Raw genomic sequence first — 144,179 nt, 5'->3', positions numbered from 1 at the left:
AGAATGTAATACCGCACAGCTCCCATAGAATGTAATACAGCCAGCCACCATAGAATGTAATGCATCACAGCCCCATAGAATGTAATGCAGCCAGCTCCCATAGAATGTAATACAGCCAGCCACCATAGAATGTAATGCAGCCAGCCCCCATAGAATGTAATGCAGCCAGCCCCCATAGAATGTAATGCAGCACAGGCCCCATAGAATGTAATGTAGCCCGTCCCCATAGAATGTAATGTAGCCAGTCCCCATAGAATGTAATGCAGCCATGCCATGTAATAATAAAAAAAACAAAAAAAACACTGACTCTACTCACCTTTCCTCTTGCCCTGCGCTGCTCCAGCCTCCGGTCTCAGCAGCTGTAGTCTGCCTGCCCGGTCACACAGCAGGTGCGCGATGATATGACGTCATCGCGCACCCGCAGTGTAAGCGGCAGACAGAGCGGGGAATGATGGGAGAGGGAGTGACAGCAGACGCTCTCTCCTCCATCATTGCATTCAACTGTACCGGCGTCTATGATGCTGGTATAGTTGAATGCGGGGCCGGCCCGGGAGTGTGCCGACAGCAGGGGGAGTGTGCCGACAGCGGGGGGAGTGTGCCGACAGCGGGGGGAGTGTGCCGACAGCGGCACACTCGAGCGGCCCACTACTGCCATCGGCCCTTCTGGCATTTGCCAGAACTGCCCGATGGCCAGTCCGGCCCTGACTGGTACCAACACCAATTGGCAGACCGTGGCATTCTATTCCTACGGACGATATGCATGATCTACCGCTGCTCCGTGGGGCTGCTGAGCACTGCACTCGGCTTTTTTCTGCAGCCCCATAGAGACTGAATGGAGCGCCAGTCTGGAATCCAACATGCTGCTTCACTTTGCAACCAGATAGGTTATTATTATTTATTATTATTATTTCTATAGCACCATTGATTCCATGGTGCTGTACATGAGAAGGGGTTACATACAAATTACAGATATCACTTACAGTAAGCAAACTAACAATGACAGACTGACACAGAGGGGCGAGGACCCTGCCCTTGTGCTTACATGCTATAGGATGGTGGGGAAGGAGACAGTAGGTTGAGGGTTGTAGGCGCTCTGGTGTTGGTGAGGCGGTAGCTGCGGTAGTGGTGAGGAGGCAGCGGGGTCAGTGCAGGCTGTAGGCTTTCCTGAAGAGGTGTGTTTTCAGGTTCCGCCTGAAGGATCCGAATGTGGTTAATAGTCGGACGTGTTGGGGCAAAGAATTCCAGAGGATGAGAGATATGAAGAAGCCTTGGAGGTGATTGGGTGAGGAGCGGATAAGTGTAGAGGAGAGAAGGAGGTCTTGGGAGGACTGGAGATCACGTGAGGGAAGATATCGGGAGATTAGTTCAGAGATATATGGAGGAGACAGGTTATGGATGGCTTTGTAGGTCAGTATTAGTAATTTGAACTGGATATACTGAGGGAATGGGAGCCAGTGAAGAGATTTGCAGAGAGGGGAAGTGGAGGAGTAGCGAGGAGAGAGATGGATTAGTCGGGCAGCAGTGTTAAAGGGAACCCGTCACCCCCCTGGCGTTTCCACATGTGCAGCACCAATGCTGCATTCTGTCAAGGTGGCTCTTTTATTTGGGCTCCCTTCCAAAGCTGCAATATTGGTTGTTTAATTTACCAGCCACACCTGGAGTCTGTCCAGGGGACATGTCTTTTCCCCCCTGACACAAACGCCTCCCGGCCATCACTCGGCCCCTCCGTGCGCCGCCTCCTCTGCCTTCATTAACGTCCCCGGCGCCTGCGCTGTAAGTTCGTTTTTCGGGCATGCGCAGTTTGCGCTGCCCTTTGACTGATATCACATGATGGGAACTTACAGCGCAGGCGTCGGGGACGTTACTGAAGGCAGAGGAGGCGGCGCACGGAGAGGCCGAGTGATGGCGGGGAGGCGTTTGTGTCATATCAGCAATGAACTGTACAGAATAGAGGCTACAAGGAAAAACGCCGCTCAGTGTTTGAAAAACTCAATTCCAGTCACCTCAGCACTAAACTGTACAGAATAGAGGCCAGTCTAGACAGTTCATCATGTCCTATCCTGCTCCCACCTTCTAATACTCTTTCTGCTTGTCCTCGTTGCTGGCGACGTATCCCCAAATCCTGGCCCTCCTCAACACATCCCCACACTCATTTCGAACACCCTACCACGATCCTCTACATGTTTTCTCTGTGTCAGCTAGCACCCTGAATGGTATGCAGTGAATATCCCCAGCTCTCCCTGGATCCTGAATGCTCTGTATCATGCAATGATTTTCTCTGTGTCAGCTAGCACCCCGAATGGTAATTTCATGTAATTCAACTCCTGTGGCCTCTTTCACACTTCATTCTTTTGGCGTCAGTCAAAAACCGCCATTTTCCTCAAATAGCGGATCCGCCATTTTTTTTTGGCGGATCCGCTATTTTCCCATTGACTTGCATTAGCGACGGATTGTGGCGGATGGTCGTCCGTTCCATCCACCATGCGACGGATCCGTCGAGATTTGGCGGACGTTGTCTAGACATTGACGGACTTTGGAACTTTTTTCGTCGCCGCCGAGAAGGCGGACCGCGGCGGATCCGCTTTTGGCAGATCCGTCGCCCCAATCCGCTTTTTAAATTGAGCATGCTCCAAAAAGTGGATACTTTGCCCAGACAACCCCAAAACTATATAAAGAGGACAGGTCATTCCCAAATGTGCCAGCCAGCAAGAGAGACCCTGCCAGCAAGAGAGACCCTACCAGCAAGAGAGACCCTGCCAGCAAGAGAGACCCTGCCAGCCAGGCCCTGCCATCCAGAGAGGCCCTGCCAGCCAGAGAGGCCCTGCCATGCCAAATTGAGCATGCTCCAAAAAGTGGATACTTTGCCCAGACAACCCCAAAACTATATAAAGAGGACAGGTCATTCCCAAATGTGCCAGCCAGCCAGAGAGGCCCTGCCAGCCAGAGAGGCCCTGCCAGCCAGAGAGGCCCTGCCAGCCAGGCCCTGCCTGAGACAGCCATGTGAGTACTGCCATCCAGTATGAGTTGTGTGTGCGTGTGTGCGTGCGTGACTTTTTGCAGCTGAATGCATCCTTCCACAGTGCCATCAAGCTTTTGAGTGAGCAAACGTCTGCTGGGTACAATATGCTTAACAAAAGCATACTTGAACTCAGCAGTCGTCTGGATAGGATGCAATCAGATGCAAACCAGTCACCAAGACACTGTTTTTTTCAGTCGGTCCTCAGGCACATGGAAAATTTAACTCCTGACCTGCAGATGTATGTGATGCAAAGCTGCCACACTGCTCTAGCGCAGGCGATGTCCCAAGCCCCTCCACCTACCCTTCATGTTTCAACACTTTTCCCCTCTCAAGCCACCGTCTATCCTCTCGTCCGTCCTCCTCCTGTCCGTCCTCCTCCCGTCCATTCTACTCCTTCGTCATTCCTTCCTTCCCCCTTAGTCTTTCCCAGTTTTTACCGTCCCCTTTCCATTCTTCCCCTTTAACTTCTCCGTTCCCGATCCCACCCACACCTTCCTACCTCACACACACCACATCTGCACCTCAACTCTCTGCCCAAACTCATGTTTTCACAACCCATTCTACTTCTGTTCCTCCCCGTGATGTCCTGTCTCACACTCTCGACGTGGTCCAACCTGTCAGCCCCTCCGCTACTATCTCCACCCAAAATTATGAGAACCTGTAAAATTCAATGAATAAACTTTTTTTGGTTTAAAAACAATTTTATTGTCTTTCTTTTTTTTTTTTAAAGCCACCAAGGTTATGGTAATAGTAACAATAAACAGTGTTTAAAGGGTACCGTTTCAAAACATACGATGCTGCATTAAAGTACAAAGGTTTTGTAAGCCAACAAAAAAATTGTATTTTTAAAAGTGTAAAAAACAAAATTTTTTTACACCATTTCATACTGCCAGTCAACTGATCCTGCAGGAGACATGAAGTAGTCTGCAAAACTGTCCCGCATTCTGGAGACTGCTACTGGACTGCGAAAAGTGGGGTTTTGGTAATCCCGCAAGGTGCTTTGTGACACATTATCCTCCAGGGAAACTTGTTCTTTTGATAAAACAAAATTGTGAAGGACCACGCACGCTTTCACCACATCATCGACAGTTTCAGTCTGCAGTTTAATTGCAGTTAGCAGGACTCTCCATTTGGCAGTTAAGATGCCAAAAGCACATTCCACTACTTTTCGTGCTCTGGTCAAGCGGTAATTAAAAATTTTCTTCCTCTGGGTCAGTCCACTACTTCCAAAGGGTTTCAGCAAATGTGGGGAAAGCTGGAAGGCATCATCTCCAACGCAAACAAATGGTAATGGTGGACCGGTGGTTCCAGGGAGAGGTCTAGGGGGCGGAAAGTCAAATGTCTCTCCATACAAACGACGCCCCATTGGTGAATTTTTAAAGATCTGTGAGTCATTTGCGCGTCCATACGCACCGATATCCACAGCGATGAACTTGCATTGTGCGTCGGCTATGGCCATCAACACAATTGAGAAGTACTTCTTATAGTTATAAAACTGTGATCCAGAGCCAGAAGGTTTGATGATCCTTATGTGCTTCCCATCGACTGCTCCGACACAATTTGGGAACTGGCAAATTTGATGAAAATTTTGGGCGATCTCCAGCCACCTCTCCTGTGATGGCTCTGGAATGTATTCCACTTGGAGGCACTCCCACAATGCCCGGCAGGTATCTCTGATGATCCCTGAGATGGTGGATATCCCAAGCCTAAACTGAAAATGGATATAAAGGCACAGATGATTGGCCTCGGGGACTCCAAAACATCCAACACCGCGGAGACACCATCACGTGTTTCTCAACGCAGTGATTCCAGAACACTGCCCCCATCCCTTATGGGAAATATGCAGAAATAGCCAGATTCCTACTCCACACTGATGAGGGGCAAAAACCCCGAAACAGCTGTCTGTGGATGGATACCATGCTTGGCATAGGTGGCTTTCCTTCATAGGATGCTGCCCTTCCCGTGGTTGTTCCTTCCCGGGGAAAGGCCTGGCTATTCACTGCTTGCGTCGAGAAACACGTGATGGTGTCTCCGCAGCTTCTTTACATAAACTGAAAATGGAGGGATGAGAACGACTCCAGTTGCAAGGAATCTCTTAACAAAAGGAAAAGACAATAATTAATAAATTCAAAAAACAACATTACAGTTGATGAATGAGAATCATTTAAAAAAAAATAGAATTATTCTTACCGTTAATTCGGTTTCTAGTAACCCACCACGACAGCACACCTGGAGGATGTTACCCCTTTCCTAATAGGGACAGGAAATGACAAGAGGATAAATAACCCCTCCCTCATCCTCCCCCTCAGTGTTATTATAAAGGACCACAGGAGAAGGAATGCTTCAAATTATATTTATTCTTTTCAGAACATATAACAAGCAAAGGGAGGGATTACTCCTGCCGAATTAACGGTAAGAATAATTCTATTTTCTCTAGTAACCCCCCACGACAGCACACCTGGAGCAGTACCCAAGAGTAACATTTAGGGAGGGACTACAGCACTAAGGACTTTTTCTCCGAAGGCTAAGTCTTCTTTTGACATCAGGTCAAGTTTGTAATGTTTGGAGAACGTATGGACCGAGGACCACGTAGCCGCTCTGCATATTTGCTCAATGGAAGCACTGGCTTTCTCGGCCCAGGAGATAGCTGTTGCCCTAGTAGAATGAGCTGTAAGCTTTTCTGGTGGTGGAAGGCCTTGAATCTGATAGGCCTCCAGGATTGCCCTTTTTATCCAATTCGCAATTGTAGATTTGGAAGTCTTCTTCCCCTTCTTCTGGCCGAGAAGATGAATAAACAGATTCTGATCCTTTCTAATCTTCTCTGACGCTTGAAGATAATAGAGTACCATTCTCCGAACATCCAGAGTATGGAAATGTTCCTCTTCCTTATTCTTTGGCTCCTGATAGATAGAAAGAAGGAAGAATTATCTCCTGCGATTTGTGGAAGTCAGAGACGACCTTTGGGAGAAAGGATGGATCCAAACGCAGGATAAGCCTGTCTTGTAGAATCTTCATGTAGGGCTCATTGATTGACAGGGCTTGTAGTTCACCAACTCTTCTGGCTGTTATAGCCACCAGGAAGGTGGTCTTCCAGGCCAGTTTATCCATACTTATAGATGACAAGTCCAAATATAGAAAGAAAAATTACGGGTGGCACAGCTTGTCAACGGCACCGGATTTCCACCAATATAGACTACGTGCTGATCTGGCACTAAGAACCACAGCTGTCGAACTCCTGACTCGGGTGCACCTCTCAATGAGAAATCAATATAGTCCACATGCAAGAAAAATGAGGGCACTCACCACTCTTCACAGGATTCGAAACTTTATTGTAGTGATCTTCACATAAAAATCATGGCCGGAGCCTGCAGCGCCGCAGCCCGAGTGAGCAGGGGAGAGCTAGGACGACGGCCATTTCGCGCTGTGCTTGCGCTTCTACGGGTCCATCAATGGTCAGGTGAGGCAGCGGAAGGAACAGCATGGAGGGAGGGCGGACACAATGACCTTTGCCGGTATTGAAAAGGTTAACCTACCAACCAAAAGGGGAGATCTCGGCGGTTTGCTTTTAAAGTGTGAAGCCAGATGGATCATGCGAAGTAATGCCACGGGCCCGTTGGGCTTCAATGATAGGGTGGACAGGTCTATCTTTCTGCAGTAAAATTCTAGTACCAGACGAGATCTCACTGGATATATAGCGTTAACAGTTCTCCCAATAGTATTAGCGTTAGTTTGTATCATCTGTTGTAAGCCAAATGGTTTGTGACTCCGGCGCTTTCATGTCTTTGTATTTGATGTATGTTTTTAATTGTGCTTTTAAATTGTACTGTTTTTAAGAGTGGGAGGGTCAGACAGCTGAAGAGGGGAGGTGCAGCTTTGTCTGCACTATATTTCCGCTGCCTCACCTGACCATTGATGGACCCGTAGAAGCGCAAGCACAGCGCCAAACGGCCGTCGTCCTAGCTCTCCCCTGCTCACACGGGCTGCGGCGCTGCAGGCTCCGGCCATGATTTTTATGTGAAGATCACTACAATAAAGTTTCGAATCCTGTGAAGAGTGGTGAGTGCCCTCATTTTTTCTTGCATGCGGACTTATAGATGACAAGGGCTCAAACGGTGGCAGTGTAAGTCCTTTCAGGACTATATTCAGGTCCCAGGATGGAACTATATTTATGGGTCTTGGAGATATGCGGGATGCCGCCGTCATGAATCTTCTCACCCATCTATGGTCAGCTAAAGACTGGTCAAAATAAGAGCTCAAGGCTGCCACTTGTACCTTGAGGGTGCTAGGCCTGAGACCTTTGTCCAGCCCATCTTGTAGGAAATCCAGGATCCTGACTAGGTTCGGTCTATCTGGGTTAGGTTGTTCAGGAGCACACCATGTGATAAAAGTCTTCCAGATCTTCTGGTAGATAGAATTAGTTAAGGTACCTTCACACATAACGATATTGTTAACGATATCGTTGCTATTTGTGACGTAGCAACGATATCGTTAATGAAATCGTTATGTGTGACAGCGACCAACGATCAGGCCCCTGCTGGGAGATCGTTGGTCGCTGAATAAAGTCCAGAACTTTATTTCGTCGCTGGACTCCCTGGAGACATCGCTGGATCGGCGTGTGTGACACCGATCCAGCGATGTCTTCACTGGTAACCAGGGTAAACATCGGGTAACTAAGCGCAGGGCCACGCTTAGTAACCCGATGTTTACCCTGGTTACCATGCTAAAAGTAAAAAAAAACAAACACTAGATACTTACCTAACGCTGTCTGTCCTCCAGCGCTGTGCTCTGCACTCCTCCTGTACTGGCTGTGAGCCGGAAAGCAGAGCGGTGACGTCTCTGTAGATGCTTATCACAGAAGAGGTTTTAGAATAGAGATGTTATCAGGATTGCATCTTTGATCATCTATCCACACCAGGATGTGTTGAGCAGCTGTCCCTAATTTATAACTAACCAGCTCTCATAATCCCGCTGTCCTCTCCCTGCACTGGGGGCCTATAAATTTAGAGTCATTCTTAGGGGTGCACACAAGTGTGGGGTCACACGCATTCAGCAAAGCATCAAGTTATTGCAGTTATTCCATGGCAGTTAGTCAGGGCAGGAGTCAGGTAACCCACACTCTGCTCTCCCTTCTATCCATGTGCTTTATTCCTATCCTCCTATGTTCCCTTGCAATCCACATCCACCGCCCCATCCCCCCTCCATCACAACTCATATACATCAGCTCCTCACTCCTTCCCTCTCCCATGTACAGCTCCCATGCACTTCTCTTCTTGAAAAACCTCAGTCCATCTTGCCAAAACACACTGCACAAAAAAACTTCTTACAATTCCAAGAACTTATTGCTTTTTATCTTCCTACTCCTACTGATCTCAGGGGACATTTCCCCCAACCTCGGTCCACCATCCACCAACCTCAACCCCTACCCTAGATCACATCAAAACCATTCTAACCTTATTAATATTACTTGCACTCCCTCATCTCCTTCTTTTAATTGTGCCCTTTGGAATCCACGGTCTTTATGTAACAAGCTTCCTTTCCTGCACAACTACTTTGTGAACAACTCTCTAAATCTATTGGCCCTCACTGAAACCTGGATCCAGGATTCTGACACGGTCTCCCCTGCTGCCCTTTCCCATGGTGGCCTTCAATTCTCCCATTCCCCGAGACCCACAAACAGACCTGGTGGTGGAATTGGCATACTCCTATCCCCACAATGCACCTTCCAGGTCATCCCACCATCTCCATCACTCTCATTCCCTTCTTTTGAGGTCCACACCATCAGGCTCTTCCATCCCCTCTCTCTCAGAATAGCGGTCATTTACCGGCCCCCAGGCTCACCCACCCACTTCCTGGACCATTTCTCTGCTTGGCTGCCGCACTTCATGTCCTCAGAACTCTCAACCCTTATCCTAGGAGACTTCAACATCCCCATAAACAGCCCCACTTCTACATCTGCATCCCAGCTTCTATCACTAACCACTTTGCTCGGCCTCTCACAGTTCTCAACCTCTGAGACACATAAGGACGGTAACACCCTTGACCTGGTCTTTGTCTGGCTGTGTTCAATCTCCTACCTAAATAACTCACTGCTTCCCCTCTCTGACCTCACAAATCCTCGCTCACCCCAGCACCCTCCTACCTACCATTCAGTCAGAAATCTACAAGCCATTAACCCTCATACACTTTCAAACTCCTTACACTCATCACTGTCCCCAATCTCCTCTTTTTCCTGTCCGGATCTGGCGTTACATCACTACAATGACACTCTTAGATGCACCCTAGACCAAGTAGCTCCTCTCACCCTCAGAACCTCCAAACACAGAGTAAAACTGGCTCACTCTCCGCATTTGATCCCATCACAGAAGAAGAATTCTCCAGGCTCCTCTCTTCTTCTCATCCGACCACATGCTCTGCCGACCCCATTCCCTCTCATCTCCTCCAGTCTCTCTCTCCAGTCGTCACTACTCACTTAACTACAATCTTTAATCTCTCACTCTCTGGCATTTTCCCGTCCTCCTTCAAACACTATCATTACTCCGTCACTAAAGAAACTCACCCTCGACCCATCCTGCACAAACAACTACAGACCGGTCTCCAATCTCCCCTTCATCTCTAAACTCTTGGAGCGCCTAGTCTACTCCGACCTTACCCATTACCTCTCCATTCACTCCCTCCTAGACCCTTCACAGTCCAGCTTCTGCCCCCTACACTCGACAGAAACTGCACTCAAAGTGACCAACGACCTCCTGACAGCAAAATGTAACGGTGACCACTCTCTGCTCATTCTTCTCGATCTTTCTGCAGCTTTTGACACTGTTTACCACCCTCTCTTACTCTCTAGGCTCCAGTCACTTGGCATTAAGGACACTGCTCTCTCCTGGTTCTCCTCCTATCTTTCTGACCATTCCTTCAGTGTTCTGTTCTCTGGCTCCACTTCATCTTCTCTTCCTCTCATTGTCAGGGTACCTCAGGGCTCAGTCCTTGGCCCCCTTCTCTTCTCCCTCTACACGGCCCCAATTGGACAGACCATCAGCAGATTTGGCTTTCAGTAACATCTTTATGCCGATGACACACAACTATATACGTCATCCCCTGGCCTTACTCCTGCTGTACTACAGAACTCCACTGACTGTCTGTCCGCAGTCTCTGACATCATGTCCGCTCTCTATCTGAAACTCAACCTTTCCAAAACTGAACTACTTCTGCTCCCACCATCTACTAACCTCCCTAAACCTGACGTTTCCCTCTCCGTGGGTGGCACATAACACCCTGGCAGCAGGCACGCTGTCTGGGTGTTATGTTTGACTCCGATCTCTCCTTCACATCCCATATGCAATCTCTTGCCCGCTCATGCCGCTTACACCTAAGGAACGTCTCTAGAATCCGCCCTTTTCTCACCATAGAAACAACAAAAACCCTCACTGTCGCACTGATCCACTCCCGCCTGGACTACTGTAACGCTCTATTAATTAGCCTCCCCCTCACTCAACTTTCCCCTCTCCAGTCTATCCTTAATGCAGCAGCCAGGGTCATCTATTTAGCTAATCGTTACTCAAATGCGTCCGCTCTTCGCCAGTCATTACACTGCCTGCCCATTCATTACAGGATACAACTCAATGTACTTGTTCTCACCCACAAAGCTCTTCACAGTGTAGCACCCCCTTACATCTCCTCCCTCATTTCTGTCTATCGGCCTAACCGACCTCTTCGCTCTGCAAATGACTTTCGACTAACCTCTGCACTAATCCGTACCTCCCACTCCCAACTACAAGACTTATCCCGTGCTGCGCCAATCCTCTGGAATGCTCTACCCCAAGAAATTAGGACCATCCACAATTTGCATAGTTTTAGGCGCTCCCTCAAAACTCATTTGTTCAGAGTGGCCCATCATGTTCCCTAATCAGTTATTTTGTATGTGTGTAGCCCATTCACTACTTCCATCTATCCCCCACTCCCTGAAGATGGCTGGACCATCATTGTAAATACATCATTGTAAATACACACCTGTACTTTGTATCTCCCCACGTCATTGTAGATTGTAAACTCTCACGAGCAGGGTCGTCTTGTGTTGCTTTAATTGTATTGTTAACATTGTTACTTATGACTGTTGTGTTTGAAGCTGTTAAACGGTAAAGCGCTGCGGAATATGTTGGCGTTATATAAATAAAGATTATTATTATTATTTCTCAATGATGATGATAACCTCATACCCATTCATCCAGCCCCCACTCCCCCGGTCCCCTTACCTGGCGCTCTATGGAATGCACACTGTCTGCAACAAACTGCCATTTATCCATGACCTCTTTATCACCAACAAACTCTCCTTCCTTGCTATCACTGAAACCTGGCTCACTACCTCTGACTCAGCCTCTCCAGCTGCACTTTCCTATGGTGGATTCCACCTCTCACACCCCTCGCCCCAGCAACAAAAGCGGTGGAGGAGTTGGGTTGCTCCTGTCCGATACCTGCTCCTTTACCCCAATTCCACTACCACCCTCCGCTACTCTTAGCTCGTTTGAGGTGCACTCCATCCGCATCTACTCCCCCTCCAACCTCCAGCTGGCCTTCATCTGCCTCCGGCCAGAACTAGCCATCTCCACCTTTCTCGACCACTTCACCACCTGGCTACTTCATTTCCTTTCTGCTGACATCCTCACTATCATCATGGGTGACTTCAACATCCCCATTGATTCTTCCACCCCAGCTGCCTCTAAACTTCTATCACTCACTGCCTTGTTTGTCCTCAATGGTCCTCTGCCGCCACTCACAAAGACACTGGACCTTATCTCCACCCGCCTCTGTTACATTACTAATCTCACTAACCGCTCCCCCTGTCTGTCCACAACCTACTGACATTCTCTTCTCTCTCCTCTCCTAGTGTGCAACCCCTACTCCACAAACTCACCCTCACAGAAATCTAACACCTCAATTTACAATCACTCTGAGTCGCTTCTCCCTCTTACAGACAGTTTCCCTTCATGACACAGATACTGCTGCCACTTTTTATAACACCACAATGACAGCAACACTTGACTCGGCTGCCTCCCTCACGCATGGCAAAACTCGTACAATCAACAGGCAGCCCTGGCTGACCAGCCTGACCACAGAACTGAGGCGGGCTTCCAGGGTCACTGAGCAGAGATGGAAGTGATACTGCTCTGCCGAGCACTTAATCGCATACAAGCAGTCCCTTGTCAACTTCAAGTCCACGCTCACTGCCGCAAAACAAACTTCTCATCTCTCATACCCTCCCTGTCCCACAACCCTAAACAGCTTTTAAACATTTTCAATTCTCTACTCCTTCCCCCAGCACCTCCCCCTTATCCTGCTTAAAGAGGCAAATTCTTGAGCAGAAATGAGAGGAGATTGATACGATCAGAGAAAGCTTTGGCCCGCAGCCCCAAATGCCCCTCTTAGCTGCTCAACACTGTTCCTCCAAAACCAGCTTCTCCTCCATGACAGATGTGCTCTCCACCCTCCTGTCAAGATCGCATCTCACCGCTTGCACGCTTGACCTGCTCCCGTCCCACCTCTTCCCTAACCTCGCCACAGTCTTCATCTCAATCCTAACACACCTCTTCAACCTCTCACTCAAATTCCCCTCATCCTTCAAGCATGCCTCGAACACACCCATTCTCAAAAAGCCCTCCATCACTACTAGTTTTGATCAGAGGTGTCTGGACGATCCTCTGGGTAAGGGAACTATTTCCCTGTTATACTCCTCTCTAAACGTCTCACATGGGGATGAAAAATTAAAATATATGAAACAGTGGGAGGAAGATCTGGATATTGACATGTCTTTAGGGGAATGGCGGCGGAGCTGTGACACACTTTCCAGGGGTAGTTGTCAGACTTCCCTGGTGGAGACGTCCCTTAAAATTCTTCATCAAACATACCAAGTCCCGAGTAGACTTCACGCCATATACCCAAACATAACAGATAAATGCTTTAGAGGTTGTGGCTCCATAGGAGACATGAAACACATTTGGTGGGAGTGGCCAGTATTCTCAGCCCTTTGGCAAAAGATTAAATTTACAACGGAACGAATGTATGGCAAAGTAGTACAGCTTGAGCCAGCCGTCTTCCTCATGGGAGCTAAATACCCAGGTTTTTCTAACAAGTTCCATAAATTGGTAGGCCAACTCTGCATGGCCGCCAAACTTCACATAGCTGCCAATTGGAAATCACCTTCACTCTCTATGCCGTCAGTTGGAGAGAAGATGAATACAATCCTTATATACGAACGTATACAAGCTACAAGAAACGACACGTGGGATGCCTTTTATCCAGTCTGGAAACCATGGATGGAACTGGATACTAATCTAAATCTCAGCCAGGCTTTAACCTTGTCTATATGAAGCCACTAGCAACTGACACCCCGACGAGGATTCTAATACTTAACAGAATACAGAATGGATCTTGAATTTACTGTGGGGGGGAGGGGATTTTTTTTTTTCAAATAACAAAAACCACCGCCCCATCCTGCGATTTCGTCACTAGCGAATGTAAAGTATGGTATAGAATCTCTCTTTTTATTCTACCTCCCCCTATGTATTCGATCCTTTGTACTTGTCCTGTCATGTTTGTTTGCAAAGTTGAGTTTATATACGTACAGTGGGGCAAAAAAGTATTTAGTCAGTCAGCAATAGTGCAAGTTCCACCACTTAAAAAGATGAGAGGCGTCTGTAATTTACATCATAGGTAGACCTCAACTATGGGAGACAAACTGAGAAAAAAAAATCCAGAAAATCACATTGTCTGTTTTTTTATCATTTTTTTTGCATATTATGGTGGAAAATAAGTATTTGGTCAGAAACAAACAATCAAGATTTCTGACTCTCACAGACCTGTAACTTCTTCTTTAAGAGTCTCCTCTTTCCTCCACTCATTACCTGTAGTAATGGCACCTGTTTAAACTTGTTATCAGTATAAAAAGACACCTGTGCACACCCTCAAACAGTCTGACTCCAAACTCCACTATGGTGAAGACCAAAGAGCTGTCAAAGGACACCAGAAACAAAATTGTAGCCCTGCACCAGGCTGGGAAGACTGAATCTGCAATAGCCAACCAGCTTGGAGTGAAGAAATCAACAGTGGGAGCAATAATTAGAAAATGGAAGACATACAAGACCACTGATAATCTCCCTCGATCTGGGGCTCCACGCAAAATCCCACCCCGTGGGGTCAGAATGATCACAAGAACGGTGAGCAAAAATCCCAGAACCACGCGGGGGGACCTAGTGAATGAACTGCAGAGAGCTGGGACCAATGTAACAAGGCCTACCATAAGTAACACACTACGCCACCATGGACTCAGATCCTGCAGTGCCAGACGTGTCCCACTGCTTAAGCCAGTACATGTCCGGGCCCGTCTGAAGTTTGCTAGAGAGCATTTGGATGATCCAGAGGAGTTTTGGGAGAATGTCCTATGGTCTGATGAAACCAAACTGGAACTGTTTGGTAGAAACACAACTTGTCGTGTTTGGAGGAAAAAGAATACTGAGTTGCATCCATCAAACACCATACCTACCGAAAAGCATGCTGGTGGAAACATCATGCTTTGGGGCTGTTTCTCTGCAAAGGGGCCAGGACGACTGATCCGGGTACATGAAAGAATGAATGGGGCCATGTATCGTGAGATTTTGAGTGCAAACCTCCTTCCATCAGCAAGGGCATTGAAGATGAAACGTGGCTGGGTCTTTCAACATGACAATGATCCAAAGCACACCACCAGGGCAACGAAGGAGTGGCTTCGTAAGAAGCATTTCAAGGTCCTGGAGTGGCATAGCCAGTCTCCAGATCTCAACCCTATAGAAAACCTTTGGAGGGAGTTGAAAGTCCGTGTTGCCAAGCGAAAAGCCAAAAACATCACTGCTCTAGAGGAGATCTGCATGGAGGAATGGGCCAACATACCAACAACAGGGTGTGGCAACCTTGTGAAGACTTACAGAAAACGTTTGACCTCTGTCATTGCCAACAAAGGATATATTACAAAGTATTGAGATGAAATTTTGTTTCTGACCAAATACTTATTTTCCACCATAATATGCAAATAAAATGTTAAAAAAACAGACAATGTGATTTTCTGGATTTTTTTTTCTCAGTTTGTCTCCCATAGTTGAGGTCTACCTATGATGTAAATTACAGACGCCTCTCATCTTTTTAAGTGGTGGAACTTGCACTATTGCTGACTGACTAAATACTTTTTTGCCCCACTGTATATTCTTTTTGATGTAAGTTTATTGCGCTCCCCTGCGCGGGAGTCTGTTGTAAATTCACTTTGTTTATGAAAATAAAATTCATTGAAACTAAAAAAGCCCTCCCTCGACCCATCCTCTGTGTTTAGCTATCATCCAATATCTCTTCTCCCTTATGCCTCAAAACTACTAGAACAGCATGTCCATCTTGAACTGTCCACCCACCTATCCTCCTGCTCCCCCTTTGACCGGTTACAATCTGGCTTCTGACCGCATCACTCAACTGATACTGCCCTAACTAAAAGTCACCAATGACCTACTAACTGCCAAGAGCAAGCGACACTACTCTGTCCTCCTTCTCCTGGACCTGTCTTCTGCCTTCATTACTGTCGACCATACACTCCTGCTACAGATTCTCTCATCTCTTGGCATCACAGACTTGGCTCGATTCTGGATCTCGTCATATCTAACAGACTGAACATTCAGTGTCTCCCTCTCCCACACCACCTCCTCACCTCGCCCCCTGTCAGTGTTCCCCAAGGCTCAGTCCCAGGGCCCCTGCTCTTCTCCATCTACACCTTCGGCCTGGGACAGCTCACAGAATCCCACGGTTTGCAGTATCATCTCTACACCTATGACACACAGATCTACCGATCTGGACCCGACCTCACGTCCTTACCAAAATCCCACAATGTCTGTCTGCTATTTCAGCTTTAACTTCTGCTTGCTTTCAAAAACTGAACATGGACAAAACAGAACATCTTTCCCCCATCTCAATCTGCCCCTCCGTGAGACCTATCTATCAATGTCAATGGCTGCTCATTTTCTCCAGTCCCGCATGCTCGGTGACTCAGGGTGATCCTCAACTGCCATCTCTTTCAAGCCTCATTTCCAAGCCCTTGCCTTCTCCTGCTGACTTAAACTCAAAAATATTTCCTGGATCCGTGCATTCCTTGACCATGAAACTACAAAAACGCTAGTGCACGCCCTTATCTCCCGCATTGATTACTGCAACCTCCTACTCTCTTGCCTCCCCTCTAGGACTCTGGCACCTTTCGAAACCATCCTACACTTTGCTGCCCGACTAATCCACCTGTCTCCCCCTTATTCCCCAGCCTCTCCGGTCTGCCAAGCCCTTCACTGGCTTCTTATTTTCCAGAGGCTCCAGTTCAAAACCCTAACTATGACATACAAAGCCATCCACAACCTGTCTCCTCCATACATCTGTGACATGGTCTCCCGGTACTTACCCACACGAAACCTTCGATCCTTTCAAGATCTCCTTCCCAAAACTGCATACAAGACTTCTCCTATGCCTCCCCATACTCTGGAACTCTCTACCCCAACACATCAGACTCTCGCCTACCATGGACACCTTCAAAAAGAACCTGAAGACCCACCTCTTCTGACAAGCCTAGAACCTGCAGTGATCCTTAATCTGCTGAACTGCCACATGACCAGCTCTACCCACTCCTAGTGTATCCTCACTCATCCCCTGTGGACTGTGAGCCCTCGTGGGCAGGGTACTCCATCTGTACTTGTGTGTGCCTTGTTTTGCTCATGCTTATTGTGCTTGTCTATATCTGCCCCTTTCACATGTAAAGCACCGTGGAATAAATGGCACTATAAAAATGTATTATGATAATAATTAGTAAATCAGCTAGAATGGAGTTGCTAAAATGAGGTCCTCAAAAAATCTACTATGATCCAATGTTGGAAACAGGAACACATGGGCTACTTGCACAGTGAACAAGTCTGTATGATCATGTTCACACACCACCAAGAAACCTGAAGACACAAAAGAGAATAGTAAAACCAAAAACACTCAGTTTGAAAAAATGTTGCAGTAATCCGCAAGTGCTAGTAAAAGATGTAAAAACAGGGTATTTGGTTGATATGTTTTTTGCAAAAAATGTATACTAAGCTGCTCTACCAATCTTCACGGTATACCCTTATCAGAGCAGTCCTAACTAATGTATGCAATCCCTATCTGATGTATTTAAAAACCTGATCATCTGTATATAACCTGTGTGAACAGGGTTCAGAGAGGAAAAATCCATGTGTGCATACAGGGTAGAACAGCTTTTGTGCAGATAGCCCAAGAGGAGTGGTGGAACTCCCCAGTCTTGTAGACACAAGAGAACAATTATGGAAACAGGAACACATGGGCTACTTGCACAGTGAACAAGTCTGTATGATCATGTTCACACACCACCAAGAAACCTGAAGACACAAAAGAGAATAGTAAAACCAAAAACACTCAGTTTGAAAAAATGTTGCAGTAATCCGCAAGTGCTAGTAAAAGATGTAAAAATAGAATTATTCTTACCGTTAATTCGGTTTCTAGGAACCTTCCACGACGGCATATGGAGGTTGTCTCTTTGCCCTAATGGGGAACAGGAAACACAGAGAGGTTTAAAAGGACCTCCCACCTCCCACCTGCCAGTGACTTACAACTGAAACCATAGCACCGGTTTACCTTCTGAATCCCAGAACTAGTCCAGGAATTATGTATCGGGTGGGAAATTAGTGCCGTCGTGGAAGGTTCCTAGAAACCGAATTAACGGTAAGAATAATTCTATTTTCTCTAGTCACCTTCCACAACGGCATATGGAGGAATACCAACTAATTTGGCACTAGGGAGGGACAACGGCCTGCAGAACTTTACGGCCGAAGACTAAGTCCTTATTGGACAATACATCTAATCTGTAATGTTTAGAGAAAGTATGAAGTGAAGACCACGTTGCTGCCCTGCAGATCTGCTCTGGGGATGCACCTGCTCTTTCTGCCCAGGAGACTGACGTAACATAGTAACATAGTTAGTAAGGCCGAAAAAAGACATTTGTCCATCCAGTTCAGCCTATATTCCATCATAATAAGTACCCAGATCTACGTCCTTCTACAGAACCTAATAATTGTATGATACAATATTGTTCTGCTCCAGGAAGACATCCAGGCCTCTCTTGAACCCCTCGACTGAGTTCGCCATCACCACCTCCTCAGGCAAGCAATTCCAGATTCTCACTGCCCTAACAGTAAAGAATCCTCTTCTATGTTGGTGGAAAAACCTTCTCTCCTCCAGACGCAAAGAATGCCCCCTTGTGCCCGTCACCTTCCTTGGTATAAACAGATCCTCAGCGAGATATTTGTATTGTCCCCTTATATACTTATACATGGTTATTAGATCGCCCCTCAGTCGTCTTTTTTCTAGACTAAGTAATCCTAATTTCGCTAATCTATCTGGGTATTGTAGTTCTCCCATCCCCTTTATTAATTTTGTTGCCCTCCTTTGTACTCTCTCTAGTTCCATTATATCCTTCCTGAGCACCGGTGCCCAAAACTGGACACAGTACTCCATGTGCGGTCTAACTAGGGATTTGTACAGAGGCAGTGTAATGCTCTCATCATGTGTATCCAGACCTCTTTTAATGCACCCCATGATCCTGTTTGCCTTGGCAGCTGCTGCCTGGCACTGGCTGCTCCAGGTAAGTTTATCATTAACTAGGATCCCCAAGTCCTTCTCCCTGTCAGATTTACCCAGTGGTTTCCCGTTCAGTGTGTAATGGTGATATTGATTCCCTCTTCCCATGTGTATAACCTTACATTTATCATTGTTAAACCTCATCTGCCACCTTTCAGCCCAAGTTTCCAACTTATCCAGATCCATCTGTAGCAGAATACTATCTTCTCTTGTATTAACTGCTTTACATAGTTTTGTATCATCTGCAAATATCGATATTTTACTGTGTAAACCTTCTACCAGATCATTAATGAATATGTTGAAGAGAACAGGTCCCAATACTGACCCCTGCGGTACCCCACTGGTCACAGCGACCCAGTTAGAGACTATACCATTTATAACCACCCTCTGCTTTCTATCACTAAGCCAGTTACTAACCCATTTACACACATTTTCCCCCAGACCAAGCATTCTCATTTTGTGTACCAACCTCTTGTGCGGCACGGTATCAAACGCTTTGGAAAAATCGAGATATACCACGTCCAATGACTCACCGTGGTCCAGTCTATAGCTTACCTCTTCATAAAAACTGATTAGATTGGTTTGACAGGAGCGATTTCTCATAAACCCATGCTGATATGGAGTTAAACAGTTATTCTCATTGAGATAATCCAGAATAACATCCCTCAGAAACCCTTCAAATATTTTACCAACAATAGAGGTTAGACTTACTGGCCTATAATTTCCAGGTTCACTTTTAGAGCCCTTTTTGAATATTGGCACCACATTTGCTATGCGCCAGTCCTGCGGAACAGACCCTGTCGCTATAGAGTCACTAAAAATAAGAAATAATGGTTTATCTATTACATTACTTAGTTCTCTTAGTACTCGTGGGTGTATGCCATCCGGACCCGGAGATTTATCTATTTTAATCTTATTTAGCCGGTTTCGCACCTCTTCTTGGGTTAGATTGGTGACCCTTAATATAGGGTTTTCATTGTTTCTTGGGATTTCACCTAGCATTTCATTTTCCACCGTGAATACCGTGGAGAAGAAGGTGTTTAATATATTAGCTTTTTCCTCGTCATCTACAACCATTCTTTCCTCACTATTTTTTAAGGGGCCTACATTTTCAGTTTTTATTCTTTTACTATTGATATAGTTTAAGAACAGTTTGGGATTAGTTTTACTCTCCTTAGCAATGTGCTTCTCTGTTTCCTTTTTGGCAGCTTTAATTAGTTTTTTAGATAAAGTATTTTTCTCCCTATAGTTTTTTAGAGCTTCAATGGTGCCATCCTGCTTTAGTAGTGCAAATGCTTTCTTTTTAATGTTAATTGCCTGTCTTACTTCTTTGTTTAGCCACATTGGGTTTTTCCTATTTCTAGTCCTTTTATTCCCACAAGGTATAAACCGCTTACACTGCCTATTTAGGATGTTCTTAAACATTTCCCATTTATTATCTGTATTCTTATTTCTGAGGATATTGTCCCAGTCTACCAGATTAAGGGCATCTCTAAGCTGTTCAAACTTTGCCTTCCTAAAGTTCAATGTTTTTGTGACTCCCTGACAAGTCCCCCTAGTGAAAGACAGGTGAAACTGCACAATATTGTGGTCGCTATTTCCTAAATGCCCAACCACCGGCAGATTTGTTATTCTGTCAGGTCTATTAGATAGTATTAGGTCTAAAAGTGCTGCTCCTCTGGTTGGATTCTGCACCAATTGTGAAAGATAATTTTTCTTGGTTATTAGCAGAAACCCGTTGCCTTTATGGGTTTCACAGGTTTCTGTTTCCCAGTTAATATCCGGGTAGTTAAAGTCCCCCATAACCAGGACCTCATTATGGGTTGCAGCTTCATCTATCTGCTTTAGAAGTAGACTTTCCATGCTTTCTGTTATATTTGGGGGTTTGTAACAGACCCCAATGAGAATTTTGTTACCATTTTTCCCTCCATGAATTTCAACCCATATGGACTCGACATCCTCATTCCCTTCGCTAATATCCTCCCTTAAAGTGGACTTTAGACAAGACTTTACATAGAGACAAACCCCTCCTCCTCTCCGATTTTTACGATCCTTTCTAAACAGACTGTAACCCTGTAAGTTAACTGCCCAGTCATAGCTTTCATCTAACCATGTCTCGGTTATTCCCACTATGTCAAAGTTACCTGTAGATATTTCTGCTTCTAGTTCTTCCATCTTGTTTGTCAGGCTTCTGGCGTTTGCGAGCATGCAGTTTAGAGGATTTTGTTTTGTTCCAATCTCCTCACTGTGGATTGTTTTAGAAATGTTCTTACCTCCCTTCTGAGTATGTTTTCCTGGGTCGTCTTTGTTCGAGTCTAATGTTTTTCTTCCCGTCCCCTCTTCTTCTAGTTTAACGCCCTCCTGATGAGTGTAGCGAGTCTTCTGGTGAATGTGTGTTTCCCAGGTTTGTTGAGGTGTAGTCCGTCTCTGGCGAGGAGTCCATCATACCAGTAATTCACACCGTGGTCCAGGAATCCAAATCCTTGTTGTCTGCACCATCGTCTTAGCCAGTTGTTTGCATCAAGGATCCTGTTCCATCTCCTGGTGCCATGCCCGTCTACTGGAAGGATAGAAGAAAAAACTACCTGTGTATCCAGTTCCTTTACTTTCTTCCCCAACTCTTCAAAGTCCTTGCAGATTGTCGGTAGGTCCTTCCTTGCCGTGTCATTGGTGCCAACATGTATCAGAAGAAATGGGTGGACGTCCTTGGAGCTGAAGAGCTTTGGTATCCTATCGGTCACATCCTTGATCATCGCACCTGGAAGGCAGCATACTTCTCTTGCAGTTATGTCCGGTCTGCAGATGGCTGCTTCGGTGCCTCTCAGTAGTGAGTCTCCCACCACCACCACTCTTCGTTGCTTCTTGGCTGTACTTTTTGCTGTCACTTGTTGCTGTGTGCCCTTTTCTTTTTTGCTTGCTGGTATTGCTTCATTCTTAGGTGTGCCATCTTCATCCTCTACAAAGATTTGATATGGTCTTCTTGCTTCTTTTGGTCACATGCTTCCACTCATCTGCTTTTGGAGGATCTCTGACACTTTTTGCACCTTCTGTGACCAGTAGAGATGCTTCTGTTCTGTCTAGAAAGTCTTCATTCTCTTTGATGAGTTTCAAAGTTGCTATTCTTTCTTCCAGACCCCGCACCTTTTCTTCTAAAAGGGCCACTAGTCTACACTTCTGACAGGTGAAATTGGATTCTTCTTCTGGTCGATCTGTGAACATGTAGCACATGCTGCAGCTCACCATGTAGGTTGTCACATCTGCCATGTTGCTCCTAGATCCTGCTGACTTGCTGTGTGTTTTCCTTCTTGTGTAATCTACTCAGCCAAGCTCTCTTGCAATAATGTCCTACAGGCAAAAATTCTGGTGATGCTTTCGAAGCAGCTGGTCCCGGCTGTATCCAACGATCTTCTATCTTAGGGAGACTTCGCTTCTCCCAGAAGGCACCTGGAATATGCAAATTAGCCTCCTGAAGCTTGAATCCCTGGTTTGGTGATGCTTTCGAAGCAGCTGGTCCCGGCTGTACCCAACGATCTCCTGAAGCTTGAATCCCTGGACGTAGATCTTGTTGAATGGGCCTTGATCCCTACTGGAGGTATTTTGTTTTGAGCAAGGTAGGCTTCCGTTATAGCCTTTTTGATCCATGTAGCAATGGTACTTTTAGCTACTTTTTTACCCTTATTTTGCCCAGAGGGATGGACAAAGAGGTTATGATCGATTCTGAAAGCACGGTTCTGATCTAAGTATTGCAGCAGAATACGTCGGACGTCCAGAGTGTTGAATCTTCTTTCTTCCGAATTTGCAGGATTATGGCAAAAGGTTGGTAGAACAATCTCTTGGGAACGATGAAAATCAGAGACTACCTTCGGAAGAAAAGAAGGATCTAGACGAAGTACTATTGAGTCATCTCTCACTAGAAGATACGGCTCTCTTATAGATAAGGCTTGTAGTTCACCCACTCTTCTAGCCGAAGTTATGGCTACCAAAAACACAGTTTTATAGGCAAGATTTTGAAGAGAGCAGGAGGACAAAGGTTCAAAAGGCGGGCCTGTAAGACCTTGAAGCACCACATTAAGATCCCATGGGGGAACCAATATCTGTTTTCTAGGATTCATCCTAGTTGCTGATGTTAAGAATCTTTTGATCCAGCGATGACCTGCTAGATCTTGATCAAAAAAGGAGCTAAGTGCCGAGACCTGGACTTTGAGAGTACTGGGCCTAAGACCCATTTCTAAGCCTTTTTGTAAAAAATCTAAGATGTTAGGTATATTAGGCTTGAGAGGGTCTGGAAGGTTAGGTAAACAAAAAGACGAAAACTTTTTCCATATTTTGTTGTATATGGCGTTGGTTACTGGCTTTCTCGACTTTTGGAGAGTAGCTATGACGGGGTCCGATAGACCTTTTGCTTTCAACACGTGGGCTTCAGTAACCACGCTGCTAAGTTCCATTTCTGAGGGTCTGCGTGGAGAATAGGACCCTGAGAGAGGAGATTGTTCTTTTGAGGTAATATTACCGGTCCATCCACTTGTAGTTGGATGACCAAGTTGAACCAACTTCTCTTGGGCCAAAAAGGAGCTATCAAGATAGTCGGAGTCCCTTCTGATCGTATCTTCCTTAGAACCTTTGCCAGGATTGGGATTGGCGGAAATGCGTAGGCAAGCTGGAAGTGCCAATCTTGGACTAGGGCATCCAGACCTCTGGGATTGCCTCTTGGGTTCAAGGAAAAGAAGGTTTTGACTTTTGCGTTCTGGTAAGAGGCAAAGAGGTCGACCTCTGGAAGACCCCACTTTTGAACTAGCATATTGAACGTCTGAAGATCCAGGCTCCATTCGCCAGGATGAATGTCCTGGCGACTCAGGTAATCTGCTTGAATATTTGCAGTCCCTTTTAGGTGAATTGCTGTCAGGGACAGCAAGTGTTTTTCGGCCCAATAAAAAATTCGAGCGGAGATCTTTTTCAGACTGAGGATTTTTGTACTGCCCTGGTGCTTGATATGAGCCACCGTGGTCATATTGTCTGAGTAGATCTGGACATGTTGACCAGAAATCTGACGGCTTGCTGCCAACAGGGCCTCTTCCACAGCTTTGAGTTCTCTGAAATTTGACGATTTGTTGCTGATTGACTGGTTCCAAAGACCTTGGTAAGGAACATGATTTATTATGGCTCCCCAGCCCCTCCTGCTGGCATCTGTCTTGATTGTGACTGGCAGAAGCTGAATCCAACTTACACCTTTCAGGAGGTTTGTGGAATTCATCCACCATGTTAAGGATGCTTTCACTCGACCGGGTGTGTGAATCCTTTTTATTAGAGTGCCAGGACGACCATCCCATCTGTCTAGAATGTGGGTTTGAAGAATTCTCGAGTGAGCTTGAGCCCAAGCCACTGATTGTATGCAGGCTGTCATGGAGCCTAAGAGAGACATTCCCTCCCGAAGAGTAGGAAATCTCGTCTCCTTGAATCTTCTGACTTTTGCTACTAATGGTAGCCTGTGATCGTCTGGGAGAAAGGACATCTGTTTTGCTGAGTCCAGAACCACACCCAAGAACTTTCTGGTTTTTGAGGGTTGAAGCTGTGATTTCTTCATATTTGGAATCCAACCCAGAGACTTCAATATCTCCAAAGTGGTTGACACATGGGACATCAGGGTCATCTCGGTGGGGGCTATCAGGAGATCGTCCAGGTAGGGCACTATGCAGACACCTTGACTCCGGATAAATGACACTGCTTCGGCCATGATTTTGGAGAATACTCTTGGTGCTGAGGAAATGCCGAAGGGAAGGACTCCAAACTGATAGTGCTCCACACGATGACTCCCCTGTATCGCAAACCTGAGGTATTTTCTGTGTCTCGGGTGGATAGGGATGTGAAAATATGCATCCTTTAGGTCGATGGTTGCCATAAAGGAGTGATGTCCTATCAGAGGAATTGCAGATCTTACAGACTCCATCTTGAACTTGCGATATTTCACATGTTGCTTTAGACCCTTTAGGTTTATAATAATTCTTACATCCCCTGAGGGTTTGGGTACTAAGAACAGCCGGGAATAATGTCCTTTTCCCTGTTCCAAAAGTGGAACTGGGGAGATCACATTTGATTTCATAAGATCGCTGAGACCTAGAGTCAATAAACTGTGATCTCTTGAAGTCGGCAGGGTAGTAATTTTTAGACCCTGAGGGGGGGAAGAAATTAACTCTATTAATAGGCCCTCCTTGATGACATTGAGGACCCAGTGGGAACTGGTGATATTTTCCCACTGACCCACATATTTCGAGAGTCTCCCCCCTACCGGGTCGGAGTCATTGCTTGTCCTGTTGGGACTGTTGCTGCTGCTGCTGGGGGACAAAAATATTTTTCCCTCTACCTTTTGCGTAACTCCACCTGCCGGTTTTGCCTTTCCCTCTTTGAGGGGGCTGAGACTGTGGGGCACGAAAAAAACGTTTTCTCAGTTGTTTTTGCTCCGGGAGTGCCTTTTTCTTGTCAGTAGCCTTGTCAAGAATATCGTCTAAGGCCGGACCGAAAACATAATCTCCCTTAAAGGGTATAGCACACAACTTGGCCTTTGAGGTGATATCACCGCTCCATATTTTAAGCCAGAGGGCTCTTCTAGCAGAGTTGGAGAGTACGAGAGATCTGGCAGCCACTCTAACAGATTCTAGAGAAGCGTCAGCCAGAAACCCAGAGGCTCTATGCAGGATGGGAAGTGAATCTAATAACTCACCTCTCGGGGTACCCTGAGATATATGAGACTCTAATTTCTCCAACCAGCAGGAGAGGGCCCTGGCAACACAAGTGGAAGCGACATTGGCCTTAAGGATAGACGTAGAAGTTTCCCAAGATTTCTTTAGGAGACTTTCAATCTTTCTGTCCATAGGATCCTTTAATTGTGAAGAATCCTCAAAAGGGAGTGCTGTTCTTTTGGCGACTCTAGCCACCTGCACATCAACCTTTGGAATGTCCAATTTGATTACTTCACCCTCTAGAGGAAATCTATGCTTCATTTCTGCAGGGGTAGTGAGGCGTTTCTCAGGCTGTTCCCATTCCTGATTAATCATACTAACGATGTTAGCGTGCACCGGGAACCCCACTCTCTTCTCCGATCTGAGTCCACCAAACATCTGATCCTGTACGGACTGTGGTTCATATTCCTCTTCTAGGCCCATAGTATTACGGACAGCAGATACTAAATCCTCAATATAATCTGAGGAAAAGAGGTATTTCCTGACCTCAGCTTTAGGTGATAAAGGATCTTCCCAGCCCACAGATGAAGTATGGGAGAGGTCTGAATCAGAGTCCGATTCGACCACCTGAATTTTTCTCTTTTTAGCTGGGGAATGTGGTGGCGGAGGTGGAGGAGTAGTAAAAGCTGCTAACGAAGATTGCACCTCCTGTTTTACTAAGGAGCTAATTTCATCCAGCAGAGATGGTTGCTCAGCTTTTACAATCTTGTCAGTACATGGCTGGCAGAGTCTTTTGTCCCAGTTAAGAGGGAATTTAGTAGAACAGACTGGGCACTTCTTTTTAATAGCGGCTTTAGGGGCAGACTTCTCTCCCTGAAATGACAAGGGAGAGGGGAGTGAGGACATTAAACCCCCTATAGGTACTACCTCCCGGATCCTATCCCTGCAAAACACTTACTGTAGCAGGGGTAGCGCTGGGCTCCGCAGATGCAGGGCACAAGGAACCATCCATACTGGGAAAAATAGTCTTACCTCAGTGGTGGTTCAGCAGGGTTTAAGAACGCTGTCCGCACCTGCCTCCAGCAATCAACAGTTCCCCCTCCCCCTCCGGGATCCATGTGAGGGGACGCCATCAGTCCGACACGCCGGCCGGCGAACCCGGAAGAAGCGGCCTCCAGGAGAACGAAGGACCGGAAGTGACGCGCGAGACCGCCGACGTCACATCCGGAACGCCGAGCCGGCAATGGAGGGGGAGAACGCCGAGCAGCTCATGGAGGAGCCCGGCGAGGGATCCCAGGCCTGCTTTGCCCTCGTGGGGGCGCGGGAAGGCCGGGAGGGGGTCCCTGAGGCACCTGCATAGCAGGACGACGGGAGCAGCAGGGGAGGAGGCGGAGCGCGACCATCAGCTGCCCGGCTATAACAGGCAGAGCCTGCACAAAGGTACCGCAGTCGCCGGCCACAACAGCACCTGGAGACCACTCCCTGTCCCATGGGGAACAGGAAAGACACTGGCAGGTGGGAGGTGGGAGGTCCTTTTAAACCTCTCTGTGTTTCCTGTTCCCCATTAGGGCAAAGAGACAACCTCCATATGCCGTCGTGGAAGGTGACTAGAGAAAAACAGGGTATTTGGTTGATACGTTTTTTGCAAAAAATGTATACTAAGCTGCTCTACCAATCTTCACGGTATACCCTTATCAGAGCAGTCCTAACTAATGTATGCAATCCCTATCTGATGTATTTAAAAACCTGATCATCTGTATATAACCTGTGTGAACAGGGTTCAGAGAGGAAAAATCCATGTGTGCATACAGGGTAGAACAGCTTTTGTGCAGATAGCCCAAGAGGAGTGGTGGAACTCCCCAGTCTTGTAGACACAAGAGAACAATTATGGAAACAGGAACACATGGGCTACTTGCACAGTGAACAAGTCTGTATGATCATGTTCACACACCACCAAGAAACCTGAAGACACAAAAGAGAATAGTAAAACCAAAAACACTCAGTTTGAAAAAATGTTGCAGTAATCCGCAAGTGCTAGTAAAAGATGTAAAAACAGGGTATTTGGTTGATACGTTTTTTGCAAAAAATGTATACTAAGCTGCTCTACCAATCTTCACGGTATACCCTTATCAGAGCAGTCCTAAATAATGTATGCAATCCCTATCTGATGTATTTAAAAACCTGATCATCTGTATATAACCTGTGTGAACAGGGTTCAGAGAGGAAAAATCCATGTGTGCATACAGGGTAGAACAGCTTTTGTGCAGATAGCCCAAGAGGAGTGGTGGAACTCCCCAGTCTTGTAGACACAAGAGAACAATTATGGAAACAGGAACACATGGGCTACTTGCACAGTGAACAAGTCTGTATGATCATGTTCACACACCACCAAGAAACCTGAAGGCACAAAAGAGAATAGTAAAACCAAAAACACTCAGTTTGAAAAAATGTTGCAGTAATCCGCAAGTGCTAGTAAAAGATGTAAAAAACAGGGTATTTGGTTGATACGTTTTTTGCAAAAAATGTATACTAAGCTGCTCTACCAATCTTCACGGTATACCCTTATCAGAGCAGTCCTAACTAATGTATGCAATCCCTATCTGATGTATTTAAAAACCTGATCATCTGTATATAACCTGTGTGAACAGGGTTCAGAGAGGAAAAATCCATGTGTGCATACAGCGTAGAACAGCTTTTGTGCAGATAGCCCAAGAGGAGTGGTGGAACTCCCCAGTCTTGTAGACACAAGAGAACAATTATGGAAACAGGAACACATGGGCTACTTGCACAGTGAACAAGTCTGTATGACCTGTTCACACAGGTTATATACAGATGATCAGGTTTTTAAATACATCAGATAGGGATTGCATACATTAGTTAGGACTGCTCTGATAAGGGTATACCGTGAAGATTGGTAGAGCAGCTTAGTATACATTTTTTGCAAAAAACGTATCAACCAAATACCCTGTTTTTTACATCTTTTACTAGCACTTGCGGATTACTGCAACATTTTTTCAAACTGAGTGTTTTTGGTTTTACTATTCTCTTTTGTGTCTTCAGGTTTCTTGGTGGTGTGTGAACATGATCATACAGACTTGTTCACTGTGCAAGTAGCCCATGTGTTCCTGTTTCCATAATTGTTCTCTTGTGTCTACAAGACTGGGGAGTTCCACCACTCCTCTTGGGCTATCTGCACAAAAGCTGTTCTACCCTGTATGCACACATGGATTTTTCCTCTCTGAACCCTGTTCACACAGGTTATATACAGATGATCAGGTTTTTAAATACATTAGATAGGGATTGCATACATTAGTTAGGACTGCTCTGATAAGGGTATACCGTGAAGATTGGTAGAGCAGCTTAGTATACATTTTTTGCAAAAAAAGGTATCAACCAAATACCCTGTTTTTTATATCTTTTACTAGCACTTGCGGATTACTGCAACATTTTTTCAAACTGAGTGTTTTTGGTTTTACTATTCTCTTTTGTGTCTTCAGGTTTCTTGGTGGTGTGTGAACATGATCATACAGACTTGTTCACTGTGCAAGTAGCCCATGTGTTCCTGTTTCTATAATTGTTCTCTTGTGTCTACAAGACTGGGGAGTTCCACCACTCCTCTTGGGCTATCTGCACAAAAGCTGTTCTACCCTGTATGCACACATGGATTTTTCCTCTCTTAACCCTGTTCACACAGGTTATATACAGATGATCAGGTTTTTAAATACATCAGATAGGGATTGCATACATTAGTTAGGACTGCTCTGATAAGGGTATACCGTGAAGATTGGTAGAGCAGCTTAGTATACATTTTTTGCAAAAAACATAACCAAATACCCTGTTTTTTACATCTTTTACTAGCACTTGCGGATTACTGCAACATTTTTTCAAACTGAGTGTTTTTGGTTTTACTATTCTCTTTTGTGTCTTATGATCCAATGTTGTAAATTATAAGGAATCTGTTGCTGCGATCTGTTACGTTTCTCCCTGCGAAGCTCCGCTCACTCTTTGAAAAACTCGATTCCAGTCACCTCAGCACCAAACTGTCACGATTGTTGGCTACAGGGAGGTCCTCAAAAAATCCACTCCGATCTAGACGGTTCACTAATGAATCAGCTAGAATGGAGTTGCTAAAATGAGGTCCTCAAAAAATCCACTAGTATCCAATGTTATAAATTATGAGGACTCTGTTGCTGTGCTGTGTTAAGTTTCTCCCTGCGAAGCTCCGCTCACTCTTTGAAAAATTCGATTCCAGTCACCTCAGCACCAAACTGTCACGATTGTAGTCTACAGGAAGGTCCTCAAAAAATCCACTCCGATCTAGACGGCTCAATGGTGAATCAGCTAGAATGCAGTTGTTAAAATGAGGTCCTCAAAAAAATCCACTCCGATCCAATGTTGTAAATTACGTTGATGCGCTCTGTTGCATTTTTCCTCGTGAGGCTTCACCCACTCTTCCAATGTCGGTGCTGTGGCCAGGACTGATGTAAATACAGTAAAAGATAAATTCAAGCAAAAACGAACAATCAGCGCTATGTGTAATTATTTATATTACAAAAAGCGATAAAAAAAATGTAAGTATCTAAAAAAAAATATATATGTATACATTCCAATTCCACTACATTGCAGTCTATGAGGCTCCTGGAATCAGCTTCATTCTGAACATTGGAGTTCATTTTTTGAGGATCGTCACTGTAGAAACTGAACTGTTTAGAATGGAGAAGCTGCAGAGAGATCATCAAAAATTCCACTCCAATCTAGTCACCTGACCAGTGAACCGGCTAGAGTGGAGTTGCCGGAATGAGGACCACAAAATATCCACTCCCAAATCCTAACATTATGGACATGAAATTACTTGTGTTAAAAGGTAGCTTCAAATCTCAGAGAGGCAGAAGAATCTGGGAATATAAACTGATCACGACCTTTGACACTCTCACTGCAGGAATGAATGTGTCGCATAGATTTATGTCTTTTTACATCAACTAAGGAACTTGCCCCCCAGACTATGAGGGGTCATCACAATAGAGACGCTAATCAGAGGACAATAAAACAATGCTTATCTAAGAACTGTCCCAATATTTATGGACATAACTGTTTATCACTCATGGTAATTCTGCTTCATGTCACCTATCTTATCTATGTTTTCTTTTTTTTTGTCTGTGCTATGTTGTGCATAAATATGTGATTCTTCAGAATTTGTTTTAGTCTTTGCCTGATGAAGAGACCTGTGTAGTCTCGAAAGCTTGCAATTTGTTACCATCTTTTCAGTTAGCCATTAAAAGGTATCAACCACTGAGGACTCTCAATTCTAAATATTTTTCACTCCGATCTAGTCACTTCAGTAGTGAGCCGTCTAGAGTGGAGTTGATAAAATGAGGTCTCAAAAAATCAACTCCGATCTAGACGGGTCACTAGTGAATCAGCTAGAATGGAGTTGATTTTTTGAGGACCACAAAAAAATCAACTCCAAACTAGACGCAACCGTACTGCCAGACACACCACTGACTGCGCCCACCAGTGACGCGTCCTGCCCGGACACACCAACCAGCAGCAGCGCAGCAACAAGCCTGGGCCTGAACTGTGGCGCATAACAATGACGTCACACAGATTTGCATGCTCCCATGATGCCTCACTGAAAGCAGAGAGATGAAACGGATCAAAACATAACGTGAATTCCATGGAAAGTAACACATGCACGGCATTACCCGACACTATCTATCGGTATTACCGGGAGGAAGCAAATATCATCATAGTCGCCATGAGTTAAAGTCTTACAGACCATTGGACTATATATACCGAGGTAATCTGCATGGACGTCGTGCTCGCTTCGGCAGCACATATACTAAAATTGGAACGATACAGAGAAGATTAGCATGGCCCCTGCGCAAGGATGACACGCAAATTCGTGAAGCGTTCCATATTTTATATCTTCCCACAGTGATATCATTATGTTCCATATTACATGCCCCCCCACAGTGATATCATTATGTTTCCATATTTTATGTCCCCCACAGTGATATCATTATGTTTCCATAATATATGTCCCCCCACAGTGAAAGCATTAGGTTTCCATATTATATGTCCCCCCACAGTGATATCTATATTTCCACATAATATGTCCCCTGACAGTGATATCATTGTTTCCATATTTTATGTCCCACCCACCGTGATATAATTATGTTTCCATATTTTATGACCCCCCCACCGTGATATCATGTTTCCATATTTTATGTCCCCCAACAGCAATATAATTTTGTTTCTACATTATGCAGTGAGGAAAAGGTATTTAATCAGCCACCAATTGTGCAAGTTCTCCCTCTTAAGATGAGAGAGACCTGCAATTGACATCATAGGTAGACCATAACTATGATAGTCAGAATGAGAAAACAAATCATTAACCCCTTAGCGACCGCCGATACGCCTTTTAACGGCGGCCGCTAAGGGTACTTAAACCACAGCGCCGTTAATTAACGGCGCTGTGGAAAAAGTAAATAGCGCCCCCCAGAGGCCGATTTTCTCCGGGGTCTCGGCTGCCTGGGGTAGCCGAGACCCCAGAGAACATGATTCGGGGGGTTTTTAACCCACCCAGCATTTGCGATAGCTGGTAATTAACCGTTTACCGGCGATCGCAAAAAAACAAAAAAACAAAACGTGATCTCTTTTTAATTTCTCTGTCCTCCGATGTGATCGCACATCGGAGGACAGAGAAAAAGTGTCCCAGGTGGCCCCCCAATACTCACCTAGCTCCCCCGATGTTCCTCGTGTCTCCCGGTGGGCGCCGCCATCTTGAAAATGGCGGGCGCATGCACAGTGCGCCCGCCGGCCGGCACCGGGAGAATCTTTGGGGTCTCGGCTGCCGGGGGTAGCCGAGACCCCAAAGAGCATGATCGGGGTCGGTTTTACCGACCCCTGTTTTGCGATCGCCGGTAATTAACTGTTTACCGGCGACCGCAAAAAAAAATAAAAAGTAAAGTGTAATTCTCTGTCCTCTGATGTGATCGCACATCAGAGGACAGAGAAATAGGGGGATTCGGGGACCCTACAATACTCACCTGTGTCCCTGGATCCTCTTGCTGCTCCTCCTGGCCGCCGGCAGAAGAACATGGCGGGCGCATGCCCAGTGCGCCAGCCATCTGTCTCCATCTGCCAGCCGGCAGGAGAACAGCAGTTGGGGCTAAAATTAGGGTTAGGGGTAGGGTTAGGGTTAGGGTTAGGGTTAGGGCTAGGGTTAGGGTTAGGGCTAGGGTTAGGGCTAGGGTTGGGGCTAAATTTAGGGTTAGGGTTGGGGCTAAATTTAGGGTTAGGCTTCTTTCACACTTACGTCGGTACGGGGCCGTCGCAATGCGTCGGCCCGACATACCGACGCACGTTGTGAAAATTGTGCACAACGTGGGCAGCAGCTGTAGTTTTTCAACGCATCCGCTGCCCAATCTATGTCCTGGGGAGGAGGGGGCGGAGTTACGGCCACGCATGCGCGGTCAGAAATGGCGGATGCGACGTACAAAAAAACGTTTCATTGAACTTTTTTTGTGCCGACGCTCCGCCAAAACACAACTGATCCAGTGCACGACGGACGCGACGTGTGGCCATCCGTCACGATCCGTCGGCAATACAAGTCTATGGGCAAAAAACGCATCCTGCGGGCACATTTGCAGGATCCGTTTCTTGTCCAAAACGACGGATTGCGACGGAATGCCAAACGACGCAAGTGTGAAAGTAGCCTTAGGGCTAGGGTTAGGGTTGGGGCTAAAGTTAGGGCTAGGGTTGGGGCTAAAGTTAGGGCTAGGGTTGGGGCTAAAGTTAGGGTTAGAGCTGGGATTAGGGTTAGGGTTTGGATTAGGGTTGGTATTAGGGTTAGGGTTGGCATTAGTGTTACGCTTGGGATTAGGGTTAGGTTTGGGATTAGGGTTAAGGTTAGGGTTGTGATTAGGGGTGTATTGGGATTAGGGTTAGGTTTGAGGTTAGGGTTGAGATTAGGATTAGGGGTGTGTTGGATTTAGGGTTTTGATTAGGGTTATGGTTAGGGTTGACATTAGGGTTGTTTTGGGGTAAGGGTTGTGATTATGGTTAGGGTTAGTGATTAGGATTATGGATCAGGTTGGGATTAGGGTTAGGGGTGTGTTGGGGTTAGGGTTGGAGCTAGAATTGGGGGGTTTCCACTGTTTAGGTACATCAGGGGGTCTCCAAACACGACAGCCAATTTTGCGCTCAAAAAGTCAAATGGTGCTCCCTCCCTTCTGAGCTCTGCCGTGCGCCCAAACAGTGGGTTACCCCCACATATGGGGCATCAGCGTACTCGGGATAAATTGGACAACAACTTCTGGGGTCCAATTTCTCTTGTTACCCTTGTGAAAATAAAAACTTGGGGGCTAAAAAAATCTTTTTTGTGGAAAAAATTTTTTTTTTTATTTTCACGGCTCTGCATTATAAACTTCTGTGAAGCACTTGGGCATTCAAGGTTCTCACCACACATCTAGATAAGTTCCATGGGGGGTCTAGTTTCCAAAATGGGGTCACTTGTGGGGGATTTCTACTGTTTAGGCACATCAGGGGCTCTCCAAACGCGACATGGCGTCCGATCTCAATTCCAGCCAATTCTACATTGAAAAAGTAAAACGGCACTCTTTCTCTTCCAAGCTCTGCGGTGCGCCCAAACAGTGGTTTACCCCCACATATTGGGTATCGACGTACTCAGGAGAAATTGCACAACAACTTTAGTGGTCTAATTTCTCCTGTTACCCTTGTGAAAATAAAAATTTGTGGGCGAAAAGATCATTTTTGTAGAAAAAAATGCAATTTTTTTTTTCACCGCTCTACATTATAAACTTCTGTGAAGCACATGGGGGTTCAAAGTGCTCACCACACATCTAGATATGTTCCTTAAGGGGTCTAGTTTCCAAAATGGGGTCACTTGTGGGGGGTTTCCACTGTTTAGGCACATCAGATGCTCTCCAAACGCGACATGGCGTCCAATCTCAATTCCAGCCAATTCTACATTGAAAAACTAAAACGGCGCTCCTTCACTTCCAAGCTCTGCGGTGCGCCCAAACAGTGGTTTACCCTCACATATGGGGTATCGACGTATTCAGGAGAAATCGCACAACAACTTTTGTGGTCTAATTTCTCCTGTTACCCTTGTGAAAATAAGAATTTGTGGGCGAAAAGATCATTTTTGTGTAAACAAAAGCGATTTTTTATTTTCACGGCTCTACGTTATAAACTTCTGTGAAGCACTTGGGGGTTCAAAGTGCTCACCACACATCTAGATAAGTTCCTTAAGGGGTCTAGTTTCCAAAATGGTGTCACTTGTGGGGGGTTTCCACTGTTTAGGCACATCAGGGGCTCTCTAAACGTGACATGGCGTCCGATCTCAATTCCAGCCAATTCTGCATTGAAAAAGTCAAACGGCGCTCCTTCACTTCTAAGTTCTGCGGTGCGCCCAAAAAGTGGTTTACCCCCACATATGGGGTATTGGCGTATTCAGGAGAAATTGCATAACAAAATTTATGGTTACATTTCTGTTTTTACACTTGTGAAAATAAAAAAAATGGTTCTGAATTAAGATGTTTGCAAAAAAAAGTTAAATGTTCATTTTTTCCTTCCACATTGTTTCAGTTCGTGTGAAGCACGTAAAGGGTTAATAAACTTCTTGAATGTGGTGCAATGGTAATGTTGCAATCAAGGTATAATCAACATAGCATACAAATTTAAGGTCAGTGATGAACTTTCTTGAATTCTGGTCTCTTTGTGACCTTTAGTCAGTTGTTCTTTAATTCCCTATATTATTGGACCTTTATTATAAATGGTTAGATTATTTAATGAAAAATACTGGATTACTTACCGGTAATGCTCTTTTATAGAGCCCACGACAGCACCCACCTGAGAGAGGGGATCTGCCCCTAGGAACAGGAAACCTACAAAGAGATAAAAAGGGGCGGCCCCCCTTGCTCCTCAGTTGTATTACAGCGAATAGGAGGAACCGCCGCCAGGTTTTAGTTAACAAGCTCAATCATACATACATATTTACAATCTTATCCTATACAGTTCTACCATTAACACCTCACCACCAAGGCACCCCATGCAACTATAATAAGGGAGGGATGTGAGTGGGTGCTGTCTTGGCTCTATAAAAGAGCATTACCGGTAAGTAATCCGTTATTTTCTATTCGCCACGATAGCTCACCCTCCTAGCAGATACCAAAGCTACTAATAATATTGTTTTTAATGAGATATGTTTCAACGAGGCTGTATGAAGAGGCTCAAATGGGCTTCTTGTTAATGCGTCCAGGACTAAACTCAGATCCCATTGTGGGACCTGTGGAATATGGAGCGGTTTTGATCGTTCACATGCAGACAGAAAACAGGATATCCACCTATTGCCTGCAATATCATAATTGAAGAGAGCTCCTAGGAGCTGAAATTTGAACTTTTAGAGTGCTTGCAGAGAGACCTAACTCAAGTCCCTTCTGCAGAAACTCTAATATTGGAAATATGGGTATTTCAGTAGAAAACTGCGCTGTGTGGAACTCGAGAAATTTTCTCCAGACTCTGGCATAAATTTTTGTAGTGGATGGCTTTCTACTTTTCATGAGGGTATCTATCAACCCTTTAGAGAATCCTCTAAGATTCAATAATTGCCTCTCAAATTCCAAACTGTCAAGTTCATACCCTTTACCTGAGGGTGGAAGAAGGGCTCCTGAGACAGTAGGTCTTTGGTCTGAGGAAGAATCCAAGGGCCGGAAATCAACATTGCCCTTAGCTCCATTTTGGTCCAATAGGCCATGGTTTTCATGGCTATCAACAACACTCTTGCCCCTTCTTCCCTTATCTTCCTGATAACTATGGGAAGAAGATTCCATGGGGGAAAGGCATAACCCAGACTGAATGTCCACGGAACCTGTAGGGCATCGAATACATCTGGATTGTCCTTTCTGCACAACGAGGCGAATGTTCTGACCTGTCTGTTGGATCTTGTTGCAAATAAGTCTATCTGAGGCACTCCCCATCGAGCAGTTATCAATTTGAAGATCCGTCTGTTGAGCATCCACTCTCCTTGATGAAGGGTGCGGCTGCTGAGAAAATCAGCACAAAAATTGTCAATACCCCCAATATGTACCACTGATAGGAACAAAAGATGACTTTCGGCTAGATTCATGATGTCTGATGTAATGGTCATGAGACTGCTTGACCACGTACCTCCTTGATGGTTTAAGTAAGCTACTGAGGTGGTGTTGTCGGAAAAGATCCTTGAATGGGAGCCTCGCAGCTGCGGAAGAAAGTGGAGTATGGCATAATATATTGCCATTAATTCTTTTACATTACAAGAGTCTCTAGATTCTGCTCTAGACCAAAGACCCTGAACCATCTGCTACTGAAAATGTGCACCCCAGCCCCAGGGACTAGCGTCTGTGGTCACTAGGTTTGAAGGAGTTATTACCCAAAGACCTCCACCCGGAAGATTTTTTCTATCCAACCACCATGTAAGGGAACGAACCACATTAATGTTAGAAATATTGTTCGATCTAAATGTCCCAGACTTCTAATGTCCTCCTCTAATACCAATTTCTGCAGTTCTCTAGTATGTAACTGTGCCCATTGTACCACAGGAATACATGAAGTTAATGAACCTAGCAAGGACATGGCGCTTCTTAATGATAAACTACGCTTCTCAACAGCTAGGCTCACCCTATTGACTATGGATGTCTTCTTATCCTCAGGAAGCAGACATTTTTGGCTTACTGAGTCTAGAAGAAGTCCAAGAAACCTTTGACACGTTACCGGTTGGAGTCTGGATTTTTCCCAATTGATAATCCAACCAAGTTTTTGCAGAGAAACAACAACTTCCCCCAACCTCTGCTCAAACTGAAGGGGGGAATTCCCGACTATTAGTAGGTCGTCTAGGTACGGCATAACTAGTGTATCTTTTACCCGTAGATAGGACATTACCTCTAATAATAATTTGGTGAAAATTCTGGGAGCCATAGACAACCCGAAGGGCATTGTTCTAAATTGTAGATGACAAATCTGGCCTTCCAATACGACCGCCACTCTTAGGAATTGCTGGTGTATAGGAAGATGATAATACACATCTTTAAGATCCAAAACCACCATATAGCAACCAGGAAACAGATTTTTTTTTTTTTTTTATAGCTGAACGTATAGACTCCATCTTAAAGGTCTTGGATCTTAAAAAGGTGTTTAATTTTTTTAGATTTATTATAGTCCTGAAGGATCCATCAGGTTTGGTAATCAGAAACAAGGGGGAGTAGAATCCCTTCCCTATTTGAGATGACGGAACCTCTATTAACACCTGTTTGGCCAAGAGAGACTTAGGGTACCGTCACACTATACGATTTACCAACAATCACGACCAGCGATACGACCTGGCCGTGATCGTTGGTAAGTTGTAGTGTGGTCGCTGGAGAGCTGTCACACAGACAGCTCTCCAGCGACCAACGATGCCGAGGTCCCCGGGTAACCAGGGTAAACATCGGGTTACTAAGCGCAGGACCGCGCTTAGTAACCCGATGTTTACCCTGGTTACCAGCGTAAAAAAACAAACAAACAGTACATACTTACATTCCGGTGTCTGTCCCTTGCCGTCTGCTTCCCGCACTCACTGACTGCCGGCCGTAAAGTGAAAGCACAGCACAGCGGTGACATCACCGCTGTGCTCTGCTTTCACTTTACGGCCGGCAGCAATCTTGCCTTGCGCAGGCGTGTACTATGGAGGACAGAGAATGAACTTCAATCCAATATTGCAGCCAGCATGCAGCCAGCGGGTAAGGAAAGGGTGAATCAAACACCCGAAAACTCCGCCCATATGACCCAAAACCAGTCCCGCCAAATTCAGGTGACAGGTTCCCTTGACCGTGTATGGCCAATATGGCTCCCTTACTAACCATTCCAAACCCCCCAACCACCATTGCTAAAAGCAAACCCACATTCCAATAAAAAACGTAACTCCAATGTCTTTGGATAATTATGGCCACAGCGGCCAGTTTCTTAACAAACAAAAACATTTAAATAAACATTAGCATAATTTTTATGCAAATAATTTGAGGGGAGGTTCTTGGAGCCCACCGGGGAAAAAGTTCTGGCTTCAAATTATTTTGGCAAAAACCAAAAAACGTAAAACACCTCAATTTACCCCCAGCCGTAACACCAGCTCAGGGGCACCATAATTCCCGTTTTGGGAACAATTAAACCACCACCAGCTCCCAGGGTAAACACCCCGTCCAGAGCCTGTAACCAAAATGCCAGAACACCAAAGCCGTTTAACTGTCCGGAATTTCCATCAAATTCCTTCGCCGCTGAATCCGCATAAACTCCAAGAACCCCACCCCCGCCACTGCCACTGTGACAATATATATTAAAATAACATTTAACACCTGCCTAACTAACAACCCTGCTCTAAATCAAAACGCCCCGTTGACCCAACTATAACCAGCCACTCAGAACAAGACCAAAAAAATTGGGGAGGGCGGGTGGGACTAAAATCCTGAACTGCCAGCTAAAAGTGTGCCCAGTTTCCCGCACTTTTACCTATATAGCCCCCACCTCCCTCTCATAACCCCTCCCACCCTACTATTGACCAATCAATGCGGCTATTTTATTTAAAACTGGAGCCCATGACCAAGCACAGTCATGGGGGGCCTCCATTTACTTCGCCTATTCCTGCCCCCTCCTTGACCGTGTATGGCCAATATGGCTCCCTTACTAACCATTCCAAACCCCCCAACCACCATTGCTAAAAGCAAACCCACATTCCAATAAAAAACGTAACTCCAATGTCTTTGGATAATTATGGCCACAGCGGCTAGTTTATTAACAAACAAACAAAAACATTTAAATAAACATTAGCATAATTTTTATGCAAATAATTTGAGGGGAGGTTCTTGGAGCCCACCGGGGAAAAAGTTCTGGCTTCAAATTATTTTGGCAAAAACCAAAAAACGTAAAACACCTCAATTTACCCCCAGCCGTAACACCAGCTCAGGGGCACCATAATTCCCGTTTTGGGAACAATTAAACCACCACCAGCTCCCAGGGTAAACACCCCGTCCAGAGCCTGTAACCAAAATGCCAGAACACCAAACCCGTTTAACTGTCCGGAATTTCCATCAAATTCCTTCGCCGCTGAATCCGCATAAACTCCAAGAACCCCACCCCCGCCACAAACTCGCCGCCCGGACACCTCAGGCCCGCGAGTGCCCCAAAGACACTAACGCTTTTTCAATTCCCTCCTGAATGGACAAGGCCCATAAATCAATCCCCACCTCGTTCAAGTGCACCCCGTCGTCCCTCCAATATTCACCAACACCCGACTCCAAATCAAAGTGCCGAACACATATCCCACCATTTCTGGCTACAAACTTGGCAATTGCCCTGTTCAATTTCACCCGCGCTCTGTTGATACCCTTGACTGATCGCGCACCCCTCCAATTTTTTCGAGGAACAATGTCCGACCATATAGTTAGAACACCGGGGAAGGCCGTCCACAAACGGAGAAAATCGGAACGAATGTCCCGTATCAACTCCCTCACTGGTTTGGAAACTAAATCGTTCCCTCCCAAATGAAAAACCATGATATCCGGTGCTCTATCCAGACGGACCGCACGAGAAAAACAAGGAATCGCCCTGCTCCACACCATACCTCGAAAACCCAGCCACCGAACTACCGCATCTTTCCGGCTGAGACCCAACTGCCTACCGTCCGGCCTGGCATCCGCCCGATGCGCCCCCCAATAGACAAACGAATGACCAAAAATCCAGACGAGATACGGCTCCCGACCTGCAATATACAATAACAGTAACCGTTAACATAATGCCACTTAACGTAAACAAACCAACCATTTTAGTGTCGGATATAGGACTGATAACGGCTTGAGCTCCAACGCCCAATACGCTTGATAACATCCGACCCCAAGCCCAGGCTGTCGGCCTCTGACGCTGCCCCTATCCTGAAGGAATGCGAACCGAAATCGGACCGCGAAAAGCCCAAAACCCTCAAACTTTTATGCAGAATTGCTATAAATTGGAAACGGGACAAGAAGACCCCATCCTGGTGGCACAACAATGGTCCCGTACGACCCGACCATAAAGACCAATACTCACGTAAACATTGTTCAGGGCACATCAATGACCCCGAAACTTTACCCAACACAACTCTTTTACCAACCCCTGTCTGATCCGTCTTTGAACGACGTATCCAAAAAACGATGCCCCCAGACCAGAAATCCACATCTTGCGCCAATAAACCACCCGCTTGAACCCTGCTACGAGACACCAATTCACCTATCCGTAACGCCCCAAAAAATGCCAAGGAAAAAGCCAAACGAAACAACACCGCTTCAAAATGAGAGCAGCATATATCACCCAGAACACCACCCAAACGTTCAAGCACCTGAAACGAAATAGGCCTGCGCCCATCCACCCGTCTAACATCTCTCCTATAACCCTTCAGTGCCTGCCGCACCAAAAAAATTTTCGTCACATCTACTGAGCCCTCAAGCTTAAAACCGAAAGCTAACCCGGTCACCAACTTGTTTACTTTCGAAAACGACCAACCTGCATCCGCCGCCTTACCCACCAATGACAAAACAGCTAATGACTTGTCTTCGTCAGACACCAATTCCCCCCACTGCGCCAAAGAATTCTGCCAAACATTCCAGGAAGCTTCATAAGACGCCCAGGTCTGACTCGTAACCGAGGCCCGAATCAAACGTCCCGCTCCTCCATAGGTATCTGCCACAAGTGCGAAGGGCATACTGCTCCTGCTGCGTCCGCTTCTGGTGCCAACTCCCGGAAACGCTCCCACTGTAAACGAGATAATGCATCCGCTAACGAATTCTGAACGCCAGGCACATGAACCGCAGAAATCCACGTATTGATCTTCAAACATCTTAAGACAAGTTTTCTCACTAATTTTATTACGGGTGGTGACGATGCCGATAACGAGTTGATCACGGACACGACACTCATGTTGTCACAATGGAATCTGATCCTGCGATTTTCAAACGCGTCCCCCCAAATGAATACCGCTACCACAATGGGAAACAACTCCAACAAGGCCAGATTCTTTGTAAAACCACTCGTGTGCCAGCAGTCCGGCCATGCTCCAACGCTCCATTGGCCTGCGCAATAGGCCCCATAACCCACACTTCCCGCTGCGTCCGTGTAGATCTCGCAATCAAAATTACTCACCAACTGCTGCTGCATCAGCGAGCGACCGTTATATTGCTCCAAGAAATTATGCCATACCAACAAGTCGTTTTTGTGCTCCTGCCCAAGTCGAATGAAATGATGCGGGGACCGCACCCCCGCCGTCGCCCTGGACAACCTTCGGCAAAATATGCGCCCCATGGGCATAATCCTACATGCAAAATTCAAACGACCAAGCAGAGACTGTAATTCCTTCAATGTCACTTTCTTCAGCTTAGCCACGCGACTCACTTCCTGCTTCAGCGCCAACAATTTATCGTCCGGAAGCCTGCATTCCCTGTTTTCAGAGTCTATCAGAATTCCAAGAAAGCTCAACACCGTACAAGGGCCCTCAGTTTTTTCCCTAGCAAGGGGAACGCCTAAATGGTCCGCTACCCACTCCATAGCCGCCAAAATATTCCTGCACACATTCGAGTCAGGAGGACCTATGAACAAAAAATCATCCAAATAATGAATGACGGATGGAACACCAGCCACTTCTCTAACCACCCATTCCAGAAACGTACTAAAAGATTCAAACAAGGAACACGAAATGGAACAACCCATCGGTAGACATCTGTCTACATAGTAACCGTCATTCCAACACATCCCCAACAACGGGATGCTATCCGGATGAATCGGAAGCAAACGAAAAGCCGACTCCACATCCGTCTTTGCCAACAAGGCTCCTGGCCCGTAACAGCGGACCCAGTGCACCGCCATGTCAAACGACGTATAAACAACTGAACACAACTCCTGCGAAATGCCGTCATTCACAGACAACCCCTTTGGGTACGACAAATGGTGAATTAAACGGAATTTATTCGGCTCTTTTTTGGGGACCACCCCCAACGGTGAGATGATCAGCCCCTCCATCGGCAAACAAGTAAACGGACCAGCCATTCTCCCCAACTCCACCTCCTTCCTCAACTTATCATTCACCACACTTGCTTGCGCCATTGCTGACCTCAAATTCTTTTTTGAAAACGGAACGTGTTCTGGAGGAGGGATACGAAAACCCTCCGCAAAACCCCGTGTAATGACACCGGCCTTCTCCTGATCCGGATACCTACTTAGAAAGGGGGCCATCCTTTCCAGCCTCACTGGCGTCTCCCCCTTGACCGGCACCCACTGACGGCTTGCCTCTTGCTTTTTTGAAACATTTGGAAGCCCCATGCGAAACTCCGCCACAATGGGAACACACATGTTTAAATCTGCAGGTGTTCCCAAACTTACACTGGCCCTCATTGAATTGCCAACACGTTCCTGATTTTTCTTTAGCTCCCTGTCCCCCCTGACTACTACCGCTATGTCCCGCCTGTTGTCCGGAGCTACTTCCGCCCCCATGAAAGGACTGCCCGTATCTGCTAGGAGCCATCACTTTTAACCAGAGCCCGATGTCCTTTTGATCCCAGCGTATTTCAGGCCTTACTGCTTTCCTCTGCCTGAACTGTTCATCATAGCGTAACCAAGCCTGTCCGCCATAAGTACGATGCGCTTCACCTATCGCATCAAGATAACAAAATAAACCGGAACAATTCTCCGGGGCCTTTTCACCTATTACGCTCGCTAGTATAGCGAATGCTTGCAACCAATTAATGAACGTCTGTGGTATAAGACGCCACCTCCTCTTCTCTTCTTCCTCTTTCTTACTATCGTCCTTTTTCCCCTTATCAAGATTAAACTTTTCTAATGGCAGCAAAGAAAAAATCTCCACATAATCATAGCGCCAAATCTTTTCTTTTACCTCCTTTTTCAAATGAGCCCCCAACGGCCCCTCAAAACAAACATATACCTCGCCTTTTGCTCTATCATCCAACTTTACCGTATCCCCTTTATTCTTCTCCGTTTGCACGGATACAGACACTCCAGACACTGATGGCGACTGTTCGCCCACTAACAGACTCCCCGAATCCATTGTAGACGAACCCGAAGCCCCGGCCCCAGGTAGCCAAGCCCTGGCCGGTGATACCCCCGCTTCCCTCACTGCCCCATTCTGTAAACTACTCAGCAATTGCGACACGCTCAGCAATACATCCCGCAGCGCAGGCTCCGACGCCCCGCTGCTCCCTCCAATGTCCGGCGCCCGCCCACCCGACGCCTGATCACCTCTAACCCCCTCACCATAAGCCCCTCTGGGCGACAAGTCAGAAATAGCATGGTACTCACCGAGCTGCGCAAGTGCTGTGTCCCTGCCAGCCGTGCGTCCCGCATCCCGCCGATCCTCCCCGGCATCAGGTTCTCCGTCCGACCACGATTCTTCGGCACCATCGTGCTGCTCCCGGCCCGCGCCCCTGGCCTCCACGTCACCAGGGGGGACCTGAGCGTCAGCTGCTCCACGTTCGACCGACCTTCTCCCGGACCTGGACCGTACTTGCTCCGCCGACCTCTGTTCCCTCTCAGGCTCCCGACCACTCCGCCTGCCAAACAGTGGGGTCCCACTGCCCGCCGCTCCTCCAGAACCGCGCTCGTTTCCTGGTGTCCTCAGCTCAGATGCCGCCTGCACCGCAGCATCCGCCGTCATCCGACCTCCTGCACGCCCTCTGCCTGGCCTTCCTCCTGCCGTCCATCTACCGCCGCTCGCCGCACCTTCATTCGTACCCCCGGTACTCGCCGCCCCGGACGTCATGCGGCTGTGTTCCGGACTTGCCGCCGCTGCACTCCTGGTCCTCGGAGCTGTGGGCCGCGCTGCTGCCGTCCTCACTTCCGGCGTCGCTCTTCCACGCTGCGCGCCTCTCCTGCTCCCCACACCAACCGGCCGGCAAGGAGGATTCCTGCCGGAGGGAGCACAGCGGGGGGACGCCGCACCGCTGCACCCAGCCTCCGCAGGGTCCCGTGAGGGGCTCCTAGGCCTGCGCCGGCCGCGCGTGCTCACCTCCGGTGAGAGTCGCTGAGGAGGCCTCGTGCTCCCGCTGCTCCGAGCAGCGCCGCTAGCTGCTCTTCCAGCCATCCACCTCTTCTGGATCTGGCTGCATCCCTCAAGCGCCCCACCAAGGTATCCACCGACTCCATGGCTGGTCGCTCTTCAGGCCTTTTCAGGTAGGTGGAAAGGCTGTGTGGGTGGCTGCTCTCACTAAAATCCTGAACTGCCAGCTAAAAGTGTGCCCAGTTTCCCCGCACTTTTACCTATATAGCCCCCACCTCCCTCTCATAACCCCTCCCACCCTACTATTGACCAATCAATGCGGCTATTTTATTTAAAACTGGAGCCCATGACCAAGCACAGTCATGGGGGGCCTCCATTTACTTCGCCTATTCCTGCCCCCTCCTTTAAAGTCTTTTATCCTGCCAAATGGTGGATTCCTAAATGCCCTTCTGTAAGAAGGAACAAAAGGATTAGGAAACCCTTTCTTCCTCTCGCCTGCTTTGGCTAGGATATCGTCCAGTACAGTCCCAAAAAGGTACTCACCCTGACAGGGTATCGTACACAGCTTAGATCTGGACTGAGCATCACCCTTCCAAGTTTTTAACCATAATGCTCGCCGAGCTGTATTGGTTAGATTAACCGTCCTGGCCTCCAAACGGAGAGAGTCTATTGAGGCATCAGACAAAAAGGCCACAGCACCATTAATCAAGGGAATAGAAGCACACAATTTTTCTCTGGACATACCATTCTTTATATTCTGGTCCAGCCAAACCAGCATAGATCTGCCAGTACATGTGGCCGAAATCGCCAGCTTGAATGCAGTGATGCAAGCTTCCCAGGATCTCTTTAGAAGCGCATCTGATTTCCTATCCATCGGATCAGATAGAGTTCCTGCATCCTCTACAGGTAAGGAGGAGTGGAGAGAAGTGGTGGCTACAGCCGCGTCTACCTTAGGCACCTTAGCCCAAGTCCTCATCATCGAATGGGTAGCACCTTTTACAAGATATGGGCACGAATCCTTTCTGCCCCTGTTTGTCCCACTCCTTTTCAATCAGATCCTTAAAGGGAACCTGTCACCCCGTTTTTTCAAGAAGAGCTAAAAATAGCGTTAAATAGGGGCAGAGCTGGGCTTTACATTAGTGTATTTTGGAGCCTTTATTCCCCACCTATGCTGCCGAAATACCTTTGTAAAGTCACCGTTTTGGGCTTTCACTCACGCTGATCAGGTCATATGGGCGTGGTGACAGCGCTGTTTCTCCCCCAGATCTCCGTTGGTGGCGTAGTGGTATGCGCATGTCCAAGTGGCGAATCCACTGCACAGCTTCAAGGAAAATAGCGCGATCTGCGCTATTCAGCCGTTTATCGGTGGGCGCGGCCATCTTTGTGAGGCCGTGCGTGCGCAGATGGTTCTTCTCGGCTTCCCGGGGCTTCAGGAAAATGGCCGCGGGATGCCGTACGTGCGCAGATGGCGATCTCGACGGCCATTTTCCTGAAGCCGAGTTCGCATCTTGGCTGCAGGAAAATGGCCGCCGCTATCTCCATCTGCGCACGCGCGACATCCCGCGGCCATTTTCCTGAAGCCTAGGGAAGCTGAGAACCATCTGCGCACACGCGGCCTCACAAAGATGGCCACGCCCACCGATAAACGGCTGAATAGCGCAGATCGCGTCCAGTTTTGAAAACCATTTTGCACCTACAATGTGATTAAAGAGGTCCGGGATGAGGGGGAGCGGACACGGATCCCGAACCATGATCAGATTCAGTTCGCGGAAATCTAGGCAGGGGCTCAACCCCCCAATCTTTCTTCTTTACAAAGAAAAACCCCACAGCAATGGGGCAGGGATGAGGATGGTCTGATATATCCCTTTGCCAAACTTTTTGGGATATAATCCTTCATGGCTTGCCTCTCTGGACCAGAGATATTATACACTCTGCTCTTAGGCACCTTGGACCCAGGAAAAAGATTAACGGTGCAGTCATAAGGATGATGGGGAGGAAGTTCTTGGCACCCCTGCTCTGAGAACATATCCCCAAAGTCACACATATTTAGACACTGACTGGTTATAAACCCTAGCAAGCCGGGTACCCAAACAATGTTTTTGACAACACTCACTCAACTTTACCACCTCCTGAGTCTGCCAATCTACCACAGGATTGTACAGAGTGAGCCAAGGAAGTCCAAGAACCACAGGAGAGGGCAGACCTCCTAACACGCAACAGTCAATTACATCAGAGTGCATGGCCCCTACCTGGAGATGTAAACCTTGGACGACTTGAGTAAAATACCCATCTCAAGGGGCAGAGTCTATGGTGATTATGGTTATAGGTCTGGACAGTGTCTGTGGATCTAGGTCTCAGATCTGGATGAACCTAGAAATGATCAAGTTAAACCCCGTTCCACAGTCCAGAAATACAGACAACTTTAATTTCACCCAGGCGATTCTCAGCCAGCAGAAAAAAAAATTGTGTCCTACCCATGGAGGTGATAAGTACATCCCCACAACACGTGCCTCTTAGTTTTCTGGCGGCTGTTTTACTGTGAGATTGGGAAGGACAGGACACGTGCCCACAGAATGGCCATTTTTACCACAGTAAAAACACAACCCCCCTTTGCGTTGAACAGACTGTTTTCCAGGATGAGATGCCGCACCCACCTGCATGGGTTCCTTAGATAACTCAGACCCAATCTTCCTTGGCCCCGGACCTATGTCTATGGCGAAGACGGTGATCAACCTGGATAGCCAGAGACATGGCTGCCTCAAGGGAGACTGGAGTCTCATATAAGGCTAAGGCATCCTTCAATCTTACTAGTAGCCCCTCACAGAACAGACTATAGATTGCACGGTCATTCAACTTACTGTCTGTGGACCGCTTCCGAAACTCAGAGCAATACACCTCCGCCGGCTGGTCTCCTTGCTGAAGCTGGTGCAGCGTGTACTAAGCCAAGGAAACGCAGTTGGAGTCATCGTATATAAGACCCAGTGCCAGAAAACCTTCCTCCACCATCTGAAACGACTGGGAGTCAGATGGGAGAGAAAATGACAGTGGATAAATCTGCCACCATCAGTGAGCTGTTGCAGTTGACCTGACAGAGTAGTAACAGGATCCATAATGGATAAAAAAAATGTTTTCAGTCAGATCTAATGTCATGATTCTGTTGCCAGGTGACTCAGGACCAGGGGCTCCTTCCCTGTCCCTAACGTTAGGTGGCACCCTAGCTCGCCCTATTCACCAGATTACTTCTGAAGGTGAATTTGCCTGGGCCACGTACCTTACCTTATTTCCTGCATCTACAATCTGTCTGTACCCTTCCCCAACTCAGGGAAGAGGGGAACAGCTGTGGACCGCAGTACATCGAGCAGACGAAAAAGGCAACACAAACAGGAGCAATTGAAAATACCAGGCATACTGATATTCACTGACATATTACAAAGGAATGCACCGGGGAGTGGAGGATGGAAAAAAACCAAAGTAGAAGGAGAGTGAAAGGGAATTATTACACTTACTAACCCAAACAACAGTCACTGAAACCCACCAGGTGCCTTCACATATAACACTAACTCCTATCCTCCCAGCCATGCAGCATAGGCTATCTCTGAGGATGTGCATCAGTGAGGACCCAGATTATATAGGGGATAGGAGTGGCTAACCATGCCAAGCTGAGAACCCGACTTCCAGAGCTTTCAAGATGGCAGATTAATCAATGTAATGCCAAAAGAAATTTATACCATTTAAAGAAAAAAAAAAAAAAAAAGGTGAAATGCTTCTTTTCAGCGCAGGAGTAGGAGCCATATGATGCATTCTTCTGGCTCCATTCGGTCACAGTAATCCCGTGAAAGAGAACTTCCCATCTCTCATTCCAGTGGCAGAGGAAGACTAATAAAATCGTGCAATACCAGAGGGTCTCCGTATAAGAATTGATAAAAAAAATTCCAATTTAACAGAGTTCAGAGTTCTTTGGACAACCAAGGCGTAGAGAGGAGGGAGACACACAACAGGTTCAACAGAGGCAGGGGAACACTATCAAAGGTCTGGGACAGTTTCATTAGACCCTCCTATGGCCCAGGCCATGATTTGTGGGGTACTCTGACAAGGATAGAAAAGTTAATGAAGATGGTGAAGGAGTACCTAGCGACTGTACCAGCCTCCTCAGTGATTCCTCTGTGCCATACAACTATTGGGTGTCCAAGCTGGACACGTGGCATGAACTGTTCCTCTATGCCTTGGAGGTGCTGGCCTGCCTTACCACTAGCATTTTGACACAGCAGATGTTTACTACTGCTGGGGGCATAACTGATCCACCTGTCAACTGAAAATGCTTACAGGCTGACTCATCAAAATGAACATAGCTTGAATGGGCCAAAACTTTGCAAATAGTGATGAGCGAACGTGCTCGGTTAACGTGTTACCTGAGCATGCTTGGGTATTATCTGGATATCTTGGACGTGATCGGAAAATATGTTCAAGTCTAATAAGTTAATTTGTACAATTGTTTTACTTTTTGCTACAAGTTTGTCATTTTTCTTTATTATATGACCCCATCTTTTATTCTGTATACTCCCTCCCCTTTAGTTCTGATGAAGGTCTGAATCAAGACCAAAAAAGTTCAACCTATTTTTTGATTACAAACAAAAGGAACCTTACTTCATTATAATTCACATGTCAAGTTTTTTGTCAATATCTGTTGAAAAGCCTCCCATAATCACTTCTGTACCACCCTGGGCAACCGGTGACATGTCAATGTGTAATACTGTAAAAGCGCTTGGTTGTAATCTAGCTCCATTCCTTTCCACTTTCATCACATCTACAGATATCTAAGGCTTGTGTAAGCAAATGATAAGTATTATGGAAGTAAATGAATCTGAATTACCTACTTAAGACCCCTTAATACTGGTGGGCAAACCAAAATGTTCAAATTAATGTTCTTCATGCCTGATCAAATCTTTTATAGGGGAGGGGGGAATTGCCAGCTGCACAGTTCATGTAAATGACATGTTCAAAATAATATGGTGACCAGGATCACTGATTGGAATATCTATTTCTTGTCCCTATTCGATTTCCTCCCGCAAACAAGCAATGTTCGACTTCCCTATTGTTGAAATGTGCTCAAGCAAGAAGTTTATCAATCCTTCATTTCCTGTGTTCTAAACTGTTCCAGTTCCTGGCAATTCTACAAATCCAGCTCTGACTGAGTAACCGTATACTGACCAGAGAAAAGCAATGCCACCTTTGTTGTTACGCACAGATCAATGGGAAAGGATACTGGATCTTTCACCTGAAACACAAGAACTTTGGTGGGTCAACACCTGACCTGTTACTACGATTTGCCTGCAGCTTGCCTTGAACGAGTGGCACTGTATCTTTACTGGGCTTTATTTTGTGCATTTTAGACTCCCAAATGCCAAATAGTACAGGTTTTTAACCATTTTGCTGCTCGTATTGGTGGGTGTATGTCAATAGGGTTGCTTGCCTACCACCCATGTAGTTCAGTGCCTAATCTAAAATACACTAATCTATTGGCTGGAAAACATTGTCAATAGATACGCTGCAATTTAATTGATAAAAATCATACATCTGCCAATCCTGAGCGATAATCCTATATTTTTCCTTCTGTACTGTGGCACTCTTAATAAAAAGGATTACCATTTACATCCCACAAAGCAGCCACCTGTGTGGCATACAAGATGAGCCCCGCCTGCTAACTACGGAGTATCGGAGAGGTCATTTAAGAAGGCAGGTTTTTGGCAACCGATGTCATCTTAAGTAGGCCAGGGGTGAGAGTCACACACACAGGCAGCAAAGGCGCTCACACAAAGATCACATTGAAATTCCAGCTTCACATTTATGAAATACCACATTCAAGTAGTTTTCCAAATGCTAAGCAACTTCAAACTAAATTTGATAGCGGAATAGATGTGTGATGAATATCCAATACATCAGATACTGTATACAGGGCAATCCTAGCCATCTCATCTTTTTTCTAGAAGAGCACAGCTTTCTGTCCCCAGCTTCTCGCTTTGCAGGGGGGCAATGCGTTCCTTAGGATTGCCAGTTCGGAAGGGGCTGTGGTCCAGCTCCTAGTCTGAACAGACTACTCTCAAATGTAGCTGCTAGCAGAGGTAGCTTTGACTTGTTAGCATTGAAGAAGCACAAAGGCTGCTGGGATCCAGGTGGCTTCACAACAGAGCGTGCAGGCTCAAAGCCTAAAGCCTAGGATCGGTACGTGTTCCTTGCCTAGGCAACAGGCCATGAACAAGGAAGAGTAGTAAGTAACCTAGGCAACAAGATGTATAGTACAGAATTAAAAGTCCCTCCGTCCTTGAGACCTACTGGAAGAATAACAGTGTGGTGAAACCTCTTAAGCTAATGAAGTCAGAAGAAATGAGAAGCATGAGGCTAAATCCATCCACCCATCTCTCCAATGATACGCCATAGACGGGTCATTGGGTGATGTTTCATATAACATGTCTTGCAACAGAACATGGAAGTCCAACAAAAAAAACACTTTTCCTACTAGAAAGACATTAACTGCTATGCTATACTGTATATGTCACAGATTTCTAGCATCTGAAAAAAGAGCAATACCTTGAGCCTGTGGACAACAGAAATAATTAGGACTCTGAAGTCCTATACCTGAGCAGTTGGGAGTCATAGCTTGAGCTGAAGGCCACGCTCGCACCGGGCCAGTAGGCATGCAGAAAAGCCAGTGTGTGTTACACTAGCAGCATTTTAAGGCCATGTGCACACTGAGTATTTGGTCAGTATTTTACCTCATTTTCTGTAAGCCAAAACCAGGAGTGGGTGAGAATTACAGAAGTGGCGACGTGTTTCTGTTATACTTTTCCTATGATTGTTCCACTCCTGGTTTTGACTTATAATTACTCAAGTAAAAAACTCACTAAATACTCAAAGTGTGCGCAAAAGTGTGATTTTATGAAAGCTCACCAATACATGAAGAGAAAATCTACAATGTAAATCGATTGCCAAGGGTAAAATATGCAACAGAAAAATTGATGGTGTGGAAACAGCACAATGATGAAACCTGTAGAGTTTTTTGGTTTTTCCATTGCAGACACGGCACACAGGAATGTATCATAGCTCTAACTAGCTGTCACCTCAATGGCCACTCACGTCCCAAAAGGGTCAATATACTAGACTGCAGAAAGTGCACGGAGATCAAAAATGTAAGAAAAAGCAATATTTTTTTTTAAACAGAAATTTATGGAAAAAGGGTATAACGAAGACGTTTTATAAAAAATTCAGACTACAGCAAAAATACCCCAAGACACCACCTAATTACAGGCACTGTACCTAATAATAAGGACAACCACAATGGTCTTGACAAAATATAATTCTCAAAATCATATCTTGAGAAATATTGTTAAAAGATATTGGAATGTACTAAGGGTGGACATAACAGGGGAATTGTTGACAGATCATACCCAATTCATATTTAGGAAAGCATGCAGCATTGCAAACCTGGTAGCCGCCAGTATAAAGCGAGGAGGCCATAATAATGGACTAATTACACCATACATCAACATAAAAGGCTTCTTTTCCTGTAATCATTGTAAAGTTTGCCACACATTACTACCAATTAAAAGAAAGGGTTTCAATAATGGAAAGGATTTTATCACGTGTCAGACAAAAGAGTCATTTATTGTATCAAATGTCTCTGTATAAATATAGGGGAAAAAAAATAAAATAAATCGTAATAGAAAAAAAATGGTTGATTGACACCTCCTGTCTAAACATTATGTGGACAAACATGGGGGCACCTCTTCAAGTGCTAAAATATGGGGAATTCAATTAGTGAAAAAAAGATTGCCGATGAGGGGAGTTCAATTAAAAAAAAAAAAAGTCACGCACGGAGAGCCAATGGATGTTTCAACTTAATACTCTTAAAACCGAATGGCTTCAACAGTGAGGTAGAGATAATTGCATCTCAATAAACAGACATGTATGGCGATGTTGCTAATTAACAAAATATTCATAGCACAATATAAAAAGATCGCTCCTCCTAGTGCAAGTGATTCCGGAGGAAGAAAGCCGCCCGCTTTTGCCTTGGATTGGATCTTTGGGACGATACACAGGATCTCCAGAGCTTACCGTAGCAGTCACGTTCACCTTTGCTCAGCTGGATGTGGAGTTCAACCGGCAGTAATCCTTTTAAGAGTGCACCGCCGGCTGGGGCATCGTTTAGATTACTAGCAACTCACAGGTAATTTGGACTATAAGAAGATTTACAGACACTTTTTGGATGGAATTATAAAAAGGTACCCATATTCAACTCTGATACCTCGCAGTTGAGATCCAGATCCAGAGACTATTCTCCAGCAGGACTGTGATGGCGGGCAGTGTCAGTTCAGATAGTACAAGCATTTAGCATCTGCTCTGATACACCTCACAGCAGACATCCCAATACAGAGACGATTCTTCAGCAGGGACAGGATGGCGGTCAGTAGCAATATTGTACATTCCCCCAGAACAGTGGTCCCCAACTCCAGGACTCGAGGGCCGCCAACAGTGCAGGTTTTCAGGATTTCCTTAGTATTGCACAGGGGTTGGAATCATCACCTGTGCAGATGATCACATTACCACCGATGCAATACTAAAGAAATCCTGAAAACCTGCACTGTTGGCAGCCCTCGAGGCCTGGAGTTGGGGACCCCTGCCGTAGAAGATCTGTGTAGGTCCAACTTAATTCATATATAAGGAGATCTATTTTATTTGGAGCAAAACCCTGAATATAACTATATACACAAGAACCACCTAGTTCTTTGCACTTCATGGTCAGCTCATTTAACTACATTATCTCTCCTTGTGTGTGTTCCACCCATAGCGCCATTTGAAATCTGTTTTGGGTTTTTTTTCACCAAGGAATGCACCATAATAGACCATTCGCCATAAGGAAGACGTGACATTGTTTAGGTCTCATCTACACCGGTCAGTGTTTCTATAGAGACTTGTCAAAAAAGGTAGCATTGATGGTGATCATGATATGATGATGTATCACATGAACGCTCCATTGTTGACCAAATTACAGTACAAAGCAATAAAACAAGGAAAAATCCATTTTTTCTGAACCCATTTATTGCACAAACTGTACCAACATGTAGTTTATTTAGCACCTGCCAGCTACATAAAAGACAGATTCAAGATCATTCAAATCCCTCATGTGAACAAGAAAGTAAGAAAATGCCTACACAAGCTTTCTAGCAGAAGGATGGATTTGTCCAGGATTAGAAAAACATGGCCAATACCTTTAAGAAAAGGATCACCACACTTGTCAACAGGTTGTGTGTGATAGAACAGATGAACCAATCCGAAGGAGCAGAGCCGCAATTAAAAGAACTCATTTTTCCAATACTTGACAAACCACTTAAAAAGGAATTCTCAAAATTTAAAGTGATCCTTGCTTCACCTCGAAAAAAAACCCCCAAAAACACCAAGTGCTGTGCTCCGCTTTCTCCGCCACATAGACAGTGAATGGAGTAGAGGGCAAGCATGCGCACCAGCGTTTCATTCATTATGGAGCTCTGCAGAACACAGATCCATGGGGGGGGGGTTCAGCAACAAAGTAGGTTAGACCTCATCCTATGTAGGCGACTTTCAATTCTGGAAATGAATGATAAGGACGGAGTCCTTATTGGGGTAAAATGTATATGCTACCACAGCGTGGTATAACAGCAGCCTAAAATGCAGCTCCTGTACAGGTTGAAAGTGGTGCTATGCAAAGAAAGAAACCACAGAACTATAATGGCCCCTTCAATGTGGCATTAGGAAGTCCCAGCAACACTTCTGGCATATCCCAGTGATATGTGAGTAGTTCCTAGTCATCCAGATGAGCCAAGAAGGGGCAATACCTTACAAGTAGAGATGCAAGATTCTTTAGGACAGAAATCTCTTTTGACACTTCACTGACAATTACGACCGCTCCATAATCATGCATGCCCTAGCCACTAACCATTGCTTTGGCTTTTAGCAGTTTTCCCTTGCCTGTGCAGCCAGCTATACATGTACACATGTACAATTACACACCTTTCACTTGCAGCATCCGTTGCCTATTGCACTGCAACAAATGCTGATCAGCTGCGAACTACAAGGCAGGATCTTATCTGCCATCTACAGAGCAATGTACATAACTAGCCAGAAAGAAAATAGCAAAGTAAGAACACGAGGTGAAGAGCAATGGAGAGCAAAGGCTGCAGTACACAGACTTTCTGCTGGATAAGGCATCTCCAAGTGATGGCGGAGGTCAGCATTTCATCTGGAGGTAGGAGGAAAGCAGCAATTCTGGAGGGCAGAACGCTCGGTTCCTGTTTACCACACGCATCTGACGTTTGCCTTCAAAGTTGGAACCTACATGGAAAATAAAGAAGGGAATTTAGCAAATGAAATGAAAATATAATTAGTTGAAGGGGTTTTCAAAGAATAGGAAAAAAATAGAGTTTAACATGGAAATTTTAATTACAAATAAATCCCATAATACTTTTTAACTTGCTCTCTAGCAAATCACAATTTTTTTTTTAATCACTATAGAATTAAAATGGCCGCCACCTTGTTACTCTGACAGAAACCTGTCTTAGAATGTCAGGACAGGAGCCTGTGAGCATGTGCAGCAGAAGCTCCTCCCGACCCCTTTATGCGTAAAATGTACTAACAGTGGATATTCTGTCCTAATGGAGACCAGATTAAATCCAGGTCACCGTTCATGACATCTGAGGTGTTCAGAAGACGCCGCATAAAGGCGTGAAGCAATCACAGAATAGAAGGATCCAGCGCAACGGACTATGGATATTTTTATTCACAAAAGTGCTTGGAAGAGGACAAACAGTCAGCCCTACAGCTTACATGACATGGAACATTGACACGTTTCAGGGGACTTCGCACTCTTAATCACACTTTGTCCTCTTCTGAGCACTTTTGTGAATAAAAATATCCATAGTGCGTTGAGCTGACCCTTCGATTCTGTACCAGTACCGCAGATACCAGTATTACAGTAAGAGACTTCCCATACCGGTGTCCTCAGACTTTCTGATTTAATACTGGAGATACCAGTGATTAGGTAAGAAGAGGCTGCTCACCCTGCTGTCCACCCTGTCTATCTGATCGAATACTGGAGATGCCAGAGCCGATGACGTAAAGAGGTCACTCAGCCTGCTGTCTACCCAGTCACTCTCAGTGACTATACACAGTATAACCATCTCCAGGTAACCACAGTGGAGTTTCCCACTGCACATACTCACATGCACCTGTCCTACTACTCTAGGACAGGTTTCTGGAACAGGCAGGTTTCTACCAATCACTAACAAGATGGCTGTGTTGTGTATAAATATGTGATTCTTCAGAATTTGTTTTAGTCTTTGCCTGATGAAGAGACCTGCTTAGTCACGAAAGCTTGCAATTTGTTACCATCTTTTCAGTTAGCCATTAAAAGGTATCAACCACTGAGGACTCACGTCTAAATATTTTAATAAGATGGCGGACATTTTAATTCTACACTGATTACCACCTCACTAGACAAACTATTGAGATTTGTTAATTGAGAGCAATAAGAATTTATATAAGATGACATTTCCTTGACCCCCCCATTCCCAGAGAACCCCTCTAAGGTAACACTGTCATAAGATGGGAGATACAACAGTTGACACAACACCCTATACTAGAGTTGGATTACTAAACAAAGCCCAAGACTAGAACAAAATGAGCATGTACACACTGTAGTGAGTAAGTAGTAAACAACATAGGGTACTTCGTTAGCACTATTTGATCAAAAACGCGTAAAAGCCATCCCACTGTGACAGGTGTACCCAATCAGGATGGTTCCATTAATATATTGAAGGGAATGGGTACACCTTGTTGTGATGGGATGGCTTTTAAGCTTTTTTTTTTTACCGAAACAGTGTTCACTATGTTATTTTCATGTACTATTACTATTTACTACAGGTTGTATGCTCATTTTTTTCTCTAAGACTTTGTCTCTTTAATTGCCACAGTGTGAACGTGCTTCTATGTATTCCATGTAAACCAACTTCTGCTCCGGCTCATTTTGATGGTTTTGTGCTTTTGCTGAAGTTGAATCTCCTTCTCTTGAACTTAGCTGGGTGGCATATTTTGATGTATGCCTTGTCGTCTGTCAAAGGCTCTACTTTGATCAAAGCTGATGGTTAGGCAACATGTTAATAAGATGTTTGAAGAGAATCTTTCAGTGTTATGACAAATGTGTCCTTCCTCACCTTCACTCATGGCTCAATATTTCACAAGATTGGCGAAGAAAGAACCACCCCTCACCCCCGCAAGATAAACAGGATTTTGCAAAATACTCATGAGAAGTCTGTGCTATGCGTTAGGGCTGTCAAACTCAATTTCACAGAGGGCAATATCAGCATTATGGTTGCCATCAAAAAGCTGGCTTTCAATTATAAGGGCTCATGCAGAAGTGCAACATGGTATGAATATGGACTGCACTGCATGAACTGGCTAGGGGCTATGAAAGCAGTCTCTGGATAGTAGTGCGAAGAGTGCAGTGCCAGAAATCAAATGTCCAAGATGGACTGCTCCCTATAAATCAAAGATGGAACCTGCTGTCTTTGCCATGTTTTAGTACTTGGCAGAGGGGCCAGCAAAAGCACTCACTTGCAATGCAAAGAAAGCGAGTAGACAATTGCAATCCAGAATGAGAAAAAGTTTCGGTCTGAATAGACCTTTTATCAGTATATATTTGACCCCCTAGATGAAAAAACAGACTATGAAGATACAGGATTGCTCTGATTGCTCTGTTGCTCGGCATCGTTGTCTAGATCACTGCAGCGTCGCTAAAGGTACCGTCACACTGAACGATATCGCTAGCGATCCGTGACGTTCCAGCGTCCTGGATAGCGATATCGTTCAGTTTGACAGGCAGCAGCGATCAGGATCCTGCTGTGCCATCGTTGGTCGGAGCAGAAAGTCCAGCACTTTATTTCGTCGCTGGATCTCCCGCAGACATCGCTGAATCGGCGTGTGTGACGCCGATTCAGCGATGTCTTCACTGGTAACCAGGGTAAACATCGGGTTACTAAGCGCAGGGCCGCGCTTAGTAACCCGATGTTTACCCTGGTTACCAGTGTAAATGTAAAAAAAAAAACAAACACTACATACTTACATTCCGGTGTCTGTCCCCCGGCGCTGTGCTTTCCTGCACTGGCTGTGAGCGCCGGCTGGCCGTAAAGCACAGCGGTGACAGTGCAGGAAAGCACAGCGCCGGGGGACAGACACCGGAATGTAAGTATGTAGTGTTTGTGTTTTTTTTTTTTTTAAGTTTACGCTGGTAACTAGGGTAAACATCGGGTTACTAAGCGCGGCCCTGCGCTTAGTAACTCGATGTTTACCCTGGTTACCAGGGGACCGGCATCGTTGGTCGCTGGAGAGCTGTCTGTGTGACAGCTCTCCAGCGACCAAACAGCGACTCTGCAGCGATCGGGATCGTTGTCTAGATCGCTGCAGCGTCGCTAAATGTGACGGTACCTCAAATGTGACGGTACCTTACGAGTCGTTCTAGTTCAGAGATAGCACTGTGAAGAAGTGTCTGCGGTGTCAAATAAATTACTTTTATTGTTGCATCACAAGTGAGTGCCAATATTGTATGCAATCTGTTTCTAGAGAAAATACATTGAAGGTTAAAATGGGCACATTTGTCCATGCTTATCAATGGCCGCCAGAATTTCTTGAACAATTGGGCTAGTACTGTTCAACAGTGCCACTGAACCCTGAAGAACCTATTAGGCACTGCTCAGTTATTAGTTTACTGGAAGATTTTTTTAATGAACGTTACCGATTTTGTTATATAGGAATTCAGAGGTCTGAGCTCGCCAACTTCACGTGTGGTTGAGAGGGAGCATGCGACATGCTAGGCTTCCACAGAAGCCGGAAGTGCTTCCTTTATAAACTATACCCACTAGTATAGCACTGCTAGGCATATCATACAGATATCGTTATAGTGGTCAATCTCAGTGACAGGTTCTGCAGTGTTAAAGGTCAGTATTTTACGGAATACATTCGTGACAAATCTAGCAATAAAGATATAGCACTAAGTGGTTTTACACTTTCAGGTGGATACACTGGATCACCTCAATGCTTCAGGGTTACTTCAGCATGCTCGAAAAATATGTTTGAGTCCCCGCGGCTGTTAGACAGCTGCAACACATGCAAGAATTGCCCATGCATTTGTTGCAGCTGTCAAACAGCCACAGGGACTGAAACGCATTTTTGAGCACGCCGAAGTAACCCTGTTGGCACACGAGCATGTTCAGAAAACTCCTGATCTCAACACACTCACTCATCACTACTCATGGTACATTTGTGTTTAGTAAGGGTCCAGCAGCCTGTATTCTTTCAGTTCCAAAACATATTGTAAGAAAATCAATCATGTGACTGCACTGCAACAGGAGTATAGACTGTAACCACTACTGAGGACATTACAATGGAGGATTGCAGTTCTACAATGCACATAAACATAGAGTTCTTACTGGCAGAAGCAAGATCCATGTACTGACACACCGCATGCAGCAGAAGGCGATGGTAACTAGGAAAGAACCACAAAGGAAAAAGACTGAAGTATAACCACAAACAATTCAGCTTAAAGTAGCACGCCCATCAACGTTTTTATCTTAATACATTACAATCATCATATTCTAGCACTGTATACTTACAATTGCTCACTTTTTTCCTCTATCCAGCAAATTCTTTTTTTCCATTAAATCTAAAACATCACATGATTAAAAAACGGACTAGCTGAATAATTCTAAGCTTTATGTAGAAACAAGAGGCCAATTATTTCTGTATGAATCAGGAGTTACTGCAAAAGTCACTGGCCAGGGAAGGAGCAACTGGGTCAGGAGTCGAGAGAGGAATGATAAATACAGGGAAAAGAAACTTCCTAATTCTACATAGGATAGAGAAGAATTAGCTGGGTAGAAAGGCAAAATAAGCAATTGTAAGCACACAGCGCTGTATAATATGATGGCTGAAATATGTTAAGAGGCTAAAAAATTAAGAGGATCATTCCTCAAATTTTTCATGTTAACCTGTACATGCAATGTAATTGTGTATGCCGAGCAGAAGAGAACTTTTTAATTTTACCTCACTGTTGCGGATATGGGCAAAGAATTTGTTCAGTAATGAGGTACTTTTTGTTAAGTCCCTACTGGAGGAGGGGCAGTGCAGCCAAGTTACATTATACCGCAACTCCGCAATGGAGAGGCAAAAGAAAAAAAAATATGTATTCTGCTTTGCAGTGACCATTATATTCTGTGTCCAGATTAACAGGAAAAATTTGGGGAAAGGTCTTTAATCCATTACAAAATGCATGTTACTTGAAAAAGACAATGAAAGAAAATTAAATATTCTACTGCTTTCTACCAAACTATGTAAAACATACTATTTTTATGGTCTGCAAAAATTATACAAGTGTATTCTCAGCAGTTTTCAAATAGATTAAAAGGGGTTGTCTGGTCTTAGACAGCATGTGTGCGGTCAGTATGTGACTGAAGACTTGTGAATCCTCACATCATGCGCACGGTGTGGTATGAGGATTCGCTGGCATTGGTGGTCATGTGACAGCAAGTATGCATACTCTTGGCTACATCACGACTAGATGGGTGCAGCCTCACTCAATGCAAGCATATTGCGCAAGCCCAGAAACAGTCTAGTCGGAATGTGGCCTTGAGTTTGCATACGACAGCCACTCCATGTGACAGGACAGCCATTCCTGGCAAAAACACCAGAGCATCATCAAGGCACGCAATGTGAGGATTCACAAGTCTACAGTCACAGAGTGGTGTATTTAGAGAGGGTCAATGTTATATGTAGAATAAATGGGTTATCCGGTCTTCAACTACGAATCTGTAGTCACAAATTGGAACCATAGAAAATTACTAGTACAAGAGGTCCCATTCTGGATTTATAATACTGGTTGCTGCTAAACCAAAAGTGTTAAAACTGAAGGACCTATTATAAAGAGGTTCTCGGTTTTTGTCCACTCCTTGCATGGTCTATTAGATTATAGTTATATGATATAGTGGGGGGAAAAAAGCCATGGAAGATCATAAGTCTAATTACAGGGAATGCACTGAAAGATACAAGTGAATGTAGGACAGTAAAGAAGGAGCTGAGAAAACTCATTTTGCTTCATTCTGCCACTCAACTGATGAGAAGAACCCATAGCTTTCAGTCAGCATGTACAAAATACATTACTATAGTATACATCATTTCCAACAAGCAGATGACAGGAAGGCTCAAAAGCAGGTGGACACGAGTGTCCCAAAGCCACCAATCCACCTACATTTGACCTATGTTAGCAAATGGCAAGAGTTTTCTATAAATACAGTGGGGAAAAAACGGATTACTTACCGGTAATACTCTTTTATAGAGCCACGACATCACCCACTTGAGAGAGGATCTGGCCCTAGGAACAGGAAACCCTATGGAGATATAAAAGGGCCGGTCCCCCTTGCTCCCACAGTTGGGTTACAGAGAATGAGAGGAAACACCCGCTAGTTTTAGTAGGCAATCCAATATTATTATTTATATTTAGTTAACTTAAGTATGACTAAAGTATGACTTATCAGTGCTCTTATGCAAAATATCTTATTAGGGAGGGAAGTGAAGGGGTGCTGTCGTGGCTCTATAAAAGACTATTACCAGTAAGTAATCCGTTTTTTTCTCTTCACCACGACAGCACCCACTTAAGAGACTTTCAGGGATAGTCATTTGGGGGGGGGGGGGGGGGGGGGGGGGGAGAAGGGGGGTTAAATCACTGTGTTAAGAACTGGTCTACCGAAAGATAAGAGAAGTCAGTAGAGGAAGACCGGTCCAATCTATAGTGACTGTAAAAGGTAGAGGGAGAAGACCAAGTTGTGGCCTTACATATTAGTTCTATTGGGACCTTTGCTCTTTCAGCCCAGGATGATGCTATCGCCCGGGCGGAGTGTGCCCTTACGATCTCAGGCGGATTCTCTCCTTTTGACGAATAAGCCAGGCAAATTGCATCCCGAATCCACAAGAATAACGTACTTTTTGTGACTCCAGATCCTTTCTTATGGCCCTGGAAGGAAACAAAGAGAGCCCTGCTCTTCCTCCAGAGACTAGTTCTGTCTAGGTAAGCTATTATGGCCCTTCTTACATCTAGTGTATGGTATTTTTCCTCTTCCTGATTTGCGAGGGAAGGAAGGAAGGAAGGAAGGAAGGAAGGTTTCTTGAGACCTACGGAATTTGGTACCTACTTTAGGCAAGTAAGAAGGGTTTGTTTTTAGGACAATTCTATCCTGGAATATTGACATAAAAGGAGGATCTATTGATAATGCCTGAATGTCATTTACTCTTCTTGCTGATACTAAAGCAACAAGAAGAGTTGTCTTAAGGGAGACGTATTTTATGTAGGCTGAGTGTAGTGGCTCGAATGGGTGCCCTGCTTCGAGAACTAGATTAAGATCCCATGGCGGTACGTGCGGAATTTGGACTGGTTCTGACCTTTGGCATGCTGAAATAAAATCTGGCTACCCACCTGTCTCCTGCAATATTGTGACTATATAAAGCTCCTAGAACAGAAACCTGTACTTTCAAAGTACTAACTGATAGGCCTAAATCACGTCCTCTTTGGAGAAACTAAGATAGAGGAAATGGGAATTTCTTTTGACAGAGATGCTGCGTAGAAACTAAGAAATTTTCTCCATACCCTTACATGTATAGTTGTTGTAGTTCTTTTCCTACTTAGTAAAAGGGAATCAATTAGTTTATCTGAAAAACCTCTTAGCTTTAGTAGCTACCTCTCAAATTCCAGGCTGTCAACCGTAGGACCATCACATGAGGGTGGTTGAAGGGGCCCTGGGGGAGGAGATCCTGAGTCTCTGGGAGAATCCATGGATCGGAAATGGACATGGCTCTGAGGCAGGAAAACCATGGTCTCTTGGGCTAAAATGGTGCTATTAGAATCACGTTTGCTCTGTCCTCCCTTATCTTCCTGATCACTGTTGGAAGAAGTATCAATGGAGGAAATGCATATGCTTGCTGGAATCTCCACGGAACTTGGAGGGCATCGAGGATATTGGGGTTGTCGGTCAGAAACAGTGAAGCGAACTTTTTGACTTGTCTGTTGCTCCTTTTTGCGAAAAGGTCTATTTCGGGTGTGCCCCATTTCTCGGTTATCATTGTGAAGATGTGACGGCTGAGTACCCACTCTCCTTGGTGGAGGGAGTGACGGCTGAGAAAAATGATAATTACTTATGGGTAATTTGATTTTCTAGATCCATGACAGCATCGTTACGTGAGAGATGGCTCCCACCCCCAAGAACAGAAAACCTGCAGAGGAAATAAAAAGGTGGGGGCGGCACCTCTCTCCTCAGTTTGTTTACAGTTTGTTACAAATGGCTCGGCTTCTTAGAATCCCCTACCCACATCAACACGCCGGAGTTGTGCGCATGCGCCTTCAGTGGCCCGTTGTCCTCGCTCTTCGTGTCTCTGTGGTCTTGGCAATGCCAGGTACTCAGTTCCCGTGCGTCCGACCACGTGATATGGGGGGGCGGGAACTTCTGGATCTGCCTGTCGGCGTCTGTGCCGCACATTGCCCTGGCGTCTGACCTTGGATGTCTATATAGTATATAAACTCCTTGATTATAGATCTTGCCACCCCCTGACGAAGGATTTTCTATCCGAAATGCGCGTCGGGGTGTGCGCATTGTTTGGTTCTGGTGACGCCTTAAAAAAGGTACAGAACTCCTAATTATTCTCTTTTTTCCCCCCTTCTATTATGGCACTTTGCACAATTTTTAGCCTTACACATTGGCTCACATTGTGGGATATTATTATTGCACTTTGCACATTTTAAGCCTTATATATAGGCTCACATTGTGGGATGTTATTGCCCCATATTTTTAGTTACATTTTTTTAAGGTCACTTGTGGAATACACTAATCCCTTCCTTATTTTTACACTTAGACTTTATCTCTAGGAGTCCTACGTAATAACCTATCCTTTTATGGTGCACCTTATGCCTATTTAGGTTTTTATATATTGGTGATTTTTTATATGTCATTTATTATATATATATTTTTTGTCTTCAAACGTGCGCACACAAAATATGTTGTAACCACTGCAAATAAAGTAATGTTTTAAAACGTATATCCGTGCTACTAATTTCTTTGAGTTGGGTCTAAAGTTCTGGTGGTTGGTCTTGTTACTCATGTGAGTGGTCTCCACTCATTTTTATTTTGTTCCACTGGGGTTTATTAAATGGTTTCATAGCAATATATGTAATTCTTTGTAGAATTCACTGACCCTATAAGGTGTTAATTTTTTTTGTTGCAGATTGGTACATTGTAGTATGCATCCGTAAGATCTATCACTGCCATGTAACAACCCGGATACAGTAATTTCAATGCTGATTTTACTGTTTCCATTTTGAATTTTTCTACCCGGATGTATTGGTTTAGGGCCTTTAAATTGAAAATTGTTCTTCGTGACCCGTCTGGTTTTGGCGTGAGGAATAGGGTGCTGTAAAACCCCTTGCCTATCTCCTGTGATGGTACCCTTATAAGGACTTCTTTTCCCAGAAGCAAGAGGATTTCCCTTTCTAGCAACTTTTGGTTTCTTAGTGCTAAGTGGGTGACTTTTATCCTATGAGGAGGCTGGGTAACAAAGTTCAAACGTAGGCCTTTGGATAACAGGTCGATTACCCATTGTGAGGGCTGCAAGGTCTCCCATTGATGGACGAAAAACCGAAGCCTTCCACCCACCCGGACTTTGGCGTCATTGTTGTTTAGGGGCTGGTTTATGAGGGGGCCTATTGAAGAGGAAGCCTCTGTCTCTTCCACCATTCCAAGCCCTCCCCCGAGTGGATCTATCTGCTGGCTGGCCTCCTTTACCTGACCCCCCGAAAGGATCGATGCGTGTCACCCCAACGGCATCTGAAGAAGGGGGGGTGGTGGAGGGAAACGCTTCTTATCTGCCGCCTTCTCCAAAATTTCATCTAGCGCGTTCCCAAATGGGTACTGTCCTTCACAAGGTACTGCACAAAGTTTTACCTTTGATTGGAAGTCAGCATTCCAATTCTTTAGCCATAGTGCTATTCTACCTGAATTGGAAAGGGCGCTTGCCCGGGCAGAAAAACGTAACGAGTCAATGGCAGCGTCTGCTAGGAACCCCGCTGCATTTTGTAATGACGGTATTACTTCCAGGAGTCTATCCCTTGGGCATTTGTCTCTCATTTGTTCCCCTAGTTCTTCTAACCATTTTACCATGGCTCGAGCTGTGCAGGTGGCGGCTACTGCTGGTTTGAACGTCCATGTTGACGCCTCCCAAGCTGATTTCAAAAAGGCATCCGCCTTTTTGACAAGTGGTCCTTCAAGGCGCCCATGTCCTCAAAGGGAAGAGCAATACCTCTGGAGGTACTCGCAATGGCTGCATCAAGCTTAGGCGCTTTCCCCATTTGTCACATATCTCCTCATCAAAGGGATATTTACGTTTTAATGCCTGGGGGACTGCCATTTTCTTATTCGGCTTTTTCCATTCCTTTTTAATCAGATTTAAGACATTATCATGAAACAGAAATACCCTCCGTTTCCTTCCCTCCAGATTGCTAAACATTGAATCATGGATTGATTGTTGTTCTTTTGGGGTTTCAACTCCTAGGGTAGAACCAACAAGTTTCAACAATTTCCCAATTTCTTCAGATAACACATACGGGTGACCACACTCTTCTTCTGGAGAGTTCAAGTCTGAGTCACCCCCAGGCAGCAATTCCCCTGGTTCCCGCTCAGATTCTATGTCAGAGATTTGTGCAGGGGCAGAAGATGTATTTTCGGAACTATGCAATCCATGTTGTTTTAATTGCTCATTTACTGTGCTCTGGACCTCGTCTCTAACAATCGCTTTAATGTTCTGGAGAATGATGAAGACTCCTCAGTCACGGTTTTCTCTATACACGGACGATAGATCCGTTTATGATCTAGGGAGGGCTTTCTCACAGAGTGCACATACTTTATTCTTTTGTTTGGACGTCACTTTCTTTACCTATATACGTGACACAGAAATATAGTGTTACAGATCTGTTTTTGCCTTAAAAAGGCACTCACCCCCGGAACCTTAATACCACGGCAGGCTGTGGGTTCTCTGCTGGAACGGCCGATTCCACCGGGTCCGCCATTCTGCAGGAGGCTGTAGCTGGCGTCAGAATTGCCGCTCCCTCCTTAAATGATTTTTAGAGCGGTTTGTGCGTCCCTGAACCTTCTCCCCTCTGGGAGTGTCAGCATACCGCTCACACTCGGCGTGTGACGTCACTTCCGGTTTGATATCGGAAGTTCCCCCATTCACTCAGCGGCCGGCGTCGTGATGGGTAAGCCCCCTTACTCCGGCTCAGCCTCCAGCCAGGAGCGAACGCCGGGGAGCCTGCAGCAGGCAGGGCGCTTCTCTGCAGCTCAAGGGGCCGTAAGTGGCGCGCGTGCGCCGACCCCCGCTGCCCCGTCGCGGGCCTTGGTCTCCGGATCAGAATCTGCCAGAGGGAGATCCCTCCGTATGCAGCACCGCAGGCTCCCCACCAGATCAGGAAACTAAACTGAGGAGAGAGGTGCCGCCCCCATCTTTTATCTCCTCTGCAGGTTTCCTGTTCTTGGGGGCGGGAGCCATCTCTCACGCAACGGTGCTGTCATGGGGAAGGGAAAAAAATCTGCTTTTGAATTGTCCACTCCTCTGACATGCAGTGCTGACAAGGATAGAAGTCGTTTCTCTGCTATAAATAGGATGTTGTCTGCTATAGACATGAGAGCTCCTGATCTCGTTCCTCCTTGATGATGTACGAGACGGATGACAAGTTGTCTGATAGTATTCTTTTGTGTGTGTTCCTTGTAACTGTGGAAGGAATTTACACGTGGCATGATAGATGGCTTTTAGTTCCCTTTCATTAGATGAATCGTTTGACTCCCTAATAGACCATTGTCCTTAAACTATCTGATCACCTAGATGTTCTCCCTAGCCACTAGGACTGGCATCAATAAAAATTGTTTTTGAGGGTTTAACCACCGAAGGGACCCCACCTTCAAGATGATTTGGGTCTAGCCACCAGGTCAGGGACTCAATTACTTCTATTGGTAGGGATAGACGACTTCCTAAATGACCCTGTAATCTCTCTCCTTCCTGTAGTATGGTATACTGCAGCCATCTAGTATGGAATTGAGCCCATGGGATAGCCGGAATGCATGATGTAAAGGAACCAAGAAGGGACATGCCTTCTCTGAGGGAAATTATAGGGTTATTAAACTGATTGTACTTTATTTTTTATTGTTATTTGTTTAGATTCTGGAAGGAGAACTCCTCTGACATACGAGTCTAAGGGTATGTGCACATGATGCAGATTTAGTACAGAACTGCAGCAGATTTTTCTGCAGCAGAAACGCTGCAGAACTGCACTGTGATTTACAGTACAATGTAAATCAATGTGAAAAAAAAAGCTGTGCACATGGTGCAGAAACGCTGCAGATTTCAAAGAAGTGCATGTCACTTCTTTTGTGCAGTTCTGCAGCGTTTCTGCACCCCTCCATAATAGAAATCTGCAGATGTGTTTTTGATGCATTTTTGATGCACAAATCTGCACAAAAAACGCATCAAAAACGCATCAAAAACGCACCTGCAGATTCTGCCAGGAGATACAGATTTAGTGCAGAACTGCAGCAGATTTTTCTGCACCAAATCTGCATCGTGTGCACACAGCCTAAGAGAAGACCTTTGGAATGTTTGGCGGGTTGTTGGAGACAATCTGGATTTTTCCCAATTAATTAACCATCTCAATTCCTGCAGGGATGAAACTGTATCAAACAGGCGTTGCTGACACTGTGAAGGGAAATTTCCCACCACTAAAAGATCATATATGTATGGGACTATGAGGGTATCTTTTAACCTTAAGTATGACATCACTTCTGACATTAATTTGGTAAAGACCCTGGGGGCGGTTGACAGTCCAAAGGGCATTGCTGTATACTGAAAATGACATACTTGTCCTTTCATCATAACCGCCACACGAAGATACTGCTGATGTTCGATATAAATTGGTAGATGGTAATATGCATCTTTTAGGTCGAGGACTGCCATAAAGCACCTGGGAAACAGAAATTTTACAGTGGATCGGATAGGCTCCATCTTGAAGGTTTGGATTTCTAAGAAGATATTCAATATCTTAAGATTTATTATAGTTCTATATGACCCATTTGGTTTTGGAACCAAAAATAAAGGGGAGTAAAATCCATTTCCCCTCTGATGAAACGGGACTTCTACTAATACCCTTTTGGATAGGAGATTTATTATTTCCTGCTCCAAAAACTCCTGTTGAGATTGAGATTTTAGAGAAGTCAACAGGAAGTAGTCCGGAGGGACTCGGGCAAAATTTAATTTTAGGCCTGAAGTTACGAGGCTAGTTGCCCATGAGTTGGATGTTACTATACCCCATTGTTGAGAGAAAAAAGACAGACAATCTACCACCCACTGGTAAAATCGGTCCTAACGTGGTTTGTCATCCATTTTAAATGGACGTTTTCCAAACAAAGCACCTTTTTGTTTGGTATCTTTATTGGCCCAGCGGTCATGGTTTCTAACATCCTTTCTTTTAGGTTTCCGGAATGCTCTCCTATAAGTCGGAAAATAATTATTAGGGAATCCCTTTTTCCTCTCGCCCGCTTTGGTGAGAATTTTGTCTAGTTTTGTACCAACAGGTACTCACCCTGGCATGGTAGGCCACAGAGTTTAGATTTCGTCTGAGCATCTCCTTTCCAACCCTTTAACCAAAGTGCTCGGTGTGCTGCGTTGGTTAGGCCTGCTGATTTAGCTGCTAACCGAATAGAGTCAGCAGAGGAATCCGCCAGGAAGACTGTAGCACCTCTAATCAAAAGGTATGGAAGAGAGTTTATCTCTGGAGAGACCGCCTGTTAAACCTTCCTCTAGATCGTTTATCCAGACTAACATGGACCTTGCCATACATGTAGCTGAAATTGACGATTTAAATGCCCCTGTACATGATTCCCATGACCTCTTTAGAAGGGAGTCAGCTTTACTATCCAGCGGGTCTTGTAAGGAACTTGAATCCTCTACTGGCAGTAAGGATTTTCTGGACGTGGATGCTAATGCAGCATATACTTTTGGGGCTTTTGTTTATGTAGACAAATCCTCATCATTAAAGGGATAGCGCCTTTTTGATTATGAAGGCAACCCTTTTTGCCCCTGGCTTTCCCATTCCTTTTGACCAAATTTTTGATTGCTGCAATTACTGGAAAGGTTGTTTTTTTTTTCTCTGATAAGCCTGCAAACATGATGTCCTGTGGCGTTTTGGGGTCTTTGGTATCTTTAATACCCATGGTGTCTCGGACAGATTTAACGAGATTATCAATGCTTTCTGTTGGAAAGTATGTGTCTTGTTCACCTTCTGAGGAAAGGTATTCCTGGGAAATATCTATATCCCTATCCTCATTATCAGCAGAATCGTCAGATTTTGGTGAATCATATTTTTTCCTGGTTTTAAATTTCTGGAATACTATCCGAACCCCTTAAGGCTCGTAATTCCTCTCTGATCATTTGTCTAATATCTTCTGACCTTACTGAGGATTCTTCACGTAAGGTGGACTCAATACATGTGTGACACATCCTTTTTGTATGACTATCCAGGAGGGGCTGGGAGCATAAATCACATTGTTTGTGCTTAGATTTTTCAGCTCTTTTTGCTTAGGGTGCATAGAAGAAAGAGGGAACAACAATCAGCTTAATAGGGTGGGAAATACACTCATCCCAGTGAAGCTTTCGGTCAAGGTACCGGCTGAAGAGGAGGAGACGGAGGCACAGGCTGAGAGGTAGATCGATCGGGTCTCTTTTCCTTGGCGCTCCTTGTGGAGGATCTGCTCTGCTTGGAGCGTCCGCTGCTGCTTGTACGGCTGCAAGGAGCATTTGTTGTGTCTTTTAAGGAAGGCACCGCTGAGTCCTTAGAAGCCATGTTGGACACCAGAGTATCACCGCCGGTTTCTTTATAATGGAAGCCGCCATCATCTTCTTCCTGTTGCACCCGGAAGTACTTGTCACTTCCGGGTCGCGGCCATGTATGTGCCTGAGTCTCTCTTCCTCATTCACCCTGGAAGCTTTTGCATCACTTTTGGGGGAAGACACACCGGGCCAAACGACCGCGCTTGCGCCCGTCGAGCACAGCGTGGCGACACGCTTACCTGCGTGTTTTCGCCCTCCGCAGGCCAAGAGAAGACGCTCATCCTCCGTGAGCCAAGCGACTCCCCGAACCTTGCCTCACGGCGCCTGCCAGCAGAGGGGGGAACTGAAGACAGGACCCCTGATGCTGCTTCCAGCTCTGTAGCCCTTGCCGTCCTAAAGGTAACCGCGCAAGCAGCATCCAGGCTAGACATTCTCTTCTCTCCATGAGTTCCCTTAGGAACAGGAAACCAACTGTGGGAGCGAGGGGGACCGCCCCTTTTATCTCTCCATAGGGTTTCCTGTTCCTAGGGGCGGATCCCCTCCCTCAAGTGGGTGCTGTCATGGCGAAGAGAAAAATAAGTATTTGATACACTTCTGATTTTGCTAGTTTTCCCACCTACAAAGAATCGAGAGGTCTGTAATTTTTATCACAGGTACTCTTCAACTGTGAGACAATCTAAAAATAAGAACCAGAAAATCACATTGTACGATTTTTACATAACTAATAAGCTTTTTATTGCATGAAATAAGTATTTGATACAAGAGAAAAACAACTTAATATTTGGTACAGAAAACTTTGTTTGAAATGACAGAGGTCAGAAGTTTCCTGTAGTTCTTGACCAAGTTTGTACACACTATAGCAGGGATTTTGGCCCACTCCTCCATACAGATCTTCTCCACATCTTTCAGGTCTCAGGGCTGTTGATGGGCAACATTGAGTTTCAGCTCCCTCCAAAGATTTTCTATTGGATTCAGATCTGGAGACGGGCTAGGCCACTCCACGACCTTGAAATGCTTCTAACGGAGCCACTTCTTAGTTGCCCTGGCTGTGTGTTTTGGGTCATTATGCTGGAAGACCCAGCCACAACCCATCGTCAATGCTCTTACTGAGGGTAGGAGGTTGTTGGCCAAAATCTCATGATATATGACCCCATTCATCCTCCCTTCAATAAAGTGCAACAATTCTATCCCCTTTGCATAAAAGCACTCCCTAAGCATGAGGTTTCCCCCACCATGCTTCACGGTTGGGATGGTGTTTTTGTGGTTGTACTCATCCTTCTTCCTCCAAATACGGCGAGTGGAGTTGATACCAAAAGTCATATTTTGGTCTCATCTGACCACAAGACCTTCTCCCATGCCTCCTCTGGATTATCCAGACGGTTAATAGCAAACGTCAAAAGGACATGTGCTGGCATGAGCAGGGGAACCTTGCGTCCCTTTCAGGATTTTAATCCATGACGCCATTAATCCACAATGGTAATGTTCTAATAATTGCGCCAACAGTTGTTGCCCTCTCACCAAGCTACTTGCCCATTGTCCTGTAGCCCATCCCTGCCCTGTGCAGGTCTACAATTTTGTCCCTGGTGTCCTTAGATAGCTCTTTGGTCTTGGCCATGGTGGAGAGGTTGGAGTGTGAATGAGTGTGGACAGGGGTCTTTTATACTGGTAACGAGTTCAAACAGGTGCAATCAATACAGGTTCCGAGTAGGAAGGCTTCTTAAAGAAAAACCTAACAGGTCTGTGAGAGCCAGAATTCTTGCCGTTTGGTAGGTGATCAAAAATTAATTTGCAATATATTGCATGAAATAAGTCATGTAAAAATCACGAAATGTGATTTTCTGCTTTTTTTTTTCTTCTTCTTGGATTCTGTTTCTCACAGTTGAAGTGAACCTACTATAAAACTTCTATCTATATTCACATCTATCCATCGGTCACACTCTACGGGGGTAATTTTTGTTTAATGTGCTAAACAGCCATTTATCCATTAAAGGGAACCTGTCACCCTGTTTTTTCAATATGAGATAAAAATATGGTTCAATAGGGCCTGAGCTCTGCTTTACATCAGTACCTTTCATATCCCCCGATTCCCTACCTTTGCTTAGAAAATACCTTAGTAATCTCTCCATTTTCGTATCTCAATCACCCCGCTCCGATGGGCGTGGCCTAATCGCCGTCTCTTCCCCCGCTCCTCAGCATCTTTGATGTAACTAGATCTGTGAATAGCACAGATCCCGTTCAGTTTCTCCGCGTGAGCAGTGAATTTGCCTCTAGCGCCTGCGCAGTATGCTTTGACCAACTGTGGGCAAAGCATGAAATCATTACTGCGCATGCGCTGGCTTTTGACCCAATGCTCTGTGCCCCGGAACATACTGCGCGAAAGGCCACTTCAATGCACAGGCGCAGAAAACAACGGCAACGCAGGACAGAAGATAAATTAATGCGTAGAGGAAGGCAGGAGGTGGGGAGAAACGGCGATTAGGCCCTGCCCATCGAATCGGAGTGGGGTGATTGACATACGAAAACGGAGAGATTACTAAGGTATTTTCTCAGCAAAGGTGGGGAATCGGGAGATATGAAAGGTACTGATTAAAAGCATAGCTCAGGCCCTGTTGAACCATATTTCTTATCTCATATCGAAAAAAACGGGGTGACAGACTCCCTTTAATGCAGCAGAACAGACAAGGAAAAGCTGAGGGCACGGCCCGTACCTGTTCTCCATCATAGCAATATACACAGATTCTGGGCTGACAGAGAAAAATGAGAGCATCTCCTCTTCCAAAACCTCCAGTGTGCCCTGTTTAGAGACAAAACATGTATTCAAAATTATCTTACAAAACAACCAGCAGCAGAAATCTAGTATATCTGACATCTGCATGAACAGTGACTGTTACTACACGGAAGAAAGCTGTCAAGTCTTTAATAGCAAGATCTGATTCATTTAGTTCCTGCTTTGGCAGCTGGCATAATGTTTTTACTTCCCCTTACAGAAAAATGTTATTTTTTTAGTGCAAACATATTCCGCAGTACTTTAAATTTCAGAGCTGGCTGTCAGTCAGTCCCAGGGACGAGATTACAGCGGCTGCTCTCTATACACAGAGCGGTGACAAAGTGCCAACACCGCACCTATGAGGCTGAACGCTGCCAGGAGGCAAAGTAACATTTTCTCCCAGCAGCGGGGATCTCAGTGACGGCACCACACTGTCAGTACGCCATTAACCTGCACATTCACCCCATATCTGGTGACTGACAGCATGATTTTACATGACTGGTTCCCTTTAAGTAATATGTTTTGACCTGCAGATCTTGGACTTTCTTTGGCTCTGCTCGAGTCAGGCTTTTAGATAATTATTAAAATAGGTTACCACTTGATGCAGAATTGCATAAAGATGGCCATTGGTTGTAAAGGTGCCTAATAAATGTAAAACCTTACCCCCAATGCACATTTTCGCAAACATCTTAAACTTTCCCTTGCCACAAAAAAAGCTAAAGGGGTTGTCCACTACTAATACAACACCTTCTTGATCTAAATGTTTGGTGCTGGTAAAAATAAAAAACACCTATACTCCCCTCCTGTTCCAGCGGTGTCAGCCCTCTCGTTCCCACGCTCACGTGCGGCAATAACACGCGAGCTCTGCGCCCCAAACAACGCTGGCATCACTGTCCCCGCCTTCGGACAAAAATCGATCATCAAGAGGAAGTCAGAGCAGCCACAGCCTTGGTTTATTACTGATGTTCAATATGTCTGAAGACGGGATAGTAAAGCTGGTGCCAATTGGGCGCAGGGCTCACCTGTCTTAACAGTGGCACCGGGAGAGAATAGGCGTTTATTTCACCGACACCAAACATTCAGATCAAGAAGGGGTTGTGCTAGTAATGTGTAACTTCTTAACATTAATCAAGAATTAAAGGGGTTGTCTGGTCTTAAGCTGCAAGTCATGTAACCACAAGTATGCAATATTAATACTCCAAAATTAGGTAAGCCCGTTTCTGGCCTCGCACCGTACACTTGCACTGAGCAAGGCAACACCCATCTAGTTGGTCTGGAGCTTGCATATTTGCGGTTACTGCCCACTCCCGACGCCGGAGCATAATCACAGAGCGCCATGTGAGGATTCACAAGTCTGCAGTCACAGAGTGACTGTAGATTAGCTGCTTAGGACAGGACAACCCCTTTAAAAGTTTACAGTGTTTCTTCATGTTAACCCATTTGCAGCCAACATAATTTTCACACAAGAAAAAAAACAAACAAAAAAAACGGAACAATTCTTAACCATTGGTACATGACGTCTTTTCAAGGTGAAGCGTAGTCTCCGGTTTATACGCTGATAACACTCTTCAGGGGTATAAGCAGGATGCTCTAAAATGCAGAAGAGAGGCATTAATGGAGCACACTTGCATAAAATTAAGTGAGCTCAATTAGAATAGTGTTATAGTGCACAACAGGCAGGAAACATATGGGAATCTAGCACTGCAATGTTGCGCTTTTTGTGGCAGCAGTTAGGTCTGGGTACCTCAAAGGGAATGTCCTTTTCTCACTCGATTTTTACAAAGTGACTTTCATAGCCCAAGTAGCTGTAAACTAGCCTTCAATTAACTTTAAAGAGGATAGCCCTTAAATATTAATCATCCATCTTTATATAGGCGAGAAATGTATCAGGGTCTGACTGTGTGAACCCTCACCAGTAAAAAGAACAGAGAACTGCATGCATGCATGACAACCAGTCGCTTTACTTCCAGCGCGTAGTGCGGCAGTGTATGCATCAACACCACTAACACAAGAGTGGAAGGAGTGGTGGCCAACGGATGCATCCTGCTGAGTTTCAGGTAACATATAGCATAAACAAGCTCCCCCTGGCTTCTCCCTATCTCAAAGATTCAACCCCCTTGCTGCTTCAAAAGTACTGACACACCTGCAATTCTGTCAGATAATACTCATTTTCTTCCTGAAAATGATTGCCAACACAAATTCTTTGTTGTTATCATCTTCATTTAATTTGTCTTAAATGAAAAAACACAAAAAGAATTCTCCTCAAGCCAAATTGGATATAATTCCACACCAAACATAAAAAAGGGGGTGGACAAAAGTATTGACATTGTTCGAAAAATCACGTGATGCTTCTCTAATTTGTGTAATTAACAGCACCTGTAACGTACCTGTGGCACCTAACAGGTGTTGGCAATAACTAAATCACACTTGCAGCCAGTTGACATGGATTACAGTTGACTCAACCTCTGTCCTGTGTCCTTGTGTGTACCACCACATTGAGCATGGAGAAGAGAAAGAAGACCAAAGAACTGTGAGGACTTGAGAAACCAAATTGTGAGGAAGCATGAGCAATCTCAAGGCTCAAGTCCATCTCCAAAGACCTGAATGTTCCTGTGTCTACCGTGTGCAGTGTCATCAAGAAGTTTAAAGCCATGGCACTGCGGCTAACCTCCCTAGATGTGGACGGAAAAGAAAAATTGACAAGAGATTTCAACGCAAGATTGTGCGGATGTTGGATAAAGAACCTCGACTAACATCCAAACAAGTTCAAGCTGCCCTGCAGTCCGAGGGTACAACAGTGTCAACCCGTACTATCCGTTGGCGTCTGAATGAATAGGGACTGTATGGTAGGAGACCCAGGAAGACCCCACTTCTTACCCCGGGACATAAAAAAGCCAGGCTGGAGTTTGCCAAAAATTACATAAAAAAGCCAAAAACGTTTTGGAAGAATGTTCTCTGGTCAGATGAGACAAAAGTAGAGCTTTTTGGGCAAAGGCATCAACAAAGTCTACAGGAGAAAAAAAAGAGGCATTCAAAGAAAAGAACACAGTCCCTACAGTCAAACATGGCGGAGGTTCCCTGATGTTTTGGGGTTGCTTTGCTGCCTCTGGCACTGGACTGCTTGACCGTGTGCATGGCATTATGAAGTCTGAAGACTACCAACAAATTTTGCAGCATAATGTAGGGCCCAGTGTGAGAAAGCTGGGTCTCCCTCAGAGGTCATGGGTCTTCCAGCAGGACAATGACCCAAAACACATTTCAAAAAGCACTAGAAAATGGTTTGAGAGAAAGCGCTGGAGACTTCTAAGGTGGCCAGCAATGAGTCCAGACCTGAATCTCATAGAACACCTGTGGAGAGATCTAAAAATGGCAGTTTGGAGAAGGCACCCTTCAAATATCAGGGACCTGGAGCAGTTTGCCAAAGAAGAATGGTCTAAAATTCCAGCAGAGCATTGTAAGAAACTCATTGATGGTTACCGGAAGCGGTTGGTCGCAGTTATTTTGGCTAAAGGTTGTGCAACCAAGTATTAGGCTGAGGGTGCCAATACTTTTGTCTGGCCCATTTTTGGAGTTTTGTGTGCAATGATCAATGTTTTGCTTTTTGCTTCATTCTCTTTTGTGTTTTTTCATTTAAGACAAATTAAATGAAGATCATACCAAAGAATTTGTGATTGCAATCATATTCAGGAAGAAACTGAGTATTATCTGACAGAATTGCAGGGGTGTCAATACTTTTGGCCACAACTGTAACTGCAGAGTTGCCCCCAGATGACATCATGTTCCAGGCGAAGGGGGCAGGGTGATAGAAGTTCCCCTCAAATGAAATGTTACAGGAAGTGAAGTTTAAAAACACAACATTTAGATATTAGCAGGATAGGGAGAAGGAGTAGGGTACTTTATAATAAAGAAAATTACAAAGGTGCTTAGGGTATAAAAATATTTAGAAAGGACATTTTAGGTACTGGACCAACCCCTTTAACCCCTTCGCACTGCAGCCCATTTTCGTTTTTGCGTTTCTGCTTTTCGCTTCCCTTCTTCACAGAGCCATAACTTTTTTATTTTTCTGTCAATATGGCCATGTGAGGGCTTGCTTTTTATGGGACAAGTTGTACTTTTGAACGACTCCATTGGTTTTTACCATATCGTGTACTCAAAAATGGAAAAAAATTACAAGTGCGGCGAAATTGCAAAAAAAAAGTGCAATTCCACAACATTTTTTGGGATTTTTTTTTTTTTTTTTTTTTTTTAAACCTTGTTCACCAAATGCTAAATCTGACCTATTATTATGATTTTCAGCTGACATGTGCCAGGAAAGATGTGGGCTCACCGCCGACATGCGCAGTACTAGTACTGCGCATGTCGCAAAGAGGTTAAGATCAAAATCTTCAAAAAAACTTACATCTTTCTGGAGCAGTTAGGTAGTATAGTTGAATACACAAATTTGTAGTAGACGTTTGAGGGAAATGTTAAAAAGTATCACACACCATTCTATTGCAGTGCTGGAGTGGTGCCTCCAGCGTAAGGTCCCTAGCCTTAGGCTGGTACTTACTCGCTGCAGCTCCCATCAGTCTCCATCAGTTTGTTACCTGCAGCATCGCTCCAGTGTTTTCTGGGCAAGCTGGAGGTCACTTTTCAACGCAAGTCTCGGAGAGCCTTGTACTGGCTCTTAAAGACTTACATTGAGCGCTAGTGCCCGTTACTTCTGACATCTGGCCAGTCAAAAGTTGTGCTCACAAGATGGCGCCGCAGGCCCAGAGGGGCAACAATAAAAGAAATGAACACGGCAGCCGGTAAGTACAAGACTAGAGTCAGGGACCTATGATTAGTAACACCACTCCAGCTCTAAAACAAAACAAAAAAGGAAACAAAGCTGGAGTGGTGCTTTAACCCCTTCACAACATAGGACGTACATTTATTTACCATGTATAGTACAAGTGATCAGTAGGACTTTTAAAAGACATGGAGGAGAGAAAAAAAAACGAAATAAAAAGGTTCTCTGAAATACCTGTCCTCTCATCCTTGCATTTATTAACCTTCTCTTTAGGTTTCCTCACTTTCTGATCAAGGTACACCAGCAGTTTCTCTTGCTCTTCCCCAGATCGGTTCATGAAATCATTCCAAATCTGTTTAGAAGAGAAAGACATTGTGAAAATGTCAATAACTAAGAATATTGACATACAAATCATGAAGACCCCAATGGGAAGCACACATGTAATGCATCCCTCAAGGTTGTTCTACCATTACACCTCAAACTCAATTATGCTTTCATCAAACTTTGCAAAAATCAATAGTATAAGTGATTACAAGAAACTTTTGTAATTTATCTTATCGTAGAAATCAGCTTCCTTCCTCACTTATCAGACACTTCCACTTCCCTGCCTCATGAACTCTGTAGCGCTGTGAAAAAGCAGCTCAAGCCTATCTGGTCTTGTTCAGAGGAGCCAGACTGCACGGGTCACATAACAGCTTCATTATCCTCTATGGAAAGGGGAAGGGAGTGGAGGAGTGAGTAGCAGGGAAGGGAACAGACAAAAGAAACAAAAAAAAGACATGGCTCAGGACATTCTAGCAAGGGTTTTACTTCACGTCAGAGGTTTATACAGATTAAGGCTGGTTTCACATTTGCGGGTTTTTTTTTTTTTTGCGTTTTTGCAGTAAAAAACGCATGCGTTTTCCCCCCTATATTTAACATTAAAAACGCATGCGTTTTGATGCGTTTTTGCAACGCATGCGTTTTTTCTCTGCATGCGTTGTGTTGCAGAAATGCAACATGTAGTAATTTTTGCGGCGTTTTTTTGCCGCAAAAAAACGCATGCGTTTTTTCGCGGCAAAAAAACCTATTGATGTCTATGTAAACGCATGCGTTTTTATAAAAAAAAACAAAAACAAAAAAAAAACAAAACAGAAAACACACTGGTATGCCACCCCCCACCATAAAGGTGATAAAGGGATCCTAACCCTAAAGGGATCCTAACCCTAAAGGCCCCTTCACATTTAGCGACGCTGCAGCGATACCGACAACGATCCGAATCGCTGCAGCGTCGCTGTTTGGTCGCTGGAGAGCTGTCACACAGACCGCTCTCCAGCGACCAACGATGCCGGTAACCAGGGTAAACATCGGGTAACTAAGCGCAGGGCCGCGCTTAGTAACCCGATGTTTACCCTGGTTACCATGCTAAAAGTAAAAAAAAAACAAACAGTACATACTTACCTTCCGCTGTCTGTCCTCCAGCGCTGCGCTCTGCTTCTCTGCTCTCCTCCTGTACTGTCTGGGAGCCGGAAAGCAGAGCGGTGACGTCACCGCTCTGCTTTCCGGCTCACAGCCAGTACAGGAGGAGTGCAGAGCGCAGCGCTGGAGGACAGACAGCGGTAGGTAAGTATGTACTGTTTGTTTTTTTTTACTTTTAGCATGGTAACCAGGGTAAACATCGGGTTACTAAGCGCGGCCCTGCGCTTAGTTACCCGATGTTTACCCTGGTTACCAGTGAAGACATCGCTGGATCAGTGTCACACGCCGATCCAGCGATGTCTCCAGGGAGTCCAGCGACGAAATAAAGTTCTGGACTTTATTCAGCGACCAACGATCTCCCAGCAGGGGCCTGATCGTTGGTCGCTGTCACACAACGATTTCATTAACGATATCGTTGCTACGTCACAAATAGCAACGATATCGTTAACAATATCGTTATGTGTGAAGGTACCTTTACCCTACCCCTAATCCCTTTAGGATTAGGATCCCTTTAGGCTTAGGGTTATGATCCCTACCCCTAACCCTAACTATTTCTGTTTATAGTGGGTTTTTTACTTTATTTTGATGATTGGCAGCTGTCACACATTTCTCAGCATGCGTTTAAAAAACGCAAACGCATGAAAAAACGCATGTAAACGCGTTAAAACGCCGCGTTTTCTTCACCACATGCAAAAACGCATGGGTCAAAAAAACGCAGCGTTTGCACGCGTTTACATGCATTTTTTCACCATGCGGTTTTTTTTTTTTTAAAACGCATGCGTTTTAAAACGCAAGTGTGAAACCAGCCTAACACAGCACAGCTCTGAGTTCTGCTGGACAATGTCCTCATCAAATAATTGCCAGATGAGGAATAACACCACAAGTACACACACAGGACAACTTTGGAAAAGGTACTTGAAACTACAGTTTAAAGAAAACCTGTCAGCAGGATTGCGAAAACAGTTTGAAAATGGAGCTGGCCACGCCTGCACAACAGCAGCTATCGGTGATCAAATAGCAGCTACTGCTCAGGCGGTGCCATCTGACGTCTGGCACCTGTCTGCAAAAGGTTTTTTGTTTTTTTTTATCCCCAAGGTATATATATTCATTATGTTAACTAGGGGGCAAGTCAGTGAGAGATCAGTGACCTGTCATAAGCCATACAGATGAATAAGCAGAGCACTACATGAAGCCCCCCACAGGCCGCCCCGGGGCACAAGCACATCATTAACTCAAAACTGAAAATAAAAGATTAAACAAGAACCATAAGACAGATTTCATCACCAAGGTATCACTGTAATCAGTATAACGGCGCCAACCTGACAGTGTCTGTAGTTAACTGAGTACAATCCTGCTGACAGGGTCCCTTTATTTGTTGATTAATGCCACATATGCTCCAATATGGTACCTCAATGTACACCTCATTATTACAGGCTTCAGCAAATATGCTGGGAGATGAACATATGCAAGAGTCAACTTCATCGGCAACACATTCATCCCTTTCCAGCAAACTCAATAGAAAGCGATCTGCAAGAGAGGAAAAACAAATAAATTTGTCAAATTGAGTGATCACACTTCTAATTCTTTATAGACAGAGCAGCAGTGTTCCAATATTCTCACCACCATTTTATTGAGGGTCCATGACTAAGGATCTCAGAATCCTTGATGGACATTCCCAAGCACCGCTCTGGTGCATGAGACTCCCCCCTGCCCTGCTTTATTAGCTTATCCAAGAGTTCGACAAAAAGAAAATGAAAAACAATCATCTCACCCCCCAGTTACATGGTGTACAGAGCCTGCACGGATTATGGCTCCATACTAGGAGGACATTTTACAGACTGTTCCAACTGTCTAAAACATACTTAATTTAATGAAGTTAGCTAAAATGTCATCGTCCAAAAACCAACGCATTTCAAATGCAATAGCTGTTCTTAAGTCATGGAATAGACCAAAAGGAAGGAAACTGGATTATCAGTTCGAAACAAATAATAGGATGCAAAACCGCTGGAGAAAACAAACTCGCAATCTAGAGGTGGAAAATATGAGATAGTGGAAAAACTATTCCAGACTCATCAAGACCAGAAATGTTCATGCTGGAGTCAGATGCTCCTGAGACGTACGCATCTTCATGAATCCGGCGCGCCCTATGAGTGACGTGCACATCAGTGTCCCCCTTGACACAAATCCTACCCCAGTCCCTGCTAGAGCAAGATTAGGGTTGTAGCAAACACCGCCCATCATCAATTTGATGAGTAGTGGTCAACACATCCTTGTCCTGTTCCGTTCGTCCCTTGTCCGCTTAATTTCAGTGTAGCCTCTAGTTGCACCAAAATTTTTCCATTCGTGGGAACGTCGCCTCACAAGTACTTTTGAATGTAAACCATCCAGTTTATTCAGGAGTTAGAGTTTGCACTGTGACTAATAAAAACCGTGGATGTATCTAAGAATTACTTACTGTTTCTATAACGGATTTGTACACTTGCTAGTCAAGACAAGCAGATGACAAGACTGACCTAATAGCACGAAATGGGTTTAAAGGGAATCTGTCAGCTGGATTTTACTCCCTACACTATTTATCTGCATGTCGCTCTTTCAAAAGACAATTCCAGCATTATCTTCACATGGCCGGTCCGTTCCTCCATTACTGAGAAAACACTTAAAATTATATGTAAATGAGGCTGGAGATCAGAAGACTCGGTCACTCCAGCTCTATTCTCCGCTCAATGCCGCCTCCTCCTGCTTGATTGATTGCTCCTTTTCCTGTAGTCACAGACCATAGGGCTGGCAGTCAAGCAGGAGAAGGCGGTGTTGTCTTTGAAAGACCTACATGGGATTGTGCATATTAATAGTCTGTGGGGTGGAGTCCTGCTGACTAGTAATGGAACATTAATTCCTTTAGTTGATTAATGCAATTAGGAAAATATAGCGTCCAATGTAAATAGAGAAAAGCCGTTCCACATCACCACCTCTGTGTATAATTAATTCTCTTATTACCAAATCCATTAAAAGTGGAAGGACTCCTCTGGTGTACTGAAAAGGTGACTGCCTGCTGAGCAGATGTGCCGACTCGCATTAGTGTAGCTATATCATTACATCGTTCACGGTCATGTATTTTTAGTCTTCTGGTTTGTGCAACCTACATAGTGTACATGTCAGAATATCATTTTCACTATTGCAATTATCATATTTCTTAATGGTATATATCTGAAACCCCATAGAACTAGAATAAAGTAGTGCTCTGTATTGCACAGCCTGCAGCGAGTGGCACCATATTTATAGACGCCGCCATAATATAGCCAGGTTTTATTGTTGATCACTAAAAGATCTGGTGATCTTGGCTACAAACTGGACACCAGAAGACAACATTTTTTCCAATATTTCATGTTCAAATAGTAATGACATATGCTTTTTTTTTTTATAATCCTGGTAATTTCACTAAATGGTTTACTTATTAGCTGAACATTAGTTGGTGTGGTAGGATGGCTTCCACACAAACAGCTTCATTGTAAGTTAAACACTTTGAATATAATGTTGATTTGTGTGTGCCGGGGTTAAAAGGTTCTCTCAGGCACAAAATTAATTTTAAAGCTGGAGATATCAAAGTTAGAGATAACAGGGCCCAATAGTTGATTGGTGCCTTCCCCAAGAGTGCAAAGTAACTTGTGCCCACAATGTGATACAGCGGAAATAATGTTGGATTCAGGGATCAATAGTCAGAGTATGAAGAAGAAAAAAAAAAGATACTCCAGCATAGAAAAATATGAAACTTTATCTTTGAAAAAAAAAAAAAAAAAAAAAATCATAATTGTGGAAATATCGTAGTTACTCACCGATAACGGTATTTCTCTGATCCCATGACGGCACCACGGAGAGAGGGATCCGCCCTCAGGGACAGGAAACCCACAGGTTAAAAAGGCGGGACCGCTCCTCCACCTCAGTTGGTTTACAGAGCCTTATCAGGACTTCAGCTGTAATTTAATTGGTTATTTACATGCACAGAAATCATCATATACATATATATGTTTTTTGTTTTTTTTTTGACACCGCGTGACTACAACATTAGTAGCGTGCACACCGAAATGTGAAGGGAGGAAATATACGGGTGCCGTCATGGGATTAGAGAAATACCGTTATCGGTGAGTAACTACGATATTCTCTTACCCCCAAGACGGCACCACAGAGAGAATTTCATAGAATGTATATTAGGGTGGGATTACTGCCTCCAGAACTCTTCTACCAAAGGTTAAGTCTAAAGAGGAAGACAGGTCAAGTTGGTAGTGTTTAAAAAATGTAGAAGGAGAGGACCAAGTGGCTGCTCTACATATCTGGTCAATAGATGCTCCAGCTCGCTCTGCCCAAGAGGTTGCCACCGATCTGGTTGAATGAACCTTAATTGTGTCTGGAACAGCTTCCTCGGATGAGGTGTATGCCTAAAGAAATACAATAAACCCATATTTAGCATATATACATTCACGGAGGTCACTTACCCTCCTAACGTGAGGGAGATACCGGTTCTGGTCTTGGGGATGCCTCCTCCATTTGAACCGCTGTTCTTCTCCTGGATCCACTAGAGCCTCAGCTGTGCTGGGACCCTGAGCTTTGGCGTTGCACAGGTTGGTCCTGCTTTTTCTTCTGCGTGTGACGGCGCTCCTGCGTGGGGTTTGCGGAGTTTCCTCCACCGACTGCTCTCTTCCACTCATAGTGGCACTATTTGACCAATGGTGTCAGATTCCCCGCCGATTTTATCTTCATAATGCGGCGCAAGGCAACTTCCTGTTTACCCAGAGATGCCCTGCGCCGCCCCGAAAATGACCCCAGCGCCTGCGCAGTAAGTACCGCCAGACCTCGCGCGCGCTCCATTAGCTGCCGGCTCCTGGGAGGGACTGAGGGATTGTCGCAGCCGCCGCTGCTTCCATGCTCGTGTCTCCTGTAGGTGACCGCCATCACCACCTCCCATGGGCCCCGAAAAACCGGCGGTGTCGCACCAGATAGCCGCCGCTACCTATTACCAGTTGGTTTTGAAAGAGAAGAGGCAGGCTTGGTTCCTCTTCACTGCCTCTTCCCCGCACATATCTACAGGGCCCACCGACCCCGGAATTGTGCTTTCAGGGAGGATATCCATCTGTGACCGCGACAGGGCTCCCCGCTGCCTGGATTTGGCCCGATGGTCCCTGGTATCCCGCGACGATGTGGTAAGCTGTGGGTTCCCAGTCAGGGACAGGAAACCGAACTGAGGTGGAGGAGAGGTCCCGCCTTTTTAACCTGTGGGATTCCTGTCCCTGAGGGCGGATCCCTCTCTCCGTGGTGCCGTCATGGGGGTAAGAGAAATATTATTCCAATATCTATTTATTAAAATCCACTTTGATCATGGGAAAACCCCCTTTAAGTAGGAGGGGGTTAATGCAAGGTCAAGTAAGGCTCCTGCAGACCTCAAATCCTGAATGTCCTCCCACTCTCAGGTTTGAGTAGCTTCGCCCAGTCAGAGCCCATTGGCTCATCTCTCCCTCCTACAGTCAACCCACCAATGAGAAGAAACCGTGCTGTGGGAGAAGAACAAATAAATATATTTATTTCGATTTTCGCAAAACTCGCAAATCGAGCTGACTGCCAATGGCAAATTAATCTGATTAAATCACCCAGCCCTACTAGGTTTTGGGCCCGCTCCAGAATCCAATGGGCGTTGCCTCTTTAAAGCCGCCGCCGTGCTTTCCTAATTTCATGTGTCAGAACTGCAGGATCACTACAACTCGCCTACAGGAATTGATACTAAAATATGACGAGGATGGCTACTGTTGGTATGCAACAATGGATTTCAGGCAACAGGCTATCGATACGTGATTACAGATGTTTGGGTCATGAACACCCCCTTAGTGGTAAATCTATTAAAAAAAAAAAAAACAAACCACAACGTGACTAGATTGAAACTGATGTGGGAACTAGGAGGTTAAAAGCAGCAAGAACATCTCTGGTATCCTTAAAGGGATTGTCCGGTCTTCCGCTAGAAGTCTGTAGTCACTGACTGCAGACTTCCGAATCCTTACAGCATGCGCACTGCACACTGTCAGGATTCTGCTGTATTACTGTGGAGACCAGGTGGTCATGTGACCGCAAGAATGCCATTTTCTAACTTCCGACTACATTCCGACTAAGCAGGATCGTCCTCGCTCAATTCAATCACAATTGAGGGAAGATGATCATGTCTAGTCGGAATTAGGCAAATGGCATACTTGAGGACACAACACAGCAACACTGGAGAATCCTGACAGTGCGCAGAGTGACTGCAGACTCAGCAGAAGACCAGACAACCCCTTTAATATAACCTGGTGTTCTTTAAGGCCCCGTCACACATAGCGACGCTTAAGCGATCCCGACAACGATACGACCTGTCGGGGATCGTTGCTGCGTCGCTATGTGGCCGCTGGTAAGATGTCACACAGTGCGATCTCCCCAACGACGCAGCAGCGATGCGGCGACCTGTAGCGACCTGTAGAACGATGCTATTTCATGATGATTCAATGGGACGTCCTGTCAACGAGGTTGTTGGTAAGGTGTCAAACACAGCGATGTGTGCTACCCAGCGGGACCTCAACGATCAAAAAACGGTCCAGGCCATTCCGACACGACCAGCGATCTCACAGCAGGGGCCTGGTCGCTGCTACGTGTCACACATAGCGAGATCGCTACTGAGGTCGCTGTTGCGTCACAAAACTTGTGACTCCGCAGCGATCTCGCTATGTGTGACGGGGGCTTTAGGCTAATGGCTGCAATAAGGAATCTAGCCACTAAAAATTGTTAATTGATGGAACAATACGAGAGGTGATAAGTTCATTGATCCTCATCCAATGAGACCAAGGGAGTCCATGTAGAATTGTTGACCAATTTGGATGATAAAACCATGTCCGGCTGTGGTGCTGTAATAAAGAATCCTTAGGGCCAAGAGGAGTTAAACAGTTTCTATTTATTTCCTAGCTAGTTTCAATGTTTGAATAGAGTCTTTTTCAAGTGAAAAAAGTAATTGCATAGCAAGTGTTCAAGGGCAGGGGGAGTGTAAGGCTGAAAGTGTATATGTAACTGAAGAAAATGCCCACAAGGAAAAAAAAAAAAAAAAAGTAGTCGAGAAGAAAGTAGAGAGGAGTAGACCGAAAATGGGATTGCCTCTGTGGCATGTCTTCACTTCATTCCTGCTTTTTGTTTGTCCCTTCTTCCTCCAAACAGACCAATCATTTGATTTACCCCCTTCTCTCCCCTCAACAAAGCAAGGGTTTGTTCCCAGCCTTTCTTCAAACTACTCCCCTACTTTTCCCTCATACATTCTATTTCTTTCCTATCGCCCCCCTCTCTTTCCTACCTCCTTTGCAATCCCATCATCAGTCTACTCCATTTCTTTTCCATCACATCACTCCTTTTTTTCCCCCTCAAATTTTCAGGTGGGCATTTTCTTCAGTATCGATCACACCTCCAGCCTTTTTAAACCACTGGCCCTTAAAAATTTGCCATGCAATTGTTTTTTTTTTTTTCCCCACTTGAAAAGACGCTAGTCAAGCGTTGAAACGCGTTGTGGAACTAAAAAAAACGCTCAACTCATCTTGGTCCTAAGGATTCTTCATACCAACAGCGCAACCTGATATTGTATTATCAGCCAAACTGGTCAATGTTCCTGGAGGAGGTCATTCCCAGCCACGAGGCAGCAGCAGGAGGAGTCTAGGAGTTGTGCCTGCACACAACCTGCCCAGGAGGGCACCTTCCCCCTGCCCAGGAGGGCACCTTCCGTATACGCAGTATCACCCGATGGTCCTGTGCGCTGTTATTCCTCTACCATACAGAATTGTTGTGATAGTAAGTCCCATAACTACTGTATATAATCTACCTTCCTTTTTGATTTACATGCAGTAATTTATGCCATGACAAGAACATTATCGCACACTTGCAGAGTGACTGGTGACTTATCACAAACCCCGACAACCTCTTTAATGGTGCCATCTCAGCTTTATTACTAATGGAAAGCTATGTAGAGTTAAATTCCATTCTGTGAAAAGATCATTCCCATGGATTTTCTTACTGTTTTCCAGACGTTGAAGACTCTTGCGTCCTTTCGCTTTGGGAATCAGATCAGAATTTCGGATTGCACGATTTATGTAGTATTGCTTGCGTTTTGCACTAGAAGTCTTCTTGGATGGAGAGCTTGGTAAAGGGGATATACAATCTTCAATTAACCTGAACAAAGAAAACAAAAACACTAACAATGAACAAGCCCGATACCGCCCTGTAGCACGTAGATCACAGCATTTTGTGGAGTGTGTAAGTTTCCATAATCCGATAATTAAAAATGATACTGTATCAATTGTTTTACACGTGGCCCAGTCACTCCATTATAGCAGACTTTCAATTGCAATATTCGACACAATATTGAAAAGGATGTGTCCACCTTGGGTGCAGCCTACAATGCCTGTATCCAAGGTCTTTATAAGCCAAACTGATCTAGCTCAGAGGCGATAAGGATTTGTTATGCCCTTCCCGACATTGGACGTAACAGTATGTCCTACTTTGTGGTGCGTTCCCATAAATGGATGTAGCCGTACGTCCAATTGTGATAGCCGAGCACCACCCCCTAGCTCTTTAACCCTCCATATGCTGCGATCAATAGCAACTGCAGCATGTAGAAGGCAGGAAAAGAGGGAGTCTGAAGTCCAATTAAGACCTGCCAGCTACAGTGGGCTGTTGGACTATGCCAGAAACAGGGCTGGCATCATCACCTGACACCTGGGCAAGTGCTCACCCTCAAATTACTCACCTCTCCTCATTCCATGCTGCTCCGGTTTCTTCAGCGTCTTACTGACATCTCAGTCACTACAACATGCCCTCTGTGTTAAGCAGTGAAGAGAGTTAGATGATGCTGAGTAGATCGGAGCAACGGGGGATCGAGGAGGTGAGGTTTTTTTTTTTTGGTTTTTTTTTTAATGTATGGAGAACTATGTGGTGCCCATAATACTGTAGAGGACTATACTGTCCAGTTTGAAATGAAAAGTCTTCAGTAACTGTGTGACTGCAGACTTTTGAATCCCACCAGTGGTTTTTGTGGTATTGCAGAATTTACAATAGCTAATCACTGATGTAACGCAAGAAGAAATAAAGGTATAGAACAACGCCAAAGATTTCACTTATCTGTGCATCATGAATCGTGGTATGTGTTAAGGGAATCTGTCACCCCCAAAATTTGCCTATAAGCGAAGGCCACCGCCATCAGGGGCTTATCTACAGCATTCTGGAATGCTGTAGATAAGTTCCCGATGTCACCTGAAAGATAAGAAAAACAGGTTATATTATACTCACCTGAGGGGGCGGTCCTGGTGCAGTCCGGTCCAATGGGCGTTGCGGGTCCGGGTCCAGCGCCTCACATCTTCATGCGATGATGTCCTCTTTGCTTCCTGCCGCGGGCGTACTGATTTGCCCTGTTGAGGGCAGTGTAAAGTACTGCAGTGCGCAGGCGTCTGACCTTTCCCGGCACCTGCCTACTTTACACTGCCCTCAACAGGACAGAAAGTACACCTGCGCAGAAGCCGCGGCAAGAAGCAAAGAGGACGTCATCGTATGAAGATTGGAGGCTTTGGACCCAGACCGCAGCGGGACCTCCCCTGAGTGAGTATAATCTAACTTGTTTTTCTTCTCTTTCAGGTTACATCGGGGGCTGATCTACAGCATTACAGAATGCTGCAGATAAGCCCCTGATGCCGGTGGCCTTAGCTTATAGGTGAGTTTTTGGGGTGACAGATTCCCTTTAAAAGGGGCCCACTGAGACTTTCGCCTGGGGCCCACGAAAATCTGGAGCTGGCCCTGACCAAGAGCACGATCTAAAAGACGGTTCCATCAGTGTAATACTGACAGATATAATGCACTACACCAAATCAATCAGAGTAATAAAAGATAAAGTCCCATAGAACAACTAAGTAATAAAAGGGGGGAAACAAAAGAGATAGATATATATAGATATATATATATATTAGATGGTTGCCCGATTCTAACGCATCGGGTATTCTAGAATATGTATGTCCACGTGGTATATTGCCCGGCCACGTAGTATATTGCCCAGCCACGTAGTATATTGCCCAGCCACGTAGTATACATCACAGAGCCACGTAGTATATTGCACAGCGAAGTAGTATATTGCCCAACCACACAATATACAGCACAGAGCCACGTAGTATATTGCCCAGCCACATAATATACAGCACAGAGCCACGTAGTATATTGCCCAACCACGTAGTATACAGCACAGAGCCATGTAGTATATTGCCCAGTGACGCACGCAAGACCGCTAGGTCTTATTGGTAATTTCGCAAAGCATAGCTGGGAAAGGAAGATGGTGGCAGGCACGAGCGGGTCAGCGGACAACGGAGGGTGAGAATAGCAGGTTTTTTGTTTTTGTACTATTTTTAACATTACTTTCTTTTACTATTGATGCCGCATAGGCAGCATCAATAGTAAAAGGTTGGGGACACACAGGGTTAATAGCGGCGGTAACGGAATGCGTTACCGCCGGCATTAACCCTGTGTTAGCGGTGATCGGAGCGGAGTATGGAGCGGGCGCCGGGGACACTGACTGCGGGGAGCGGAGCGCCGGGGACACTGACTGCGGGGAGCGGAGCACCGGGAACACTGACTGCGGGGAGCGGAGCGCCGGGGGACACTGACTGCGGGGAGTATAGAGCGGTCATTTTCTTCCGGACTGTGCCAGTCGCTGATTGGTCGCCGCAAAACAGCCACGACCAATCAGCGACTTGGATTTCCATGATAGACAGAGGCCACGACCAATGAATATCCGTGACAGAAGGACAGACAGACAGACGGAAGTACCCCTTAGACAAAAAAAAAAATTATATAATATATATATATATATATATATATATATATATATATATATATATATGTATATGTATATATATAGAAACCGTTAAAAATTGGAACAGCACAATGCTCACCGGTGGGTGCCTGGCCTCCTGGGCAGAATGGTCCACTCATCTGCCCACATAAATACAAAAATCAGCAAATGAAGGCAGCACTCCAAATCCTCATGCAGGTAAAAATGCAACTTTTATTGAACCCACATCTCTGTGCGACGTTTCGGCTCACACTGAGCCTTTTTCAAGCTATATATACATACACACATATATACATATACTAGATTGTGGCCCGATTCTAACGCATCGGGCATTCTAGAATATGCATGTCCCCGTAGTATATGGACAATGATGATTCCAGAATTCGCGGCAGATTGTGCCCGTCGCTGATTGGTCGAGGCAACCTTTATGACATCATCGTCGCCATGGCAACCATTATGACATCTACGTCGATACTGTGCCCATCGCTGAATCAGAGACGCGGGATGTCTACGTCCTTTATGACATCATTGTCGCTTTGCCTGTCACTGACTGGTCGAGGCCTGGCGGCCTCGACCAATCAGAGACGCGGATTTCCAGGACAGACAGACGGAAAAACCCTTAGACAATTATATATATAGATATTTAATTTTTGCCGACAGTCATGTGAGGGCTTGTTTTTTTTTTGCAGGATGAAATGGTTTTATTGGTACCATTTTGGGGTACATAATTTTTTTTTTTATTTTTATTGCTTTCTATGCCGATATTTGAGAGGCAGAATGACCAAACCCCAAAACAGTGTAGTAAAAGTGAAAAAGTGATAAGACAGCTTCATTTTTCTGGTCTTTACAATTAGAGAAATACCACATTTATATACGGTAATTTTGTTTTATCACTTTTACACAATTACAAAAAAAGTTTTTACATCGTTATATTCTGAGAGCTGTAATTATAGTTCTTTGCTGATGAAGCTGTATGGTGGCATATTTTTTGCATACAAGATGGCGTATTGAGCTATTTTTTTTTTTTCTTTTAATCTAGCTTTATTCCTCTTCTTGTTCATTTGGTATGATGAAAACCCATGGGGAAAGGGGGTGGTTGCCCTCACCCCTCCCCTTTCTCTTTTTTTTTTTATAAACTGTTAACTATTGTGACCATTTTATAGGTCTGGTCGTTTCAGATGTGAGGATACCAAATGTGTAACTTTTTATGTAAAAACAAAAAATAGATATATAGATATATATATGCAAATTTTAGGTTACAAAAAAAAAAAAAAGCCGTTTCAGTATGTGAAGGTAAAAATCCACTATAAATCTGGCATTGCTGTGTCTAGCCTATGATTCTGAGCAGGCACTGTGAAGCCTGCAGCACTGTAAGTCAGATCAGTGATTTGACAGAGTGCTGTGCTGGACAAAATAAAAAAGTAAAAAAAAAAAAATTTCCAAATGTGTAAAAAAAAAAAAAATAAATAAAATAAAATAAAATAAAATATGTATGTATGTATGTATGTATGTATGTATGTATGTATGTATGTATGTATGTATGTATGTATATATATACATACATATATACACACACACACACACATACATACATACATACCGGTATATATATTCCTAAATAATGAAAAAAAAAAAAAAAAATATTCCCATAAATACATTTCTTCATCTAAATAAGAAAAAAAACTAATAAAAGTACACATATTTAGTATCGCCGCGTCCATAACGACCCAACCCATAAAACTGGCCCACTAGTTAACCCCTTCAGTAAACACGGTAAGGAAAAGAAAAAAAAAAAGAGGCAAAAAACAACGCTTTATTATCATACCGCCAAACAAAAAGTGGAATAACACGCGATCAAAAAGACAGATATAAATAACCATGGTACCGCTGAAAACGTCATCTTGTCCCGCAAAAAACGAGCCGCCATACAGCATCATCAGCAAAAAAATAAAAAAGTTATATAGTCCTGAGAATAAAACGATGCAAAAATAATTATTTTTTCTATAAAATAGTTTTTATCGTATAAAAGCGCCAAAACATAAAAAAAATGATATAAATCAGGTGACGCTGTAACCGTACTGACCCGAAGAATAAAACTGCTTTATCAATTTTACCAAACGTGGAACGGTATAAACGCCTCCCCCAAAAGAAATTCATGAATAGCTGGTTTTTGGTCATTCTTCCTCACAAAAATCGGAATAAAAAGCGATCAAAAAATGTCACATGCCCGAAAATGTTACCAATAAAAACGTCAACTCGTCCCACAAAAAACAAGACCTCACATGACTCTCTGGACCAAAATATGGAAAAATTATAGCTCTCAAAATGTGGTAACGCAAAAAATATTTTTTGCAATAAAAAGCGTCTTTCAGTGTGTGACGGCTGCCAATCATAAAAATCAGCTAAACAACTCGCTATAAAAGTAAATCAAACCCCCCTTCATCACCCCCTTAGTTAGGGAAAAATTAAAAAAAAAATGTATTTTTTTCCATTTTCCCATTAGGGTTAGGGTTGGGGCTACAGTTAGGGTTGGGGCTACAGTTAGGGTTGGGGCTACAGTTAGGGTTGGGGCTACAGTTAGGGTTGGGGCTACAGTTAGGGTTGGGGCTACAGTTAGGGTTGGGGCTACAGTTAGGGTTGGGGCTACAGTTAGGGTTGGGGCTACAGTTAGGGTTGGGATTAGGGTTAGGGGTGTGTCAGGGTTAGAGGTGTGGTTAGGGTTACTGTTGGAATTAGGGTTAGGGGTGTGTTTGGATTAGGGTTTCAGTTATAATTGGGGGGTTTCCACTGTTTAGGCACATCAGGGGCTCTCCAAACACGACATGGCGTCCGATCTCAATTCCAGCCAATTCTGCGTTGAAAAAGTAAAACAGTGCTCCTTCCCTTCCGAGCTCTCCCGTGTGCCCAAACAGGGGTTTACCCAGGGGCGGCGTCAGCACCTGGTGCACCTGGGCAAATGCCGGGGCCCTAGAGAGAGAGGGGGCCCACTCACGCTGTCATAGATACAGCTGGGAGAGCAGAGCAGGAGAACATGCTCTCTCCACCCACAAAGTCACTGCTGGCTGCGTTCTCTGAACCCCTATGTGCCAGCTCTGACACAAGCATCTTCTCACTCAGTCAGTGCAGCCAGGCAGGCACACATAGGGTTTAAGAGAAGGCAGCCAGTGTGACATTGTTTGTGGGCGGAGAGAGCACGTTCTCCTGCTCTGATCTCTGCCCCTGGCTGGCTGCAGTGCTGCTGAACTTATGAGGCAGATTCCGGAGGAGCTCCTACCAGTGCCTGAGTGAGTGGCACTGCTATATACTACATGGGCAGCTGGGCTGCTACATACTACGCGGGCTGCTATATACTACGCGGGCTACTATATACTACACGGGCTGCTATATACTACGCGGGCTGCTATATACTACGCGGGCTGCTATATACTACGTGGGCTGGGCGGCTATATACTACGTGGGCTGCTATATACTACGTGGGCTGCTATATACTACGTGGGCTGTGCTATATACTACGTGGGCTGTGCTATATACTACGTGGGCTGCTTTATACTACGTGGGCTGGGCTGCTACATACTACGTGGGCTGGGCTGCTATATACTACATGGGCTGGGCTGCTATATACTACGTGGGCTGGGCTGCTATATACTACGTGGGCTGTGCTATATGCTACGTGGGCTGCTTTATACTACGTGGGCTGCTATATACTACGTGGGCTGTGCTATATACTACGTGGGCTGTGCTATATACTACATGGGCTGCTATATACTACGTGGGCCAGGCTGCTATATACTACGTGGGCTGCTATATACTACGTGGGCTGCTATATACTACGTTGGCAGTGTTATATACTACGTGGGCAGTGCTGTATACTACTATGTGGGCAGTGCTGTATACTACTGTGTGGGCTGTGCTATATACTACTGTGTGGGCTGTGCTATATACTACTGTGTGGGCTGTGCTATATACTACTGTGTGGGCTGTGCTATATACTACTGTGTGGGAAGTGCTGTATATTACTATGTGGGCTGTGCTGTATACTACATGGCTGTTCTATAAACTACGTGGGCCGTGTTATATACTATGTGGCTGTGCTATATACTATATGGGCTGTTATATGATACGTGGGCTGAGCTATATACTACATGGCTGTGTTATATACTACGTGGGCTGTGTTATATACTACATGGCTGTGTTTATATGCGATCATGAATCGTGGTATGTGTTAAAGGGGGGGCCCACAGAGACTCTTTCGCCCGGGGCCCTCAAAAACCTGGAGCCGGCCCTGGGTTTACCCCAACATATGGGGTATCAGCGTACTCAGGACAAATGGGACAACAACTTTTGGGGTCCAATTTCTCCTGTTACCTTTGGGAAAATACAAAACTGGGGGCTAAAAAATAATTTTTGTGGGAAAAAAAAAAGATTTTTTATTTTCACGGCACTGCGTTATAAACTGTAGTGAAACACTTGGGGGTTCAAAGTTCTCACAACACATCTAGATGAGTTCCCTGGGGGGTCTAGTTTCCAATATGGGGTCACTTGTGGGGGGTTTCTACTGTTTAGGTACATTAGGGGCTCTGCAAACGCAATGTGACGCCTGCAGACTATTCCATCTAAGTCTGCATTCCAAATGGCACTCCTTCCCTTCCGAGCCCTCCCATGCGCCCAAACGGTGGTTCCCCCCACATATGGGGTATCAGCGTACTCAGGACAAATTGGACAACAACTTTTGGGGTCAAATTTCTCCTCTTACCCTCGGGAAAATACAAAACTGGGGGCTAAAAAATAATTTTTTGGGGAAAGTTTTTTTTTTTTTTTTTTTCACGGCTCTGCGTTACAAACTGTAGTGAAACACTTGGGGGTTCAAAGCTCTAACACCACATCTAGATGAGTTCCCTGGGGGGTCTAGTTTCCAAAATGGTGTCACTTGTGGGGGCTTCTACTGTTTAGGTACATTAGGGGCTCTGCAAACGCAATGTGACACCTGCAGACCATTCCATCTAAGTCTGCATTCCAAATGGCGCTCCTTCCCTTCTGAGCCCTCCCTTGCGCCCAAACAGTGGTTCCCCCCACATATTGTGTATAATCGCACTCAGGACAAATTAGGCAACAAATTTTGGGGTCCAATTTCTCCTGTTATCCTCGGGAAAATACAAAACTGGGGGCTAAAAAAATAATTTTTGTGGAAAAATTTTTTGTTTTATTTTTACGGCTCTGCATTATAAACTTCTGTGAAGCCCTTGGTGGGGCAAAGCGCTCAAAACACATCTAGATAAGTTCCTTAGGGGGTCTACTTTCCAAAATGGTGTCACTTGTGGGGTGTTTCAATGTTTAGGCACATCAGTGGCTCTCCAAACGCAACATGGCGTCCCATCTCAATTCCTGTCAATTTTGCATTGAAAAGTCAAACGGCGCTCCTTCCCTTCCGAGCTCTCCCATGCGCCCAAACAGTGGTTTACCCCCACATATGGGGTATCAGCGTACTCAGGACAAATTGGACAACAAATTTTGGGGTCCAATTTCTTCTCTTACCCTTGGTAAAATAAAACAAATTGGAGCTGAAGTAAATTTTTTGTGAAAAAAAGTTAAATGTTCATTTTTATTTAAACATTCCAAAAATTCCTGTGAAGCACCAGAAGGGTTAATAAACTTCTTGAATGTGGTTTTGAGCACCTTGAGGGGTGCAGTTTTTAGAATGGTGTCACACTTGGGTATTTTCTATCATATAGACCCCTCAAAATGACTTCAAATGAGATGCGGTCCCTAAAAAAAAAAAAAAAAAACCGGTGTTGTAAAAATGAGAAATTGCTGGTCAACTTTTAACCCTTATAACTCCTTAACAAAAAAAAATTTTGGTTCCAAAATTGTGCTGATGTAAAGTAGACATGTGGGAAATGTTACTTATTAAGTATTTTGTGTGACATATCTCTGTGATTTAATTGCATAAAAATTCAAAGTTGGAAAATTGCGAAATTTTCATAATTTTCGCCAAATTTTCGTTTTTTTCACAAATAAACACAGGTACTATCAAAGAATTTTTACCACTATCATGAAGTACAATATGTCACGAGAAAACAATGTCAGAATCACTAGGATCCGTTGAAGCGTTCCAGAGTTATAACCTCATAAAGGGACAGTGGTCAGAATTGTAAAAATTGGCCCGGTTATTAACGTGCAAACCACCCTTGGGGGTAAAGGGGTTAAGAGATATAGATGGAAACCCAAAGTAACTGCTCAGCATAGAGCGCAGGATAAATGTGATCCGAAACGTTATGCAAAATGTTCCCAGTAAAAAGCGTCAACTCAGTCCACAAAAAAGCAAGTCCCCACTCAGGTCCGTGATCTGTCAATGGAAATAATAATAATACCTATGGAGCGCTCCTGGGGACCCACCACACCCGACGCGCGTTTCGCAATGAAATATATATTAGCCCTTAAGGTCACCGTAGATGTCTCCCAGGATTTCTTCAAGAGACTTTCTATTTTCCGGTCCATTGGATCCTTCAATAGGGAAGAATTTTCAAATGGGAGTGCAGTTCTTTTTGCAACCCTTGCCACCTGTACGTCTACTTTGGGAATGTCCCATTTGACAGAATCACCTTCTAGGGGGAATCTGTGTTTAATCTCTGAGAGGGTGCTGAGGCATTTCTCTGGCAGTTCCTACTCTTGAGAAATCATGTTAAGTATATTAGCATGCACTGTGAATCCTACACGTTGAGGCCGGCGTCACACTAGGCGTATGAAAATATGGTCCGTTTTTTACGGCTGTAATACACAGAAATGTTCCCAAAATAGTGATCCATATGTCATCCGTAGGCAGGGTGTGGCAGCGTATTTTGCGCATGTCATCCTCCGTATGTAATCCGTACAGCAAGATTTTCTCGCCGGCTTGCAAAACGGACATACAATGGATACATACATACCGCTAGATAGCAGAAAAGCCGATAATTCAATTGACGGGTTTTGCGATCTCCTTCCCAAACCCAACAGGATAGGAGACATGGTTTACATACAGTAAACCATTTCATATCCTTTTTTTGCATATTCCTCACTACTAATGTTAGAAGTGTATGTGTGCAAAATTTGGGGACTCTCTTAAAATAAAGAGTTAAATCATGGAAAAAAACTGGCATGGGCTCCCCCACAATTTTCTCCGCCAGAGTAGTAAAGCCAGTGACTGAGGGCAGATATTAATAGCCTGGAGAGGGTCCATGGTTATTGGCCCCCCTGGCTAAAAACATCTGCCCCCAGCCACCCCAGAAAAGGCACATCTGGAAAATGCGCCTATTCTGGCACTTGGCCACTCTCTTCCCACTCCCGTGTAGTGGTGGGATATGGGGTAATAAAGGGTTAATGTCACCTTGCTATTGTAAGGGGACATTAAGCCAGGTTAATAATGGAGAGGTGTCAATAAGACACCTATCCATTATTAATCCAATAGTAATAAATGGTTAATAAAACACACACACACACATTAGGAATAAAGTATTTTATTCAAAGACACAGGGTGTTGTAATAGTTTATTATACTCTCAATCCAATTGAAGACACTTGTCACCTGAAACAAAGTTAAAATTAAAAAAAAAAATCAACAATATCCTATACCTTCCGTCGTTCAGTCTTGTCCCACACTGTAAATCCATATGAAGGGGTTAAATAATTTTACAAGCAGGAGCCTGCTAATGCAGCCGCCCCTGCCTGTAAAAATTGGGGAATGAATGGAATGCACGGGAACGTAGCTACCTAGACTTGTGGTGCTGCGCCCCCTGCTGGCATAACTTCAGATGAACTCGAGTGTGAGAAAATATTCAGAAAAATTCCCCAGGGGGGTGCCAATAACCATGGTCCCTCTCTAGGCTATTAATATCTGCCCTCAGTCACTGGCTTCACCATTCTGGCGGAGAAAATTGCACGGGAGCCCACGCCAATTTTTTCCGCGATTTAACCCTTTATTTTAACAGCTAGAGTCCCCAAATTTTGCACATACACACACTACTAACATTAGTAGTGAGGAATATGCAAAAAAAAAAGGGTATATGAAAAGGTTTACTGTATGTAAACCATGTCTAATATGTCGAGTTTGGGAAGGAGATAGCAAAAGCCGTCAATTGAATTACCGGCTATTCTGAGATATATATATAATTTTTTTATTTTATTTACACACACACACCTATACTAGGTGTAGACATTTATTATAGCTATTCTATTCTGTCAGTGTGATTTTACTGTACACCGCACTGAATTACCGGCTTTTCTATAGAACAGTGTTCCCCAAGTCCGGTCCTCAAGAGCCACCAACAGGTCATGTTTTGAGGATTTCCTTAGTATTGCACAGGTCAATGAATGCTTGCCTGTCCAGGTGATGCAATTATCACCTGAGCAATACTATGGAAATACTGAAAACATGGGGAACACTGCTATAGAACATAGCTGCGTATTTCTCGCAAGTCACACGCATGGTCCGTGTGTAATCCGTATTTTTCTCACCCCCATTGACTTTCATTGGCGGATTTCTTGCGCAATACGCTGACAAACGCAGCATGCTGCGATTTTCTGCGGCCGTAGAATACCGTATAATACGGATGCGTAAAATACGGCAGATAGGAGCTGCCCCATAGAAAATCATTGGTCCGTGTGCAATGCGTATTTTCTGCGCCTCATACATCCGTAAAACTCGCTAGTGTGACGCCGGCCTATCCAGTTTTAAGTCCACCGAACATCTGGTCCTGAATGGACTGAGGTTCTGATTCCTCTTCCAGCCCCATAGTGCTGTGTACTGCAGATACCAGCTCCTCAATCCACTCTGAGGAAAAGAGAATTTCTGGTTTCAGGGGCCTTGGGTGATACGGGCTCCTCCCGTCTACCAGAGGACGATGCATAGGAGAGGTCTGATTCAGACTCAGTCATCAACCTGTATTTTGCTTTTCTTCCCTGGAGAAGGTGGTGGTGAAGGGTTAAAAGCAGTCAGGAAAGACTGCACCTCCTGCTTGACTAGCAAGCGGATCTCTTCCAAAAGGGAGGGTTGCTCTGCTCTATTTTGTCGATACATGACTGGCAGAGATTTTTATCCCGTAGTGAGGGTAGTTTTATATTACAGATGGCGCACTTTTTCCTAATAGAGGTTTTGGGGTTGACTTGTCTCCCTGGATCGAGAGGGAGAGAAGTGTCAGACAGAAGGAACCCCCTAAATTATGTACCCGAGGACCCCATCCCTGCATACACTTACTGTGGCAGGGGCAGAGCTGGGCTCTGCAGATGCAGGGCATGGACTGCCTTCCATACTAAAGGATAGTTTTACCTCTGTAGCGACTTCAGGCAGGTTTTATGGCGGTGGGTAGCAAGCCCCTGCCCCCAGCGTAGAAAGTTCCCCCCTCCCCCTCCTAGGTCCATGGGCAGGAGGAGTGGCGTCCATGAGCACCAGGCGCCACCGGCGGAAGTCCAGGTGCGCTCCACTGGAATGCAGAGTCCCGGAAGTGACGCACGCTGACACTTCTGGGATGCCAAACTGCGCACATGGAGGGGGAGAAGACCGGAGAACTCCGGCAGGCCTCCAGTCGGGATCACTAGCCTGCTTAGCCCTCTAGGGGGTGCGGGAAGGCCAGGAAGGGGTCCCGAGGTCACCACAACGGGGGACGACGGGAGCAACTAGGAGGAGGCGAGACGCGACCACATGCTGTCCGGCAATACAGGCACAGCCTGTCATAAGGTACTGTAGCCGCGAGTGGGAAGTGGGAGGGCCTTTTAACCTCTGTGCTTCCTGCTCCCCATCAGGGCAAAGAGACAACCCCCATATGCCGTCGTGGAAAGTGACTAGAGAAAATAAAAGTTTCAGAATCAGTGGAATCTGTTAAGCGTTCCAAAGTTATTACCTCAGAAAGTAACAGTGGTCAGAATTGTAGAATTTGGCCAGGTCATGAAGGTAAAGACTAGCTTGGGGAAGAAGAGGTTAATTCATGAAAGAAAGCTAAAAACACACATCATCCAGGATCAGATGTTACAGTGCTAATAAGCCCCACAACACGCCAAAGATTCTGAAACGTGTATAATAAAAAAAAAAAAAAAAAAAGATGGCATCACTACAAATGTTCTTTCATCCTGCAAAGAACGTGGCCCATCAGTTTAAATTTGTTTCTAAGCGGGGCCCATATACCGAGCAGAGTTTCAGACCACTGCTCTAGATAGAGGTTTCCATGTTATCCATTTATTCATTCATTTCCAGCAGGAATAACAAAGGAACACCACCGAGTTATGAGAAAAGATGCTCCAGGCTTGTTATAGCAGGTGGACTACAAATAGTTACTAAAACAAATGTCAGAAGCTCTCTGGTGACTGTTCCTCAGGTTACAGCTCCTGGCCCAGCCCAATTGTGATTCACTCCACAAGAATTCATTGAGGAAGTTCTGAGAAGAGTTAAGGTACCGTCACACTAGACGATATCGCTAGCGATCCGTGACGTTGCAGCGTCCTCGCTAGCGATATCGTCCAGTGTGACAGGCAGCAGTGATCAGGCCCCTGCTGTGCTGTCGCTGGTCGGGGAAGAAAGTCCAGAACTTTGTTTCGTCGCTGGATCTCCCGCTGACATCGCTGAATCGGCGTGTGTGATGCCGATTCAGCGATGTCTTCGCTGGTAACCAGGGTAAACATCGGGTTACTAAGCGCAGGGCAGCGCTTAGTAACCCGATGTTTACCCTGGTTACCATCGTTAAAGTAAAAAAAACAACCACTACATACTTACCTACCGCTGTCTGTCCCCGGCGCTCTGCTTCTCTGCACTGGCTGTGAGCACAGTGGCCGGAAAGCACAGCGGTGACGTCACCGCTCTGCTTTCCGGCTGCCCGGCGCTGACAGCCAGACCAGAGAAGCAGAGCGCTGGGGACAGACAGCGGTAGGTAAGTATGTAGTGGTTGTTTTTTTTACTTTAACGATGGTAACCAGGGTAAACATCGGGTTACTAAGCGCAGCCCTGCGCTTAGTAACCCGATGTTTACCCTGGTTACCGGCATCGTTGGTCGCTGGAGAGCGGTCTGTGTGACAGCTCTCCAGCGACCAAACAGCGACGCTGCAGCGATCCGGATCGTTGTCGGTATCGCTGCAGCGTCACTAAGTGTGAAGGTACATTTAACAAGTTTAATGTTATTAGCCTGGGAAGGAAGGGCTCATGGGGTACTAATGTCTCATTAATGCGGCCTGCCCAGTTAGGGTATTTTGGGGAAACCACTGTAAGTATGAACTCATCAGTGCGGGCATTCTGCTGATAAAGCCATGGTCACACATGGTCATAGGGCCACCTGTAATCACTTTTACAGCACATTATTCACCTTCACAACAAGCATCCCAATTACTTACACTGAAGGGGCTTCTGTGGGAACGCTCTAAGTGTGGGGAGCTAATGTGAAGGGCATCACAATAGGGGACTACTGTGGGGCCCAAGATAAAGTGCGGGGGCTACTGTGTACAGGGGAGCTGGGGGCCCACTATACTGTGTACAGGGAACCTGTACATGGGAAGGGGGGGGGGGGACTTGGGGTACATTAAACTGATACATAAGCATTGTTATAGGGGCACTCAGTATTGATCATAAAAAGGTGCACATGGGAAATTACCACTTTCTAGGACATTAATATTTTCTAGGGAGCAATTTTACCCACTAGAGCAGAGACCCATCCCCAACCTTTCTGAGCTTGAGAGCCACGTCCAGCTCTGATAGTAATAATGCCTGCCTTGTACCCTCTATAAGATATATAGATAACAATACACAGTGTCAGTATAGTATAGACACGTATGCCCGCATAGGGGGATTAAGTCAGAAGGTTCAGTGCATTAGAGCATGTGAAACATAAGAAAAAAAGCACATGTAGATAAAAAAAAATTATTCCTTTGTTAGATTTTGTATTATTAAAAATTGGAGAAAGGTTAATACAAAACAAACAGGGTAATCAAACAGTGAAAATAACCAAACCTGTGGAACCGCAGGTCGGAGATACAGGTAAGATCAAAATGAGTATGTGAGAAGTAAGAGTTCACATGCCTGTGATGCAAGTACCTAAAATCAACAGGTAAGGAGAGTGCAGCCACTGGTGAACCTAATAGCAAGCGAAGAAAGAATCAAAGGGCAAAGAGAATAAAAAGATGGTATGTTATTACCTAAGACCTGCGGTGCCACTGACCCCTACACGTGTTTCAGCTGAAGTGCCTTTTTCCGGGTGCTCACAAGGTACGCCAGCTCAGTGGTCAGTATAAAGGTCAGCACAGGGCGCTCACACCGTACACCGGCTCAGTGCTCAGGATAAAGGTCAGCACAGGGCGCTCACACTGTACGCCGGCTCAGTGCCCAGGATAAAGGTCAGCACAGGGCGCTCACACTGTACGCCAGCTCAGTGCTCAGGATAAAGGTCAGCACAGGGCGCTCACACTCTACGCCAGCTCAGTGCTCAGGCTAAAGGTCAGCACAGCACACACTGTACGCCAGCTCAGTGCTCAGGCTAAAGGTCAGCACAGCACACACTGTACGCCAGCTCAGTGCTCAGGCTAAAGGTCAGCACAGCACACACTGTACGCCAGCTCAGTGCTCAGGCTAAAGGTCAGCACAGGGCGCTCACACTGTACGCCAGCTCAGTGCTCAGGATAAAGGTCAGCACAGCACACACTGTACGCCAGCTCAGTGCTCAGGCTAAAGGTCAGCACAGCACACACTGTACGCCAGCTCAGTGCTCAGGATAAAGGTCAGCACAGCACACACTGTACGCCAGCTCAGTGCTCAGGGTAAAGGTCAGCACAGCACACACTGTACGCCAGCTCAGTGCTCAGGATAAAGGTCAGCACAGGGCGCTCACACTGTACGCCAGCTCAGTGCTCAGGGTAAAGGTCAGCACACACACTGGTTAGCACGGCACACCTGCAGACAGCTGTAACGGGAGGTGACACGCCGCACACACACTCTGACCGCTGCGGGGACATACACCACCCCCGCTGGCTTTCTGTGCCCAGGACTCACCGAGGACTTCCCTCCTCCTCCTCCCCCACAAGCTCGGTGTTCCGGTTATTCACCATCCTGGCGCTCGGTACGGACTCAGATGTTTTTCACTCCCGGAGGAAATAACGTCAGTGCCGCCCCGCCTCCCTCATCAGACGCTGACATCACGGACAAGTAGCTGTGCGGCTCTTCCCGTGACGCCATATGTAGGCGCGGTTCCGCTGCCGGGAGAGTGCTGAGCGACTAGTGCCCTGGGGCCGGAGTCGTATCTAGGGGATGGAGGCCGGCAGTCTGCTTGTTGTCCCCTCCGCCTCCAGTATATTGAGTCAGCGAAGGAAGCCCTCCGAGCAGAGGTGTAGCTAGGGTCTTGGTTTTGGGGGGCGAAGCTTCTCAGTGAGCCCCTAACCAGGTAACCTTACAACTAGGTGATGCACCCTAAGGCCGGCTTCACACTCAGCGTATGAAAATACGGTCCGTATATTACGGCCGTAATACGCTGAAATGTCCCGAAAATAGTGGTCCGTAGCTCCTCCGTAGGCAGGGTGTGTCAGCGTTTTTTGCGCATGGCATCCTCCGTATGTAATCCGTATGGCATCCGTACTGCGTGGTTTTCTCGCAGGCTTGCAAAACCGACATACCGCTATAGAAATGATCCATGTGTCCCAAAAAGAAAAAAATATATATATATGTTGTCTATATATATATATATATATATATATATATATATATATATATATGTCATTAGACACATATATGTATATATATTAATATTTTTTCCAGCGCTATACAGCTTGAAAGCCGGTAATTCAATTACCGGCTTTTTCTTTCTCCTTCCTAAAACCCGACATGATTTGAGACATGGTTTACATACAGTAAACCATGTCTTCTCTCCATTTTTTTTGCAGATTCCACACTACTAATGTTAGTAGTGTGTATCTGCAAAATTTGGCCGTTCTAGCTCTTAAAATAAAGGGTTAAATGGCGGAAAAAATTGGCGTGGGCTCCCGCGCAATTTTCTCCGCCAGAGTAGTAAAGCCAGTGACTGAGGGCAGATATTAATAGCCTGGAGAGGGTCCACGGTTATTGGCCTCCCCCTGGCTAAAAATATCTGCCCCCAGCCACCCCAGAAAAGGCACATCTGGAAGATGCGCCTGTTCTGGCACTTGGCCACTCTCTTCCCATTCCCGTGTAGCGGTGGGATATGGGGTAATGAAGGGTTAATGCCACCTTGCTATTGTAAGGTGACATTAAGCCTAATTAACCCCTCTGTGACCTTGGACGTACTATCCCGTCGAGGTGCCCTGGGCCTATCTGACCCTTGACGGGATAGTACGTCCTGCCCTTTAATGCGATACCGCGACTTAAGTCGCGGTGATCGCATTAAAATTCCGACGCCATCTCACCTGGGGGGAGATGGCCTCGGCATCCAGGGCATTGTCGCCGCCCACCCGCCCTCTCGATCGCTGTGATTGGCTGTTCAATTCTGAACAGCCAATCACAGCCATTCTCATTGTTTCAGCCAATCGGAGCGGCTGAAACAATGAGGTCACAGGCTAGGATCGAGTACCGATGTACTCGATCCTAGGTCCGGTGCCTGGCAACGCCAGGCACCGGCAAGAACACCCCGGATTGGCGCGATCGCCGATCGCATCGATCGCGCCAATCGCAGGGCACCGCGCGGTATTACCGCGCTGTGCCCTGCCGGAACCTGCGTGGATCGGTGCTCTAATAGCACCGATCCTAGGATAGGACACAGTGCAGGGCCTGCAGGAGCCGATTGGTGCGATCGATGTCATCGTCGATCGCGCCAATCACAGGGCGCAGCGGCGATCACGCTGTGACCGCTCTGTGCCCTGCAGGTGACCTGGCTGTGACCTGCCTAGGATGGCGCGAACAGATCCGATCCTAGGCAGGTCACAGCCAGGTCACCAGGAAAGCTCTGATTGGTGGGATCGATGTTATGGTCGATCCCACCAATGACAGGTCACAGCAGCAGCATGACCGCTCTGTGACCTGTCTGTGTCACCTGCCTGACCTGTGTATGACCGCTCTGCAGGGTCCTCATTCTAGCTGAGGATTCCTACAGAGCGGTCATACTGCTGGATCTCCCTGCTGGATTTTGTGCCTGGATCTCCCTGCCGTGCTGGGTATTGTGGTGCCACAGCAGCCTGTAGCACCACAATCCCTGCTAAAGAAAGAAGACAACTAAACGTAAGTTTTATCCCTGATCCCTGCCCAATCCCCGTTCATCCACCCCAATCCCCGTTCATCCACCCCAATCCCCGTTCATCCACCCCAATCCCCGTTCATCCACCCCAATCCCCCCTTCCCCCTCTTTTTACCCCCTCCACCCCCATTTGTGCCGCCTCCGTGCGCACATTTAGTAGCCGCCGAGCGTTGATTGGTGACGCAGTTCACCGATCAACGCTCGCGCTCGCTTTTTTTCCCTCGCCCCCGTTGCGCCAACTCCGTACACACATTCCGCAGCCGCCAAAGTTTGATAAGTGACGCAGTTCACTTATCAGAGTTTGTGCCTGCCGTTTTCCTTTTTTTTTTTTTTCACCCCCCTTTTGCGCCACCTGACTACAACCGTACGTTTTGATCACTGATCCCTGCCCAATCCCCACTTCCACCCCCATCTCCCTTCCCCCTCTTTTTACCCCCCTTTGCACCTCCTTCCGTGCGCCCATTTAACAGCCGCCGAACGTTGATTGGTGACGCAGTTCACCGATCAACGCTCGCGCTCGCTTTTTTTCCCTCACCCCCGTTGCGCCAACTCCGTACACACATTCCGCAGCCGCCAAAGTTTGATAAGTGACGCAGTTCACTTATCAGAGTTTGTGCCTGCCGTTTTCCTTTTTTTTTTTTTCACCCCCCTTTTGCGCCACCTGACTACAACCGTACGTTTTGATCACTGATCCCTGCCCAATCCCCACTTCCACCCCCATCTCCCTTCCCCCTCTTTTTACCCCCCTTTGCACCTCCTTCCGTGCGCCCATTTAACAGCCGCCGAACGTTGATTGGTGACGTAGTTCACCGATCAACGCTCGCGCTCGCTTTTTTTCCCTCACCCCCGTTGCGCCAACTCCGTACACACATTCCGCAGCCGCCAAAGTTTGATAAGTGACGCAGTTCACTTATCAGAGTTTGTGCCTGCCGTTTTCCTTTTTTTTTTTTTCACCCCCCTTTTGCGCCACCTGACTACAACCGTACGTTTTGATCACTGATCCCTGCCCAATCCCCACTTCCACCCCCATCTCCCTTCCCCCTCTTTTTACCCCCCTTTGCACCTCCTTCCGTGCGCCCATTTAACAGCCGCCGAACGTTGATTGGTGACGCAGTTCACCGATCAACGCTCGCGCTCGCTTTTTTTCCCTCACCCCCGTTGCGCCAACTCCGTACACACATTCCGCAGCCGCCAAAGTTTGATAAGTGACGCAGTTCACTTATCAGAGTTTGTGCCTGCCGTTTTCCTTTTTTTTTTTTTCACCCCCCTTTTGCGCCACCTGACTACAACCGTACGTTTTGATCACTGATCCCTGCCCAATCCCCACTTCCACCCCCATCTCCCTTCCCCCTCTTTTTACCCCCCTTTGCACCTCCTTCCGTGCGCCCATTTAACAGCCGCCGAACGTTGATTGGTGACGCAGTTCACCGATCAACGCTCGCGCTCGCTTTTTTTCCCTCACCCCCGTTGCGCCAACTCCGTACACACATTCCGCAGCCGCCAAAGTTTGATAAGTGACGCAGTTCACTTATCAGAGTTTGTGCCTGCCGTTTTCCTTTTTTTTTTTTTCACCCCCCTTTTGCGCCACCTGACTACAACCGTACGTTTTGATCACTGATCCCTGCCCAATCCCCACTTCCACCCCCATCTCCCTTCCCCCTCTTTTTACCCCCCTTTGCACCTCCTTCCGTGCGCCCATTTAACAGCCGCCGAGCGTTGATTGGTGACGCAGTTCACCGATCAACTCTCGCGCTCGCTTTTTTCCCTTCAGCCTTTTTGCGTAACCTCCGTACATACATCCCGCAGCCGCCAAACTTTGATAAGTGACGCAGTTCTCTTATCAGAGTTTGTGCCTGCCTTTTTTTTTTTTTTACAGGTTTTTCTTCTCCTTTTAGCATTTTCTTTTCAGATAAGTTTGCACAAATCACTATCCCCCCACACATACACATACAGTTATCAATAAAGTGCACCCAATCACCATATTCACACAAAAATGTCCCGCTCGTCCCGTTCGTCCCAACAGCGCTATTCATTGGAGGAGGCATATGCTTTCCTTGCCTCCGACACTGATAGCGAGGGAGAGGATCCCACTTTTCTTCACTTTTCTGATTCTTCATCCTCTTCCTCCTCCTCCTCCTCTTCCTCCTCGGGTCCTGCGGAACCACCACGCAGACGCCCCAGGACAGAAGATGAGGCAGCCCCCACCACTCCTGAACCAGCGCTCCCCACTGCGGAACCCACATGGACCTCGCCCCCCGAAAATTACGAGCCACTGATTCCTGATTTTGTGGCAGAATCAGGAATCAAGTTTGACACCACGGGCCTCACAGAAACAGACTTTTTCAAAGTCTTTTTCTCTGAGGATTTTATTAACCTCATGGTGGAGCAAACTAATTTGTATGCTCGTCAATTTTTGGAGCAAAACCCCGGTACATCATTTTCCAACTGGTCTCCTGTAGACGCAGTTGAAATGATGCAGTTTTGGGGCCTGGTCCTCCACATGGGGATCGTGAAGAAGCCAGAAATGCGGCAATATTGGAGTGTAGATGTTTTATATAACACTCCAGTATTCCGAATGGCCATGGTTCGGAGACGTTTTGAGGCCATCCATAAATTCCTGCATTATTCCGATAATGCACAGTGTCCCGCACGAGATGACCCCAACTTTGACCGTCTGTTCAAAGTTCGGCCGGTCATCGAACACTTCAACAAAAAGTTTTCTGAAGTGTACGTGCCCAAAAGGGACATCTGCGTGGATGAGTCCTTGGTCCATTTTAAGGGGCGGCTCGGATTCCGTCAATACCTGCCCAACAAAAGGGCCAGGTACGGAATCAAACTCTACAAGCTGTGTGAGAGTGCCTCAGGGTACATCCACAGGTTTAGAGTGTATGAAGGGAAGGACAGCAGGATTGAACCCCCTGAGTGTCCTCCTGTCCTGGGAGTGAGTGGGAAGATCGTGTGGGATTTGGTGCACCCACTGCTGGATAAAGGTTATCACCTCTATACTGATAACTTTTATACCAGCATCCCACTCTACAAATCCCTCTCTGCGCGAGGTACCGCAGCCTGCGGTACTGTGCGCAAAAATCAGAGAGGCCTCCCAAAGACGCTACTTCGGCAGATGCTCAGAAAAGGTGAGAGCAAGGCCCAATGTAGCGACCACCTGCTGGTGGTCAAGTACAAGGACAAGAGGGATGTCCTTCTCTTGACCACCATACATGGTGATGGCAGAGCCCTCAGCACTGTACGGGGTACCTCTACACAGGTCTGCAAACCGGACTGTGTACTGGGCTACAACAAAAGCATGGGGGGGGTTGATCTCTCTGATCAACTCCTCCAACCATACAGTGCTTTGAGAAAGGCCAAGGTGTGGTACAAAAAGTTGGCCGTCCACATCGTACAAATGGCAATGCTCAACGCTTTCCTGCTGTTACGATGTGCACGCCACACCGATACGTCGTACCTTCAGTTCCAGGAGGTAGTGGTTAAGGCCCTGATATTTGGTACTCCGGAAGGAGAGGGCCCCAGTACTTCCGGAACTGAAGGTGCTCGTATCGTACCAGGCCAGCATTTTCCGGGGGTGGTCCCGCCAACCGGCAGAAAAGGTAAGCCGCAAAAAAGGTGCCGAGTGTGTTACAAAAGGGGAATACGCAAGGACACCATTTATCAATGCGACACCTGCCCCGAAAAACCTGGCCTGTGTATGAAGGATTGCTTCAGATTGTACCACACCTCCATGCACTACTAATTTACTTTACAAGAAAGCGTACATTAGTTCCAAAAAGGGGGCACATCTAGATAAGTTCCTTGGGGGGGGTCTAGGTTCCAAAATGATGTCACTTGTGGTTTTTTTTTACTGTTTAGGCACATCAGGGGCTCTGCAAACGGAACATGACGACCGCAGACAATTTCTGCATTCCAAAACGTCACAACTTCCCTTTCGAGCCCCAACGTGTGCCTAAACAGTTTTTTCCCACATATGGCGTACCAGCGTAATCAGGACAATTTGGACAACAACTTTTGATGTCCAATTTCTCCTGTTACCTTTGGGAAAATTAAAAATTGGGGACTAAAATATCATTTTTGTGGGAAAAAATAGGATTTTTTATTTTCACGCCTGGGCATTATAAACTTTAGTGAAGCACGTGGGGGTTCAAATTTCTCACCAAACACCTAGATAAGTTCCTTAGGGGGTACAGTTTCCAAAATGGGGTCACTTGTGGGGGGTTTCTACTGTTTAGTCACATCAGGGGCTCTGCAAATGGAACATGATGCCAGCAGAACATTCCATCAAAGTCTGCATTCCAAAACGTCACTACTTCCCTTTCGAACCCCAACGTGTGCCCAAACAGTAGTTCCTCCCCACATATGGGGTATCAGCGTACTCAGGACAAATTGGACAACAACTTTTGGGGTCCAATTTCTCCTGGTACCCTTGGGAAAATTAAAAATTGGGGACTAAAATATCATTTTTGTGGGAAAAAATAGGATTTTTTATTTTCACACCTGGGCATTATAAACTTTAGTGAAGCACGTGGGGGTTCAAAATTCTCACCACACAACTAGATAAGTTCCTTAGGGGGTACAGTTTCCAAAATGGGGTCACTTGTGGGGGGTTTCTACTGTTTAGTCACATCAGGGGCTCTGCAAATGGAACATGATGCCAGCAGAACATTCCATCAAAGTCTGCATTCCAAAACGTCACTACTTCCCTTTCGAGCCCCAACGTGTGCCCAAACAGTAGTTCCTCCCCACATATGGGGTATCAGCGTACTCAGGACAAATTGGACAACAACTTTTGGGGTCCAATTTCTCCTGGTACCCTTGGGAAAATTAAAAATTAGGGACTAAAATATCATTTTTGTAGGAAAAAATAGGATTTTTTATTTTCACGCCTGGGCATTATATACTTTAGTGAAGCACGTGGGGGTTCAAAATTCTCACCACACAACTAGATAAGTTCCTTAGAGGGTCTAGTTTCCAAAATGGGGTCACTTGTGGGGGGTTTCCACTGTTTAGGCACATCATGGGCTCTCCAAACGCGACATGGCGTCCGATCTCAATTCCAGCCAAAGTTAGCTTGAAAAAGTCAAACGGCGCTCCTTTCCTTCTGAGCCCTGCCATGCGCCCAAACAGTGGTTCCCCCCAAATATGGGGTATCAGCGTACTCAGGACAAATTGGACAACAACTTTTGGGGTCCAATTTCTCCTTTTACCCTTGAGAAAATAAAAAATTGGGGACTAAACGATCATGTTTGTGGAAAAAAATAGGAATTTTTTTTTTCACGCCCGGGCGTTATAAACTTTCGTGAAGCACTTGGGGGATAAAAGTGCTCATGACACATCTAGATAAGTTCCTTAGGGGGTCTAGTTTCCAAAATGGGGTCACTTGTGGGGGGTTTCCACTGTTTAGGCACATCAGGGGGTCGCCAAACGCGACATGGCGTCCGATCTCAATTCCAGCCAAAGTTAGCTTGAAAAAGTCAAACGGCGCTCCTTTCCTTCTGAGCCCTGCCATGCGCCCAAACAGTGGTCCCCCCCCACATATGGGGTATCAGCGTACTCAGGACAAATTGGACAACAACTTTTGGGGTCCAATTTCTCCTTTTACCCTTGAGAAAATAAAAAATTGGGGACTAAACGATCATGTTTGTGGAAAAAATAGGAATTTTTTTTTTCACGCCCGGGCGTTATAAACTTTCGTGAAGCACTTGGGGGATAAAAGTGCTCATGACACACCTAGATAAGTTCCTTAGGGGGTCTAGTTTCCAAAATGGGGTCATTTGTGGGGGGTTTCCACTGTTTAGGCACATCAGGGGGTCGCCAAACACGACATGGCGTCCGATCTCAATTCCAGCCAAATTTAGCTTGAAAAAGTCAAACGGCGCTCCTTTCCTTCTGAGCCCTGCCATGCGCCCAAACAGTGGTCCCCCCCCACATATGGGGTATCAGCGTACTCAGGACAAATTGGACAACAACTTTTGGGGTCCAATTTCTCCTGGTACCCTTGGGAAAATTAAAAATTAGGGACTAAAATATCATTTTTGTAGGAAAAAATAGGATTTTTTATTTTCACGCCTGGGCATTATATACTTTAGTGAAGCACGTGGGGGTTCAAAATTCTCACCACACAACTAGATAAGTTCCTTAGAGGGTCTAGTTTCCAAAATGGGGTCACTTGTGGGGGGTTTCCACTGTTTAGGCACATCAGGGGGTCGCCAAACGCGACATGGCGTCCGATCTCAATTCCAGCCAAATTTAGCTTGAAAAAGTCAAACGGCGCTCCTTTCCTTCTGAGCCCTGCCATGCGCCCAAACAGTGGTCCCCCCCACATATGGGGTATCAGCGTACTCAGGACAAATTGGACAACAACTTTTGGGGTCCAATTTCTCCTTTTACCCTTGAGAAAATAAAAATTGGGGACTAAACGATCATGTTTGTGGAAAAAATAGGATTTTTTTTTTTCACGCCCGGGCGTTATAAACTTTCGTGAAGCACTTGGGGGATAAAAGTGCTCATGACACATCTAGATAAGTTCCTTAGGGGGTCTAGTTTCCAAAATGGGGTCATTTGTGGGAGGTTTCCACTGCTTAGGCACATCAGGGGGTCGCCAAACGCGACATGGCGTCCGATCTCAATTCCAGCCAAATTTAGCTTGAAAAAGTCAAACGGCGCTCCTTTCCTTCTGAGCCCTGCCATGCGCCCAAACAGTGGTCCCCCCCACATATGGGGTATCAGCGTACTTAGGACAAATTGGACAACAACTTTTGGGGTCCAATTTCTCCTTTTACCCTTGAGAAAATAAAAAATTGGGGACTAAACGATCATGTTTGTGGAAAAAATAGGATTTTTTTTTTTCACGCCCGGGCGTTATAAACTTTCGTGAAGCACTTGGGGGATAAAAGTGCTCATGACACATCTAGATAAGTTCCTTAGGGGGTCTAGTTTCCAAAATAGGGTCACTTGTGGGGGGTTTCCACTGTTTAGGCACATCAGGGGGTCGCCAAACGCGACATGGCGTCCGATCTCAATTCCAGCCAAATTTAGCTTGAAAAAGTCAAACGGCGCTCCTTTCCTTCTGAGCCCTGCCATGCGCCCAAAAAGTGGTTCCCCCTCACATGTGGGGTATCAGCGTACTCAGGATAAATTGGACAACAACTTTTGAGGTCCATTTTCTCTTTTTACCCTTGGGAAATTAAAAAGATTATTGCTGAAAGATCATTTTTGTGACTAAAAAGTAAAATGTTAATTTTTTCCTTCCATGTTGCTTCTGCTGCTGTGAATCACCTGAAGGGTTAATAAACTTCTTGAATGTGGTTTTGAGCACCTTGAGGGGTGCAGTTTTTAGAATGGTGTCGCTTTTGGGTATTTTCTGCCATATAGACCCTTCAAAATGACTTCAAATGTGAGGTGGTCCCTAAAAAAAATGGTTTTGTAAATTTGGTTGTAAAAATGAGAAATTGCTGGTCAAATTTTAACCCTTATAACTTCCTTGAAAAAAAAAAGTTTGTTTCAAAAATTGTGCTGATGTAAAGTAGACATGTGGGAAATGTTATTTATTAACTATATTGTGTCACATAACTCTCTGGTTTAACAGAATAAAAATTCAAAGTTGGAAAATTGTGAAATTTTCAAAATTTTCGCCAAATTTCCGTTTTTTTCACAAATAAACGCAAGTTATATCGAAGAAATTTTAGCACTATCATGAAGTACAATATGTTACAAGAAAACAATCTCAGAATCGCTAAGATCCGTTGAAGCGTTTCGGAGATATAACCTCATAAAGGGACAGTGGTCAGAATTGTAAAAATTGGCCTGGTCATTAACGTGCAAACCACCCTTGGGGGTAAAGGGGTTAATAATGGAGAGGCGTCAATTATGACACCTATCCATTATTAATCCAATTGAATGAAAGGGTTAAATAAAACACAAACACATTATTTAAAATTATTTTAATGAAATAAAAACAATGGTTGTTGGAGTCACTGAATCCAATCCAGTCACTGAAGACCCTCGTTCTGTGAAAGAAAAAACATAATAAACCAACAATATACTTACCCTCCGCAGATCTGTAACGTCCAACGATGTAAATCCTTCTGAAGGGGTTAAAACATTTTGCAGCAAGGAGCTTTGCTAATGCAGGCTGCTCCTCGCTGCAAAACCCCTGGGAATGAGTCTAAATATAGATCAATGAGCTATATTTAGCTTCATTTGCGGTGAGGCGCCCTCTGCTGGATGTTCATAGATCGTGGGAAATTTGCTAGAAAGCTCCCAGGCTTTCTAGGCAAGTTCCCACGATCTATAAACAGCCAGCAGAGGGCGCCTCACCGCAAATGAAGCTAAATATAGCTCATTGATCTATATTTAGACTCATTCTCCGGGGTTTTGCAGCGAGGAGTAGCATTGCATTAGCAAAGCTCCTTGCTGCAAACTGTTTTAACCCCTTCAGAAGGATTTACATCGTTGGACGTTACAGATCTGCGGAGGGTAAGTATATTGTTGGTTTATTATGTTTTTTCTTTCACAGAACGAGGGTCTTCAGTGACTGGATTGGGCGTAGAATAAAATACTCCAACAACCATTGTTTTTATTTCATTAAAATAATTTTAAATAATGTGTTTGTGTTTTATTTAACCCTTTCATTCAATTGGATTAATAATGGATAGGTGTCATAATTGACGCCTCTCCATTATTAATTAGGCTTAATGTCACCTTACAATAGCAAGGTGGCATTAACCCTTCATTACCCCATATCCCACCGCTACACGGGAATGGGAAGAGAGTGGCCAAGTGCCAGAATAGGCGCATCTTCCAGATGTGCCTGTTCTGGGGTGGCTGGGGGCAGATATTTTTAGCCAGGGGGGGGCCAATAACCATGGACCCTCTCCAGGCTATTAATATCTGCCCTCAGTCACTGGCTTTACTACTCTGGCGGAGAAAATTGCGCGGGAGCCCACGCCAATTTTTTCCGCCATTTAACCCTTTATTTTAAGAGCTAGAACGGCCAAATTTTGCAGATACACTCTACTGACATTAGTAGTGTGGAATCTGCAAAAAAAATGGAGAGAAGACATGGTTTACTGTATGTAAACCATGTCTCAAATCATGACGGGTTTTAGGAAGGAGAAAGAAAAAGCCGGTAATTGAATTACCGGCTTTCAAGCTGTATAGCGCTGGAATAAATATTAATATATATACATATATGTGTCTAATGACATATATATATATATATATATACCTATTCTATGTGTACACATTTATTCTACCTATTCTACTGTAAGCTGTCAGTGTGATTTTACTGTACACCGCACTGAATTACTGGCTTTTCTCTCTAACAGCGCTGCGTATTTCTCGCAAGTCACACTGCTTGTCCGTGTGAAATCCGTATTTTTCACGCTTCCATAGACTTTCATTGGCGTATTTCTTGCGCAGTACGGTGACAAACGCAGCATGCTGCGATTTTGTACGGCCGTAGAAAGCCGTATAATACTGATCAGTAAAATACGGCAGATAGGAGCAGAGGCATAGAGAATAATTGTGCCGTATTTTTTGCGAGTTTTACGGACGTAGTTTCTGCGCTCTTACGTCCGTAAAACTCGCAAGTGTGAAGCCGGCCTAATAGTGGAGGAGACCCTCAGCAGATGACCGCGCTGTTACTGAAGATAATCTCTATATAATTGTCTAAGGGGTACACATAATTAGTCCTGATAGAAATCACAAGAACACATTCGTTTAGCAATAAACACAATGACCTCTCCAAAAAATGCAAGGCCACAATGAATGTATAGTTCAATTAGTATAATTTATTCAGAAAGTCACTAAAAAAAGCCTGAAGCTTTTATACATAATACATACAAAAGATGAAAACAATACAAAAAGTGCCTCTGATTATAATATCCAGATCACGTGCAAACATTAAGAGGAGATTGCCCCACTATAGGCTTAAAGGGACTCTGTCACCTGAATTTGGCGGGACTGGTTTTGGGTCATATGGGCGGAGTTTTCAGGTGTTTGATTCACCCTTTCTTTACCCGCTGGCTGCATGCTGGCTGCAATATTGGATTGAAGTTCATTCTCTGTCCTCCATAGTACATGCCTGCGCAAAGCAATCTTGCCTTGTGCAGTCGTGTACTATGGAGGACAGAGAATGAACTTCAATCCAATATTGCAGCCTGCATGCAGCCAGCAGGTAAGGAAAGGGTGAATCAAACACCTGAAAACTCCGCCCATATGACCCAAAACCAGTCCCGCCAAATTCAGGTGACAGGTTCCCTTTAATATCGACTATATCCACATCAGTGGTAAATGGTGCTCAGATGTAAATGTGTGATATAAAGTATAGGGAGAAGGTAGCTGCCGGTATTAGCGCCTGGAACTGAACCCCATCAGCGTACTAACTCCTGACAAAAAACCTCCCAACTAATATTCCCATAGTAATAGATAGAAGTAAGATCAAAGTACACATGAATCAATACATATTTACCCAGAGAGAGCACGAGATCGGAGCCAATATTGTGGCAATCTTCTATTAATGTTTGCACGTGATCTGGATATTATAATCAGAGGCACTTTTTGTATTGTTTTCATCTTTTGTATGTATTATGTATAAAAGCTTCAGGCTTTTTTTAGTGACTTTTTGAATAAATTATACTAATTGAACTATACATTCATTGTGGCCTTGTATTTTTTGGAGAGGTCATTGTGTTTATTATATATATAATTGTCTAAGGGTCACTTCCGTCTGTCTGTCTGTCCTTCTGTCTGTCACGGTTATTCATTCACTGATTGGTCTCGGCAGCTGCCTGTCATGGCTGCCGCGACCAATCTGTTATGACCCCAATGGCGAGGGTCTCAGAGGAACGTGGAAGTCTGCAAGATACAAAAATCCAGCTCATAGGGCAGTGGTAACTGGGTTGACCATATATCTACTCCTAACGCCAACACTAGAAGTAGCCGGGGGTCATACCTACGTTGATCCTAGATGACTCGCGCCAGCCGGAGAATCTAAATACCCCTAGTAGAGGAAAACAAAGACCTCTCTTGCCTCCAGAGAAAGGGACCCCAAAGCAGGATAGAAGCCCCCCACAAATAATAACGGTGAGGTAAGAGGAAATGACAAACACAGAAATGAACCAGGTTTAGCACAGAGAGGCCCGCTAACTAATAGCAGAATATAGAAAGGTAACTTATATGGTCAACAAAAAACCCTATCAAAAATCCACACTGGAAATTCAAGAACCCCCGAACCGTCTAACGGTCCGGGGGGAGAACACCAGCGCCCTAGAGCTTCCAGCAAAAGTCAGGATACAGATTAGGAACAAGCTGGACAAAAATACAAAACCAAAAACAAATAGCAAAAAGCAAAGTAAATGACTTAGCTGAAAAACCGGACCAGGATCAGTAGACAAGAGCACAGCAGATTAGCTCTGATAACTACGTTGCCAGGCATAGAACTGAGTGTCCAGGGAGCTTATAAAGCAACGCCCCTAACTAACGACCCAGGTGCGGATAAAAGGAAAGACAGAAAAACCAGAGTCAAAAAACTAGTAACCACTAGAGGGAGCCAAAAAGCAAATTCACAACAGTACCCCCCCCTTAGTGAGGGGTCACCGAACCCTCACCACGACCACCAGGGCGATCAGGATGAGCGGCATGAAAGGCACGAACTAAATCGGCCGCATGAACATCAGAGGCGACCACCCAGGAATTATCCTCCTGACCATAGCCCTTCCACTTGACCAGGTACTGAAGTCTTCGCCTGGAGAGGCGAGAATCCAAGATCTTCTCCACCACGTACTCCAACTCGCCCTCAACCAACACCGGAGCAGGAGGCTCAGCAGAAGGAACTACAGGCACAACGTACCGCCGCAACAAGGACCTATGAAATACATTGTGAATAGCAAACGACACAGGAAGATCCAGACGAAAAGATACAGGATTAAGGATTTCCAATATCTTGTAAGGACCAATAAAACGAGGTTTAAATTTGGGAGAGGAGACCTTCATAGGAACAAAGCGGGAAGAAAGCCATACCAAATCCCCAACGCGTAGTCGGGGACCCACACCGCGGCGGCGGTTGGCAAAGCGCTGAGCCCTCTCCTGTGACAACTTCAAGTTGTCCACCACATGATTCCAGATCCGCTGCAACCTATCCACCACAGAATCCACCCCAGGACAGTCAGAAGACTCCACATGACCTGAAGAAAAGCGAGGATGGAAACCAGTGTTGCAGAAAAAAGGCGAAACCAAGGTGGCGGAACTAGCCCGATTATTAAGGGCAAACTCAGCCAACGGCAAGAATGTCACCCAATCGTCCTGATCAGCAGAGACAAAACACCTCAAATAAGCCTCCAAAGTCTGATTGGTTCGCTCCGTCTGTCCATTAGTCTGAGGATGGAAAGCAGAGGAAAACGACAAATCAATGCCCATCCTACTACAAAAGGATCGCCAGAACCTGGAAACGAACTGGGATCCTCTATCTGACACAATATTCTCAGGGATGCCGTGCAAACGAACCACGTTCTGGAAAAACACAGGAACCAGATCGGAAGAGGAAGGCAGCTTAGGCAAAGGAACCAAATGGACCATCTTGGAGAAGCGATCACATATCACCCAGATAACAGACATGCCCTGAAATAGCGGAAGATCAGAAATGAAATCCATGGAGATATGTGTCCAAGGTCTCTTCGGGACAGGCAAGGGCAAGAGCAACCCGCTGGCACGAGAACAGCAAGGCTTAGCTCTAGCACAAGTCCCACAGGACTGCACAAATGACCGCACATCCCTTGACAAAGAAGGCCACCAAAAGGACCTGGCCACCAGATCTCTGGTGCCAAAAATTCCCGGGTGACCTGCCAACACCGAGGAATGAACCTCGGAAATGACTCTGCTGGTCCACTTATCCGGAACAAACAGTCTGTCAGGTGGACAAGACTCAGGCCTATCAGCTTGAAATCTCTGCAACACACGTCGCAGATCCGGAGAAATAGCTGATAAGATAACTCCATCCTTAAGAATACCAACAGGATCAGCGACTCCAGGAGCATCAGGCACAAAGCTCCTAGAAAGAGCATCGGCCTTCACATTCTTTGAACCTGGTAAATACGAGACAACAAAATCAAAGCGGGAGAAAAACAATGACCAGCGGGCCTGTCTCGGATTAAGGCGTTTAGCAGACTCGAGATACATCAGATTTTTGTGATCAGTCAAGACCACCACACGATGCTTAGCACCCTCGAGCCAATGACGCCACTCCTCAAATGCCCACTTCATGGCCAACAACTCCCGATTGCCCACATCATAATTTCGCTCGGCAGGCGAAAACTTCCTAGAGAAAAAGGCACAAGGTTTCATAACAGAGCAACCAGGGCCTCTCTGCGACAAAACGGCCCCTGCTCCAATCTCCGAAGCATCCACCTCAACCTGAAAGGGAAGTGAGACATCGGGCTGGCACAAAACAGGCGCCGAAGTAAACCGGCGTTTCAACTCCTGGAAAGCCTCCACGGCAGCAGGAGCCCAGTTAGCTACATCGGAGCCCTTCTTGGTCATATCCGTCAAAGGTTTCACAACGCTAGAAAAATTAGCGATAAAACGACGGTAGAAGTTAGCGAAACCCAAGAACTTCTGAAGACTCTTAACTGACGAGGGCTGAGTCCAATCAAGAATAGCTCGGACCTTGACCGGGTCCATCTCCACAGCAGAAGGGGAAAAAATAAACCCCAAAAAGGGAACCTTCTGTACACCAAAGAGACACTTTGAGCCTTTGACAAACAAAGAATTTTCACGCAAAATTTTAAAGACCAACCTGACCTGCTCCACATGCGAGTCCCAATCATCAGAAAAAACCAAAATATCATCCAGATAAACGATCAAAAATTTATCCAGATACTTCCGGAAAATGTCATGCATAAAGGACTGAAAAACTGAAGGCGCATTGGAGAGCCCAAAAGGCATCACCAAGTACTCAAAATGACCTTCGGGCGTATTGAATGCGGTTTTCCATTCATCACCTTGCTTAATGCGCACAAGGTTGTACGCACCACGAAGGTCTATCTTGGTGAACCACTTGGCACCTTTAATTCGGGCAAACAAGTCAGACAACAGCGGCAGAGGATACTGAAATTTGACAGTGATCTTATTTAAAAGCCGATAATCAATACAAGGCCTCAAAGATCCGTCCTTTTTAGCCACAAAAAAGAATCCTGCACCAAGAGGGGAAGAAGACGGACGAATATGTCCTTTCTCCAAAGACTCCTTGATATACGAACGCATAGCGGTATGTTCAGGTACCGACAGATTAAAGAGTCTTCCCTTAGGAAATTTACTGCCTGGAATCAAATCTATAGCACAGTCACAGTCCCTATGAGGAGGCAATGCACTGGACCTGGACTCGCTAAAGACATCCTGATAATCAGACAAATACTCCGGAACTTCCGAAGGCGTAGAAGAAGCAATAGACACAGGCAGGATATCCCCATGAATACCACGACAGCCCCAACTAGAAACTGACATAGCCTTCCAGTCCAGGACGGGATTATGGGTCTGTAACCATGGCAGCCCTAAAACAACCAAATCATGCATTTTATGTAAAACAAGAAAACGTATCACCTCGCGGTGTTCAGGAGTCATGCACATGGTAACCTGTGTCCAATACTGCGGTTTATTTGCTGCCAATGGCGTAGCATCAATACCCCTAAGAGGAATAGGATTTTCTAATGGTTCAAGAGTAAAACCACAGCGCTTAGCAAATGACAGATCCATAAGACTCAGGGCAGCACCTGAATCTACAAACGCCATGACAGGATAAGACGACAGTGAGCAAATCAAAGTTACAGACAGAATAAATTTAGGTTGCAAATTTCCAGCGGTGACCGGACCAACAACCTTAGCTATACGTTTAGAGCATGCTGAGATAACATGTGTAGAATCACCACAGTAGTAGCACAAGCCATTCCGGCGTCTATGAATTTTCCGCTCATTTCTGGTCAGGATTCTATCACATTGCATTAAATCAGGTGTCTGTTCAGACAACACCATGAGGGAATTTGCGGTTTTTCTATCACATTGCACCGAATTAGGTGTCTGTTCAGACAACACCATGAGGGAATTTGCGGTCTTGCGCTCCCGCAATCGCCGGTCAATTTGAATAGCCAGTGCCATAGCATCATTCAGACCTGTGGGAATGGGAAAACCCACCATAACATCTTTAATGGCATCAGAAAGACCATTTCTAAAATTAGCGGCCAGTGCACAGTCGTTCCAATGTGTCAGCACGGACCATTTCCGAAATTTTTGGCAATACACTTCAGCCTCGTCCTGCCCCTGAGACATAGCCAGCAGGGCCTTTTCTGCCTGAATCTCAAGATTGGGTTCCTCATAAAGTAAACCGAGCGCCAGAAAAAACGCATCAATATCAGCCAATGCCGGATCTCCTGGCGCCAGCGAAAAAGCCCAATCTTGAGGGTCACCCCGTAAGAACGAAATAACAATTTTTACTTGCTGAGCGGAGTCTCCAGATGAACAGGGTCTCAGGGACAAAAACAATTTACAATTATTCTTGAAATTCCTAAACTTAAACCTGTCTCCGGAAAACAGTTCAGGAATCGGTATCTTAGGTTCTGACCCAGGACTTCTGATAACATAATCTTGTATGCCCTGCACACGAGTAGCCAGCTGGTCCACACTTGTAATCAAGGTCTGGACATTCATGTCTGCAGCAAGCATAAGCCACTCTGAGGTAAAGGGGATGAAGAAAAAAAAAAAAAAAAATGAGAGAGGAGAAAAAAAAAAAACTCAGAATCTTCTTTCTTATAATCCCTCTTTTGCAATGCATTAAACATTTAATATGGGCCTGGCAAACTGTTTTGACCCCAATGGCGAGGGTCTCAGAGGAACGTGGAAGTCTGCAAGATACAAAAATCCAGCTCATAGGGCAGTGGTAACTGGGTTGACCATATATCTACTCCTAACGCCAACACTAGAAGTAGCCGGGGGTCATACCTACGTTGATCCTAGATGACTCGCGCCAGCCGGAGAATCTAAATACCCCTAGTAGAGGAAAACAAAGACCTCTCTTGCCTCCAGAGAAAGGGACCCCAAAGCAGGATAGAAGCCCCCCACAAATAATAACGGTGAGGTAAGAGGAAATGACAAACACAGAAATGAACCAGGTTTAGCACAGAGAGGCCCGCTAACTAATAGCAGAATATAGAAAGGTAACTTATATGGTCAACAAAAAACCCTATCAAAAATCCACACTGGAAATTCAAGAACCCCCGAACCGTCTAACGGTCCGGGGGGAGAACACCAGCGCCCTAGAGCTTCCAGCAAAAGTCAGGATACAGATTAGGAACAAGCTGGACAAAAATACAAAACCAAAAACAAATAGCAAAAAGCAAAGTAAATGACTTAGCTGAAAAACCGGACCAGGATCAGTAGACAAGAGCACAGCAGATTAGCTCTGATAACTACGTTGCCAGGCATAGAACTGAGTGTCCAGGGAGCTTATAAAGCAACGCCCCTAACTAACGACCCAGGTGCGGATAAAAGGAAAGACAGAAAAACCAGAGTCAAAAAACTAGTAACCACTAGAGGGAGCCAAAAAGCAAATTCACAACACAATCAGCGACGGGCACAGTCCAGAAGAAAATGGCCACTCCTTACTCCCCGCAGTTGGTGCCTGTCGCCCGCATACTCCCCTCCGGTCGCCGCTAACACAGGGTTAATGCCGGCGGTAACAGACCGCATTATGCCGCGGGTAACGCATTCCCTTACCGCCGCTATTAACCCTGTGTGTCCCCAACTTTTTACTATTGACGCTGCCTATGCCACATCAATAGTAAAAAAATGTAATGTTAAAAATAAAAAAAAACCTGCTATACTCACCCTCCATTGCAGCTCGCGCCGGCCACCATCTTCCGTTGCAGGTTCTGATGGCAGAAGGACCTGCCATGACGTCACAGTCATGTGACCGCGACGTCATCACAGGCCCTGCGCTCATACCAACCCTGGGACCGGAAGCTGCCGTGGACTACAAGGGGCTCTCGTAAAGGTGAGTACATGTTTTTTTTAACTTGTGACAAACCTGGCTGGGCAATATACCGTATATGCTCGAGTATAAGCCGAGATTTTCAGCCCAAATTTTTGGGCTGAAAGTGCCCCTCTTGGCTTATACTCGAGTCAAGGTGGGTGGCAGGGTCGGCGGGTGAGGGGGAGAGGGCGCTGAGGTATACTTACCTAGTCCCAGCGATCCTGGCGCTGTCCCTGCCTGTCCCACGGTCTTCTGTGCTGCAGTTCTTCCCCTCTTCAGCGGTCACGTGGGACCGCTCATTAGAAAAATGAATAGGCGGCTCCACCTCCCATAGGGGTGGAGCCGCATATTCATTTCTCTAATCAGCGGTAACGGTGACCGCTGATAGAGAAAAAAGCTGCGGCACCGAAGACCGTGTGACAGGCAGGGGCAGCGTCAGGAGCGGCGGGACTAGGTAAGTATGTAATATTCACCTGTCCGCGTTCCAGCCGCCGGGTGTCGCTCCATCTTCCCGGCGCCTCCATCTTCCCGGCGTCTGCGCTCTGACTGTTCAGGTCAGAGGGCGCGATGACGCGTATAGTGTGCGCGGCGCCCTCTGCCTGATCAGTCAGTGCAGAGACGCCGGGACCGGACGCTGGGAGCTGCAAGCAAGAAAGGTGAGTATGTGTTTTGTTTTGTTTTTTATTGCAGCAGCAGCAGCGGCGGCACAGATTTATGTGGAGCATGAGCATCTATGGGACAAAATGAACGGTGCAGAGCACTGTATGGGGCACAATGAACGGTGCAGAGCACTATATGGGGCACAGCTATGGGACAAAAATGAACGGTGCAGAGCATATGTGGGGCACAGCTATGGGACAATAATGAACGGTGCAGGGCATATGTGGGGCACAGCTATGGGACAATAATGAACGGTGCCGAGCACAGTATGGGGCACAGCTATGGGACAAAATGAACGGTGCCGAGCACTATATGGGGCACAGCTATGGGACAAAATGAACGGTGCAGAGCATTGTATATGGGGCACAGATATGGGGCAATAATGAACGGTGCCGAGCACACTATGGGGCACAGCTATGGGACAAAATGAACGGTGCAGAGCACTATATGGGGCACAGCTATGGGACAAAATGAACGGTGCAGAGCACTATATGGGGCACAGCTATGGGACAAAATGAACGGTGCAGAGCACTATATGGGGCACAGCTATGGGACAAAATGAACGGTGCAGAGCACTATATGGGGCACAGCTATGGGGAAATATGAACGGTGCAGAGCACTATATGGCACAGCTATGGGGAAATAATGATCTATTTTTATTTTTGAAATTCACCAGTAAATGCTGCATTTCCACCCTAGGCTTATACTCGAGTCAATAAGTTTTCCCAGTTTTTTGTGGCAAAATTAGGGGGGTCGGCTTATACTCGAGTATATACGGTACTACGTAGCTGGGCAATATACTACGTGGCTCTGTGCTGTATACTACTTCACTGGGCAATATACTACTTCTCTGGGCAATATACTACGTGACTGTGCAATATACTACGTGGCTGGGAAATATACTACGTGGCTCTGTGATGCATACTACTTCGCTGGGAAATATACTACGTCGCTGTTCAATATACTACGTGGCTCTGCGCTGTATACTACGTCACTGGGTAATATACTACGTGGTTCTGTGCTGTATACTACGTCACTGGGCAATATACTACGTGGCTGGGCAATATACTACGTCGCTGTGCAATATACTACGTGGTTCTGTGCTGTATACTACGTCACTGGGCAATATACTATGTGACTGGGCAATATACTACGTGACTGGGCAATATACTACGTAACTGGGCAATATACAGTACTACGTAGCTATACTACGTCACTGGGCAATATATTACATCACTGGGCAATATACTACGTGACTGTGCAATATACTACGTGGCTGGGCAATATACTACGTGGCTGGGCAATATACTACGTGGGCTGTGCAATATACTACGTGGACATGCATATTCTAGAATACCCGATGCGTTAGAATCGGGCCACCATCTAGTCTACTATATAATTGTCTAAGGGTCACTTCTGTCTTTCTGTCACGGATATTCATTGGTCGCAGCCTCTGTCTGTCAAGGAAATCCAAGTCGCTGATTGGTTGCGGCAAAACAGCCACGACCAAACAGCGACGGGAACAGTCCGGAAGAAAATGGCCGCTCCTTACTCCCCGCAGTCACTGCCCGTCGCCCGCATACTTCTCCAGCCACCACTAACACAGGGTTAATGCCGGCGGTAACGGACCGCGTTATGCCGCGGGTAACGCAATCCGTTACCGCCGCTATTAACCCTGTGTGTCCCCAACTTTTTACTATTGATGCTGCCTATGCGGCATCAATAGTAAAAAAAAATGTAATGTTAAAAATAATAAAAAAACAAAAAACCTGCTATACTCACCCTCCGTAGTTCGCCGAGCCACTCGCGCCTGCCACCATCTTCCGTTCCCAACGATGCATTGCAAAATTACCCAGAAGACTTAGCGGTCTCACGAGACCGCTAAGTCTTCTGGGTAATTTTGCAATGTTGCAATGCATCCTGGGAACGGAAGATGGCGGCAGCTGCGCGCCCATCGCCACAGCGCCGTTGGATCCCAGGGGGTGAGTATGTAACTATTTTTTATTTTAATTCTTTTTTTTTTTTAACGGGGATATGTGCCCACACTGCTAAATACTGCGTGGGCTACATGGCTGCTATATACTACGTGGGCAGTACTATATACTACATGGCTGCTATATATTACGTGGACAGTACTATATACTACATGGCTGCTATATACTACGTGGGCATTACTTTATACTACATGGCTGCTATATACTACGTGGGCAGTACTATATACTACATGGCTGCTATATACTACGTGGGCAGTATTATATACTACATGGCTGCTACATACTACGTGGGCAGTACTATATACTACATGGCTGCTATATACTACGTGGGCAGTACTATATACTACATGGCTGCTATATACTACATGGGCAGTACTATATACTACATGGCTGCTATATACTACGTGGGCAGTACTATATACTACGTGGCTGCTATATACTACGTGGGCAGTACTATATATTACATGGCTGCTATATACTACGTAGGCAGTGTTATATACTACATGGCTGCTGTTTTCTGCGTGGCCTGTGTAAGATACTGCGTGGGCTGCGTTATATACAACGCATCGGGTATTCTACAATATGTATGTATGTATATAGCAGCCACATACTATATAGCACAGGCCACATACTATTTGTATGCTATATACTACATGGCTCCTATATACTACGTGACCTGTGCTATATAGTATGTGGCTGCTATATCTACTATATAATTGTCTAAGTGTCACTTCCGTCTTTCCGTCAGGGGAGTATGGAGTGGGGAGCATGGAGCGGGCGCCGGGGACACTGACGGCGGGGAGTATGGAGCGGGCGCCGGGGACACTGACTGCAGGGAGAATGGAGCGGGCGCCGGGGATGGCGGCCACATCTCACAGCTTCGCTGGATCCCAGGGGTGAGTATATAACTATTTTTTATTTTAGTTATTTTTTTAACAGGGATATGGTGCACACACTGCTAAATACTGCGTGGGCAGTGTTATATACCTACGTGTCTGGGCAATATACTACGTGACTGGCCAATATACTACGTGACTGGGCAATATACTACGTCGCTGGGCAATATACTATGTCGCTGGGCAATATACTACGTGACTGGGCAATATACTACGTGACTGGGCAATATACTACGTGACTGGGCAATATACTACGTGACTGGGCAATATACTATGTGACTGGGCAATATACTACGTGGCTCTGTGCTGAATACTACGTGGCTGGGCAATATACCACGTGGCTGGCCAATATACTACATCGCTAGGCAACATACTGCGTGGCTGGGCAATTGTTGTGAATTCTGCTTTTGGGTTCCCTCCAGTGGTTGTAGGTGGTAATGCAGTTGTCCCTGAGTTGCAGTCCTGGCCAGGTGTATCTGCTGATTGCAGTTCTGACTGGGTTATTTAGGTGTTCAGGATTCTTTAGTCCTTGCCAGTTGTCCATGGTTCTGGGAGGTTTTGGATCTTTGTCTGGTTCCTCCTGCCTTGCTGCCATTTCAGCAAAGATAAGTGTCTGGTTTTTGTTTCTGTGGCACAAATGCTGTGTGCTTAATAATTCTGTGCTATTCATTTGTTTTCTCTTGTCCAGCTTAGATTGTGTCAGTGTTTTCTCAGTCTTGCTGGATTCTCTGGAGTTGCAGATATACGCTCCACATCTTTAGTTAGATGGTGGAGTTTTTTGTATTTTCTGCTGTGGATATTTTTGGAAGGGTTTTATACTGACCGCATAGTATTCTGTCCTATCCTTTCCTATTTTAGCTAGAGTGGCCTCTTTGCTAAATCCTGTTTCCTGCCTGCGTGTGTCTTTTCCTCTACTACTCAGTCAATATTTGTGGGGGGCTGCCTATCCTTTGGGGTTCTGCTCTGAGGCAAGGTAGAATTCCTATTTCCATCTATAGGGGTATTTAGTCCTCCGGCTGTGTCGAGGTGTCTAGGGTTTGTTAGGCACACCCCACAGCTACTTCTAGTTGCGGTGTTAAGTTCAGGATTTGCGGTCAGTTTAGTTTCCACCAACTCCAGAGAAAGTTCCATGCGGCTCCAAGGTCACCGGATCATAACAGTACAACTGGCCGATAATGACTTAAATGCATCTCAGAAGAAGGGAAGAAAGGTGTTGAGCCATTTTTTTTTCTACACTCTGCTTTCTCTTCTCTTCTCTCTTTTTCTCTGGGTGGCTGAGAAGTCTTGTGCTAGCATGGATATTCAGGAATTAGCTTCTCGTGTGGACCAGCTTGCTGCTAGGGTACAGGGTATTTCTGATTATATTGTTCAGACTCCTGTTTTAGAGCCAAAGATTCCTACTCCTGATTTGTTTTTTGGTGACAGGTCCAAATTTTTGAGTTTTAAAAATAACTGTAAACTGTTTTTTGCTCTGAGACCTCGATCCTCCGGTGATTCCATTCAGCAGGTTAAAATCATCATCTCCCTGCTGCGTGGCGATCCACAGGATTGGGCATTTTCCCTGGAATCTGGGAATCCGGCTTTGCTTAATGTAGACTCCTTTTTTCAGGCTTTTGGATTATTATATGATGAACCTAATACTCTGGATCAAGCAGAGAAGACCTTGTTGGCCCTGTCTCAGGGTCAAGAGGCGGCAGAATTGTATTGTCAGAAATTTAGAAAATGGTCTGTGTTGACTAAATGGAATGATGATGCTTTGGCGGCAATTTTCAGAAAGGGTCTTTCTGAATCCGTTAAAGATGTTATGGTGGGCTTTCCCACGCCTTTCGGTCTGAGTGATTCTATGTCTCTGGCCATTCATATTGACCGGCGCTTGCGGGAGCGCAGAACTGTGCGCGCTGTGGCGTTGTCCTCAGAGCAAATTCCTGAGCCAATGCAGTGTGATAGGATTCTATCTAGAACGGAACGACAAGGTTTCAGACGTCAGAATAGGTTGTGTTATTATTGTGGCGACGCTTCTCATGTCATTTCTGTCTGCCCTAAGCGGACAAAGAGGATCGCCAGTTCATTTACCATCAGTACTGTACAACCTAAATTTCTGTTATCTGTGTCCTTGATCTGCTCATTGTCATCATTTTCTGTCATGGCATTTGTGGATTCAGGCGCCGCCTTGAACTTAATGGACTTTGAATTTGCCAGGCGTTGTGGTTTTTCCTTGCAGCCTTTGCAGAACCCTATTCCTTTAAGGGGCATTGATGCTACACCTTTAGCTAAAAATAAGCCCCAGTTTTGGACACAGGTGACCATGCGCATGGCGCCAGCCCATCAGGAAGATTGTCGATTTCTGGTGTTGCATAATTTGCATGATGCTATCGTGCTGGGTTTTCCATGGTTGCAGGTACATAATCCTGTGTTGGACTGGAAGTCTATGTCTGTGACTAGTTGGGGTTGTCAGGGGGTTCATAATGATGTTCCTTTGATGTCAATGTCCTCTTCTTCCTCTTCTGTAATTCCTAAGTTTTTGTCTGATTTTCAGGATGTATTCGATGAGCCCAAGTCCAGTTCCCTTCCACCGCACAGGGACTGTGATTGTGCTATTGATTTGATTCCAGGCTGTAAGTTTCCTAAGGGCCGACTTTTCAACCTGTCTGTGCCTGAACATACCGCCATGCGGAATTATATTAAGGAGTCTTTGGCGAAAGGGCATATTCGGCCATCTTCTTCACCGTTGGGAGCGGGATTTTTTTTGTTGCTAAGAAGGATGGCTCCTTGAGACTCTGTATTGATTATCGCCTCTTGAATAAGATCACGGTCAAGTTTCAATACCCTTTACCTTTGCTTTCTGATTTGTTTACTAGGATTAAGGGGGCTAGTTGGTTTACTAAGATTGACCTTCGGGGGGCATATAATCTTGTTCGTATTAAGCAGAGTGATGAACGGAATACTGCGTTTAATACGCCCGAAGGTCATTTTAAATATCTTGTGATGCCATTCGGGCTCACTAATGCTCCATCTGTTTTTCAGTCCTTCATGCATGATATCTTCCGGACTTATCTTGATAAATTCTTGATTGTATATTTGGACGATATTTTGATTTTTTCCGATGATTGGGAATCTCATGTGCAACAGGTCAGGATGGTATTTCAGATCCTTTGTGACAATGCTTTGTTTGTGAAGGGGTCTAAGTGTCTCTTTGGGGTGCAGAAGGTTTCTTTTTTGGGCTTCATGTTTTCTCCCTCATCTATAGAGATGGATCCGGCTAAGGTTCAGGCCATTCATGATTGGATTCAACCCACATCCGTGAAGTGCCTTCAGAAATTTTTGGGTTTTGCAAATTTTTATTGCCGTTTCATTGCTAACTTCTCTAGCGTGGTTAAACCCTTGACCGATTTGACGAAGAAAGGCGCTGATGTGGCAAATTGGTCCTCTGCGGCTGTCTCTGCCTTTCAGGAGCTTAAACGCCGATTTACTTCTGCTCCGGTGTTGCGCCAACCGGATGTTTCTCTTCCGTTTCAGGTTGAGATTGACGCTTCTAAGATTGGGGCAGGGGCCGTTTTGTCTCAGAGGGATTCTGTTGGTTCCTTGATGAAACCGTGTGCCTTCTTTTCCCGTAAGTTTTCGCCTGCTGAACGCAATTATGATGTCGGCAATCGGGAGTTGTTGGCTATGAAGTGGGCGTTTGAGGAGTAATGACATTGGCTTGAGGGAGCTAAGCACCGTATTGTGGTCCTGACCGATCATAAGAATCTGATTTACCTCGAGTCTGCCAAACGGCTGAATCCTAGACAGGCTCGATGGTCCTTGTTTTTTTCCCGTTTTGATTTCGTAGTTTCGTATCTTCCGGGTTCTAAGAATATTAAGGCTGATGCCCTCTCTAGGAGTTTTTTGCCTGATTCTCCTGAGGTCCTTGAACCGGTCGGCATTCTGAAAGAAGGGGTGGTCCTTTCTGCCATTTCCCCTGATTTACGACGGGTTCTTCAGGAATTTCAGGCTGACAGACCTGACCGCTGTCCAGTGGGGAAACTGTTTGTTCCTGACAGATGGACTAGTAGAGTGATTTCTGAGGTTCACTGTTCTGTGTTGTCTGGTCATCCTGGTATTTTTGGTACCAGAGACTTGGTTGGTAGGTCCTTTTGGTGGCCTTCTTTGTCACGTGATGTGCGTTCTTTTGTGCAGTCCTGTGGGACTTGTGCGCGGGCCAAGCCTTGTTCTTCCCGTGCTAGTGGGTTGCTTTTGCCATTGCCAGTCCCTGAGAGGCCCTGGACGCATATTTCTATGGATTTTATTTCTGATCTTCCGGTTTCCCAGAAGATGTCTTATCTGGGTTGTTTGTGACCGGTTCTCTAAGATGGTTCATTTGGTGCCTTTGCCTAAATTGCCTTCCTCTTCAGATTTGGTTCCGTTGTTTTTTCAGCATGTGGTTCGTCTGCATGGTATTCCGGAGAATATTGTGTCCGACAGAGGTTCCCAGTTTGTTTCTAGGTTTTGGCGGGCCTTTTGTGCTAGGCTGGGCATTAATTTGTCTTTTTCTTCTGCATTTCATCCTCAGACAAATGGCCAGACCAAGCGAACTAATCAGACTTTGGAAACTTATTTGAGATGCTTTGTGTCTGCTGATCAGGATGATTGGGTGGCCTTCTTGCCATTGGCCGAGTTTGCCCTTAATAATCGGGCTAGTTCGGCTACTTTGGTTTCGCCTTTCTTTTGTAATTTTGGTTTTCATCCTCGTTTTTCTTCTGGGCAGGTTGAGCCTTCTGACTGTCCTGGTGTGGATTCTGTGGTTGACAGGTTGCAGCAGATTTGGGCTCATGTGGTGGACAATTTGGTGTTGTCTCAGGAGGAGGCTCAACGTTTTGCTAACCGTCGTCGGTGTGTTGGTTCCCGGCTTCGGGTTGGGGATCTGGTCTGGTTGTCTTCCCGTCATGTTCCTATGAAGGTTTCTTCCCCTAAGTTTAAGCCTCGGTTTATTGGTCCTTATAGGATTTCTGAGATTATTAATCTGGTGTCTTTTCGATTGGCGCTTCCGGCCTCTTTTGCTATCCATAATGTCTTCCATAGATCTTTATTGCAGAAATATGTGGTGCCCGTTGTTCCCTCTGTTGATCCTCCGGCCCCTGTGTTGGTTGATGGAGAGTTGGAGTATGTGGTTGAGAAAATTTTGGATTCTCGTTTTTCGAGGCGGAGGCTTCAGTACCTTGTCAAATGGAAGGGTTATGGCCAGGAGGATAATTCTTGGGTTTTTGCCTCTGGTGTCCATGCTGCTGATTTGGTCCGTGCCTTTCATCTGGCTCGTCCTGATCATCCTGGGGGCCCTGGTGAGGGTTCGGTGACCCCTCCTCAAGTGGGGGCGGGGTACTGTTGTGAATTCTGCTTTTGGATTCCCTCCAGTGGTTGTAGGTGGTAATGCAGTTGTCCCTGAGTTGCAGTCCTGGCCAGGTGTATCTGCTGATTGCAGTTCTGACTGGGTTATTTAGGTGTGCAGGATTCTTTAGTCCTTGCCAATTGTCCATGGTTCTGGGAGGTTTTGGATCTTTGTCTGGTTCCTCCTGCCTTGCTGCCAATTCAGCAAAGATAAGTGTCTGTTTTTTGTTTCTGTGGCACACATGCTGTGTGCTTAATAATTCTGTGCTATTCATTTGTTTTCTCTTGTCCAGCTTAGACTGTGTCAGTGTTTTCTCAGTCTTGTTGGATTCTCTGGAGTTGCAGATATACGCTCCACATCTTTAGTTAGATGGTGGAGTTTTTTGTATTTTCTGCTGTGGATATTTTTGGAAGGATTTTAATACTGACCGCTTAGTATTCTGTCCTATCCTTTCCTATTTTAGCTAGAGTGGCCTCTTTTGCTAAATCCTGTTTCCTGCCTGCGTGTGTCTTTTCCTCTACTACTCACAGTCAATATTTGTGGGGGGCTGCCTATCCTTTGGGGTTCTGCTCTGAGGCAAGGTAGAATTCCTATTTCCATCTATAGGGGTATTTAGTCTTCCGGCTGTGTCGAGGTGTCTAGGATTTGTTAGGCACACCCCTCGGCTACTTCTAGTTGCGGTGTTAAGTTCAGGATTTGCGGTCTGTATAGTTTACACCAACTCCAGAGAAAGTTCCATGCGGCTCCAAGGTCACCAGATCATAACAGTGGTGTATCTGGATGACATCCTGGTGTTTTCTCCCGACTTACCAACTCACAGGAGGAATGTTCGTCTCGTTCTTCAAAGATTGAGGGAGAATCGTCTCTACGCGAAGTTTGAGAAATGTCTGTTTGAATGGAGATCTTTACCCTCTCTTGGCTATATTATTTCTGATACAGGTCTTGAGATGGATCCAGAGAAGGTCTCTGCTGTGTTAAAGTGGCCCCAACCTGAGGGAATCAAGGCCATTCAGCGGTTCCTAGGATTCGCCAACTACTATCGGCAATTCATTCCCCAATTCTCCTCTCTGGTAAGACCACTCACCGCCCTGACTTGTAAAGGTGCCAAACCTAAGGATTGGACTCCTGAGGCCGAATCAGCTTTCTCCTCCCTCAAACAAGCCTTCTCAACCTCACCAGCTCTTCATAGGCCTATGATCAACAAACAGTTTTTCCTTGAAGTGGACGCTTTGTCATCCGGAGCCGGAGCAGTCCTCACACAAAAACTGCCTACCGGTAAGATGGTGACCTGTGGTTTCTTCTCCAGGGCATTTTCACCCTGTGAACGTAAGGAATCAATTGGTGATAGAGAGTTACTGGCAATTAAGCTAACCTTAGAGGAATGGTGATATCTGCTTGAAGGCACAGTACATCCAGTCATCATTTACACTGATCATAAGAATCTGTCCTATCTTCAGTCTACTCAAAGACTCAATCCTCGCCAAGCTCGTTGGTCATTATTCTTTGCTCGGTTCAATTTCTTTCTCCATTTCCATCCTGCAGAAAAGAATATCAAAGCCGATGAGCTTTCCAGGTCCTTCTTGTCAGATGACCTTGAAGAGGAGCTTCAGCATATCATTGAACCATCCAAGATGATCACGGTGGCTCCAGTCAGGCTGTCGCAGCTCCCTCCCGGTAAGACCCTTGTAACTGAAAGAGACAAGAAGCGAGTTCTACGCTGGGGTCATTCTTCTAAGCTTGCCGAACACGCCAGTCAAAAGAAGACGTTACAACTAATATCTCGACACTACTGGTGATCCACCTTGCGCCAAGATGTTCTGAACTTTGTTGCAGCCTGTCCCTCCTGTGCTCGTAATAAAGCACCCAAGAAACTGCCAGCTGGTCACCTCCTCCCGGTCTCGATTCCGTCTGCTCCCTGGCAACACATTGCCATGGATTTCATCACAGATCTGCCAGCATCATCCGGTTGTACAGTAATCTGGGTTGTTGTGGACCGGTTCTCCAAGATGGGACATTTCACTCCACTGTCTGGTCTTCCTTCCGCTCCTAAACTCGCAGAGCTCTTCATTCAGCATGTCCTTCGGCTTCACGGACTTCCACTCCACATTGTTTCCGAGAGAGGAGTCCAATTCATTTCCTGATTCTGGCGCTCCCTCTGTAGGCTGTTGGATGTCACCTTGAACTTCTCGGCTTATCACCCACAATCTAATGGCCAAGTGGAGAGAGTGAATCAAGTCCTCACCAACTATCTGCGACACTTTGTGAATGGTCACCACAGCGACTGGGCCGACCTGCTGCCATGGGCTGAGTTTTTCTACAATAATCATGTCGGTGAGTCCTCCTCTAACTCCCCATTTTTCATTGTTTATGGACAGCATCCTAAGATCCCGACTCCACTTCCTCTTGCTTCCGGCAATCCTGCAGCTGAGTCCCTGGCCAAGGACTTCACAAAAGTCTGGACTGAGACAAGGATCTCACTGGAGCGGGCATCGGTTCGAGCCAAGGAACATGCGGATAAGAGACGTCTGGATCCTTCACCTTTCCAACCCGGAGATAAGGTATGGCTGTCTTCTAGGCACATCCGTCTTAATGTCCCTTCTTATAAGCTGGCTCCTCGTTTCATCGGTCCCTTTGAAGTGCTCCACCGGATCAACGATGTGTGCTAACGTTTGAAATTGCCTGCCTCTTTACGGATCCAAAACGCCTTCCATGTATCCCTGCTGAAACCAGTTGTTCTCAGTCGCTTCACCCAGGATCCAGGTAATTTTCCTTCTCCTGTCAGTTCCGAGGACGTCTATGAAGTGAAGGACATCCTGGCCATGAAGAAAAGAGGGGGCAGGTCACTCTTTCTGGTTGACTGGAAGGGATACAGCCCTGAAGAAAGATCCTGGGAGCCTGAGGAGAACATTAATGCCCCAGGTCTTCTTAGAAGGTTCCTGGCAGGTTTGAAGGAGGGGGGTACTGTCATGCCCTCAGCCGCAGGTCCGGTCTCCGCTGCGCAGGGAGACCGGCGCCTATCACACAGCATTACTCACTCTGTCCGTGGCTCCAGATGATCAGCAGCTCCTTTCTCTGCTAAGAACCTGCATTCGCTTTGCAGTTCTCCTGGAAATGCTCTTAGGAGCCGCACCCCGCTTCCTGCACATACTTAAAACAGCAGGGCACCTGTTCGCTATTAGGGCTGTCTGTGTTATGATGCTCTGTGCATAAAAAGCACCCTCCCCTTAAGGGAGGTGCCTGGGCAACGTGTTCATTCTCTGGATTGTGGCCCCAGCTTCAGGCCACGCTCTGCTGTGCTCTGCACTTTATTTATCCCTCTATTTTCACAGAGTCCTCTTCTGGCGATTCCCATCCTGGACTCCTCTGGTCTCTCCGATTCCCACTCCAAGTTGTCTTGCCTCTCCTCACGGAACCCTCCAGACCCTGCTACCAGTGGGATCAACCTTTCTGGATTTCATGGAGCTTCTGGGATTCTCTCCACCAGCAGGCGCAAGTATTCTACAGTGTTGCTAGTTTGTCAGTACGGGTCGCCCTCTGGTCCTGGTTTCGTGGCATTCAGGCCACCTGGTGTTGTGACGGGGGAATTCCTGTATAGGGGTACACCTTGCCCGGTGCTCCACTACGTGGTACAGTGTTGTGATCCAGAGGTTCTTTCCCTCTGACACCTTTTTCCTTTTTGTTTTTACCTTGTTAATAAATATCTTTTGGTTTATGAGATCCACTCTCCTGTCTTTTGAGTATCTGGTATACAGCCGCCACTGCACCATCAGTGGTCTAGTGAGTCCACTATACCTTGTCACACCCTGTGGGCATTACATGCCACAACCAAGAGGGATAGGGCATTATAGTGACTGGCATGTTTATTGGCTGTCTCAGAAGTGCCAGACACGCAGGGTGGGGACCCAAGCTGGCGCACCAGCATTCAGAAACACTCACCGAGTAGCGAGCATCTCGAGCACACTGATCCTCGAGCGAGTAACAAGTAGTGACGAGCACGCTCGCTAATCACTGGTCAAAAGCAGTCTATAACAATAATAATTCTAATGCATAGAACCTCTTCTGAAACTCTGTATGTCTCGCATATTTTCTGAAAGTGTTTCCTTATGAATTCAACAGAAAAATAAATGTGGCATGCTCCATGGTATATATTTTCTCCTAAAAGCATTAAAGAGGTCTATGTCTGAAATTTTAATAACATATCAAGAGAATGGGGGACAAACAGCAGTGTGTGCCAGCAGACTCCTGAGCAGTATGTAGGGCTGTTGTGTTCCTTCCATTTATCTTCATTAAACTTGATTTCCCACTTCTCTGACCAAGCCTCCAAGGAAAGTGAAGGAAGCAATTTTGCCATTTCCACAATTATTACCGTGGATCAATTCTTTCTTGTTTCTTTTTTAAAAATAATTTACAGCATGAAAACACATTTAACAAGAGGTAAACAATGTTTGTGCTGAATATTTACAGCTCCTACAGTACTACCGTACCTTTGGTAACCTATTTGTAGTTTCTTCCATGTTGAGTCATAGTTAATTGCAATGCCATACAATGTCCATATCTCCTTTGTTCTCTATTCTATGCTAGCAATAATTTACTTTGTGCAGAAGTTGTTGCAACTTACCATATGGGAAAAAAAACTCTGCTTATTCTACTTTGACTCTTCAGTCATTTTTAAAAAGTGAATAGCATACATAGAATTGCAGTCAAAAAACAAATGCAGAATGACATGTAATTCTCCTAAATTATGTGTTCTACTTGATGGATGCATAGTAATGATGAGTGAGCATGCTCGCCACTACTCGGTGCTTGCCCGAGCATCTCACTGCTCGAGATGCTCGAAGCTCACCGAATATTTCCGGGGTTGCTTGGCTGGAGCTTGGGTCCCCGCCCTGTTTGTTTGGCGCTTTTTAGAGAGCCAATGAACATGCAGGGATTGTCTGCCAGACACTGTAATGCTGCAGGCATGTTGGTTGTGGCATTACAGTGATTGGCCGGCCGCACAGAGTCATCAGGTCTATATCAGACAGGGCATTTATTTTGATAGATCAGGTAGGGAAGATATGCATGATGGAGGAAAGATAATGAGTTCAGATTTGTCCACATTGAGCTTGAGGAAGCGAGAGGAGAAAAAGGAGGATATGGCCGATAGACACTCTGGGATTCTGGAGAGCAGAGAGGTGATATCTGGGCCAGAGAGGTAGATCTGAGTGTCATCGGCATATAGATGGTACTGGAAGCAATAGGACCTTATGAGTTGTCCCAGGCTGAGTGTATAGATTGAGAAGAGTAAGGGTCCTAGGACAGAGCCTTGGGGGACTCCAACAGAGAGGGGGCGAGATGAGGAGGTAGTATGGGAGTAGGAAGCACTAAATGTGTGGTTGGCAAGGTATGAGGAGATCCAAGATAGGGCAACGTCTTTGACCCCAAAGGACGAGAGGATCTGTAGTAGGAGGCAGTGGTCAACTGTGTCGAAGGCAGAGGACAGGTCTAGGAGGAGGAGTATAGAGAATTGTCTGTTATCTTTGGCTGTAAGTAAGTCGTTAGTCGTTATTCTTAGAGAGCCATCAGCTGGCTATGCTTTGTTGTTCCCATTATTAAACAGTGGGTCTACTATACTGTTATTGCGTATGCAGTGAGTAGCAGGGCTGTCCAAAATTTAGACGCTCCCCAATTCCCTTTTTAAGAAACGTACAGGAGGGCCTCAATGTACAACAATGTATGAAAACAATGTTCCCATTATTAGGAAGCAGTTCTCCCATACTGTTTGCCTATGCAGTGAATACAAGGCCTGCCCAAAATTTAGATGCACCCCAATACCCCCTTGAAGAGACGTACAGGAGGCCCTCCTGAAAACAATGTTCCGATTATTATGAAGTGGTTCTCTCATACGATTTGCCTGTGAAGTGAATGCAAGAGCTGCCCACATTTTGAACACACCATAATACTCTTTTGAAGAGACATACAAGATGGTCTCCTGAAAGCAATGTTCAAATTTTTAGGAAGCAGTTCTTCCATACTGTTTGCCTATGCAGTGAATGCAAGGCCTGCCTAACATTTAGACGCACCCCAATATACCTTTGAAGAGATGTACAAGAGGTAATGATGAGCGAACATGCTTGACACTACTTGGTGCTCGCCCGGGCATCGCAGTGCTCGTGATGTTCTGAGTTCGGCGAGTATTTCCGGCTTTGCTCGGCGGGAGTTCGGGTACCCGTCCTGCATTTTTGGCGTGCTTTAGAGCACTAATCAACATGCAGGGATTGTCTGCCACATACTGTAATGCCGCAGCCATGTTGGTTGTGGCATTACAGTGATTGGCTGGCCGCACAGCGTCATCAGGGCTATAGTAAACCGGACGCCGCCTGCTTGTCACAGTCTGCTCTGGAATCAGGCAGTGTAGGCAGAGTTGCTGCTGAGATAGGAAGAGATTTTCAATTTTATTAGTTGTGTGGGTATACCATCTGTAATACACAAATCCATCTCAATCAACAGTCCTTCTGAAGACTAATCAAGGTGTATATAGATATCAACGCTAGGCAGGCAGCGTATGTGGCAGACTTCATTGCATACAGCAAGAAGGTCCATTCCAGTACTGTCTGCTGCTGCTGCATATTACAGATATTTATATACATAGTTCCAGATATCAGGGGCCAGGAATAATGTTTTTTTTTAATCTTAATCCTGATTATTTTCTTTAAAAGCAATCCAGAGCACACCGTTTTTCTACTCCATTTGCTTGTTGGCACTACAGAATACAGCCAGAACCTTTCCATATTACAGCGCAAAAAATCCAGCTATTTTATTCTGGGGTTTGTCCGCCACACGGATCACATATCAGTGTGCTCAAAATTGTGCCATTTCAGGCCTCAATTTAATTTTTTTGCAGTGTCTTAGGCTACTTTCACACATCAGGTTTTCAGTGTCAGGCTAAATCCGGCTAATTTTAAAAAAAACGGATCAGGCGAATGTTGCCGCCGGATCAGGTTTTTTTTCCCATAGACTTGTATTAGTGCTGCATTGCAGCGGATGACATTGCGTTTCATCCAGTTTTCGCCGGATCTGGCAAATCTGCCACTTCCGGTTTCATGAAAAAACCTCTATAGCAACGTTTTTTGTCTCCGGCGAAAAAGCCTGAAGCGCCGGATCCGACACTTCTGGCTGTTTGCTAGAATGGAAGCCTATGGGAGCTGGAAGGTGCCAGATCCAGAAAAAGGCGGATTCGGCGGCCTGATCCGGTTTTTTAAACTGAGCATGCTCCAAATTTTTTAATCCAATAATCTACATAGGCTAGCCGGATCCGTCAAAATAACGGATCCGTCGCATCAGTTTTTCACAATCTGCGCCGGATCCAGTTTTTCCAACATTCGCTGGATTTAGCCTGACACTGAAAACCTGATGTGTGAAAGTAGCCTTAGCTTAGTTATTGACACTAGTTTGCTTAAAAAAATATTTATCTACAGGCTAGATATTTTGAACTGGGGTTTGTCTGTCCCACAGATCACATATCAGTGTGCTCAAGATTGTGCCATTTCATGCCTCCATTTAATTTTTTTGCATTGTCTTAGTCTAGTTATTGACACCAGTTTGCTTAAAAAAATATTTATTCAACTAAGTCCAACCATCTACTTCTAATGGTACTTCCTAAATACATGCGAACAACCACAAGGTGGCAGTCAAATTACTGTCACCTTAAAGAAGCCAACCATTAATAAAAACTTGAATACATTTTATTTAAAGAAAAAATAATGAAGACGATACATATACTTTTTTTAAAACTACTTCTATTTTTCCGGATATTCCCCTTAGGGAGAGCCATGAGAAGCACACAATAATAAATAAACAATAAAGTGCATATCTCAAACACAAAGAGACTCAGCTTCTCAAACAACACATAGACTATATATAAGGTGCTAAAACAGCCTCCCCTTTTATTTGGCTAGTGTACTATGTTATAGAAGCGGTCCTTAGTACCATAATATCCTATGTAACCACCATAAACCGATCATATTCCGGGATCCCCACATAAGGTACATAAAGTTATGCCAATACCATTACCTAAGATAAGTCTTTCTATTGTGTGCCTCCTCTCCTGGCTTCTCCCAGCGCCCCGACGCGCGTTTCGCCCTTGCTTCTTCCGGGGGCGTCCTTATGTACCTTATGTGGGGATCCCGGAATATGATCGGTTTATGGTGGTTACATAGGATATTATGGTACTAAGGACCGCTTCTATAACATAGTACACTAGCCAAATAAAAGGGGAGGCTGTTTTAGCACCTTATATATAGTCTATGTGTTGTTTGAGAAGCTGAGTCTCTTTGTGTTTGAGATATGCACTTTATTGTTTATTTATTATTGTGTGCTTCTCATGGCTCTCCCTAAGGGGAATATCCGGAAAAATAGAAGTAGTTTTAAAAAAAGTATATGTATCGTCTTCATTATTTTTTCTTTAAATAAAATGTATTCAAGTTTTTATTAATGGTTGGCTTCTTTAAGGTGACAGTAATTTGACTGCCACCTTGTGGTTGTTCGCATTTAAAAAAATATTTACCTACAGGCCAGATATTTTGTACTGGGGTTTGGCCGTCGCACAGATCACATCTAAGTGCGTTGAAAATTCTGCCATTTGTGGCCTACTGTTAAATTTTGTTATAGTGTCTAAGATAAGATACCAGTTTTCTGAAAAAAAAAATAGTTACCTACAGGCTAGATATTTGAAACTGGGGCTTGTCCGTCACACGGATCACATATCAGTGCGCTCCAAATTCAGCCATTTGTAGTGAACGTGTAAAATATTGTCTTCTGTTTAAAAGGGGCAAGGTGCTTGGAAGGGGACGGGGAACTGGACGTGATGGTGATGGTGCATGCAGAGGCCGAGGCCATGGCCATGGGCAAGCTGAAATTGTGCTACAACAAACACCCATATCTTCTCTCTCGACCTTCCTGTCCGAAATTCCAGGGGACCACAGCACACCACTATTGAACCCAGTGTCAAAAGGTTGTTGGTTGGATAGCGGATAATACTTCCAGTCAATTTGCCACCACAAACTTGTCTTCCACACGGTCAAGTCTCAGTAGCAGTGAGTCTGGACCGCATATTCCTCACCCTGATCCTTCTTCCTCCCACCATGCCTAGTCCCTAGAGACAACTGATTCCACACTTGGACACTCTCGCCCGGTCCACTTGAAGTGAGGCAAGAGCAGCCACGGTCACACGAAGGCGATGGTGGGAAAGTGTCACAAGAGATGGACGATGATGAGACAATTGCCAAAAAGTCAGGAGGAGGACCAAGATGCAGAAGTGGAAGACGAGGTGGTGGATTATATAGTTACTAACCCAAGCTGGCAGGAGGACATGCAGAACGATGACAGCAGCACACAGGGGTAGTGATGCGTAGCACCCCAACAGGCAGGAAGAAGCAGTGTGCAAGCCGCAGACAGAAGGCGGGCAACCGTTCCCCGTAACACCAACACGACGGAAGATGCCTGTCCAGCTGTTAGGTCTTCCTGGGTCTGGTTGTTTTTTAAAGACAAAAAAGCCATTTCCATCACCTGTCAGGTTTAGCATCAGCAGGGGTAGCAAAACTACCAGCCTGACCAGCATGATCAGGCACATGGCAGCAGAGCACCTGACTTTGTGGGCCAAACCCCAGGCTCCTGGAACAGTGTCTGCGGGTGACACCACTGCATCTTCTGCTGCAGCCAATCCCCTGTCCATGGTGCATGCGAACATGCCTCCTGCCCTGCACCTGTCATTGCACCCACTCAACTAGCACCATCAGCAAGCACGTCCACGTCTTTGTCCAAGCGCAGCATTCGGTTGTCCTTACCCCAGTCCTTGGAACGCAAGCGCAAATATATAGCCAACGCTCCAAAGGCCACACTACTAAATTCCAAAATTTTGCAACTGCTTGCGCTTTAAATGTTGCCTTTTAGGCTTGTGGAGACGGACGCTTTCCGGAACCTGATGTCAGCGGCCGTCCCTCGGTACTCGGCCCCCAGCCTCCACTATTTCTCTCGGTGTGCTGTCCCTGCATTACACAAGCACGTCTCCCACAGCATTAGCTGTGCCCTCAACAATGTAGTTACTGGGAAAGTCCACCTTACCATGGACACAAGGACAAATGCTTGTGGGCAGGGACAGTACATCTTGCTGACAGCACACTGAGTTAACAGGAAGCCCGAACCAAGTTGAACCTTGGGATTGAACACATCCTCCCGACGCCGAGGATTGCGGGCCTTACATCAGTCAGGGTTGCCCCCGCCGTCTACAGCTCCTGCACCTGCTGCTCTTCAGCCTCCATCTCTGAAATGACAAGCAGTCATAAGCACTGCCTCAGTCAAGTGGCAACAGGCTGTGCTGAAGATAATATGCTTAGGTGACAAACCGCACAACGCTGAAGAGTTGTGGACAGGTCTGAAAGAGCAGGCAGATCTGTGGCTGACACTGCTAAATCTACAGCCAGGCATGGTTGTGTGTGACAATGGCCAGAACCTGGTTGTGGCTCTGTGGCGAGATGAGCTAACACACGTACCATGCCTGGCTCATGTGCTTAATCTCGTGGTTCAGCAGTTTCTCAAAACCTACCCGGAGCTGCCGCCCTTGCCATGCTTCAGTGTTTGCAGCTTCCGGCTCACAGACTGTTGTGTGATGTCCCCATGCATTGGAACTCTACACTGCAGATGTTGGAAAGGATTTGTGAGCAAGAGAGGGCAGTTGTTGACTACCAGCATCAATAAGTTCATCGGTATTCAGTTCAGACTCCACACATAAGACCTCAGGAGTGGACATGGATGTCTGACATATGTACCATCCTCCAAAACTTTGAGGACTTCACCAAGATGGTGGACAACCAAGGAGTACAGGCGAGAGAGACACAACTCCTATCCAGCAAGGCAGGGAAACGCTGGCAAAGTTCTGGTAGAGTTTTTCAGACCCTCCCATCGCACAGGCCTTGAGGTGCGGGGTACTCTCACAAGGAGTGTAAAGTTTTGGAAGATGCTGAGGGATTACCTTGCTGACTGTACCAATGTCCTCCGTGATTCCTCTGTGCCTTATAATTATTGGGCATCCAAGCTGGACACGTGGCATGAACTGGCTCTCTACGTCTTGGAGGTCCTGGCCTGCCCTGCCGCTAGCGTTTTGTCAGAGCGGGATTTTAGTGCTGCTGGTGTAATTATAACTGATAAGCGCATCCGCCAGACAGCTGAAAATGCTGACAGGCTGACTCTTATAAAAATGAACAAGGGCTGTATTGGGCCAGACTTCTCAACACCACCGTATAATAGCAACATAACAAACCAAAATTCAGTGTCTTTTTTTGGGCGGTCTATTCCCATGCACCTCTTCACACCCACACATGGGTATACGCTTCCTGATTTTGGCTATTTGCTGTTGTCCTCCTCCTTCTCCCCATCCTCATCTTCCACCATATCACCATGGTCCGTGATGCAACACCCACATAATATTTTTAAATGGTGTTTATGATGCTCGTAATAGAAAAATGCTTATACAGTATGTTCACGTATACCTCCAGGGGTACCATATTTTCTGGTGTATAAGACGACTGGGCGTATGAGACGACCCCCAACTTTTCCATATAAAATAGGGAGTTTGGCATATACTCGCCGTATAAGACGGGGGTTAACTTATACGCCGGGTGTCGTTTTATACGGCGTGTGCGGTCCGGATGGTTCCCAGGGTCTGGAGGAGAGGAGACTCTCCTTCAGGCCCTGGGATCCATATTCATGTAAAAAAAAAAGAGTAAAAATATGGATATACTTACCGTCCGACGGAGAGCCTCCTCTCTTTCAGACCCTGGGAAACATCCAGGACCGCTTCCTGCACACGCCGTACCCGACGTATAAGACGACCCCCGACTTTTGAGAAGTTTTTCAGGGGTTAAAAGGAAAATATGGTAAATATTTGCCAGCCCATACACACAGTGCATGGGCATTACAAGTATAGGAGACCCAATTAGAAAGGAGCGGAACATTTTTTTATGAGGCTCTCTTCCACATCTCTTCCAAGGGGCATTGGAGTGCCTCCAAATTTTTGTAAGCCCTTGCATTCACTGCATAGGCAAACACTATGGGTGACCCACTTCCTAATAATGGGAACATTTTTTCATGAGGCCCTCCTCTACGTATCTTCAAAGGGGCACTGGAGTGCCTCCAATTTTTTGTCAGCCCTTGCAATCACTGCATTGAGGTGCGTCTAAATTTTGGGCAGTTCTTGCATTCACTGCATAGGAAAACAGTATTGGAGACTCACTTCCTAATAATGCGAGCATTGTTTTCAGGAGACTCTCCTGTATGTCTCTTCAAAGGGGTATTATGGTGCGTCCAAATTTTTGGCAACTCTTGCATTTACTGCATAGGCAAACAGTATAGGAGAACCACTTCCTAATAACGGGAACATTGTTTTCAGGAGGCCCTCTTGTACATCTCGTCAATGGGGTATTGGTGTGCCTCCAAATTTTTGGCAGTCCTTGCATTCACTGCATAGGCAAACACTATGGGAGACCCTCTTCCTAATAATGGGAACATTTTTTTATGAGGCCCTCCTGTACGTCTTGTCAAAGGGCTATTGGGGTGCATCCAAATTTGTGGCAGCACTGGCACTCACTGCATACGCAATAACAGTATAGGAGACCCACTGTTTAATAATGGGAACAACAAAGCATAGCCGGCTGATGGCTCTCTAAGAATAGTAAGGGCCGACTGCTGGCCGTTTTGGAATAGTATAGGCTTTTGGCTCTATAAAAATAGGCTTTGTGACTTTCAGAGTCCCTCCTTCATAAATGAAACAGGATGTGTCTGATGATGTGTCACACACCACATGGTCAGATAAGGTTGTAAAATGTTAAAATGACATTTTCCAGGGAATGCATTTGTCTTCGTTGAAAGCAATATAAAAGTTCAAGAACGCTACATGTGAACATAGCCCAAGGTGTGAAGGAGCATTTTTGTTTTTGGTTATTTATTTTGCCTTATATACAAGTCTTTACCTTGGAAAGGATGTTCCATAACTTATTTCCCAGCAAAATCAATTTTGGTTTAGTTATTGTATGTTTTATTGTGAGCCTGTAAAAGTGGCGTAAGACTCTGACAACATTGTTCATAGCAGTGACCTGGGAGTCAGAAATGCTTCCAGGGGTCTTCCCCATGCTGTTATCATGTCATTTCAGCACTGTTCCCATCAATTTCCACAATTTGTAGTCCCTCAGCAGACCGTTGTGAGGGGGGGGGGGGGGGGGGGCTGCCGGAAAAATGTTCAAGTTTCACATAGACTTACATTGGGCTTGTGGCTCAGGTTGAGCACCCGAGCATTCCAATTTGCTCAACTCGAGCAATGAGCAGCCAAGCTTTTTAGTGCTCGTCCATCACTAATCCATAGTAGAAATTTGAGTTAGGCAGCTACGTCAATTTTTTTTGCTCAAAGCTTTGATTTGTGCCAAATTTATTTGCATTGAGTCTCAATTCTGAAAAGCCTCTTGTTGTTTATAAAGATATGTATGACACTCTGAGGTCGACTCATACTGTAGTGATCCCCTGTAGCGTACCACCAATGGTGGCAGGCCATGCCACAACTAGAGGGCCCATGAGCCGCGGGGGCCTCGGCTCTCAGTGCCTGCACCGGGCTCCCACTTTGCCTATCAATGCCCACACTGCTGACACTACCTCCTCCATCATCATTGCTCACACTGATGGCTGGAGGGGGGCTCCTGCAGTCAGCACATTCAA

General features: G+C 45.6%; 1 protein-coding gene and 1 non-coding gene across 2 annotated transcripts; one reads left to right on the top strand and one right to left on the bottom strand.

Annotated features, from left to right (window-relative positions):
• The first annotated feature begins 31,186 nt into the window (after positions 1-31,186).
• LOC138660458 (U6 spliceosomal RNA) lies at positions 31,187-31,293 on the top strand. The gene has a single exon (XR_011317856.1). It is a non-coding gene; the product is annotated as a U6 spliceosomal RNA (small nuclear RNA).
• Positions 31,294-53,508: 22,215 nt separating this feature from the next.
• R3HDM4 (R3H domain containing 4) lies at positions 53,509-102,591 on the bottom strand. The gene is made up of 8 exons (XM_069740077.1): positions 102,293-102,591; positions 86,483-86,637; positions 79,832-79,950; positions 77,200-77,317; positions 73,699-73,784; positions 72,136-72,221; positions 58,948-59,003; positions 53,509-54,799 (listed from the first exon to the last, which is right to left on the bottom strand). Exons 1-8 carry the CDS (start codon positions 102,346-102,348, stop codon positions 54,696-54,698), a joined length of 780 nt encoding a protein of 259 aa, XP_069596178.1. The 5' UTR covers positions 102,349-102,591; the 3' UTR covers positions 53,509-54,695.
• Between the last annotated feature and the right edge of the window lie 41,588 nt (positions 102,592-144,179).

The sequence above is a fragment of the Ranitomeya imitator genome, chromosome 1 (assembly GCF_032444005.1).
Source record: "Ranitomeya imitator isolate aRanImi1 chromosome 1, aRanImi1.pri, whole genome shotgun sequence".
Lineage (NCBI taxonomy): Eukaryota > Metazoa > Chordata > Amphibia > Anura > Dendrobatidae > Ranitomeya > Ranitomeya imitator.
The sequence above is the reverse complement of the archived record's forward strand: the minus strand, read 5'-3'. Positions and strand labels throughout refer to the sequence as shown.

Bases quoted from the DNA above. Each gene is read 5' to 3' on its own strand.
- R3HDM4 (XM_069740077.1), bottom strand. From the start codon at position 102,348: ATGGTGAATAACCGGAACACCGAGCTTGTGGGGGAGGAGGAGGAGGGA. The intron at 86,638-102,292 runs GTGAGTCCTGGG...TTCTTTGTTCAG, and splicing joins GAGGAGGAGGGAAGTCCTCG to GTTAATTGAAGATTGTATAT. The intron at 73,785-77,199 runs GTATTTCAGAGA...TCTGCATTTTAG, and splicing joins ATGCAAGGATGAGAGGACAG to AGCATCCTGCTTATACCCCT.